The sequence below is a fragment of the Serinus canaria genome, chromosome Z (assembly GCF_022539315.1).
Source record: "Serinus canaria isolate serCan28SL12 chromosome Z, serCan2020, whole genome shotgun sequence".
NCBI lineage: Eukaryota > Metazoa > Chordata > Aves > Passeriformes > Fringillidae > Serinus > Serinus canaria.
In genome coordinates this window covers 62,338,573-62,460,468 of record NC_066343.1, presented here as the reverse complement: position 1 = coordinate 62,460,468, position 121,896 = coordinate 62,338,573, and the positions used below count along the sequence as shown (strand labels likewise).

The window sequence follows — 121,896 nt, the reverse complement described above, 5'->3', positions numbered from 1 at the left end:
ACCTGCTTCCTGGGAAGTGTCCAGACATCACGGCTGATGGGAAGTAGAGACTGATCTTCCTCTATAGCTCCTGCACATGCACATCTCTGATGGTTTCTTTCTTTGTGCTGTAATAAAACTGCCTTATCTCACCCTGCTGGTTGTGTTCCATCTTATCCTCTTCCCTGTCCCAGTGGGAAAGGGAGTGACAGAGCAACTGAGTGGGCACCTGGTAGCCAGCCAGGGTCAGCCCGCCACACAGGCTGACTAGAAAGGTCATAAACAGGCTTTGGGAAGAACAGTAGAGGATTCTTCATTTCAAAATGATTTTGGTATTTTGTGATAGTACTGGCTGGATTTTATTATTATTAATATTATTATTAAGAAAATAAGAGCAAATCAAATGAGAAGCTTCTCTGTTTCTGTCAGACTCAATGAGTGTAACAAAACACAACTATGAAGAGGAAGGATTAGTAGTGCAAGTAGGAGCTGGAAGTTTGGAGAAGCTTATGACAGCAAAGACGACCACATTCTGTGTGACCAAGCTCATGAAGGAATTTTATTTATTTTTGAACAAGATACATCAATAAAAAGATTTTGTATCACCACATTCACTCAGCTTCATTTTTTCTTGTGAATGAACTAGCTGACATTCAACTTTACTGGCAGGAATTTGGTTTTACTGTTCTGATGACCATAAAATCCTGGTGGGAGCATTAGAACAGTTGAGGAAAAGAAGGAGCCATGGCCTACAGAAAAAAAATTACTCAAAATACAAGCTATCTATTTATACATGAACCAGTTGATGTCTCACAGTAGCTGTGCATATAGACTGCCCTGTCTAGAACCCTCAAAATCTGACTAAAAGGAAAGATGATATAGTACAGAAGGAGTTTTAGGACTACTAGATTAAATAAAGCAAGATACCACCAAAACTATATATGGTGCATTTGTAAGACACATTCAGCACAGTGCTGTACAAGAGGGAGCTTGTGCTGAATATCCTCCCAAGAGGAATCACAACTTACTTGATACAAATATAGCCTTGAGCATGCGTGCGTGTTTATTATAGCCAGGCTCACTGTTTTCTGCCTAACACAAGACAAGAAAGCTGAAGATGTGCTACTATAATATTGATTTAGTTTCTTAAATGTCACTTGAAGTCTCACAACACTTTTCACTTAAGAATTTATAGATATAAGCAATAACCACTCTTTTCCAAGTTGTTGGGGATAGCCACGAAAGACAGATCTGTAAGAAGTCACAGCAGAACCTTGTTATTTGCAATTAGGAGTGTGATTTTCAGACCCACCACCACTCCCTGATTCCCTAAGGGGAAGCAAACGCTACTATTTAGTGCCTTAGTTTTCAGTGCTAAGTCCAGGGCTAACACGTGGTCAGACTCTATGGATCAGTGTAAGCATCATTGTGTTTTGTAGGATATGGCAATATCACTTTTAGGTCACAACACTGCTGAATCAAGCAGCAGCTAACAAAACAAGTCATGCCACTATTAACAGTGGGTGGCACTGGAAATAATGCAGTGAGCAGTTGTAGAGCAAGTTATGGACTTCAGGACAAGACAAGTATGTCTTGCCTTTGGGTCCTTAATGTAGGATTTTGAGGGTTGCTGACTGCTGTAAAGCAGAAACTCATCTTGATTTCAGTTTATTTGTTCAGAGTACCACACAAACAGGTTTCAATGTCTGGCTGGTGGCACTAAGGTAAATTGTGAAAGGAATTATCACAGACTGATGAAACCAAGATCCTCTAAATACTATCAGAATTCTGTGCATTTTGGTTTCACAAGCACAGTTTTGTGTAGGGAGAGGATGGAGAAGGAAGGGATGAAAATAGATGTTTTCTTGTCCTTTCCCATGAAGAAAAAAGTCCATGCTAGACTTTAGCAAAATAGAAGAAAATAGAAGAACCGGTAGAGACGTCTGAGGATGGCTCAGTTCACAATTAGCCACTGCAAAATTCCTGTAAAACTATCAATACCAGTGAACAATCTTTTCATGGAAATGCAGGTCAGTCTGACGTGGAGCGTTTTGAACCACTGATGATTCCCAAGGGGATGGATTCAGTTTGATTAAATATAAGTGAGACATAAACACAGATGAGATCCAGACAATAAGCTAATACATGTGCTGCTTCAGTAACAGCAGCAGGACCTCATGGATTTTATAATTACTATGAAGTGGGTCCTTAAAGGATGAGGTTTTCACAAGCCCCAGCTTAGTCTGAAGAATGAGCTCATTACAGAGTCAGACATCTCTCCTGAATTTCCTGGAAATTCTTTCAGCAACGCACAAATACGCTCAGAGATGCACACTTCATCACCTTCAAAGCAACAGGATCAGTGTAGGATGGAGACAGTGTTTCAAAGGAAGTATTCTTTCTGCCATCTGAACACACAGCAGCAGCACAGGGGCACCTGGACTTTCTGCGGAGCCGTGCTGATATCCTGACATGACTGGGAGCTATCAGGAAGGTGTTACCCAGACATCAGCGCCAACTTCCCCTTTGAAGACAAACTTGGAGGTGAGGTGAAAAAATAGAAGAGCCATCTCCATCAAATATAAGCAATTAACAGGATCTCAAATAACACAGCTTAGATACAACAGTGAGTCAAGGAAAATGCTGCTTTTAAAAGCAGCTCGAAGGCATAGAAACTGACAGTCATATTTTACTTTAAAATGTAGTATCCTTTGTAAAATGATGCAAGGCCTCCCCCAGCAGATGGGGAGGCTTCTTCTTTTCACCCTTGGGCAGCTGGGCATGTGAGGGACCACAGGCCTCCACCACTGCTGTCCCCAGCTCTTTGAAAAATCCACAGAGAAGCTCCCAGCCCAGAGGCTTTATGTTTTTTTCCAAGTGAATACAAAGTGTTTACAAATTAAAGCTCCCATATTATCTATGCACTGTGCAGAGGTATGAATGCCTATGAGGGAAGCTCCAAGACAAAAGGGAATTACCAGGCTGCAACTGTACACCAGAAATGCTGTAAGAGGCAAGCACAAGACAACTGCCCGTTAAAAAATTGCACATGATCCCCAGACAGAATCAGCATCTGTTTGCAGAGGGTTTTCTGTTTGGAAGGTCAGGGTGCTCTGAACCATCTGCCCCAGAGGTTTTCTACAGCAATTCAAGGAAAGATGTATGAGAAAAAAACAGTAGACAATATGTTTTGTCCTCTCTTCTCTTTTACTCATCTGAAGCTACCCATCCCCTTTGTAATCACAAAATAACAACATAAAAGTCCCCAAATAATTTTGTTTTCTTACAATTTGTCCAATTTTTACTAGAGTGTGGACCAGAATCAAGATATTCTATTTTCCATGTCTATCAGTATTTAAGTGGTCCACGCAACATTAAAGAGCCCCAGGAGGAGAGAATGGAAGAGCTTCAGACCAGTTGGCATTTAGATCTGTTCGCAGGGAGTTGCCTGGGGCTAAAGCCCAGTGATCTTGCATCACAAAAAATATTTCTCTAACATGAGACATGTTGGCAACTTTGTGCTGAAATAGCATGTGCTTCTGGAAAAAGGCTTCAAAAGAGGGAAAAAAAAACCCCCAACCCCAAAATAATACATAATCTTATAAATTATAAAAACACAGGACAATTCCTCTTTGAAGTAGGTCCTCTCTATCCTTTAAGTGCATGAAAGTGCTCACACGTATGCCTGCATGATACTTAATGGGGCAGAATCACTGTTTCTCATTTTCTGAGACAATAAAATATATAGAAAATAAAAATACATAGACTTACTGAGAAATCTTTGTAGATATAGTTTGGTTCAGCTCCTTTTCATAGCTTTTCAAAAAAATGGACAAAGTTCTTGCAACTCAGTAGGATATATTCCAAATGTACCAAAATGGCACTCAGATCATTAATGATACGGTATTTATCACTTGCCTTTAGGTAAGAGAGGATTTCTACAAACCTGTGAATAAATCCCATTTGTATTTGTTAATAAACAATTTCTGAACATGTGCTGGGTCCCACCAGATAAAACAGAGCAAAAGTTAATGCTGATATTTTGCCCCCATGGAATTCCACTGAAACACTTCCTTCCACTCACCTGATCTAAGCAATGCTGAAATGCCATAATAGGAGCTGCCAAACATTGCCATGACACAGCACTGGTTAACAGCATAAGGGTTTTGTCCTGTTCTTGTCCTTCAAGCCCAAGAAAGAGGAGAAAGGAGTGCCTTGCAACAGCAGCAGGTCCCTGCATTTTGGTGATATGAAAAGTGAGACATTCCAGTCCAATTCTCTATTATGCTACTCAGAGCTATGGAACTAAAAGTTATTACAAAAATTGTGAGCATAATTCTCCAAGTTATTTATTTTATTTTTCTTGAAGGTCAAAAGATTTCTTCTGAACGTCTGTGAAAAGGACGAATTAAAAAAAAAGCAGCAGGGGGTACTCTGAATAATTTAGTGAAGTTCTCAGTAGCAGTGACTTGGTTTTTCAAATTAAGCTTTTTTATTTTACTCTAAGAGTTGTATTTATTTAATCCAAAATCTTATCTTCGTTGCACAAAGAGAACATCAGAGGAAAAGCTCCTCAGAGCTCTCCTTTGATAAACATTATGATTACAGGCAAATTAAAGCACTTTGCACATACATATTTGCTAACTGCAGCCTTTGCATGACTGACGGTTTCAACATACAGAAAGAACAGCCCTGAAAGCTGAAAAGCAGCTTCATCACAAATTGTTGATTTACATTTCTCTTTGTCAAGTCCTTTTAGCCTTAATTGAGGACTCAAGGTTTAATTAAAACTAAAGCAGAGAGAAAATGACAGACATCTGAAAGCAGCAGCAGCAGCAGCCATGTTTCTCCCCTCACAAGCAAACATCCCAGAAAGCAAATTTGCACTTGCTTTATCTGCTTCTATTTCTGGTTTAAAATCACTGATTCCTACTAATCAGGCTAAACTGCAGCCAAATTTTATGAAGTCTGAACCATTTAGCTGAACCCTTAGAAATTTGAGATCCTACCTGACATGTGTTCCACTGGACAGAGTGGATGGGTAGCCAGCCCAGGGCACCAGCTCTTAATAAATTATCGCAAATAAAAGCCAAAGGCCTAAATTTCTTGTATCTTAAGTACTCAGTAATGGCCGGCTGGTTTTTTCATGCTCCTCTTCTGCAGTGAATGTAACTAGCCTTAGTCCTTGCTGAAACATCAAGTGCACTTCAGCACTTGCTAGCAGCATGTGGTATAACAGCCCCCATTAGCTTTCAGCAGCCTCGACATACACAAGCTTGGCCTTGCTGCTTGCCAAAGAGGGGCAGCTAATGGCCCTACCCCGCACCTCCCACTCAGCTTTGAGCTTGCAGGCCCAAAATCACAATGTTCAAAATTATAATGTTCAAAATCACAATATTCAGACCCTGTGGTCAGTTCTTACAGTGGTGCTCTTTGATTTTGCAAGAAGATTTTTGAAAAAGCTTCCTCCTGCCTTCCCCACTACACACAGACCAATTATGCAGATGTACAAAAAGTTCCGGCCAGGTTTAGCTTGCTCATTTAACTGTTGTAGTAAGGAGAATATAGATTGTGTGATTTTCTTGCAGGCTGTGTTGTTTGCACAAACAGATGTACAGAGTAATAATCCTCATATTACCAAAAAAAGCACCTGATCTGACCATATTAGTGCTTTAGAGATGCAGTAATTCAAGTAGGCTACAAATTCATCTGCAAAATGTTTGATTAATTGCAGCACTGCTATTTTGCACAAGTCAATGAATTGTGGATATGATTACCTGTTCTCATAACTACCTAGTTAATCACCCCAAAGCATTCCATGTGGAAACTTGCTTTTGATCTGGAAAAGGCTATCATAGTCCTCATTTCCTTGAACATGGAGCAGGAAGACACAATAGCTTGTTAGGTTGGACTGTGGGGCAAAGCATGTGGATGAGTTTGATACCAGGCCCTGTGACAAGCTGTGACTCCAGCTAATGAAGTGTTCCTGGCTCTCCACTCTGCTCTACATTATATGCACAAATATTTATCCCACAAAACTATTGTCACCCAAATGTGGACTGGGAAAATATCCAGGCAGTCTTATGAAAATCAGTACATCAAATAGACGAACGAAGACACAGCAAAACCTTTTCCTCCCAGGAAGAGTTTTCAGCACCTGATAATCCCGTCTAGCCAAAGGTATTAGGAAGGATTAAATATGGAAATAACTGAAGCTGAAGCATTCTGTGACCCTATGATAACTAATCAGAAGGGTGCTCAAGGGGGTGCTATCTAAGCAGAGCTCATCTTCACATGCAAATAATATTAATTCACTTTTTTTCTATTCATCACTGAACAAGTGCTATCAGATTTTGATTTGTGTGAAAGATTACCTTATTTAGTATCAAAAATAGTATTTGTTTCTTTCTGTTAGGAAAAAACTGCTTCTAAGCACTCCCCCAGCACCAAACTACTCACAGCATAGAAATTTCAAGAGATGAATCCACTCTCTGTATTAGCAACCTTCAACAAATTTACTGTTCATCAATCTTCCTTTGGACTGATGAAAACATTCAACATCCTTCCTAGCATCCCATGGTAAGAAGGGTTGTGGTGTAACTACCCAGCAGGGGAAATCCTCTCCTTGTATCTCTGTGGACATGCCTCTGGAAAGATTCTGGTAATGTCTCATCCTATTGCTTGTGGGACATCACTTGCAGCCGTGATAGCCAGCTTGATAGCCAGCTATGACACCTCCCCCTACCAGCCTCATCTCCAGTCCATGGAGTCCTGACTTCATCTTTCCTGAGCTGGAAGTTTGCTGTAGCTTTGCTCGTCCTTGTTGCCCTGAGTGTGTCTTTTTAGGCCTGTCACATGCTCCTTAGTGCTGGCTAACCAAACTGCTTTAGTGTTGGTGGTGCCTGGATGAGCACATAATGATGTGCTCTGCTTTGTTCCTGTCTCTTTCCCCATGATCCCTACTGTGGTTTGCTTTCTTGACTGCCAAAGCAAATGAACTTTATTGCTTCATTATTTAAAGTTTGTCTCAGTGCTGATGGTAATGCTCAATAGAGGATTGAAAGGTAGACAGCGAGATGACAAATCCACATTTCTCAATAGCCTGGAAAATAGACTGCAGACATTTGCTGTTTGTATTCATTGTTAATTGCGTATTTCATTTCAGTTAGAATATAAAACCAGCCACTCTTGAAGCAATCCCAATGGGATTATTAAAATGTATTGGCCACTTTGGGAGCATGCAGTTACTCTATATGACCAACAAGGTCTAAAGTAGGTAAAACTACACTCAGAATGTTTTCTTTTAGTGTTCACTGTTGGAAAGAGTGTACTTTTACCAATTTTTTCTTTCCAACAGCTTTCTTTCTCAATACTTTAATTGGAGGAAAAGCAGCGATGTATTTTATAGGGTTGCATGACACAATGGAAAAGAAGTTTGTTCAGATTTTGTGTCAAGTGTTTAGTGAATATGGGCAAATCTTCCTATTACTGCAGGAAAATAATGTGGTGATTTTTCATTAAGAAACTAACCCTCTAAAACCTCTTACAAGATCTCTGATGACTTGTCAGATGACTGCCAGGTTGATGAGTAGAGCACTAGGGAATGGTGAAAGTGGCAAAACCTGACTGCTGTCAGTGTTCTTGGCCACAGCAGGTCACATCTGCACTGGGGCAAGCAGGGCTTGGAAATTTGGAAACAAGGAATTCATTCAGGTATCACCCAGTAACATGACTCCCCCTCCTCCTGGATTTGAATGCAAACTGAGACACAGGTTCTATGTTTCTGAGTTTCTAGAAAAGCAAAGCCAGAGGGCTTAGACTGCAGACTTTTTTTTTTTTTTTTTTTTTTTTTGGTACTCCTAGGTAGGATCTATCCTGGCTGTTTCACCAGTGTGGCACCTGACATATACAAAACACACCCCAGCTCATGCCCTCAAATTCTTCCTTGAAAACTTTACAAGCTTCAGAAATGTGATGGCTACTCAGGGAACAGAAGTGGTTTGTTCAGACAATAGTGTTGCTAATGAGGGTGGTGTTTGCAACACTGGAAACTGTACAGGAACAAGGAAACAAAATGTATCTGCATAGATGGCATGACATTAACAAGAAAGGAGCATGTCTATCCTGTAGATCAGGCAGGAGAGTTTTAAAACTCGCTTCTTTTTAATCAGAATGCTGTGAGGGAGTAATGGTTAGCAAGAAGCACAGCAAACTCCTACTTGCCTGCAGATTATTGTTCAGTCTTTAAGTTTCTTTATTTCCTTGGCTTCATCTGGGTAAAATATTTTTGTTTGAGGATGAAGGCGCTCAGGTAGGTCTTTCAGGCCTTACTTTCAGGTTGGGATGAATGTGTGTGATTGTGATAGAGACCAAAGAGGGTCGGGTCTTCAAGTGCATCCCTCCCCCTCTCCAACAAATCCCCTCTCCCTTTCCAAGGTCTCTGATGTTCAGTATAGTTTGTCTAAGACAGGAACACCAGGGTGGGTATTGCAGGAGGAATTGTCTGTGTGGCTGCACAAGCAATATGTTCCAGAGATGAGGGAGCTGAGATGCTTGTATTGACTTTGGTGCACATTGGCCTGCTGAAGGGTGATGCCTATGTAACTTAGATCAAATTTGCAAGGTGCTTATATAGCTTGAAATACAAGATATCAATATAACCTGATATATCTATATAACCTGATATCAGTATAACCTAAATCATGAGTTTTTATATATCTGTATAACCTGATACTTACATAATCTGACTCATAGCTTTTTTATACCTATATAATCTGAATCTTAACTTTTATACCTATCTAACCCGATAAAAATAACTTTTTATACAATGTAATGGCTAGTATAAGGTTATCTAGTAGCTTAATGCTGAATAGACAAAAAAAGAAGATAAAACTTTGCCGGGTGGATAACTTTAGAGATAGATTAGTGCAGTACTAATGAGAAATTGGCAAGTGCAAAGCAATTAGCCTCAAAACAAAGAATTTGGGACCAGACAGGCCAAGGAACATCATAACTGCACATGCTTTGAAGACAAAGTTGAAAAACTCAGATGTGAAGACAACCTTTGAAGCCTTCATCAAAGAGCCCTGACAACCCCTGCAGTGGGGAGGCAAAAGTGCAGTGCAAAAGAACTATGTATAACCATGAGTTCATGCCACGTAAATTAGTTCTGGCACATATGTGATGATGTTGTAGTGACATAGTGACACTGAGCAACACTTACTGTATAAATAAACCACAGGACTAGACAAAGGTGAGTGAGTTAGGAGGAGAAACACCTCTCACCACTAGCACTGCCATAAACAAATACCTGCTCTATAGACAGCAGACTATGGCAATTTATTTCCAGCCTTTTGGGCACCAAGGGTATGAAATGCTGCTGGAGACTGGAACAAATGGGTCTTCCAAGATTGCAGGCAGCTTCTGTGGGCATATTCCTCTGCAACCCTACCCCCACATCCCCCTGCCCCTTGCCAGCATGGATGCCTGTAGATCGCATCCAGACTGAGCACCTGCTATTGGATGTGTGAGTAACAGCACCAAGAGCCATCATGCTAAACTCAGCCCCGTGTCTGATGTCCCTTCCAGCTGACTAGCTCCTGCTGCAATTCATGCCATCCCCCATATGCTATAGTCCAGTAGCACTACACTGCCAAGAGCTGCAAATTTTTACTTCTCTGTGTGCATTTTGGCTAGCTTTTAATAACCATATGAAAATTTGGTATCACTTGCAACATTTTAAAGAAGAGATTGAAGCTTTATTGATTGATGCTGAATCCAAAGTAAAGGCTACATTTACTGTTTAGTAACCACTTTAGCAATGGTGAAAATTTATTCTGTGTGCTGACCAATTAACATGCTCCTCTGTTGCTCAGAAAGTACCTGTGGGGTCGGAAGAAGTAGGGAGACATTTTAAGCAGCAGGCAAATTTAACTCATGGGTATTTGCAGGGAGACACTGACAGACTTGTTCATCTTTCATGGCCTCTTCTACTGCAACCCTGCAGCCTTCACCTGGGTCAAGTGACAGGTCACAAAGAGTAGGAGGGCACAGGGTTTGCCTGTGACACAGTAGGAGAACTGAGCAACCGAAGTTTGTCCTGGAAAACAAAACTTCTGGCCTTGTTAGGGAGAAAAATAACCCAAACCTTAAATTTCAAGGTTGAGCCATGCAGCAAGCCTTTAAGCTTTTAACATGCCACTTCCAACTTTGGCTGGAAACTGAGCTGCTGGCCCTGCTCCTGTGTACAGAGCACTCTTGCTGGGAAGTTGCCTGTGCCCGGTTCTAGGGGAGGTCCCTGAACCCTACAGGAGACACCAGGGAGAAGTTGGAGGGACTCCCCTCCTCACTGGTATGTCCTGGACCCAGACTTGGGGCAGCAGTCAGTCTGCTCCACTGCACCTGCAGGCAAGCAGGGCTTGGTTTGCCTCGATGGTGGGCAGTGCTGAGCGGGGCAGCAATGAGGGACAGCCCAGGGGACAACGAGACAGGCTGGCACTTCACATGGGCAGTCCCCTGCGTTCCAGACACCATCAGGGGCATGAGCCAGCAGGCTGCACCTCCAGGTCTTGGCTTTGCTGCCTGAGGCAGACTGGGGCTGGAAAGCCCCACTGCGAAAAAGAGGTAGCCAAGAGCCCGCTGTGTGCCTGGCAGAATGGACACACCATGGACAGCATGGACATACCATGGACAGCATGGACATACCATGGACAGCATGGACACTCACAGCATGGACACACCATGGACAGCATGGATACAACATGGACAGCGAGGGAACACACATGGACATCACAGCATGGGACACACCCAGGGACAGCAGGAGGATTACACATGGAACACACCATGGACAGGCCCATGGGAATACCATGGACCAGCTGACTCTCACAGCATGGACACACCATGGACAGCATGGTCATACAACATGGACAGCATGGACACACCATGGACATTCACAGCATGGACACACCATGGACAGCATGGACACACCATGGACAGCATGGACACAGCATGGACATACCATGGACAGCATGGACACACCATGGACACTCACAGCATGGACACACCATGGACAGCATGGACTACCATGGACAGCATGGACACTCACAGCTATTGAAATTACCATGGACAGCATGGTTCATACCAGGACAGGAATTGGACACACAATGGGACACTCACAAGCATGGACCACAAACATGGACAGCTGGACATACCATGACAGCATGGGAACATCATGGACACTCACAGCATGGACACACCATGGACGCATGGACACACCAGGGACCGCATGGACACATCATGGACATACCATGGACAGCATGGACACACCATGGACAGCATGGACACTCACAGCATGGACACACCATGGACAGCATGGTCATACCATGGACAGCATGGACACACCATGGACACTCACAGCATGGACACACCATGGACAGCATGGACACACCATGGACAGCATGGACACATCATGGATACACTATGGACAGCATGGACACTCACAGTATCCTGTGGTATTGCAGGGTCCCTATAATAACTAAGTTAAAAGGCACTCCCAGTGCAATGCTCTAAAAAGGCACTCCCTAACATAACAGCACAGCCTGTGTCTAATATATGGCTCCACCCCATAACCCCAAACTGTGCTTAAAAAGCCTCCCACATGAAAAGCCTTAAATGAAGCAATGAAGCCATAAAACAGGAATACAGGTACCAGAGCTTTATTAGATGTTTCACTGGATACAAAGAAACTGGATTTTATGTTATTTTTTTTTACTCTAAATACACATTCTTGTCATAAAAATTCACATTTGCTATACAGAACTGTAGGCATTTTTAACACAACATTTATTAAAGTACCATTAAACAGATCCTAAAACGAGAAGGTGCAGATCTGTGAACCTTTGTGGGCACAACACACAGGGAGCTCCATGTTCTCAGTGTTACACAATCATCCTTCCCACCAAAACGGAGACACGTCATTCAAATGCTCACTGGGAATAATAAGGCTTCTGTACAGAGACCCTGAAAGGTGTCAGGAGGCAGTGTGGCAATAACATGCTAAAAATCATCACCTAGATGATACTAAACTACTGATGACTGAGGCATTCAAAAACTTAGCTGTCCTGGCAAGCCCATATAATTTTCCTTTTGCTTTTTAAAACTATGTTTTTAACCACGTATTTGTATTTTCAGTAATAGTAATTACAAATAACTCCAGGATTCTGCTTTAAGGATCCCTGCTTCACAGCAAAACTAACTGCAGCTACTTCAGGAATTTCTTCCAATCAAACTGAACTTTGTAGGACCAAAGGCTGAACATAGTACATAGAATCTTACTGCAGAAACAAAAACCCCTAAGTGCACCTCCTGCTGAGGGGATACTCATTGGCCAAGGTGACACCTCTTCAAGAGGATGTGTGTGCATAAACCGTCCTGGGACATCAGATATGGCCCACTTCCAGATTTTAGCCCCACACACTGAACATCTTTTACGACCATGTGGACTGCTATGATGCATTGAGGCTGACAAATATCTAATATTCACAGCTGGCAGGTAAAGGGATGTGTATGCACAAGTCCAGATAAGCAGCACTGAGCAGAGGCAAAGGAGAGAAGGGGGAAGATGCTGCATTTTAACTGAACAACTGAAGAGGCTCTGAAATCAGACTTGTGCCTTCCCTCAGTCACTGTTCGGGTGGATTTGACTGAAGATGACCTCATACCAAACGTGCTGCTGGAGGGCAGGCACCCTACTCCAACCAGCCAGGCACAAGGTGGACACTCCCTGTGTTTAGTGAGTACCTCTATCCTAATTACTCTCGGCATCAGGCATCTTTAATATAAACCAGGAAGGGAGAGCTAGACCCGGGTGTGGGAACAGTACAGGAGTGTAGGCAATGCAGAGATTCCTAAGGTGGTCCGGCAGGGACAGAGAATTATTAGAGTTTTTTTATTTAAAGCTGCCACAATTCCTGAAAGCAGAATGCTGTACATGGGCAGGACAGGCCATGCTGATCAGCCTATGGCATTCACAATTTTTACATAAGGATTTTTTTTTTTTTTTGTCCAACCTACACTAGAGCAAAGTTCACAGCTCTTCTTGCAAATTTAAAGCTATGTTCCAACACAGGACATGAGCAGTATTGCGTAGCATCCAGGCACTTCCTTAAAGCCAGGATATCCCCATCCTCCTATCGTGACTATGTTCCAGAAGATGAATTTGAGGCCACTCAATTACATGATCACAATTCCTGCTGACATCAGCAGGGGTTGTGTGTGCGCAGAAGTGATTTGATCTGTAACACACGGGAAACCATGTCTGTGCCACCTTGTGCAGTCAATGCAGTTGATCAGGCAAACATCCTATTCTGCATTTATAAATCTGTAAATGAGCTCCAAGTTTAACTCCTTCGTGCCAGAAAGTGAGGGAGTCAGCTCTACGGACAACCCTTGGTAACATCTGAAACAGAACCGATAATTATGAGATTTAACAATATTATCCTAATGTATTAAGGCAGGTCACAAAACTGCCCTTTTCCTTTAGGATTAATTATTATTTCCTTGTATACTGTAGACAATCCATAATCCCATTTACACACATATCTACGAAACAGCAGCACAGTAAAACTAAATAGACCACCAAACTCCAAATATTTGTAATCAATACATTACACATACTATACAGCATATTTTAACCTCATCATTGGGTAAACATATACAATTCAGTACAACATTGACTGTATGTAACACAGAAGCTACCACTGAGATATGGCAAATACATCATACACTATTAGCTTTTACTTCACTGAAAAGAATTTAGAACTTTGAAACAGTGTTACCTGAACTCTTGAAATCACCAAGTGGCCTAATCAGTTGCTAATAACTAGTGCTTCATCTATTAAATTGAGGATAAACAGCACTGGAAGTGTGTTTTCAGGGCACTCTGCTTTCTTTTTTTATTTTGTGGAATTAAGCTCAGTTTTAAATTCAATTTGCAACACAGCCTATAATTACTACACAATGACTCTCTGCTCACTCTCATCTCAGGGTAAAGGCTTAGTAACTACTTTGAAGTTAGTAGAAACTGTCTGGATTTGTATCAGTATGACAGAAAGATTGAGCCCAGCATACAGGATCGTATATTCCCTCTCAGCCATGCATGCATGTATATTTATACACACATACATGAGTACATTTAAAATAAGGTTTTGAAACAGCAGGATCTACAAAACCAGTAATGTATCCAACAGCAAAAGAATACAAATAACCCACTAATTTTAAAACTACGTTCCTGTGGTCTGATTCCAATTTACCCCTCACCATACAAGGCAGGAATTGCACTCCAGGAACCACCTTCTGTTTGGACTGGGTTTCTGTAGGTTAGATCAGTATGGAACAAAGATGTCTCAGCATGTGTAAACTGAAAAATGGAGCCAGGTGGGTTTACACAGCCGAGACATTCTGTTTGTGCAGCACAGTTGCCATTTTTCAAGTATGGGTGAAAAGAAAGGATCAAGTAATCGCATGAAACTGCCAGAAAACAACAGCACTCCATGTAAACATGATGAACATAATGAGGGAGAAAATAGACAGAAGAAGGAAAAAATGTTTTGGCAGTGAATGACATGACAGTTTGAGTAAGTAGATGCTTATACAGATCAATAGTGTAGACAGGTATTTTTCCTTGATGGGCTGATTACAGTCAACTAATTTCCCATGCAAGATTCCTCATAATACATGCAAAGAAACCTTCCAAGTTCATGGGATCAGAAAAACACATCTGACCCAACCCTGCAAGGATATTTCTGGTTGAAATCAAAGACAATTTCAGCTGCATATGGGTGGCAAAACTGGGCTCTTGAATGGTCCAGTTGTGCTGCATAGTACTTTCTGGCTTGTTCTTTTTTGGCAAGATCCCCAAACAACATCAAAATGGAGTGCATCTCTATCAGGACTTACAGTTTTAGGCCCTCACAAATGAAGTCTTCAGAAGAGCATGGATAGTATATCCCCACATGCACTTTTATCTTTTAGTAATTAAGGCAAGTTTGTTTACCTGTTCCTACCATAAAGTGCTGTGCTTCTCCAATAGAAAGATCAACAGCTAAATGAAAACATATCTTTTCTGACCAGAATTTAAGATTTTGCTAGTATTCTTCCCCATTAATGGACAAATGATACACAATTTATCTATTACTGTTTCTTGTCAGAGGATTTTTTTTTTGCTTTGCTTTTATTTTCTACTAATTTCCAAATGAGAATTAGAATAAAACTGACACTAAGCAAACATTTCATAACAATAGTAACAAACTCTAGATAGCTCTATAGTTATTCATATATACAGGAACACACACATACACTTTTTAAAATACAGCAAAGCATTTGCTTTGAGTACACCTCTGAGCAAGCGAAAAGCCTGGTGTGTCTGGTGTGCGTTTGAGCAGGGATACCAGCAGAAACCTGGTGTTTATGGTCTTAGATGCAACGGAATTTCAGCCAGAATCCAAAAAAAAAAAAAAAAAAAAGAAACCTAATTTTTACTACACCCAAGGATTTGGATCACTTTACTGTATTAGAATGATAGATTAACTCTTTTGGCTACATTTGAGCAGCTGAAGAATCACAGGAGGAGTCTGGAAACAACTAACTCCAGCTAAATGGTAAAAAGGTCTTTTTGCACTACACTGCCAATAAATAAGCAAACATTTTCACATTTTTATGTAGGACACCCACATAGGTGTGAGTTCAAAATTTATTTTCATGTTTCATTTTATATGTCCGTTACATAAATTTTATTTGAAGAGCCTGTGGAAACTAGAAACAAAGACTATCAAGCCACTCTATAACTTGCTTAGGTGTGGGTGAAAGCATTAAAGTCATACCCTTTGTTCAACTAAAGCATGACTTGTGACTCTAGGTAAATTTTTGACATGGTCTGGATGAAGTTTAAACACCATAAAAAACCTAACTAGCTTAGATCACACATTACAAGTCATTTGGGATGACTTGTACAGTCCTAAGCTATACAGAAGAGAATGCTGCTGAAAGAGCTATCATGACTTCATAACAGCTGCATGGGGGTTTTTTGAACAAATTTATAGTAGTCCTGTCCAGAACCCCAAAGATCATTATGCAAGTGTACAAGGATGCATGTGTTATACACATGCATTTAAATGTGTCATTATACTACACACACACTTAAATGATTCTTTATTCTACACTCAAATGTGCATACACTTTTTCCAAGGCACCCTCTCAGTACAAAACAGCAGGAAGTGTTCTTTTTATTTCACTACCTAAACTAAAGCCTACAAACCCCCTATAATGCTTGTTACCCATCTGTTCAATATGGCCATTTCTGAATTTCTAAACTCTGATGGGTGATAGTAGTCATTATCATCTGACAGAAAAGAGCAATGGATTGTATGATCAATTCTCTCTTCTTACTCAACCAAAAGTTCTAGTAATATCAACAGAAATTTGACCTTAATTCTATCCCATAAATCCTTGCAATATTTCAAAGTCCATTTCCTTGTAAGATGCTATCTTACAATAGCATCTATTGTTTTGTACAGATGAGATGTTTTACTTTCCAAAGTTGTGTATGTCTGTATTGATGTGTCCAGGAGATAAGACTGCCTGTGTTTTATCTAGTTAGGTGTCATACAGTTGCAAAGCTCTCATTTTATAAATTTCCAAATTTTCCGTTTCTTTTTTATACACGTTTCTTTAAAGCTAGGATGATCAATGATTTTGTTGCTGGAACAGTGCCATTCAGTAGATTTTCAATCTTGTGTGATGCAGTATTATGTCCCACAGACAATTTAAGGACTATAGAGTACTGCTATTAGCTAGAATTGAACTACTACATTCTTTTGTACAGGAACTTTTCACTGATGAAACTGGCACTGATTTTTTGTAATCAGTGGAAAAGTGTTCTGCTCATAGCTGCCTTAAAGAGAAGCTTAGACTGCATCTATTTTTAAGTGCAGTTTCAGTCTTGCAGAAATCAGGTTTCCACCACGGGACAAAATACTGTCTGTGTTAGAGTATGCACAGCTCACCATGTGCTCAATCCACACTAAACACACTTGTTTTCATATTCAGAACATAGGATCAGGCTCTTACTTAAGATTAATCCTGGGGAGAAGTGGCGCTCAAAGCTGGCCTAACTGTGTTCCTGATGGAACCAGGGAAAATATGGACCAGCAGCTGTTCTTCAGAGTTCATATTGTGATCAGCATTATTTAATATCTTCATTAATGACATAGATGAAGGAATCAAGTGCACCCTCAGCAAATTTGCAGGTAACACCAAGTTGAGTGGCGCTGTTGACACACCTGAAGGATGGGATACCATCCAGATGAATGTGGACAAGCTCAAGAAGTGTGTCCATGGGAATTTCATATGGTTTAACAAAACTAAGTGCACAGGCAGCCCCTGGTACCAGCACAGGCTGGGCATGGACAGCCCCAGAGCAGCCCTGCCCAGAAGGACTTGGGGTGCTGTGGGTGAGAGGCTGCACATGCCCTGCCATGGCACTCACAGCCCAGAGAGCCAAACGTGTCCTGGGCTGCATCCAGAGCCCCGTGGGCAGCAGGGCAGGGAGCGGATTCTGCCCCTCTGCTCTGCTCTGCTGTGGTGAGACCCACCTGGAGCACTGCATCCAGAGATGGGGTCCCAGCATAAAAAGGACACAGACCTGCTAGAGCAAGTCCAGAGGAGGCCATGAAGTTGATTAGAGGGATGGAACACCTCTCCCATGAGGAAAGGCTGAGAGAGTTGGGATTGTTCCATCTGGAGAAGAGAAGGCTTTGGGGTGACCTAATTTTGGCCATCCATTACCTGATGGGAGTCTACAAGAAAGGTGGACTTTTTACAAGGGCATGTAGTGACAGCCAAGGGGGAATGGCTACTGAAAGTAGGTTTAGATTAGATATTAGGAAAAAATTCTTTGCTGTGAGGGTGATGAGACACTAGAACATGTTGGCAAGTGAAGCTGTGGATGCCCCATGCCTGAAAGTGTGTAAAGCCAGGCTTTGGATGGAGCTCGGAGCAACCTGGTCTAGTGAAAAAATGTCCTGCCAATGGCCAGAGTGTTGGAACCAAATGATCTTTAAGGTTCCAACCCAGGCCATCCTGTGATTACAGAGTTAGGCCAGTATCACATACCTGCTGGCTTGATCTGAGGCAGAGACATTGGAAAACCCCATTTTGAGAATGAAAAGCAAGCAGGATTTCATCTGTGCAAGCTACACAGTACATGATGTTCACTGTCCACTGATTATGGTACATAGCACGTCGTGTTTACTGCCTACTGATTATGCATGTGATAGAAGCATGACTTTGGATTTACATCACAAAGGCATTTAAACCTGCAGCTCATTGATAAATATGATCAGTTAAACCACCTAACAGATGAAATGTAGCAGCTTGAAATTTGTGTGCCAGATATACTGTCCTCAGTCTCCTGGTGCAATGCTCACACCGTTGGGAATCCTGCTGTGAGCAGGAAGAGGACAATATACACATCCCCTTGCTCGAAAACAACAAATTTCTTGGCACTGTTCATAACCACAAAAGACACATGAATCACATTTGGTACCTCATGGAGAACCTGTAAATGGCCTTCTTTTATCAAACACTGTAAACATGTTTAGTTTTGCTCTTCACACTAAACACAAATATGAAAAATGATCATAAATGATGAAAACATTTCCCTTATGCCCACCCACTAAAGCCCTAAACACCTCAGTGTGTTACAAGAAGATGAGTGTTTTACAATGTAATCCTTTTAGAGTACAATCTTTCTTTTTTTTCAAATTCTGAATAACGCAACAACACACATATCACAGTACTATCAAGTAGTGTCATCTTCACCTTCATCCAGAGAATAGTTGAGCTTTATGACTGTGCTGATAAAGTCACCAAGTTCTACAAAATCTGCAGTGATAATATTCACACCACTCTCTCCTGCTTTCTGAGTTCGGACCCACTCCATCATTGCAGGAAGAGCCCTAAGGAGAAAAGAGGAACAATAATTACTCATAAATCAGTGAGACAAATGCATCAAGGCAGGATCTACTGACAGTGCCTCCCATCGATCGCACTTAGATCCTAAGGGAAAGACACCAAGTGAGAGAGGACACAGGTTACTGCTCAAGCATTTTAAAAACTCTTTTTAATTTTCATTCTCTGGGGAAATAATATGTTGATTGCACTTCAATTTCTCAGTGGAAAAGAATGGAAGAAAGATAATGCAGGCTTAGAGTAACTATTGATTTTGCCTAGGCACAAAGGCAAAATTGGACCACGGACCAGACACTTTTTGATATCATCTGGCCACATGACTCCAAGGGAATTGCTTATGGAAAAACCACTAACAGAGAACTCAAGCCATTTGCAATGCATGTTTGATAGAGTCAAGGAAATGAGGAAAATAATATTTCAAGGAACACAGAAACAACCATGATTCCTACAGTATAAGTACAGCATATACCAAAGACCCTTTCTTCATCAGTACTGATTCCCAAGCCATGAATTAATTAGACTTAATAATAAACCAGTGGTTGGTAACTGAAATAGAAAACACCACAGTCATATCAACTCTTTTCTAGGATGGCAGATTTTAATTATGCCAGATCATTAGCACAGGAATACTGGAGTCTAAAGGATATCTGCCTAACTGTGCTTCTGAACATAAAGAATTTTTCTGACATTTTTCTGTGCAAATGCAAACTAACAATCACAAGAAACATCTGTGAGAAAAATAAAAGGTTTCTTAGTCCTCCTGAGGCTGTCAAGCAGCAAAATCCAGGTTTCAGAAGAAAGAAGTTAACAGAGTTCCAAAAAAATAAGGTACACATTTTTCAGAGAAAGGGTATTTTTCAGAGAAAGGGCATTTTTCAGAGAAAGGGTAATTGACCATTGGTACAAAATCCCAATGACTGTGACTCTGCAGTAGTCTTTAAATCAAGCCTGGGTATCGTTCCAAAATTATACTTTTGGTCAACCTCAAGCTGTTGAGCTAAATAAAAGAACCTGAAGTCTGGGCTGGGCTGCAGTCAGTTTAGATGAACACTGTGTTCTCCCTTTGCTCTAAGATCTATAAATCTGTGATTTCCCCTAACCAGCATGCTATGCAGCCTTTTTCACAGACACAAGGTATGTGGAAAATTTTGGTCTGAGAGTATTTTAAATGAAGGTGAACATGTTGAACCTATATCTTTTCTCAAAAGCTTTGGGAAAACAGGTCTAAAGAAAAGAGAACTGTTAGCAGACAGAGATTGGACTTGTCAGTGGCTACTAGAATCAGTTTTAAAAATAATTTAATACCGAATAAAACCCAAGCAGCTAAAATTATTCCCCTCTGTGATTTCACAGGAGAATACCAAGGTTTTATTTCACCAAAATGTACTTGAATCTACTGTAAGATCCACATATCAGCAATACATTTTATTTCAGTCATTGATTCAGTGTGACTGAAGCACTTGTATGTTTGCACACCAGCTCATAAAACCAGACTCAAGCATTCTGCTGTTTATGAGCCCAGCCAGCACCTTTAGATGTGAGTTTATGTAACCCTGAAAAGCTGCACTCTGCAGAACTGTAACAGGGCATAGGTCAGGCGTTAAAATACCTGGCAATGCCTGGACTGCTTGAAAAGATCTGCAAGCAACCAGAACAAGGACAGATTTCAGCAGAACAGCATACACCACCAAGGTGACAAAAGGCAGCTCAGAGCAGCTGTAAACTCCACCGCATCTTCACATGTGAAAGGCACTGCTGAACTCAGCACAAATACAAGGTCGAACCTACAAGATGGCAGTATGTTGCTTTTGTATTTAATACCATCCTATTTAAGCCCAAGGAGTTAGAGGTTTAAAAGTTGACTGATTCATTGTAGGCAGGCACAAATCCTTCCTTCCTTCCGGAAGTGACGGAAGGCAGGACGGACGGCATAGCACGGAAGGACGGTCAGGCAGGCACGGCACGGCCGGCCTGCCGGACCGGAAGTGCCGTACGGCTTCGAACCGGCAGGCCTGAACGGAATGACGTACGGAAGCAGTAAGCGGCAGGCACAGGAAGGCCGGAACGGAAGGAAGGCAGGGCAGGACGCCAGGCAAGTAAGGAAGGCACGGCCGGAAGGACATGAAGGAAGGCCAAGGCAGGAAGGCACGGAAGGAAGGCGGCAGGAGGCCGGCACGGCCGGCTTCAGGACGGCCTCCGCAGGCTGCCGGCAGGGAACGGAAAGGTCGGAGAAGGGGAAGTGAAGGCAAGGAAGGACGGACACGTGCAGGAACGGCAGGAAGTGGAGGAAGGCCTTCCGGTACCTTCCCGGCAGTGTCACGAAGGAAGGAAGGGTACGGACAGTCAGGAAGGCAGTCTGGAGGCATAGGTAAGGCATCCGTAGGAAGGTAAGTGACGGAAGGACGTAAGTTACGCGTTCAGAAGGCAGCCAGGCCTCACGTCATCGCTTCACCTACCGGCCTTCCTCCCTTCCTCCCTTCCTCCCTTCCTCCCTTCCTCCCTTCCTCCCTCCCTCCTGGCATAATTAACTCCTTTTGCTGTCTTTTACTTGTTCTGAAGCTGGTTCTGATGTCATTCTTTCTTCACACTGTACAGTTGGCTGTCCATACACTGACCCATATTGACCAAAATGCTATTTTCCTTTTCCTGATGTGTTCTTAGTAAGTTAGACTCCACCAAAACGTCATGCCTCCTTTCACTTTGTCCTAAAGTCAGCCTGCCCTGCCATTTCATCCACAGCTGGCTTGGTTCATTGAATGGGTTATTTTTGTTTTACTGATATTTCACACAGCAATGTGTGACCCTCTGCTCATACGTAAATTGCTAGATAAAGTCACGGAAATCTTTTGTTCATGAGACTAGAAAGCATTTAAAGGTAAGTCAGAAATGAATCACATTATCAAACAAAAAGCTTATTTGCATAGCAAAGCCAAATAACACAATCCTATTAAAAAAAAAGGTAGTCAAAGAAAACATTCCACCGACCTTAAAGATTTCATGTAGGCACCGTAGCTCTCTTTGTGACAAAAGTTAATACAAAAACCATACAGATGATCTCTACCCCATGTGCCGTCTTGAGTGGATCACACCAATGACTCTAAAAACCACACATTGCTCAGTTTCAGTGAATATTAAATATTGAATATAGCCTGCTATAACATTCCTCGGGGTGCCTTTGTGGTAGTAGTACAAACCTTGCTCACCCAGCCTTGTAATTTCCAAATCGTGCCTCAAACTAGTGATTGTTCTCACCAAGGGTTTTACTCAGGCGAACAAACCACCAACATGACTGAGCTCACCAAAGACCAGTATGTACAATAATCTTCATAGATATTCTTATATGGTTCTCTGTCAGACATGGAGTAAGGTTGTAGAAGCTTCTCACAGAAGCCATCCCTGTAGCACCCCCCTCTACCAAACCATGCTACTCAAACCCAGCCCATCTTGCTGGGTAGGTAAGAAATTATTTTATGCACAAGCAGAAGCCTCTCAGCCTGCAAACCCCTAGGAGCATCACTGCCTCTGTGTTAGGCAGGTCCTGGCTCTCCTATGGAGAGGGTGCCTTCCACAGCTGAGACAGTCCAGCCCTTATGGCCACATCCCAGTTCTCACAAGGAATCATTTGTAATGATGCCTACGGGTTCCAAACCCACCATGTTACCCAGAGCCATGTGCACAGAAGGTGCTGCTTGTTTTTGCACAGAGCCAGGGAGGAGAGTAGGTGTGCTCCTCCACAAGAGCTGTGCCAGGAGTCCTCTCCTCTTACCTCACTTCCTGGGGCACTCTTTTCATTCTGCTGCAGTTCCTCTGACCTGGAGTGGAGTTGGCCAGATCTGATCCTGCCAGGCCAGTGCAGCACTGCCCCACATACCAGCATCTGAAGTCAATTAGCTTTTCCGCATCCCTGGTGGATGCAGAGGGGTTAATGGAAACAGTGGTCTAGGGAGGACAAAGACACAAGGCTGGGGGGCTTGAGTACTGGCAGGGAAGGAGGTGAATGGCATGTTTCCTCAATTTATCTTGGTGATAAATTTTCTGGCCTGAAGGAACATGCAGAGTATCTCATTTCTTTTTCACAAACTGGAAAGGAGGAGGTGCCAGACAGCTTCCCCTCACTGCCAGGATGGTGGGAGTAAAGCCATGTGACTGACTGGTGTGGAAGGACCTCATGGGAAGGGCTGTGGTCCAGCCCCAGCCACCACCTCTGCACCTCCACAGAAGCAGACAGATCCACCACCCGGATAGCCAGCAGCCTTCTGGAGCAGCATTTACACCTGCCAAAGACTGCACGAGAAGGGGGAGAGTGGAGTGTCATGGCTTGAGCCTGGCGCAATGCCAGTGCCCCCACGAGATCACCTCCTTCCCTGGCACCTACTGTGAGATGTGATCAGAGACAGAGCAAAGCAGGCTCCAACTTAAGGTTAAAAGGAAAAAAAAACATTTATTAACCTACAACTACAAAGGAAGACACACAAAACACAATAGAACACAAGATGAAAACCTTCCAAATTCTTCCTCCTCCCCCCACCAAATTTCCAATTTCATTGCCACCCTTCAGACAGTCGATTCTCAGTCTCTCGAGAAGAGAGGAGTCCCTCTTGCGCCACATTCTTTCCATGTCCAGTGCTCTCACCACTACACATGGATCAGAGCTGCTTCTAGGGTTTTTCATTTTAAGGATACTTTGACCAGTTCCAAAGGGAGCACAGTCCTTCTCCTTTTGGGACACTTGTCCCCCCCAAATTTCACCCCCTGGGGCCGAGGGGTCTCTTGAACAGAGATCGTCTTCTTCCTCTTCTCTTCTTCGAAGCGGAGGGCACCACCACCACCCTCCTCACCCGTCGTCTCTGTTCACACTCCTCCACATCACTGCACTCTCTTGGCTCTGAGCCATCACCTCCCCCTAGAACGCAGCCTCTGTGTCACAGAAACACCCGTGGTTCTGCTGTGGCTACACAAGAAAAGTCCAGCCCAAAGCCACTCCATCATCTCCTCCCACCTAGAATTCTTCTCAACATCTCATCAATCTCAATATCTTCTCAATCTCATCAACTTCAGGAAGACTCAGCTTTTGCAAGATTCCCATCTTCCTCGGAGGGGTTAAAAGTCCCGAGCTCTCTGCCGGTTTACTTCATCAACTCCCACGCCTGGCTGCCCTGCTGGGCACCCCCCCCCCTTCTCCTTCACGCCGGGCCACTATCACCGGCACCGGCTCTGTCTCTCTCTCCCTCTCCGGGAGGGGGGGTGGGGAATGGAGGATGGCTGCCCGAAGCCCTTGCAATGTTCTCCTCCACCCTTGGGCCCAGGCCTGTCCTACCTCTCTCTCTCTGGCCACATGGCTCCCCTCCCCCCCTGCCCAGCCAGATCTGGGCAGGGAGGGTTGAGGTCTGCTCACTCTCAAGCGGGACTCAAAGAGGAAGTTCCCCTGGGAGATCACAGCTTTTAACCCCTGTGTTCTCAGAGGCGTATCCATGCCCTCAGTGGACAAACCAGGTGCCAATATTAAATCTGAACACTGATTGGCTTGCCCACACCATCACAAAAAACTTCATTTCCTCTTAAGCCACGACATGGAGGAGATCTGGGTGTAGGGACTTACCTAAGCTGGACAATGCAAAGTCACACAGAGATGCTCGATGCGCCTGTGTTTCTTCTGAGATCTAAGTTTTTATCTCAGGTGGCACTGCACTAGGTTAGTCAGAGGTACTCATAACTTGAGCATGACTGGGTATCAGGATGGTTTACATCATGACTGCAAGCATGCCTTACATCGTCACCCTCGGCCGTTTTGGTTTTTTTTGAGGGGTCATGTACTTTCTCACACAGCATTGCTACAGCAATTTTCACTTACAAGACAGTAAAATCTAGGCTCAGCTTTGACACTTATTTTATTACCTCTATTTTCCCTGTTCTGCTTGCTTGCTTATATAAGCAGAAATGTGCACATATTTATTTTTAAGTTTTTCGCCTCTTTCAGGAACCATTTTCTGATGTATTAGAGATCTGCTGAGAAATACTGACCTCAACTACAAAACAGGCATAGCCCTTTTTAAAGTTACTGAATATTCAAGACCTCTTCTTTTTTTTTAATCTATCAAAGCTCTCGAGTTACTTCAATGGCATTGAATTTTGTTCAAAAATAACAATTAAGCATTCAACTTGCTTCAGTTCAAGCAGTAAAATCATAGTCCCATTAAAAGCTTTCAGAAAGAAAATATGACCTAATTGTTTGTATTAAGATTTGTCTTTAAAATACTGTTCTTAGGCTATTTTAGTTCAGGAAGAGGGTTGGTTATTTGGTTTTTTTAAATGCCTGAGTCATGAAAGCCCAACAGTGTGACAGAAGACTAATGACAGCAGTGCTGTAAGACAGGACCTCCCGTGGCGGAACAGCCGTTCCTCTCTGCAGAGCTTTCACAGGAGAGGAGAAGGAAAAGCAACTTCACAAACACAAAACAGAATGGCTATTCACTGTTTAATGAGAGTTTGATCACTAAAGGCAGAGAACACATTTTCTTCTGGAGTTCAGGGAGTCAGCACAACCTAATCCACAGTGAGAAATTGGTCCCATTCACAGGGTGTGATGCTGCCGAGCATTAAGTGCTCATTCCCAGTAACACCAGTGAGAACTGCAGCAGGTCTCCATGCTCAGGGCAAAGTGACATGTGGCATTTCTTCCCTCTCCAGTGAAGCACACACCCTGCTCCCTGCAGCCTTTTGCAAATAGCTGTTATGGCCGAACAAAACCAGCACCCCTTTGCAGGAGGCTGTGCTTACACAAGCCTGACTCAGCATCCCTATATTCCTTAATCTCCCTGCTCTCCATTCAATTTTACCACTGTCTGCAACAACACTGAATTCTAGAGCCATAATTCAGCATATGTTCACCTTGGCTTTTCAAGGATGCTGAGAATTCATCGCTCCAGTGGGAGCAGCGGATTTCCTGCGTGTCACTGAAGTATGAAAATCACGACTGGAAAGAACTTAGAAAAGTCATCCAAGTTCATCCAGCCCACCTTCAACAGGATCAACTGCACTAAGATCAGTGATACAAACCACTCCTGGTTCAGTTTAATCTATTTATAAGCCCCCAGTGAGGGAGATGTCACAACCTTTCTGTGTAGTCAGAGCACCCCTACACAGAAATCCTTATGCATCCTCATTTGCTTCACCTGGAGTACCCAGAAATAATGGCACTGTGGCAAGCTGCTCAAGAGTGTTTACCATGCCCTCACTCTGCTCCTTTTGAAGATTTACTCTGCATCTGTAAATAAGTTTCCCTGCAAAGGATGAGCCTGAGGTACTATTCCACACTACACCATTCTACCATAATTTTCCCTGTGGCAAAACTACTTTAAAAGGTCCTCCTCTTTTATATTCTAGCCATTTGTTTCCACTCCCTGATCAAAATTTGCAATTCTCTCAGTTGTGCTAAGAGACCTGTAGTCACAAAATTAACACAGCACATGGAACTGGTCTGAATCAACAGAAACAGAACAAGTGGTTTGGCTCTCCCTCTGTCCCTGATTCATTGACAAGTTTTGGTTTGTAACATGTCCTCACTAACTGCTGAAATGGGACAAACAAGGAGCAAATTAACAGAAGCACAGAGATCTACACGAGCTCAGCACAAAAAGGCTGGAAAAGAACTCCCCAGATGCACTTCCACAGCTTTAGGCAGCAGGAGCATTGTCATAAAACTGGCACCACCAAGATCAGATTGACTCAAATCACAAAATTTGGGAATAAGTGGGAATTGCTTTCCCTGGATCTTGAGTGGACATTACTGCACATGAACTGCCGTGTTGCAAGAACAACCTACATTAATATCTAACAACCTTGAATCTATTCTTCTGAAAAGCTTGTCTGTAATTTAGTCACCCTCAATTGCTTTATAAAATTTGGAAATGCATCTATTCAAATGCCATAGACAAGCATGCTGGGGTCAGATGCATCTTTTAATGTAATTACATTTAGCAGCATGGCTTTTGAACTGGCGTTGGCTTTCTGGGTTTCATTTTTAAAGGGAGGCAGAAATGAGCTCAAAAGGAATATTCCTGAGCTCAAAAGGAATATTCCTTGTACAAAAATGTAATGGGATATTTAATGGCAGAAAATGGTAGTTTCTGGAGGTAATTAACGTTCAACATCCCATTTTTCCCTTTTTCCCTGTTTTTAGCCATTGCATCTAGATCATTAACTAATAGCATTAGGAATGCAGGCAGAAGGAAAAGGACTCAGTGGACACTGTAGTATACGAGCTCTCTTTAAGTAGACAGCTGTAGTATTTTGGCTACTCTCTTGGTTATTGCAGTAGGGAACTGAAAAGACAGAGCTAAAAGTCTGAGCTGCTGCCATACAAACTATGGTGTTTAGCTTTTACATTATGACTGAAAAAGGCTTGTAAAACATGTAATTACCCTTGTATGGAAAATATACAATAGCCAAAGGATTTAAAGGAAAAGAATTACTTGCTGTGAGGATGTCTCTGTTCAAAGGCTGTTTTTTTCTCAGTGATTCAGCAGATCAAATAGGAAAATCTCATCAATTGGTTCTCTAACCTGGAGCTGTGCAAAGCATTTGACATGGTCATGATATCCTTGTCTCTAAACTGAGGGAACAGAGATTTGGTGGATGGATCACTTGGTGGATAATGAATTGGCTGGACAGTCACACTTGAAGCGCTGTGGACAGTGGCTCAATGTCCCGGTGGGAAGCTGTGTCAAGTGGTGCTCCCCAAGGATTGGTATGGGACTGGTGCTGTTTAACATCTTTGCTGGTCACATGGACAGTGGGATTGAGGATTCCCTAGTAAGTTTGCTGATGAACCTGAGCTGTGTGGGGGAATCAACGCATGGGCGGGAAGGGACAGCATCCAGGGGGACCTTGAGAGGCTTGAGAGGCAGTTCTTTGCAAACTCATGAAGTTCAAGGTCAGATGCAAGGTCCTGCACATGGGTCAGGCCAATCCCCAGGCTGGGGGCTGATGGGATTGAGAAAAGTCCTGCGGGGATGTACTTTGAGGTGTTGGTGGATGAGAAGCCCAACATGACTCAGCAATGTGCACTTGCAGCCCAGAAAGCCAAGCTGGGCTGCACCCACAGCAGCGTGGCCAGGAGGCTGGAGGAGGGGATTCTGCCTCTCAGCTCCACTGGGGTGAAACAAGTCTGGAGCTCCCAAAAAAAGAAGGAAATGGACCTTGGAATAAGTCCAGAGGAGGCCATGAAGATGATGGGCTGAAGAAGAAGGCTGGAGCACCTCTCCTGTGAACAGAGACTGAGAGAACTGGGATTGCTCGCATGAAGAGAAGGCTTTAGGGAGACCATGGAGCACATTCCAGGACCTAAATGAGGCCTACAGGAAAGCTGAAGAGGAATTCTTCACAAGGGCACAGAGTGACGAGACAAGAGGAATGTCTTCAAACTAAAAAAGAGCAGGTTCAGATTAGATGTTAGGAAACAATTTTTTGCCATGAGGGTGCTGAGACAGAGAAAACACAGATGCCCCATACCTGGAAGTGTTCAAGTCCAGCTTGGATGGGGCTTTGAGCAACCAAATCTAGAGGAACCATGGCAGGGGTTGGCATAGTATGACCTTTGAAAGGTCTCTTACAACACAAACCATTCCAAGATTCTACGTTAATCAGTTATCTCTTGGAGATCACAGAGTGGTGATCAGGGAGGTCAGAGCAGTGTTCAGTCATTAGCCCTTTTAACCTCTTGTAGCACAAACACAAAGCTTGAACACTCATTAACACAGGTACCTGGATGAGGTATATTTTATCTGTGTGAGACAGCTGGTCCTGCTCCCAATTCCACATAGAAATCTGAGTGTTCAAAAAACATTAAAAAATCCACATAAATGACAATATGCCTGGAATATGGAAACTGGAATTGGAACTTATTCCACTGTCTGTGAAATGGAAAACCTCTGCTTTACAGAAGAAAATATCTGTCACCAATCAAAGGAACAGCTACAGGCTTGGGGTTTTTTTCCTCCCCTATCTTCTAGTTCTTTAAAAAAGAGATATGATTTATTCATACACCCATTACACTTGAATCACTGTATGAAAGCATCCAGATCAGGTGTTAGAATCTGACAGCAGAGCTGGAACTCCTTTGACACAGATATATGTTGTACCCAGTACCAGACCATTCACAGCCAAGGTTTCCTCCACCAGACCCAGCCAAGGGCTTAGTTTTCTCCAGGAGCTGCCACCATGTGTTGTCTGGGATCTTTCAAAGAGCTGTCCTGCTGGGAAGCTTACCTGGGTACTTGAAGCATAGAACTGTTCAGCTACCCCCCTTTTGGAGTTTCACTTGCTGCTGCTGGCTCATCTCCTTGTTACAAACTCAAATTCTTGAAAATGTAAAATTTGAATGATTCAAGAAAGACAGAGGGGAAAAAAAAGTAGAAGGTAGTACATGGCGGAAATACTCTGAAATTTAATGTGGAGAAGAATGAAAGAGAATCTACCACATCGAAGCAGAAGAGGTGATTTTTACAAGCATTTAGCCCTGCCCAGAACCTTGAATAACAGATGAATTAGAAGAGTGATTATGAAAATCCCACTTTTGAGTAACAGGAAAAGTTAGTAAAGTTAACATTAGCAGAGAAAGCAGAGCAGTTAGGTGGAGGGCAAGGTTTATTTAAGAAACTTCTGACTGCCAGCACTACTTCTCTGCTGTATGACTTGTAACAGAATTTCACACATCATTGCAGTTTCCACTGACATCATTGCTACAACAAATAGAAATTACTTAAGTAAATAGATAAAACATGCATTTTTTCAGACTAATAGTGTAGCCTGAAAAACTGTTTCTTTCTGCAGCTATCTTAAATGAAAGTGAATCTCACCAATATTTTAATTCTTTACTATTGAATACAGAGACAACCAAAAAGTAAAAATCTGCAGCTGACTGTTTGCCATAGTACCTTATTCAGTATATACCACAATATGTTATTCAGAAATACATATGCAGAATAATTCATTTGGAAGGCAAAGTTGAAAATTGCAAGGAAAATAACCATATTCAAATAAGAGAAAGTTACAGTAAAGAGATGCACCTTATGGTTCCCAGGAGTTTAGTACTTTCTTACTATTTAGAATAAAGGTGAAAATGTGCTTTGTTAATGAAACATTCAGCAAACAGATTATGATGAAGCAATCCACCTAATAAAGTTGAAAGGGAAAATTATAAGAGAAAGAATTACCTCCAAAGAAAGGAAAGAGTAGTTTTTCATCCCTAGTGCTATTTGGACAGCAAGAAGCAAAGAATATAGTAAGGGTTTCAGGCAGCACATCCAAGTAACAGAAATTGGGCATAATTACAGCTCTGATTTGAATGATGTTGTGATTAAAACAAGTCAGAAAATTAGATGGTGGAAACAAAATGACATAGGAACACACAGTTTTCTAGTTAATTAAAAATATATTAAATGTGTAGCTCATGTTCAGCACAGCCAATTAAACATTCTTTTCTCACTCTTTCGTCTCTTAAAACTGTCAAAACACTTCAATATTTCTAAAACACTAAGGTTGAAAATATCACATGTAAATGTTTTCTTACATATTTTTGTCATATACAACTAGTCTTCAAGTTTGTTCCCATTTCACAAATAGAATCAACAACATTCACAATTCTCTTTTCCCAGTACATTTCATTTAGCCCACAAACTCCTCTCTGCTGCACCTCTCTACACCTGAGGCATCACTTCTTCCTGGCACCTCTTTTATTTTCTTCACCAAGCCTTCACCTGCAAGGCTGGCTTTATCATTTCCATTGCAAGGCATGTACCAATAGATTCACAGCACATATAATAAGGATGCTTATTCCACTGCTGTCATGGCAAACTCCAGTGCAGCAGTGCCCCAAAACCCCAGCTTGGTGCCTGGACCACAGGCACTCTCCTATTAACTCCTCCACAAAAACTGCTTCACCTCACCACAGAGAAGGATCAAGCTGCTTATTATAATTTATACATCTTTTGGCTTCTAGCTCTGGACTCCCACAGCTAAACCATCTTTGTTAATCAGCTGGATCTCAGAGGCACTATCCTCCTAAATAGCATCCTGGGCATTGCTGTGAATCATTTACCAGGAGCAGCCTTCCCAGAGCTATTCCTCATTCCTTCTACTCAACTTTTCTCACAACCAAGAATTAACAAGCCCAAAGCATTCATATGATAAACCATTTACTATGCCAATTATAATTATCTAAAATATAGTACCCAGGAGATATTACAAAATAGTCACTGCTCTTTTACAGTGAGAAATGTTTGTCCTGGTTACAGCTGGTGGAGACAGGCTCACCAGGTTATCTTTCTGCTGAGGTGGGAACTGTGCCCCTAACACTGACTTCCCCGACTCCTCAACAATCAGTGGGATCATGAATGAATACTGCAAGAGCACCTGTTTCCCCACCCTGACGTGGGAGTTCCCATGCCACGTCCCAAGACCAGAGTTCTCCCAGGACTCCCACAAGCAGACCAGTGGGGAGCAGAGCACAGTGAGGTCCTGTCCTCCAATCTCCAGTGACAAAGCAAGTGCTATGGTGAGGCACTTTGGTAAGGCAACTTAGCAGCCACGACATTCTTTTGTAGAATGGTGTCCAGGAGGAACTTGCTAACTAATGATCTTTGTTCCTTTTTCAAAAGTTGATGAAGCTCATCTTAAAAGCAGTCAGTTTTCTCACTCCCACTTTTCCAGCTGGAAAACTTCACTGCAGGGAGCCCTTCTCTCACTTCCAGCTTAAATTTATTTTGTCAGTGTTGCTCTTCTAAGAATGCTGGCCCTTAGCCTAAACTGTTTTCCCTCACTGGTATTTATTCCCGTGATATTTACAGTGAGTAGGTAATCACAGAACCTCTCAGGATTCACTGTGCCAGGATAAACAAGATAGGCTTTCTTGATGTCTTCAGCAATTCACTCCCTTGTTTATCCTAGTTAGTAGTCCCTCTCTGCAGCTGTGCCAGTATTATCTACTCAGAACATGGATGACCAAAATTGCATTGAACCTCTGAAAAGATATCCTATCATACCTTAGACGGTAGTGTCAGCATCTTTCTGTGCATGCTGTAAATGTCTAGGTGCATAACATGAGGGTACCACCCTTTTTTCTACATGGTTTCCACCAAGGGCTAAGATTTAGCCAGCCATGGGTGACACTACAGCAGCTGCCTTGCCTGGCAATCCCAGCTGATGAGATCCTGCCTTACGAAAGCATGTGCCAACATCATGACCTTACATTTTATACCACTGAATTTCATCTCACTTCTCCTGCAGGCATCCAGGTCTTGTTACCCCTCAGCTTTCCTCAGTTAAAATGACAGACTCTTACTTTGTGTCAGCAGCAAACCTATTTACAGCAGAATTCAAGGTCCTTACTGGCAAAATTAAAGACAACCAGGGTCTTTGAGGAAAGCTACCATTTCTACAGTCTGGTACTTCCAACAAGTCCAACTTAATTTCTGATTTCCAAACTCCATTTCAGTTGATAATACACTCCTTAACACTTTACCAACTGCATCATGCATTATTTACCAGCTGCACTGGGCCATCCCACGTGTGACAAACAGGTCAAGGGAGGTAATTATGCCCCTCTGCCCTCATGAGACCTCACCTAGAGCACTGTGTCCAGCTCTCAGGCCCTCAGCACAGGAAAGACATGTACCTGTTGGAGTGGATCCAGAGAAGGCCACAAAGATGATCAGAGAATTAAAGCACCTCGATCAGTAGGAGAGAGCTGGGGCTATTCTGCCTAGAGAAGGCTTTGGGGAGGCACTAGAGGAAACAATATCTGCTTCTTTCATTCTGCTAGATAGTTCTGCTGACCTCTGAGCAACGCCTTCTAACATTCATTACTGGCATATTTTGTAATCAAACAATAATACTATTTTTTTCTTTTAACTCAACCTTATAGCCAACAGTCTTGAAAAGTCAAGATGCTACCATCACTGGCATCATAACATGACAGACTGCAAAATTCAGATCAGTCAAAAAGCTAAGTCAGACTCCTCCACATTCCATAGTCCTGAATCACTACCTCTAGACTACATCTGCCAAAACGCTGTGTGCCTTGAGTTCAAATAATCTTAGATCTTAGAGAAGGCAGTTTGGTCATTTAACTTCTATCCAAAATAATGCAGTTGAATTTTCTCAGAGTAAAATTAAGGACAGATTCTGATTCATGTCTCCTGCAAAAAAGTAAAGGATCCTGAAGTGTGCCACAGGATTACTTAAACATAGAGTCTCCCTGAAGAACTCCATCCTTCTACAGTGCTTATGATTGTGCACACCATGTTAATTAATATTAACATAATAATTAATATTGACATAATACTGCTGCTTTGCTTGGCTGGTGGTTTTCACCTTATAGACAGCAGATAAAACTGTAGGTTCTAAATGTCATGAGTAAAGTTAAAATGGATATTGAGAATGGGACATAAAGACTGTCACTTGATCAGCTGTGATACAAAGGGGCAGGTGAAGGCTGGATGCTTCAGTGCTAGACATCCACTGGATGCTTCAGTGCTAGACATCCACTGTGGTACTCAATAGATGTGAAACCAAGATTCTGAAACCAAGAACTGCTGTTCTGTGCAACTCCAGCATTTCAAAATGTGGGGTTTTTTTAATATTAGAAAACAAAACAAAAATTTTGGCCTTTCCACAAAACAAAGTTCAAGACCTATTTCTGAATAAAAAAAAATGAAAAGCTGTAAATATAGAAACAGCATTAAATATTGCAATTAAGAGTGTAACATAAATCTAAAGACAAGACTGAATTAATAGGAGTGAAAATCGAAATGTTTTGACATAAAGTATTTTGCTAAAATAGCCTTTTCCCTGGGGAAAAACAGAAAGAAACATTCTTGGGAAAAAAAAAAAAAAGAATAGACTTCAAAATACTGGCAGTTGTCAATAAAAAGTGGCATTGATGGGAAAAAGAAAAAATGGCTTTGTAATCTCCGGGTTAAAAAAAAACATGGACTTGATGTCACATCTAGAAAACTAAAAACTGTAGACCAAACTCTTTACAAAGATAATAAAATATTAAACAATATGCCACTGATGTGATCTCAAATTACCTTTAAAAACAAAAAATTATTTGGTGGCTTGGAGCACTCTTACTGTTCTGATCAGCACTAAAAATAGGCAGACATTGTGAGAAGTCTCATGTTTCCAGTAATACTGATAACTTTTGAATTGATCTCATATTTTATTTAACAAGAACTCCACAGCAATGAACCATGGTTACCAACCACAGGGAAAGGTAGACTAAAAAATACATTATATATCTTGTAAAAATTTACCAAGGGACTACAGAGGATGCATCAGCAATAAAGTAAAATCCCCAAGGAGAGAAGAAAAGAGAGGTACTTGGTTGAGAAACACTTCAGCAAAGAGGTCATGGAATAACTGAACTGTTTGGGTTAAAATGGATGTTTAAAAGTCATCTGAGGGACACAACTTGTCACTGATGTCCATCAGAAGGACTCTGAGCTGTTAACAGCTATACTCTGGATATCTATCTCAGCCATTCCTCATTCACCAAAGTCTACTTACAAATCCATCTCTGATTTTGAGAGAAAGGGGTTGTGGGGGACCACATCAAAGGTTTTACACAGAGATGACATCTGTCCACACAGATGATATCTCCTGCCCACTGTTGTGGTCATTCCATCATAGAAGCCTAGCAGGTTGGCCAGGCAATACTTGCCCTCAATGAAGCTGTGATGGCTGTCTTGAATCATCTCCCTGTTCTCCCAGTGACTTAGTATATCTTCCATGAGGAAGTCTTTTAGCATCTTCCCTGTCACAGATGGGAGCTTGACAGGTCAGAGTTCCCAGGGTCCTCCCTTCTACCCTTCTTAAAAATGAGTACAACATTCCCCTTCTTCCAGTTACCTGGGACTTCACCTGACAGCCATGAATTTTCAAACACAATGGACGGCAGCTTGGTGCTCCAACAGCCAGCTCCCTCAGGACTTTAGGATGCATCTCATCAGGTCTCATACACTTACATACTACCAAGTTCCTGAAAAGAATACATATCTGATCTCCCTCTTATAGTGGTTTTCCTCCCTGCTTTAATGCCAATTCATTCGAGATATCTGGGAAGAAAGGCTGCCAGAGAAGTCATTCCCTTCTCCATCATCATAGCATTGAGCATGCTGCTTCATCAGCACAAGGAAAAGCAGACCTGCCACCTCAGCCAGACATGGTGCCTGAGAGTGCCTGCAGCAGCTTACGCTCGTTTCGTGGAATGCAGACCAAGCTGCACATTCACCACAGAGATGCTGCAGTCCTCTTCCTCCAGGAAACTTCTCACACCAGAGGCTAATGGTGGTCAGCCTTGGTTAAGCACTTGCATCAAAGGCCAGCAGACAGACCTTGCACACCTCTGCCTCAGCACAGACAGAGGGGTAGATCTGCTGGGCAGCACAACCTCCGGCACAGCTGCCACCCAGTGCACTGGCATAATGTTCCTCAACAGAGACATTATTTAAGAGACAACATGAGCTCACAAAGCGTGGCCTGGAGAAACACACACACACCACTTCAAAAAGCAGATGTGAATCTGTATCTCCAGAGATACACCCTCTCTGGGCAGCTGGTACAGTCAGTGCTGGCTGTTAGCAGGAGAGGAATCAAGAAAGTTACTGAGAAGAAATTACAATAACTGACCCTGGATATCAGTCCATCCAATGCATTATTTCATAGAATCATAGAATCTTTTGACTTGGAAGGAACCCACAAGGATCATCGAAATCCAACTCCTGGCCTGCACAAGATAACCCCAAGAGTCACACCCTGTGCCTGAGAGCATTGTCCAAACTCTTCTTGGACTCCATCACATTTAGTGCTCTGACCACTGCCATGGGGAGCTGTTCCTGTGCCTGGCCACCCTCCAGGTAAACAAAGTTGTCCTGGTATCTAACGTCAACCTCCCCTGACACAGCTTCATGCCATTCCCATGGTCCTGTCACAGTGAATAGAGAGAAGAGACCAGTCCTGCCTCTCCATTTCCCCTTGTGATGAATCTCCAGTCTGCTATGAGGTCTCTTCCAGGCTGAACAAGCCAAGTGAACTCAGCCACTCTTCATACGGTATCTCCTCTAGGCTCTTCAGCATCTTTGTAGCTCTCTTTAGGCTACTTCCAGTTACTAAAGGAAAAAGCATTGTCCTTCCAGAGCCGAAAAGTATTTTTCAAACAGTCCATCTGTATTTCTTATTAGAAATAGATTAGAAGAAAAAAACAAACCAAACAAACCAGGTGTTCATCACATGGAATAATACTTCCCCAAATGTTCTTCAGACTGCTGAGCTCAAATGAGGGTGCTTTCCACCAAGAGAAAACCATTCATCTGGATTTACGTTTCTCCTGTTCCAGCACAGCCAGACATTAACAGCAGTGAAACGCTGTCTGATGGAGAGAGGAAGCCAGCAGCAAATGCCACTAGGCAAGACAGATCATTATCAGCCAAATGTTCTGAGCTGCAATTAGCAACAGGCTCAGAAGAACTCATTGTGCCTGGTGTGAAAAGAGGGCAAGAGGCAAGGCACTGCTCTTGTTTGCAGTGTCGCTGCAGGGACCTTGCTCACATCTCTCAGCTGAGTCCTATCCTTTACCTCTAGCAGAAGGACGCTTAACAAACTGGGCACAGACATTCCCCATGCCACGTGCTCCTACTCTTCAGGGAACAGCACCAGTCTTGGACAACACACAAGTACCTTGACAACATTCCAGCAATGAGGTTCAGGACCACCAGCCTGGCTCCTGACAACAGCCTGAAACAGCATCCCTGCCTACGAAACATCCTTTCCTAAATCTTTACCATCTTTAAAGGCTGGTAACATTCTGGCTTCAGGTTTTTATTCTCACCCTAATCACCCAAACCCTAACCAGCAACTCACATGCAGCTGAAGCAGAAATTAAGCAGCTGGGGTGACTACTTGCAATAGTTTAGAGGAAAAAAGCAAATCTAGGTAAAAAGAACATGTGGGAGGAGAGAGGTGAAGAAAGGGGCTAAGGAAAGGACATGACAACAGTGCTCCTTCAGCAGAGGCAGATCCTCCTCCTGACACGGGGTGGGTGGCACAAGACCCACACAGCTGGAGGTCAGCTGAGAGAGTATGGAAAGTCGTGGGGAGCCAAGTCCTCACTGTTTCAGCGTTTTCCTCAGCCAAAAGCAGGGAACAGAGAGATGGCCCTGTAGTCGCTTTTCTCTGGTAAGACGCGCAAATCCAAGACAAATCTTAATGAACTTAGCTCTGAGGAAAAAGCCTGCTCACAAGGAGGCAAGTTTCTTTTCAATATCCATTCAAACCTTGAGAAACAGCAGTGAACACTCTGGACAAAAGGACCACTTTCCCATTATTTAACCAACACAGTGCACTTCCATTCGTGCAGCAATCATTTGGGATTACAGCCTTGCCTCAGAGCTGTAATTTGAACAGGTCTCACTGGAAAAGCAAAGATGCCAGTTTCAGACATCAGAGTATGTAAATAATTTGGGTTGGAGTGTTGATCTGCTGGAGGGCAGGAAGGCTCTGCAGAGGGATCTGGACAGGCTGGATCAATGGGCTGAGGCCAATGGAGTGAGGTTCAACAAGGCCAAGTGCCAGGTCCTGCCCTTGGGTCAGCAACAGCCCCAGGCAGTGCCACAGGCTGGGGCAGAGTGGCTGGAAAGGAGCTGGGTTGGGGTGCTGGTGACAGCAGCTGAACATGAGCCAGGGTGTGCCCAGGTGGCCGAGAAGGCCAATGGCATCCTGGCCTGGATCAGCCATGGTGTGGCCAGCAGGGCCAGGGCAGGGATTGTCCCCAGTACTGGGCACTGCTGAGGGCACACCTCAAATCCTGTGCCCAGCTTTGGGCCCCTCACTCCAAAAAAGACATGGAGGTGCTGGACTGAGTCCAGAGAAGGGCATCAGAACTGAGAGAAAGTCTAGAGAGTAAGTCAAATGAAGAGCAGCTGAGTGAGTGGGGTTGTTTTGCTTGCAGAAAAAGAGGCTCAGCAGTCAAATTTTTTCTCTCTGCATATCTGTTGCAACACGGTGAGGTTGACCTGCTCTACCAGGCAACCAGAGACAGGACATGGGAAATGGCCCCAAGGTGCACCAGAGGAGGTTCAGGCTGGACATCAGGAGGTTCAGGAAGAACATCTTCACTGAAAGGGTCATTAGGGATTGGATCTGTTTGCCCAAAGGGGTGCTGGATTCACCATCCCTGGAAGTGTCCAGGAAACTACTGGACTCAGAACTTTGTGGTACAGTTTACTTGGCATGATGGTATTTAGTCAAAGGTTGGACTCAATGATCTTCAAGACCTCTTCCAAGCTTTTTGAGTCTTTGATTCTAAATCCAAGTAAGAAGAGAATAAAGATCCATGGCAGTCCCTCTTTGCTGTCCTGCAGCAAAATTAATGTGTCCGTTACCCAAGATCAAATTTCATACTTGATTTACTGCACAACAGTGCCTGCTCACAGAACTGAGAGTGCAGGGTGCAGGTTTCAACACTCCACCATGGAACAAATCATGGTAAGGTTCATCCTTTGTGCTATACCTCTGAAAACAAGAATGTTCAATAGGAAAGTGCCTGCATCTCACCATGGCTCCTATTTCACTCTAACTACTTAGTCTCCTTCATATCTTAATACTCTTTTATGATATAATACATTCTGGATGACAGTTGCTTAGCTACAAAAACCCTCAGATCAACAGCTACAGTATTACAATATTGCCAAAGGTCAAATCCCACTGTATGATCATTCAGCATCTTATAGATATGTCTTTTATTATTTTTCTTAGTGTCTGAAATAAATACTGAAAGACATTTTAATATAACGGGCTGTGCTCTCTAGGGCAACTATACATATATATATATTATATCATATATATTATAATGATACATGCAATTGTATCATTATAATTACAGTTAAATTCTTATTATAAACTTTGACTACATCAAGTTTGTGTACTAGACCTAGCCCTCCCCTCCTCCTCCAAAAAAAAAAAATATCATTCCTGGAGAAAAATATTGTCATTAAAAATTTGCCCTAAAGAAACATTGTAAAGAAAAGATCAATAAAAGAAGGCTGGATATTTGAAGGATTTCTACTCATGAAACCAGCATCTTTCACAGTGACAGTGGCTCCTTAAGAAAAAATTTCATTGCAACCCAAAGACATTACCAAAATCCTAGGGAAAAAACCTTATCACCTCTGCTTTAACAAAAAAAAAGCATGAGCATTTTTACGGCTCATGCAAATTCTGCATCATACATCAACAAGACATTTGGCCTGCCTGCTTTCATTATTTCCAGCCCCCCTCATGCAGTGATCTCTTTGTACAATTGTGGCAGCTGTGTGCCAGAATCCCTACTGCTTCCTCTGCATGCTTTACCCAACACATCTCTGGCTGTAGCCTGCATGGCCAACTGCTCACTCAGCCCACAAAGGCTACTTGTTTGTAAGCACAGGGCAGCATTTAACTAAATTAATTGCAGGCTTGGTGTATCTCCTGAAAATGAATTTTAGGGGTTTCTGTCGCTAAGGCTCATTTACCACCTCTTCCTGTCTTAAATCTTTCTTACCAGCCAAGTGGAGATTCCCACTGCAGAAGCTGGGGATATGCACGTGACTTCTTCAGGGACAGTGGGGATGCATTCTCTCCAGATTGCATTTGAAAGCCCTCTAAGGTTTTAGAGGCATCTGAGAATTGCTCAAACCAATCAAAAATGATACAGCATGTTCAACATGGTTTCACAAGCTGACGGGATTTTGTTTTGACATTTCTATTCACATCCTACCCCTCTAGGACCGTGGAGCAGCGTCAGAAGGTTAAAAATGGAAGGGGTTTTTTTGGAAGTTTGATCCAAACATATAATGAGCATGTTAGTTCGTGCAGAACTGTCCAGTCCTCTGCTTAAACTGTGACAAGGATGTGCATATAGATCTACATATATAGTGCTATAAGTAGACTAGCATGGGTTTCAGCAGTGGTTTGCAGCATGCAAGAGCTAACACAACACAGAGACATGGATGTTGCCATATCTACTGAGTTTGTATTTGCTTGTGTTTGCGTGAAACATCTTTGTTTACAGAAAATTAATACCAGCTTGAACACCACCTCCTGAATATATCTGGAAAAGCTTGTTTGTGTAAATCTCTGGGCTCATTTTGTACCTTATAAATGAAGAGCAGAAGGATCAAGGAACCATTTCCTTTCCAATGAGATAGAAACAGCTACCGAGACCCAGGCCCAGCATTAGGAAATGCATTTTCCCTGGGGTCAGCACTTGTTAGCATCTACTAGCTTTTGAGTTTCCTTAGTGATCTGAGTAATGCAGAAAGATCAAAGAAAACCCAAGCGACTTAATGAGACATTTGCAATTTCACTACAGCAGCCATAAAGAGTGAAGTGTGAAATCTTTGAGACAAGTAGATGTTAGAGACAGCTTACAGCAGTGGAGCTGAGAGAATGAACATTTTGTAATGAAAAGCACTTGCTGCTGTCTGTATGTGCAGGGTCACACTGTGCCCAGAGTGCAACGACAGGAAAACATAAAGTATAGTTACAACAGTCACACAGCACACACAGTAACTGTAAGCAGGTGTTTTGATGCCCAACATCATGATAAAACTCGCAAGCACACCAAGAAGAGGGAGAAACTGTGAGACATCCATACCTGCCACAAGAAAACATCAGGACGACTGCCCCAAACAAACACCCAAAAGCCAGGACATTGATCTCAGAGGTCACCATGGTGATCACCATGCCCATCTTCTTTCTCCACCAAATCCCACAAGCTACTACTGGGTATGTAGATAAATACCTTAGCAAAGCCATTAAAAACCTGTGCTCCTGTATTTTGTGACAATTCAACACGTTCCAAGTTCACGACCAGAGCCATCAGACACAGCCACACAGCCCTTCCTGTGGGAAGGCTGTTCTAAAATTCTCAGGCAGACAGATGGTCCATGATAAAATGCTGCTACACATACACAGCCCATTGGGGGTTTCATTGTGCAGGCCTGCCGACGTGGTGGATAGATTCTTCCAGTGAAATCTCCCTGTGCTGTTCTGTGTGCAAACACAGTGACTGCCTGTTGTGTAGAAAGATGGGAAAAGTAATTAAGCATAGTTTGAGGAAGAACAGAAATACTAAGGATTTGTCTGGATTGCCCAGAGCTCTTTTGAATAGCTTGCTAATATACCAGAATGTCATTTTGTGCCTTCTGTGGTCAGGAAATAACAACCAAAAAAAAAAAAAAAGAAAAAAAGGAAAAGACAGCTGCATCCCAAGGCAAACATGTGTGGTCAGGTGTGCTTGTACCACACACATTAGTGAGGGACTGAGTCTCCTCTCACCTCTCAGCAGTTAAAGAGCTGACACATCAGCTTCTCAACTCCTAAAATTGGAACAAGCTCACTGGAGCCTGCTGCTCTCCTGGAAATCTATAATGGAGACAGACATCAAGGTTACAATGCAGAAGAATGCAGAAAATTAGGAAAACACGGCTGCATTTCCATGGTTTTCTTTTACATATAAAATAGTTTAACAATGGCATCAGTCAATATGGAGTGCGGATTAAAATATGATCAATTCCCACTCTTCCTGTCACACAGAAACTCAAAAATTCAGCTGAGGGAGGTGTGGCACCATCAGTAAATGACTCGAAAAATCCTACTTCTTGCAACTTCAGGAATCATTCTCCCTACAATATCCATCTAATCATCTAATATCCATACTCTAGCTAAATCTGTTTCTGCTTAGTTCATGACTGTACCCAGAGATGGATTTTCTCCTGACAGTTTCTGTGGCCTACTTACCATCCCTTCTGTTAATAGTGTGAATTGGATGCTTTGCCTTCATTTCAAAAGGTTTATTCTCATGTGCAGGACATTTTTTTTTTTTAATTTGGTTTGGTTGCTAAGGAGGAAGCTTTAGCATGGTAGGCAAGGATTTAGTCATATGTGAGACACAGGGAACATTATCCTTAGAGATTAATTTGGAAATCAAGTGACAATCGGCAGGGTATGTGTTTACTTTCTATTTTTTGAAAGCTTTACAAGTATCACAGGGTTTCTGCATCCTCTGAAGGAGATCTATTCTTCTGCTACATTAATAAACAACAGAGACAACAAAGAGAGTATCACGCTTGTCTCAAGTGTCATAGATAAAATTAGTAATTTCACTGCAAATCAGAAAGCAAACTAGATTATTAGGAACAGCTGTACACTAATCAAAAGGGTGTCTCAGAACCACCTTTCAGATATACTGAAGGCAGATGCCTCACTGTGAAGTTAATTCAATGAGCACAGCAAATGTAATTCATTTGGCATATATTGTTTGCTAATCAAAGAGCATTTCCTGGCATCTAAACTGTGTGTTTAAAGGAATGTTAAGCCTGGAAACACATTGATAGTCCTCAAAGTTTTTCATCAAATCCAAGAAACATAATGTGCACACATGCAAACAAATCTCCTCATTCAAGCAGTGAAGGTGAAATCGGTGTTACCAAGTTTTGTTACACTGAACTCTGGTCCCAGGAAGACCTTACAAGAAATAGCTTTGCCCTCACATATTTGTGCAGGATAGAAAGTTTCAAAACTTTTAATTTCTCCTTCTTTCTAATTACCCTACCACAGAATACTACCTGTTATGAGGGCAAACCTTGAGCAAACATTTTCAGTAGAAAGCTCCTGGCCTACCTTCACTGAATTGAGTCTTAGGAACATGAAAATGTTTTGCTGTTTTTTGTGGAGTTTTTTAATTGAGGTTATTTTGGGCCTCACAGCTTGCATATCTGTGCTCTAGGGAACAGGCTAAGGAATAACATCCCTTCCCCTTCTGAAATATGCTGCCTTGGAAGGCTGCTCTACTGCAGTGTGCGTGTGGACCTCCACCACCACAGGCAATCATGATGAAAAGCCATTAAACCAACCATCTTGGCTAAGAGGAATATTTCACTGCGCTCTTTCCCAAAGAAAGCTGCAGAACAGTAGAATGGAGTCCCGATGGGATTGCTGTATGGAGTCTGCTCACAGATTTCCTAGTCCAACAGATGCTGTGACTGAGGGAAACCATGCTCTCCTTCTAAGGCAGCCCCTGCTCTTCAAATCATAAACAATTTCATTATTAAAAAACAACTTCTGAGATCAAAACCTGGCATGTTTCATTGCATCTGAGAGGGTCTAAACTTTGCTTTACTTTCAAGACTAAGTCAATATGTAAAAGGCCCCTGGCAGGTGGAGAAACAAAACAAAAGAAATTACTATATGTTTTATTCAAAATGCAAAAAGAACATTTCTTAAATGTATTACTTAATTAGGGAAAAAAATCCAAACCAAACCAAACAACAAACCCCTACACCAGAATTTTTTGAAAAATTTAACCTTATTCCTTTGCATTCAATACTTTTAAAATTCAATGAGAGGGAAGAACCCCATCCAAGTACGGTAACAAAACTGCTTCCAAAAGTAAGATAGCTGCATTCTTAATGTAAGGCTCTTCACCAGCATTTCTTAAAAAGGAGAAAACAGTATAATGTATAAGCCTATGCAGTAACTGGCAACAAAAACACATATGTTATCTACCTGGACACAAAGATGGGATTTGATCTGAGTATTTATTTTGAAAAGGACAAAATAATATTTTTACTGCGTGATGGTTCAAGATAGCAAACACAGCACAGCTGGAACGTACATTTTGTTACCTTTGGTGTAGATTATATATTTTTAAGCTACTGAAACATTAAGACAGGGAGATTGAAGACAACTGTGCAAATACTACTGTGTAAACTGTACTTCATCTTTTAATTGCTTGCCTATTTATTTCTAACAGAATCATTATAAAATGAGGAGCATTTCTGAATATATTTGATGTTTACTTTTAGAGCAGTTAACTCAAATACAGGCACAGTTTCTATCAACATTATCATAAATTCCAAGCCTATTTTTTCTCATTATATTTTTGTATTAAAAATAAAAATTAAAAATGAGATGCCATACTTGGAAGACTAAATATTGGCCTTGGAGATTATTTTAAAGGTCTATTTTTCTCATAATGGCTAAAAGAATTATGCAAAAAAGGAAACAACTTTTCACGTAGAAACGTGACCACACACTTGGGAATCATGTGAAAAGTCTCCATTGAAATCTGGCAAAACAACATTTCCAGGTTTTTCAGCCCCATTACTTATTGATTTTTGAAGGTAGTTACAATTTCAAGATTTGGGAAAGGCATACTAAGAGTCCAACGACATTCAAAACTCAGTCAAATGTTTTCAGCATCTATTTCAATCTTTGCTTTACAAGCAGCTTCTAAAAAGCACATTATAAGCCAAAGATGAAGAAAATGAGGTCTGATGACTATTTTATTGGTACAAGAAGCTTTAAGAACAACCTGTTAGTTTCCTGATCATCCTACTTCACGTTCTAAAGAACACTCAGGAAGATGCTTACCAGAGGAAAAAGTTCCCTAACAACAAGGTGCTTATCAGTAAAATCCATCAACAAAGCAGTGTTTTAGTATAGAAAAGTGCTCTTCAGACTCAGGAGAGAGGGAGACTCCCCAGTCCAATGGAGCCCCTAAAACACAGATGAAGGGTATACCAACACCTGCAAGTGCAGTCATACAAGCGCTTCCAAATCACGTTCCACTGCTCATAAAACCTTCTGTGTCAGTGTTTTACCATGTCAGGTAAAGTTTTTACCTATTTTTTCAAGTCAAGAGCTGCTTTGGAAAGCTGCTGTAAAACAAGCTCAACCCTTCTCAAATATGAGGTATGTTTTCTTTGCAGACACCGCATCTTTCATTTCATAGAAGGGGATATTCTCCCAACAGACCTTCCTGTCAGAGGCACATCCGTGCAAAGAGCAAAACATTAGCAGGCCACTGACCCTCACTGTAATTTTTTTTTTACACTCTGCAAACCTTCTTTATTTTTAAGGAAAAAGATAAAATAGCTCTTTGGTCTTGGCATTAAATTTCAGTTTTCCTACCAAGTTGTCAAGAACATAGTCACATATATATGCTTTTAAGCTCAAAACTGGCTGTGATTTATCAAAGTCAGAATGGTATAAATAATGCATGTCTTGCACTTATATTTTTTTGTAATATAACAACTAACGGCCTTTCAACAAGCTGTTCCATATACAGAAGCTATACAATGGGCTGCCATCTCTTTCCTGTTGGTAAATGAAGAAAGTCTTTAAGAAGTCAAATTCTCTCTAATGGTGTCGTGCTGTCTTTGATACGATATGTGATGGTGCAGAGACAGAGAAACCATGCATCTTTGAGGTGTGTAATTACAAATCCTGCAGCACCATGCTTTGCTGATGAGCCAGGAAAAATTTATGTTTTACCCAATATCTGAAGCCTGATGCACAAATAAAAAATTATCTAGAGCATACAGATAGATTTTTCTAGATCATACAGATAAGATTTTCTGGTAAGGGAATTCTAGACATGATGTTCAGTGCTTATGGTAAGAAACCACATTTGGAAAATTAGTAAAACCTGAATTCAGAAAAAAGAGAAGGTTAAGCCAGTCCCCTAATATCTCATTATGCATCAGTGGCAGATTTTCTTTCAAGATGCAAAAGCTTGTCCTTCAATGTGTTTCTCTTTAAATATTTTAGAATTATGCCAAGTTCTGACTAGTCCACAGTACCATGGAAGAAATGCATCTGCTAGAGCGCCTCTAAAAAGAATTGGAAAAACAGCACTACCAACACACATTCAGCACAGTCAGCAGACCTTACCAGCCACAAACTCACCTTTCTGTGATCGTTTCTCTGAGACCACTTGCAACCCCTTTGACCACCGTACTAGCCTTTGGCGTCAGCACTACTTGAGATATGAAAAAGGAGCCTTTCTTTCTCCTTTCAGTGATTGATGCCTGCAGGAACTGAATCAACTTTTCCGTATCCGTTGTGTTTGCCCAGGGAGCTGGCATCATCTGGCCTGGCCACAGGAAGGCTACCTCGACGGCCACTGGACTGTGGTAGAACACCAGCACTTGGTGCTCCTTTTCCCACAGGTACTGGAGGCTGACTTCATGGGCAAATATAGCAGGACACATTTTGTTTCCGTACGTGTCTTTGAGCATCTGGACAAGCTTTTCGTGATGGCATTTCTGCATCCCGTAGAAATGATTGAAGTCCAAGAAGACCACTTCTTTTGGGTGCTCAGAGAGAAACGCATTGATCTCCTCCAGGCCTTCCTTGACTTTGGCACTGAATAAACCATGAGCGAAGTAGAGTTCATTGTCTGGGTCTCTGGGCTTGGTGGAAATTCTGAGATCAAAGTACCGAATACCTGCCCCCAGCTGGCTGGTGAAGTTCATGGTCTGTGTAGCCAGCCACTTCCTCATCAGCTTTTTAGCCACAGTCCCAAAAACTGACACAAAATTCTGCACCGTCTCTGGCTGTTCAGGCCCCACGGGAGAGGCTTCATCAATGTAGAAGCTAAAAGAGTCATGAGACCCTAAAACACAAGAGAGAAAAATTATAAAAAATATATTAAAAGTCTTTAGTGGGTTTTTCTCAATGAAAATAATTTTCTGACCTGTACCAATGCCCACCAACCACCTCTATCACACTTTCCTTAAACAACAGTTTGACATTTGTCTAGCAACATTTGCCCCAACAACACACTGTAGAAACTGCAAAAAAAGTCTGTTTCACTGCTTATCTAGATGCTCAGTCACTCTCTTCCAGCTCTTACTTATGCCTTTAGGCTCAATGAACCCAGTGGTCTCTGAAGAGCAAAGCAATCCTGGTAGCAAAGCTAGTCACAAAATAAATCCCTTGAGCCAAGGAGGAGAGTTTGGCCCTGCACACTGAATTGTGCACTGTCTAGTCTGTAGAACCAAAGAAAAAAAAACAAAGCAAACCAATATTCTTCCACACACACCTTTATAGCCAGATAAAATAGGAGTTGGAATAATGTCAAGGAACATAAATGTCTTATTTTTTATCTTAAATCAAGTCTCATCTGGTCATACACAAAGTTACTGAATGGTTTTCCTTCTTAAATTTACTTCTAAAATTCTTTACTTTCCTTTGCTAAATAAGTACAAGAGGTAGAGCCAAGAATAGCATTGCATTCCACAGATAAAACTCAGGAGCTCAGACAAAAGCCACAATTAACAATACTCAGCATTCAGACATCAACATGAAAGCAGTTATATGGAGATATGAGCTGACCCTAGGAGATGCTTATCACCTCTGTCAACCATTACCCTGCTGAACACCTGGTGTTTGCACCTGGCAGTTACACAGAAACACTGTCCAGCTGCTGGCAGAGCCACACTCCTGCTGTTCCAGCCATAGATGGTTCCGGTCAGACTCGCAGCAGCAAGCAGGTCTGCTGCTCAGCCTGAGACACACTGCTTGCAAAACTCCTTCAGAGTCAGCAGGACTTGTATTCTAGAAATGGACTGCAGTACTCGGCGCTCAGAGATCCAGATCCTACATCAAAATGAGTTCAGAGCACTGGAACCAATGCTTTGTCTGTCACCAATGCTTTTGCAGGTGCTTTTCAAAATTGCTTTCCAAAGCATGCATGCTGTAGCAAGTAAGTATCACATTAACGAAATTTTGCTAGTCAGTAATTTCTGAGAGTGATGCTTCCTTACCTGAACTGGAATAAACCCTATAAACAGAAGCAGCAGCTATAACATTTTCTTCTTTAACAACAAATGGAGTCATGACAAATCATCCTAGACCCTGGCTTGGATTTGGCTTTGTTTAATCTGAGAAATCTCTTTAAATTTTGTACACACCTGCTTCTCATGGTTGTCTCTTTGAACTGCATTTTGCTTTAAATATTAAATAACTTTTCCATTTTGATGGAGCTTTCTACTGCTAGGTGTTGAAGTGATTATTTTCTACAGTACCTGATTAGATCACGCAGTATCTGGTTACATATTGATATCCTTGGGGACTACATCTGCATACAGAATTCTAATGGTAAAACAAATTATTAGAACCGTGACCTGTGTATCAATAGTATTACAGGAAAAATCAATGAGATGCATTAAATCTTCTGCTCACTGTAACCTGCACTAACCTAGAAATCCAAGTAAATCCAGTCTTGTTTAAAACAAGGCACAGCTTTTTATTTAAGGAAGGGATGGATTTTGCAACCCCCCCCCTTTGTCCATTCAAGCCCATTTTATTTTTACAGAGCTTTATGCCAGATTAAGTACCTGTACAAACCTGATCAACTGATTAGAGCAGTAGGCTCAAAATGGTATTAAGATTAATTAAACCATTTGTCTTTTATCTTCTGATCTACAGATATGGGCAACCCAAAGTTGCAGAAAAGGTAATAGCTAAACCTGACCCCAGCACTGCCAGGGGGCACATATTGGTTTAAAATACTTTTTAAAAACTATTTTAGTCAAGAAAGGCAGCACAATTCTCACAGCAGAAAACTAAGGTGAACAACATGTCAACAGGTAGATTTTGGCTACTGGTGATGAAAACCACAGGGAAGTGTATGTGTATGTGTGTGTGTGTGCGTGTGTGTGTGTGTGTGTGTGTGTGTGTGTGTGTGTGAACACCACAGTTAGAAATAGCTGAACACTGCAAATAGAACAGGTCAGAAAAATATTTTTTCTTCATTAAAGTCTTTGTGCACATATTTGAGCCAAAAAATAGGTATTCCTATGTGGACAGTAATGAGAAAACTGCACAGTGCTCTGAGAATTTTCATGTTTTGTAACCCAAACAAGGAAGCCCTACATCATAATGCAAAAAGGAAATAAGGCTTAACTTGGTTGATGCAAAATGAAGCAGCAGTCAGCTGTTCAAAAGTATGTACACATTCCTCCTGAACAAAAAATACAGCAAATATTTTGTCTTTCCATATGTATAACTACTTGGAACAGATCAATTAAGTATTAATTTTCATCATGCACTCATCTACATTTCCTTTTGCCTTAATCAAGCCTTGTTATCTCAGATAGGTTACTTGTGTAACTCACAGAAATTCAAAATCCTTACACTTAGCAGAGCAAATTGGGGTATGACCTTTTCCACTGCCATGCCCGAAATCACTATATTCCTGGTAATGAGGGAATCCTGTACAAACATGCTTTTGGCAACCATGTTTCCTTCCAAATCTTTCTTTTGTGCTTAGGGACATTCCCCCCTCTACATTTTCACTGGAAAGTGTTCTTGTAGGTTCTCTGTATCACCAAACTTCAGCTTCCATGAAGAGAGGGCGCAAGTTACATTTAGGAACATAAATGTAATGATGCTTGCAATCTTTGGAAGGTGGCAGTGCTTGCACATCATCTGTCTCTGGTATGGCAGGTCTGTACCACAGAGACTTCACAGTCTGAGACCTGGATAAGCAAAGTGGGGAAATTACTCATCTCAAGTCATTAAGGGAGCAAAAGATGATATCCCGCTTGTGTGCAAACATATTTTCTCACCAGTTTAGTTAGTGTCTAAAATTTCCTTAAAATATTGCACACTGCTTCCCCACTATTTCAAGAATAGCATATCCAAGAATTCAAGGATGAAGGTTCATGGATCAGCATGATGAGGGTAGCAAACAAGGGGTTAACATGGTGTGCACATACTATGGACTGCCCATTCAAGAAGAGAAAGTGGATGAAGCCTATAAAGAACTGGAAGAAACTTCATAATTACATGTTTTCATGGGGGAATTTTGAGACATTTGCTGGCAGAGCAGAACAGCAGAGTGCAGGAAATTCAGAGAGCATCAGAGACTTATTTTTTCTGCAGATACTCCTTTAAGTAGTGAAGTTGCACTGCTGGATGTTGTATGAATTAAGGAAGAAATTGATAGGGACATAAAGGCTGATGACAGCCTTAGACTGAGTGACTATGAGGAGAAATAAGAATTTGAAATACTCAGGAAAGCAATGAAGGAAAAAACAGAATAAAGATCCTGGATTTCAGAGCAACTGTCTCGGCTTGTTCAGGAAATTGGTAAGTGGTAGCCTGGAAGAACTCAATTACCTTAAATGCCAAGAGACTCAGCAGAAAGGGCTGAACTTGAAAAGCAACTTCTCTGACGCATATGAATAGAGTGTGAAGAAACAAGGAGGTAAGGCAGGAGGCAAGTTTGGCTGAAGGAGTATCTACTGAGTGGCATCAAACTTAAAAAGCCGCTACAGAAGGTTTTAGCAAGGACAGGTTGCCAGGGAGGCACAGAGGACAAAGGCACAGAGGGAGTTAGGAAGGGTACAGCTGGGAAGGGAGACCTGCAAGGGATAGGAAACGCACAGACAGCTTCTGCTGACATATCAACAACAAAAGAAAGCACAGAGAAAGCTGGTCCACTACAGAACAGCGCAGGAGACCTGAAGGATGTCATCCACAGGGACCGGGACAAGTTTGAGAAGTAACCCATGAGGATATAATGAGGTTTAACAAGGCCAAGTGCTGGTGCTGCACCTGGGTAGGAACAACCCCTGGTATCAGCACAGGCTGGGCATGGACAGCCCCAGAGCAGCCCTGCCCAGAAGGACTTGGGGTGCTGTGGGTGAGAGGCTGCACATGCCCTGCCATGGCACTCACAGCCCAGAGAGCCAAACGTGTCCTGGGCTGCATCCAGAGCCCCGTGGGCAGCAGGGCAGGGAGGGGATTCTGCCCCTCTGCTCTGCTCTGCTCTGCTGAGACCCACCTGGAGCACTGCATCCAGAGCTGAGCTCCCAGCATAAAAAGGCATGGACCTGCTGGTTTGAGTCCAGAGCAGCACCTTTGATCATGAAGATGATGAAAGGGCTTCTCCTCCAAGGACAGGCTGAGAAAACTGGGGTTGTTAAGCCTGGAGAACAGAAAGCTGCTGAATAGCAGCTTTCCAGTACCTAAAAGGGGTCTTATTTAGAAGAGGCAGAGCAACTTTTCACATGGACAGCCATAGGACAAGGAAGAAAAGTTTTAAATTAAAGAGGAGAAATTTAGATTAGATGTCAAAAAGAGGGCAGTGTTACTCAGAGGGCAGTGAGGCACTGCATCAGGTTGCCCAAGGAAGTTGTGGGTGCCCCACCCCTGAAAGTGTTCAAGGCCAAATGCTGGATAGCATTTGTAATCTGGACTAGTGAAACATGTACCTGACCTCAGCAAAGGGGTTGGAACAAATGATCTTTAAGATTCTTTCCAACTCAAACCATTCCATTATTCCATAAGAAATTATCAAGAGACACTTAAAGTGTCTACACCAGCCATGACTAAAAGAACAGAAGTGGCCTGTTTCAACCACTGAGACACTAAATTTTTCGTAAACTAGAATAAATAAATAATAAATTGTGAATAAAGAATAAATAAATAATAAAGAATAAATTGTGCAGTATCTTAGATTGCTAGAAATCACCAGCTAGTATTTTTACTAGGGAGAACTGTCTACTCTTTTCTTTACTGGATTCCTGTAATAGGGCAGTTGGGAATATTTAACCCACTACCACTCACTATGGACATATTTATGGCTTCCCTGGAGGGCTAACCCCCCCCATTTAAAAAGTGATTTGGCTTGGTGCTGAAAGTCCCTAAGGATGAATACATTTTAGTTCAGAATTGTTTCTTCAGTCTCTTGGAGATTTACACAGAGGCATGGCAAATCTGCTATTTTTGGTGGTTAAGTTTAAATAATCATTCACAAAGCTGACAAGTATAGGTGAACTTTGCCATGCTTTTCCTTGCTTCCCTGTCATCTCTGGCCATCCCTTGGCAAATACAGCCTTGTAAACAGCACCTAGAATTGAACAGCACTGACCAATATGCTTCTGACAGCAGCTACCACACCCTGATGATCCACAAGTACCAGAAAAAAAACACAAATAAAAGCAACAGTTCATAGATTTTAGCATGTTTTGCTCTTCCTCTTCTGTGGATCTCTTGTCTCAGTGCTAGGAGTCATCCAATAGCTTTTGCAAATGGAATGTTTTACTAGTGCTTTGAGTGTCATTAAAAGGTTTACCTGTTGCTTTCTGTATTTAGGAGATGTCACCCCTTTGTGACTGTTGCTGAAATGTCACATGCAGTGCCACATAATTTCTTTAAAGACACCCTTATCAATGAAGGCTCTATAGTGACTGACAGCAGGAAACATGTTTTTGGATGGTGTAGAGAATAGCTAGGACAAAGCCCATGACCTCTGGAACACAGGAGTTCAACACAAACGTTCTCTCATTTGGTCTGTTCTCCCTCTCTTTTTTGACCTTAAAAATCAATCAGTCAAGGGAGAAGCCCTAGGAATTGTCAGCTAGTTGCACTGCCACTTCAAGCAATAGCAAAGCCAGGTCATGAACACTAGATTAATGCACCTCAATACTGTGTTTTGCCTTCTTTTTGAGATGGCTGAGCACTGTTCTCTTCATCAAAGCCACAGCACATCTCAGGAAGTCAAAAAGTGCTGCCAAGAGCAATGTAATTCAGACTTAACAGTCTAGTTCCCTTTAGCATGCAAAATGCTTGGGCGATATCAGCTTTGTTTGATGAAAGCACTAAACAGGCAAACAAAACCAAAACTGGGAGAAACAGAGAGATTATAGATTGCCCAGTGTCCGTACAGGTAACTGCCTCACTTTCCAGTTGTTCTTCCAGTGTTCATCACCAGCTGTGTGTCCCTGAAGGTCACAGGGCTTAGTCACATATTGTCACTCAGGAGTCCACAATTAAAGGCATGGGAAGAGCAGTACACAGTACCTCTGATAAAGCAAAAATCCAGAAATCCAGACAGTGAACAAGTCCTGAAAATAGGAATACTAGCATGACATTAAAAATTGGCATACATGTACATGTATACAGCAGATAGATAGATAGATAGATAGATAGATAGATAGATAGATAGATAGATAGATAGATAAATACGCTCCTGTCCTCCAAGAAATTGCACTCTTCTTGTATCTCATTCTGCCTTGAAGACATTGGTTACAATGTGTAAACAGCAAGGAAGGGAATGGTTTGCTTCCTTCTTGCCCCATAACTTCCCAGAAGTGACAGCTCCCCCCGCCTCCCCCTACATATTGTCTCCACCACCCACCACCAGGTGAGTTATGGACCAGTCACGGGAATTGCACAGAAATGTAACTTGGACCCTGGTGCTATGCATGGGAATACATCTTTGGCAGTCTGGACTGTGCTGCTTTATTGAGACTGCCCTGCAGACAAAAGGGACAAGCTGAGAAACCAGGCAGGAGCACAGTAACCACCATGCAAACATTTTAATGTGGTTTGCTTGCAAGGGTGAGCTGAACTACTTTGTGTTGTATTTTGCAACTTCTGTCTGGGTTTCTAATGCCACTTCTGTCATGCATGAAACTCAGCATTTCCCAGCCAAAACATCTCAGCTGGAGCCCCTCAGTCCATATCAAATGCTCAAGCACAACTTCAACAGACTCACTAGCTACTGGACTGACCTAGGACACAGCCTAGAACTGCACATACAAAACATTCAATACTCAGCACCAAGCATCTGCTTCTTGTTCAGTGTAGTACAGAACAGAGAGTTTATTTTCAGGGATTGACAGAACAGCTCAGTTTGGAAGAAAACTCTGGAGACCATCTGGTCCAATCCTTCCTTTTCCTGAGTGAAAATAAAAAAAAAAAAAAATGCAGACTTGACAGCAGATCATTGAAGACTTCTCCAAAACACCTTGATGAAGCAGCTCATTAGCCAGGAAGAAAGAAGAACTGGTAGGCCATAAGTCCAGAAATGGCATTCCAAATCTAATGACCAACTTTCAGATCTGGAATGACTCTGTTTTGCCCTCCCTATAAAAAAAAAAAAAAAAGTTCATGCAACAAGAGAGGATTTTAACCAATTATTTGCTCTTGTTCCTCTTACATGTCCTTATCACCTGTGAAATACTCTTGAGAATCATTTTGGTTTGTACTTTTGAATTTAGCTATAATTGCTTCTATGGGGAGGTTGCTGCTGTTGGTATTGCCAGTACTCCATGACCATGATGAACTGCTCCTCACTCAGGCTAAAGCTGCTACCATTTGAAACTGTTAAGAAACAGCTTATGAAATATGGCAGTGCCTGCATTGGGAAGTGTTTCTGGTCACTGGATTGAGCCAAGATCAGCCTTGCCTAAGCACTGCTTCTTTCCTATAAAGAACTCACTTCTAAAAAATTAAACAGGTTGGGAGGTGGGGAGCGATCTGGTTGGTATTAAGGTCCTGGGTAGCTAGTAATTATCACAGTATGACAGACAAGCTTGGCTACAAATCTGATTAGATTACTCATTATTCAATTCATACTAATATGTTTGGTGTATAGAAAAGTACCCACATGCAATTTCTCAAAGTTCCCTCCTGCCAACACAAAGACCAGCTCCCGTTCCTTTTAGAACACTGTATCAGTCAATTCCATTTTTCAAATCCTCAGTACTGTGTTGAAAAGTAGAGAAATAAAAAAACCAAGATGTAATTATATTTCTAGCTCTCCAAACTGTGTGAGCACATTCACAATCACAGCCATCACAAACTCAGCTTTGCTAAAGAAACTGTTCTTTAACAGAAGTTTAGCACATGCTGCCCTCCTGAGAGTTTTCCCTCTTACTTACTAACTTCTTTACTGTCCTGTAATTGTTTGTGTAGGATGAGATGAAGTAACTTTTACTGAGACATTGCCAAGTGCAGATAGCCTCCCACTTCTTCCCAGGCAAACCGCCTCCTGACAGATTTCCTTGGAGGCTCCATGCAGCCAACACTCAGAAGGCAGCATGGTGCAGCAGCACATGGATGGCAGGGGCTTTCTAAGAGTCCCAGACTATGTATTCTAAAAGCCCAACTTTAAGTGAATAACTGGTTAATCAAATGCAGGCTCTAAACAAGGCAGATATTACACAGGCAAATGTAAGATTAAAACAGCTGGAAACCAGAAAAAGGGCAGTGAGGCTAAGACCAGCACAGGGCGGAGAAGGCTCCTTCTCCTGTTTGCCCAGCGCAGCAAAGCCCTTGCCCAGTGCTGCAGGAGCAGCGGGGCAGGTGTGGGGCAGCAGGGCAGCTCAGGGCAGCAGAACCATGCCCAGAGCCATTCCCCACTGCTCATCCAGAGCAAGTCAGGCCACCAGAATTCCTGCAGGCACTCAAAGGCAAACAGAAGTGTGGGGAACATTTTTGCATTATAGATGTAAAAGTGGAAAGGATCACGCTGAGGACTGAGAGATTCAGCTGGTGTGTCTTCACTGTTTTTTTTCAAATGTGGTGCAAACTTCTCATCTGTACACAGAAGAAGGGGTGAAGGAGGAAGGCAGTGATACTACTTGTGCATGTACCATATTCAAAAACAACCTCCTTGAACTTTTGGGCACTGCACTGAAAATTTTAACGGGTGCAAAAGGTTTAAAACTTTAAAACCTGCCCACAACAAGCCACTAAAAAAGTTATTTTTATTTGTTCAGTCAAGAAAAACTGCAAACATGATTTCACAGTGTTTAGTGAGCAGACCAAAGCACAAATTCTGTTATAGAAGAAGGCTCCCTTCACCTATCAGGATAAAACGCAGAAGAATTCATGGAAGAACTTCAACCTAAACTTACATAACTTAGTAAATCAGCTCCACATTTTTGGCAGAGCAAGAGTGAAAAAAAAATACTAACAGTTTGTAAAAATAATCTTTACATCAGTACTGACCAAGCACCTAAAACATATGGTTTAAGATCATCAGAATTTATACCTTCAGCAGCAGACTAGACACACCATCACAGCTTGCATGGGGCAGGTCAAGTGCTGTGGTTTGCAGAGTGGCATGGTCTTCTTGTCTGTGTGTCTGCATATATGGAGATTGTATAGAATATTCTAGATCACATAAATTAGCATCACATATAACCTTGTATTTTATGCCCAAATATAATTTGAAGACAAATTAACTACCTAATCACTGGGAAATAAAATTCATTGGGCCAGAGCTGTAGCTACTGTCTATTACCCAAATGCCACAAATGAAAATTCTTTCAAGTCTCTGCTTTTCTGTGAACTGTGCAAACAAATTTAGTATTACACCTTTGTTTTCACTCTGCAAGCTCACTGCTGTGTGCTCAGATGCATGAGATCTCTATCAGATCTCACATTTTAGTTAAAAACTAGTCTCAGAAGTACTGTAATAGCTATTTTTCATCTTGATTTAGGGACTAGCAGACAAGAATGTGAAGGAAGGAAAGAAAAAGGGAGGAAAAAAATAGCAAGAGGTATATCTGATTCTAAGCATAAAATTAATGTGCCAGGAATAGTTTGGGGCATATTTTGTTCCAGCACCAGCTCAGTCTGTCTAAGCATGTCATCAGCATCCTAGTCATATCTCCTGGGGCAATAGCAAGCACTAGAATTGTGAGCCAATAGCTTTGGGACTAGTGAGAGGCTGTGATGATCCCAGGCAGCTTCGCTGAGCCTGTGAAATGGCATCTGCCAACAGTGAACACCTTCCAGCCTTAATTCTGGTTCATGATCCAGATGCTGTTATTGAGAGAAAAACCTTGAAGGACAGCATGCACCTGAGAAAGCTCCTAAAGGAGAGAATACTCATAATTCTTCCTCTCCATGCACACAAAGAGCACAGGCAATTCAATGCTCACACTTAAAAATAGCATCAAATCAGACAACTTCTGCTTCTTGAGTTTTTATTTGATTTACTTTCATGAAAAACATTCTTTAGTACTTTGAAACATGAGAAATTTCCCTTAAAATAATTGCCTCTGATTACACTGAAATATCTCTTGCCACCTATTGTATCTTTTTGGCAACACAGAAGGTTTTGGATACTTGATTTTGCCTTTCCCTCACCTCTTTGATTTTTTTTTGCTCTGAAATACACAGTGCAGCCTTTTCCTAACTCACAACTGCACTGACACATCTACTAGCCTCAGTATAGTTCTTATTTCGTTAAGCTCTTCTTTCTATTTAAAAATCAGTAACAGTAATTTTAAACACCCAACAAAATGAAAAAGGTGCAATATTTTCTACTCAATGTGAGCATCCCTTCCAAACAGTTCTAGTGATCTTGTAGCTGACAGAAACTACTTGCACAGCATATGTAGTTTCTGCATATCTTTACGCATAGTTTTAAGCCAAGAAAAGGACAACCAGAGGTGTGTCTGGATAAAATGAAACCGCATTGCAAAGCCAGTAGGAAGAATGATCACTCCAATCAGGTTTCCTGTTAATTTTAAGATCCCTACAGGACAAGCACCGTGATCTTGGAGATGGATCACCACAAGAAATTCAAAAGGCAAGGTTTTTCAATTTTATAAATATCAAACTTGCTGCAAGAACCTCTGCAATGCAGAGAAGGACTCTCCTATAATGTACACATTACAGTTAATGTGTACACTGGCTGTCAGTTTACCAGAATTCTAGAATGGGATGGCCTAAAGACAATATGGATAAAGTTTTCTATTACCACACAAGAAATCCAGGCTAGCTTTCTTTTCTTTTTCTCACTCACTGAGTTTGAAACACTGAGGTAAATCTAAGCAGTTCACTTGATGCTTAGGGAGAAAAGCTGCAAAATATTATAGCCTGTGATAGGAGAAATATTATAGCCTTTTCTGAGTCAGTTTGCAAAGGCTTTCACAAAGAAACACTCTTAAAATATAATTTTAAAAACCTGTGCATAAATACTTAGCTGACTGACCACACCATGCCTGAGAGATAACAAAAGAATGTAAAAAGCTGCAAAGTAAGAAGAGGTAAGATGGAAGCTTGTCAGGTGTTTTATATTTTGACCACTGCCCTTGTTAGACACCCTTCTTTATCATTTGGTTGCCTCAAACGTTCACATTAGACATTGCTCTACTTTTGTGCACTGCTTGGGAGATTTGACAAAGAGCAATAAACAAACTCCCTAAGCCAATCTGTTGAATGCAAGACTTGTCCTCTGAGACCAGGTGCTCTAAAAGAAGTCTCTCATCCAAGGTCCCCTCAACTATAAGCAAAGACATTGTAATGTTCAACTTCACGTACCCTAAAGGAAAATACTGAAGCAATTTCCCTAACACCCTGAGATACAGATGGAAAACGTCTGTATCCTTTCTGCCAAAGCATTTTTTTCCTGCCAAACTCTAGAGAAACATCCTTAAGTGCTTGAAGCCCAAACTTTAGGAATTCACCAGCTACACATGCTCAAATGGAGCACCCCTCCAGCCCAGGGGTTCCCATGCAGTCAGGAACTGTAACTCAAGAGACTGGGCAAAGAATTGGGCAAGTGGAGCAGTATCACCACAAGGAAGCACACGGGCTCATTCAGCTGGCCATAAATATAACCTCTCTGCCAAGTTACCACACCATGGTGTCACTGGCCTGCTCAAGCTCAGAGGTCTGCAAATAACAGCACAGCTTCAGCTTTGTTACGTACACCTCTGCTTGTCTGCCTCAGAAAGTAACTACAGAGAAAAAACCTTTCTAGGAGGCCTCACTGTCTCCTCCACATAATCAGTATTTGTCTTTTACACCCAACTGCATAACAAGGAAAACAGTCTCATCCAAAAATTTTTGTATGCGAGCATTGCAGTCGTGGCTTTCCTAATTCATCAGCTGCAAGGCCACCTGAGCCATCAGGCAATGCCACCTTCTGAGCTCGCTGGCACCCTGAGCCCATGGCAGGTCCTCCTCAGACAGTCCCGTCTTGCTGCTCAGATTCCCTCAGAAGTTCTCCAGTCACGTTTACTCACTGTAGACTATCCATTCTAGGAGCACGTGCAGGAGATAAAAATGTGACTTGCATCACACTGAATGAAGAAAAGCAACTACAACACCTGTAAAACACAGGATCAATGCCAGAAAACAGCCTCCCCCTGTGAGGTGGCACCAAAACTGGAGGACAATGAGCCAAGAGGCTTTATAAATGGAAGCAGCAGAGACACATACCCATCTGGAAAAGAAGGACCCAGAGAACACCTTTCAATGAAAATATTTATTTGGTCATTGCCAAATGGAAATATAAGCTAAGGTGAGCTGTTTTTTTAGCCATGAAAATATATCAAAAAGAACAGAAATCACAGGAAAACACTAGAGGTATCCATCTCAATCAACAGACAGGAAACAGGACACACCTGCATGCTATATTAGCCTGCAGATGAAATAAAAAACAAACAATCAAAACAAACCACCACACTATGATACACAAAAGAATTACAAGTGCCACTCTTGGAAGAGTCTTAGCTAACATTGCAAAATGTATCTACCTGCCTCATCACCTGGTCTAAATCCTTCCAGCCCAGTAACATAAAACCACTTTTAATTTCATTTTGCAATCAGAAGGAAGAGAAGTAACAGAATAGAGAGAACTTGAACTGTCAATACCTGTCTTCTACACATCTCTTCTAACATCACTAAAGAGGCAATTTAAAGGTCTGCATGATCAATGAACCTAGACTCCTGTCAGACACCTTGTAACGCCTAGCAATCCAATTTCAATCAGTTCTCCTTGCATTACTTGCTGCTAACATTATCCCTGCTTGATTCAACACAGCAATCAAATAAGCCACTACACAATACAGAGGGCTACAAGAAATGAATGAAACCAGTTATAAAACAGTATTGATGTTATTTCATTTCCTAAGTTTCCAGCCTACAGTCCCCACCAGATCCCCAGTTGGCATTTATCAGTATAGCTCTAATGACCCATTAGGCCAATTTAGACTGCTGCAGATCTGGCTGTTAGTGTTAGACTTTAGCATCAAGAAGTCAATGAAAAAGCACAGGTGGTGCTATTGATTAACTGAAAAAACAGACAGATGATCTGTCCTTTTTCCAGACTCAGGATACAACAAATTTACACTGCATATGCTTGTGCCTTCAAAGGCAATTATTAGTTTAGCTGTTTCATACTAACTCTAAGTAAAATACCATCATTTCATAGTATTTTCCTAACATGTAATTGCATACTGTTGTCATGCTCTAACTAATTTCAGCTGTTTTCAAGGATTCAAAAGCTAACTTTAATTCAGTAAAACTTAAAATCAGTAAATGCATTGTAAGGACATTTCCTCAATGTCCTTACAATGGAATGTAAATGGAATGTTTTCAGTCTTGCATATGCTCAAAAAAGAAGCCATGTCTTCTCTGAACATAATTGCAATGACTGCACTCCACCTAGACTGACATTGTTTTGGCTTCAGTGTGACACACAGCTTAGAAGTCAAAATATTGTTATCTGCAATAATTCCACAGCTGGTGATACTGGTAAAGTTGAGGGTATTAGTAAAGCTGACATTTACAGTGTGGTCATGATGCCAGCACATATTCTTTCATGCTTCTTTTAAATTCTCAAACAACCTATGCATCAAACTTTTCTTCTGGATAGAGATTGCCTTTATTCCTTGGTCAGGAATATAACAGATCAAACTGCCTTAACATCCTTCTTCTCTACACTTTTTACCTCTACGTCATCCTGAATATCTTCAAGGTACTTGCAAGGACTTGCTAATTTCTGACCCAACTGCATGAGAATGTGAGTGGCCTGCAAGGAGGGAGACCCTTTTCCTTTTCCTTTTCCTTTTCCTTTTCCTTTTCCTTTTCCTTTTCCTTTTCCTTTTCCTTTTCCTTTTCCTTTTCCTTTTCCTTTTCCTTTTCCTTTTCCTTTTCCTTTTCCTATTAAATAATTCTTCAAAACGTCACTGGCAGACAGCATCTCTGTTCAACAGTTGCACCTCATAGCCAAACACAATGGCAGCTGATTCACAATGCTGCTCGTGCTGTTTTCCAAGGAGACTGTCAAAGTTGCACCATGATCAGTGGCTTTTTTTAAAATCTCTCTACCTTTCATCCAGTTATGTCTCTCTACCTTTCCTCCAGACAAATACATTAATTCAGCAATTTGAAAAATTTTGAGCAACTGCGATATTTTGAAAAATAAAGTCCTGTTTACTCATTTTAGGATGAGCTCTACTGTGTAAAATAAAAATACAGCAAGCAACTTGCAGTTACCTTAAAGAGAATCAACTGGCAAAAGACTCAGATCTTCACATGTAACTGTGTAAAAACCTTTTCCACAACTTTAATCTCTCTCTTGGATATAGAAATGCCCTCCTGCTGGGTTATCACTGAAGCTTTGGGGCATATGAAACTGACGTTCCCAGGACCTTTCCTTCCCCCAATCCACAGCTGTGATCCAGAGGGAGGTGTGAAAGACAAATTCAGGACATGGCTTTGGTATCTCTTGGAAATCTCTTAATCACTTAATAGTTATTTCTGCAATACTGAGCTAATAATACACTGTCCCCCATTACAGTAATGTCCTAGTAAGAAGTGCCACATAGGAGCTGAGTATTGCTGGATTTTCAGTTGGGGCAGTTTGGTGCAAACAGACAGTCAGTGTCTCCACAACATCCTCACTGATGCCAATCACGGACCATAAGAGTATCCACGTTGCCCACCACAGTGCAGCTGCACTGCCACCCTTCAGCCTGCAAACCTGCACACCACGGGCAGCCAGGAGCCCTCAGCTCTGCTGCCAGTTCATCCAGCCAAAACCAGCCACCACGGCAGCTGCAGAGCCTGTACTCTGCCCCTGCAGGCATACGGTGCTCCAGATGGTGCTGCAAGGACATTGTCCACCCCTCCTGCCCTGGGAGCAACACGAGCTATCAGACACATCCCACATACAGCAGAGAAGGCCTTTTCACTCACGTTCAGTTTTGTGTTGGGCTCACAACACTAAACCTTGTGAATGGTTAAAATGTTTCGTGTTTTAAAAAGGACATAGAAAAATAATTGCATGACAATGTTTATCATCTATGAAAGCACCTAGTCTAGAAATCTTCTGTTATAAACAATACCATTGACATATAAACAAAAAATACATGCCTCTTATCAGAGTGTGTGTTTTTACATCTAAATATATTCATCAAAATTAAAATTTGTAGGAAGCTGCAAAATCTTTTCTACAACTGGCAGTCAGCCATTTTTTACATTAGGTTACTGCCATACTTTAATTAGCTCTAATTCACAAATTATAATCACTGTCTAGAAAAATTGTGACACATTTTTTGTGAAGCAGTTTTGCATCTTTATCAACATGCAGTCACCTTGTTCCTACAGAATTCACTAATGCCAAAAAAAGGTTTCTTTTCCCATCATGAATTATGACATACCTGTCTTCCACTTAAGTACTCTGGTTTTCTAAAAATCATGTACAAGCTACTAGCTAAAAGCATTAAAATCTCTGTTCATTAGAAACAATCAAACAAAAAGGGGAAAAAAAATCACTCCTTTTCTACAGGGACCAGTCCTTTTCTCAAATACATTTCAAAAGGGCACAGAAACTAATCATCAGTTCTTTACAAAAAAACTCTTGGGTGTATTGTTCTATCTTTCTGTTCCCAAGGACCTTTGAGACCCTGACTTGTGGGATTCTGTCTATTGCTGTGAGTCAATGATAGCTAGGCTCTTCCAAATGAGACAGTTTTAAGCCTGCTGGTGTTTAACTAAACATGCAGCAATACTCCTATTAAGGATACACAATTTTAAAATTGAAATTAAAGTTTTCAACTCCGTATAATAGTGATACTGCTGTTGGTGTTACTGAAGTTCAGGTCTCATACAGTTCTTCAACATTCACAGTTGATTTCCAAGCATTATTCCAGGCAGTTTTATTTAAACTCAATTTTCAAGTGCAGAGTTTTATTCATTTGCTGGATCTTCTAGGTGAAATGTAATCTTCCTGAAGCACTAATAATGAAAACCAAACATGGTGCAGGTAAGTGCAAGCCAAAGGAATAATCAGCACAAAGTCTTGAGAAGAAAGGCTTTCAGATTGCAAACTCTATTGTCTGAGAAGAGACTGGCATTACAATGCCTTCTATATTTGTTGAAGTGCACTTGAAGCACAGGAACTTCTCGCTCCATGAGCTTAGCTACCCAGGAAAGCAGAAGATACATTCCACCTTTTGCCTTATTTCATCTTCCATACCCATCTGTGACAAGGTATCAATCTACATTAATCACAAATTTTTTCCTTCTTTCACAAGTCAGCATCCTTTGAAGAACTCCAGAAACAAGACAGTTCAATTATTTGCATACAAAGAGCCAGATTTCATGACACTGACTTTCACCAGCCAGGCAGAAGAGAGGCACAAAAGGGCATTATGCTCTGGACAGTTAATGACAATCAAGGCTAACGAACCAAGTGTAAAAGTAAGTGCTAGACATGGGTTTGTGTATGATGCTGCACATCAACAGTCCATAAGGAGGGCTAGGAGGCAATCTGTGCTGAAATCCACCCCTGCTGCATGCTCCTTTTAGTGGCTGCACACAGGCACATCACCCAAAAGGCTCCCCCATCCTGTGCAGCAAGAGCAGCTGCAATGGAGGCAGAATCTGGCCCTCAGTGTAGGAGGAAAAGGAACAGTGAGCAGAACAGCAGTTCCCACCCTCATGACACCATTTAACAGTTTTGCTGGTATGTGACCTTTTGTTTGCCATCAAATCATCTCCCTAGCATTCAGATCATATGTTTGTCTATTCATCAAATCCCCTGAACATTCAAACCACATACACAAAGGCTGTTTGGATCCTTCCTGCCTCTATTGTGGCAGCTCAATAACTAAGATAGGGAGCTCCCAGCTGGGTATCAGCAGTAGAGAAATACTGCACAGCCAGAGGGGAAAGACATGTCAGCAGAGCACACTTATATAGGGAGAAAATTAGGGTCTGGAAATTCACCAAAAAGTCATCCCTTTTCTTCTGAGTGTCATAAAAAAGATGCTCAAAATAATTACTACACTAGCAGTGTTTAAATGTTAATTTGTACAGTACTCTGTGGAGCACACAGTTCTGATTGACATTTTGGCTAGAAAAGGAACCTTACTTAGCAATCTCTGCTGAATTAAAGCATTAATAGAGGCAGTTTGATAAAAATTATGTCACCCTGTTTGAAACGAAGCCAAAGGAAAGATATGCTTTTATGACTTTACCCCTACAATTGTATGGTGATATTTAGACCTAGAGACTTTTAGGATGGATTTGAATCCTCAAAATTAGAAATTAGGAACTCTGAAATCACTACAAAATTATAGCATTAAAACTGCCCTCAGCTGAAGAATTTCTGTGTGCAGAAGCAGCAATTTTTTGGGTATTTAATTTCATCACACAGTAGAACATTCACTTAGCTGGCCCATGCTTATCACACCAACTATTTCATCAAGTTGCAACCACTTAAAAATGAAGCCTCTTGCCTAAACTGATATGGGTTATCTAAATTCCTTATGAGGTGAAAGAGAAAGACCTCTGGTGTCTATTTACCTTGTTCACATATCTGTGACTAATTAAGTTAGGATACTTCATTAGTGAAGGTGATTCTTTTTCTCCCTCTTCAAATGAGGAAAAAACAGCTCACTTCAGTCAGCTAAAATTAGGTGAGATGTATCCCAGCATACATATCTCTGCTACTGATGAATGAGTCTTTAAGGGGAGGGAAATATTATCCCTTTGTTACTAATGGGCAAATTAGGGTCCTGAGAGGCTCTAAGTTGTACTTTCAAAGAAATTAAAGTCTAAAACTGTAACCCTGGAAACCCCTCTGTAGCAGGTAATGAATAGAAAGTCTTACCTCTTTTCTGTCTCACTGAGGTCCAATTATAGGAGTTAGACCTGTACAGGACAGCTTGAAGTGTTCAACAAGAAGCATGTCTGTTTTGCTTTAGGAGGAGCTGGAGAAACTTCCACAGAGACATAACACAGGGATGCTTGTGTTATTGCTGGGCAGGGCTTATGCAGAGCCAAGGGCTTTTCTGCTTTTCTGTTTTTCATAGTGCCCTGCTAGGAAGGACCCAGCACAGGAGGCTGGAGGGAGACACAGGCGGGACAGGTGACCCCAGCTGACCAAAGGGATATTTCAAGCCATATGACTTAGGATATAAGGTAGGGTGAAAGAAGAAGAAAGTGGGAGAGATATTTGGAATGATGGCATTTGTCTTCCAAAGTAAAGACTCCGTGCGATAGAGCCCTGCTTTCCTGGAGCTGGCTAAACACCTGACAGTCCATGGGAAGTGGTAGATGAGTTCTTTGTGTTGGTTTTTTTTGTACACATGGGTTTTTCTTTCTCCGACAAACTGTCTTTATCTCTGAGTTTTCCAGTGTTTACTCTTCCAATTCTCTCCCCAGTTCTGCTAGTGGTGCAATGAGCGAGCAGCTGTGTGGTACTTAGTGGCTGCCTAGGGTTAAACCATGACAGACTGGAATAGGACTCCCAGTCCAAAACAGTGTTTCTCCACTGCAGTAATACACAGAAGCATAAAAGATAAAAGATGATTGTGTTTAGTGGGAAATGCTGACTCAGGTTCAAGAGTAGAGGCCATTCCTAAAGGGATGCAGGCAGGAACCAACTCCCCACAGCTACCAGAACTCACTAGATGGGCAGAGGCAAGCTGGGCTCTGAAACCAGGTGTGAGCACCCTTTGTTCGGTGTTGTGGGCAGGGAGGTGTGCACAAGGACAAAAGGAGGGAGAGCCTACAAGACCCAAGTTGCTGCTACAGGTCCTGCAGAAATACCTGCTGGGACCCACAGCCTTTTCTGCCTGTTTGTTGTATGTGAGTGGTGTTGGGACAAATGCACATGGCTTCAGACAGCCCAGAGAAATCCAGCTCTCTTGTAAGCTGCAAGAGAGACAGAAATCCTATTGGGAGAAACAGCATACCCCCCATAACACTTTCTCTTTGACAAACTAAAATTACACAAGCCAATTTGGTATTTCTCCCAACATGACAAAAGAACAGTGCCCAGACGGTCAGTCCTTGGTGTACTGAAGGAAAAGATTTTTTGAAACACAGTCAGCACAACCCAGGCTGGAATACACTCAATATCCAGACAGTAACACTTTCAGGTTTCACAGACAGAGCTATTCAGACCGCGTATATTCTTAGATGGCACTAGTATTACTGTCAGGTTGTATTTTTGTATATAGCGTGAAGTCTGCTGCTTCCATTTCAGGCCTCAAGAAAGTTTTCTATATCTAAAAGTTTATCAAATTTTTTCCAATTATAGCTGCTGGTCATCAAAAGTTATTACCATTCCTATGTGCCTGGGACATCACAGTCATAAGGAAACTACTGCAATATGGGAAGACACTGAATTTGGTGTCTGAATGGAGACTGCCCAAAATGAAGAAAAATGAAGTCACATTACTACTTAATTCTCAAATTTGCACACCATGCCCAGAAGACCTACACCCCTAAACCTCTAAGTATTACTCATTTTTAACTACTATATACAACTAAGTAGAGAACGTCAAACACTGAGAAATCATGTTTCACTCAGCGAACTCAACTCGTCAGGAAATAACAGAAACAAGAAAAGTGCTCCCAAACACTTAAACATTCATGCAACAAAACTAAGCACTACATAGCAAAGCCTATTACACTGCCAAAATAATCTGGTAACAGACAAAACAAGGGGAGAAAAATCTCATGAGGATGAAAACACGCCACTTCCAGCAACAAATTAACATGGAAGCCCTATGAATGCATCAAGAAGTAACAACGTCATAATCAGCACCCTTGGACACAAACTTGAAGTTAAGTCCTTAAGAAATTTCTTCAGTAGAAGAAGACTAATAAAAATCCAAACCTCTTAAACCTTTCATATTTTTTGTTAACTCTAAATTATTCATTAAACTAATCCCTGTAATGCCTGGTCAATAAACTCAGATCCTGACAATACAGGCAACAACACCCAGCAGTCTGTGCTAGAAGTTTACATTTTCCCTCTGCCAAGTACATAACCTCTGAACTAAGACTGATCTGAAATCAAAGGCTCCATTTTTCAGATGAGAAAGAAACTACAGAAGATGTGTGAACTGTCAGGATACAGAGGCAGCACTATTTGGGAGGTAGAGCCCTTTTCCCCCAGTCACCTCCACCAGCTCTCCCTACCAACAGGACGGAATTTTTGCTTTGATATGCTACTGACATCTGAGGAGAGATACAGCCTAACAGGCAGCAGAAAGGCAGCTCATGGTCCAACAGAAAAGAAATACATCTATAAATAAAAAGCATTACACATTGGCAAATGTGCTGATATTTCGTCTGTGTGCATCTTCCCACCTGCACAGCACTGAAAATTAACATTTTCTCAATTTGCTTGAAGAAACACACAGAAGGTCGGCTCAATCTTGTGATTTCTATGGATTATGTTACCTGACTTGAATGCCAAATACAGTTTGGTATTTCCAAATATAGACCTTGCATGTATTTTTCTGAACAGTCTCAGCAAAGGGCTGGACAAAATTTGATTTTCCTTCTTCCCAAAACTGATTATGCTCAGTGGCATATCCACTCCTATACACTCCCTCCCCATCCCTCTCAATTCTCTCAACCTTCTGTTTCCAGCAAAGAAACAAGGGGAAATTATAACCAACATCAGGTACATTTCAAGTGAAGCCTGTAACAGCATTTTTCCATAAATCTATTGGTTATTTCCCATTAATTATTTATTTATCCAAAGGTGCACAAAATGGAGAGATAACTATACAGTTTCTTAATCTGGCTGCATTCCTCCTGCAGAAGGTGGCTGTAGCTTTGCAGAAACATAATGCAAAGGTACAATGGTGAATTGAAAGGTCAATCTGACCTTCACTTTGACAGGTTTTAGACATTAAAGGTTAATACACCCAGAAAAAGCTAGCTCTGTCTCAAAGCCCCTTTTCCAAGCACTCTTTTGTGTACAGAAACAATGTTTCTATACAGAACCACAGAATCAGTGGTGCTGGAAAATACTTTCAGGACCATCGAATCCAAGAACATACATTGTTGGACTCTGAGCTCACCAAAGAGAGGCACAGGAACAAGCAAGACTTAAAATGACATTTTAAGTGGCTTTAGACAGATTAATTCAAGCCTGTCAGAGGACACTGACACTGACAGATGCAGTTCAGACTGTGGGACTGCAGCAGGACACTGTGTCCACACACTGTGCTCTCCTCCATCCACCCTGCGAGGGACTGGCATCCCACAGCCACCTGCAGGGGATGCACCCGGGTGCCTCCCAACCCCTGCGTGTCCCCTCCATGCCACAGAAATGGTTTCGTTAATGATACATCGTAACCTTATTTTTCCTGACTAGGGTTCACCTTCTTTTCATTACAGATGCAATAATTAATCAATAAGGAGGGTCGGCCATAGCTGAAAGACTAAGTTGTAACACAAGAACCCAATTGGCATGAACTGCATTTCAAAATCTGAGTGGAGCCACATCATCTGTTGTTTAATGGGAGACTTTGCAGCTCTGTCACACTGAAGTTTCTACATTTGTATTTGATACTACAGATATACCACCCTGCACCCCCTCCCCAGAAATGTATACCTCTAAAGGAAAAGAGAAGAGGACATCAATTAAAAGATAGATGGAAATTTAATTCCACCAAAACTGGAAAATTTTGAATAGAATATTTTTATCTAGGTAGTATTTGTGAGCCAGAACTCTGACAAGGACATATTGTAACTCAAAAAAACCCCAAACCATTCCTGTTCTAAAATAAAAGCAGTGCTATTTAATTACTTTTCTCCTCTGGCAAAAGCATCAGCTAAGCAAATAAAATATTTTAGTATAGAGCTGTGATTCCGTATGGCTTTAGCCAGGTTGACAAATAAAACTAGCATAAACCTCAAAACCTGGGAGGGAAACAGTTATCTCATTAAAGTGCAGCACATTAACTTGCCATCAGCTCTGCTGCGTGCTGTGCTGTGAATAAATTAAATGTGAATTCAGAAGAATTCTGACTGTCTGTGTCTGACAAGCTTTATTACTGTGCATATACCAGCAATCATCTCCCCAGTTTTGCAGGGAAAAAAAACCCACAAAAAAACATTAAGGAGGCAAGAGCGAAACAGTCTAAGTTTGTCTCTTGAGGCAGTGAAGGTTTATAAGCTAAGCTTACAATGCCAGAGATGGCCTCACTTAAATGCTTTGATGGCAAATGCATAAATGGAACCAATCTTTTGGACAGTCACCAGTGAAGCAGATATTTTGGTGACCTATCCTTAGCAACTTCTCCTTCTGGCCAAACCTACTGAGAATCTGTGATTCATGCAATTGCAATCTAAGTTCTCTCAAACAGAAATGCATCCTGAGCACTGACTCTGATGGATTTTGGCTCAGTCAAAAATCAGTCAGGCACAGGTCACTGAATAATATATTTTCCTGGGGCAGTAGGAAACATTTCCTTACCTTCTGAAGTTCTTTGTCCTTTTTTCTTGAACTGTTGCTTAATCTTGGAGCATTAGAGGCTCCAAAATGTTAACTGTGTTTCATCCATTTCAATGAGACATTTGACCATGAAAAGCAGGTAGTAGCATTTCTTTTCCATTATATTTTCTAAAGTGATATCTCACTAATAAAAATCAGGATTTGTGACCATCTTCATGTGTTTAAAAATGCAAACATAATAAAATGTGATTTGTGACCATCTTCATGTATTTAAAAATGCAAACATAATAAAAATTAATGCATTTTAATCAGGCAAAACCATCAAACAACCAAAACACAAATGAGGACAGAAATGAGACAACTATCCCTCTAGCTGGCTCAGATCTCCCAAGACACTATCAGAAATGCAAGTATTCAAGACTGGAAGCCATTGATCTGGCACAAAGAAGGAATGTGCAAATATGTACCTTTTGCATCTGTGCCTACATTATATTATTATTCAGATACGCTCAGATATATAATTCTTCAGATTATGCTTCAGATATAATAATGTATTAATATATGATTTCTGGCATGAGCTTTTGAAGACCTTATGGCTGGTTTAGCTCAATGGGTGCAGCATTACATGATGACCATCAAAGGGTATGCAAGAGCAGAATTTGGGGCATGAGCACAACTACAAACAGTAGCACATAGTAAGAAAGACTTTGATGTCCTGGAGCATGTCTAGAGAAGGGCAACAAAGAGAAGGGTGTGGAGCACAGGTCTTGTTAGAAGTGGCTGAGGTAGTGGAGTGGTTTAGCTTGGAGAAGAGGAGGCTCGGGGGGGACTTCATTGCTCTCTACAACTCCCTGAAGGGAGGTTGTAGCCAGGTGGGGCCTCCACCTATTTCTCCAAGTGACAAATTAAATGAAAAGGAGATGGCCTCAAACTTTGCCTGGGAAGGTTTAGATTGGGTATTGGGAAGAATTTCTTCACTGAAGGGATTGCAAGCATTGGAACCAGCTACCCAGGGAAGCAGCAGAGTCACCATCACTGGAGGTATTTAAAAGATGGGCAGATGTGGCATTAAGGGACATGGATTTGTGTTGAATCTGGTAGTTTTAGGTTAATGGTTGATTTGCCAGTTCTAACTGAACTCGCAAGTCAACCAATCGTTTCCAACTGAAACGATTCTATGATTTTCTTCTATTGCACAAAGCATCTTGGTCTTTGGCAAAATAAAATCCTGTAGCTCTATGCTCATTTAACTTGCAGATGCATTAAACCATATAATGTCAGCAAGTCTCTTGGACAGAAGCACACTGAATTTCTAGCAGTCCAGACTGATGGGGAATTAAAAATTAACCTTTTACTCATCAATATTTCAATGGCCTATTAGGCTCCATTCAGTAGAGAATGTCCTTAGCACATGTCCTTCCAAAACAATCACAGCAAAGCTGGAGAGGATGACAAGCATTTAACTGAAGAAATTAGAAGGGCACAGAATTATGGCCATTTTCATTGCTAAAAGATACATTGCTTCAGATGACACAAGTTAGTCTACAGATGAAATCTGTGCATTCCATAGAAGGTTCCATCTGATGTTGGTCAGAAGTCCTGAAGGAGCTCACCCTGCTCTGCTGACCACACAGAGACAGTACTTTCCTAGGGACATTTTAGCTAATAAGGAGGCTTGAAGGCAGAGAAATGGCAGTTGATCTTTGGCCCTAAATCCTACAGTTTTAGCACAAGAGACAAAGCATCAATTCCAAGTCACACACAAAGAACATGTCTCTGACAGGGTTACTGAGCTGAAGTGGAATCTTGAAAAAATGTAAATTCAAAGCATGGGGATGCTGTAAGTGCCTGGTACCCACCTGCAGAAGGAAAGTAGGTTCTACCCCTCACACAAAGGACTTCTGGGGAATTAAAGTTCCCCCACAGCAAAACACAATTCCTGTATCTAGTTTTTTTTTTCCTCTACCAGATTTCTCTAGCCAAATAAGACAGGTCATGTACAGGTGTTGGGGGAGGAAAATAAACTGAGAGAAAGGAAACTGTAATCTACCTTTTAAATGAGAGTTGTCCAGACACTATGTGATCTGGTGATTTAAATTAATTTTTCTGGCATTTACAAGTGGTAAAGAGGTCACGATATTAAGTAGTGAATAAATATAATTTGCCTCAAAAAATATGCTGTTTTTCTCGGGCAAACAGTACAGGAATCACTAAAACGTACCTGAACAGACACAACTTCACACGTTCTCTGAGAGGTTCTACATGGGTTCTTGCTGCTCAACTGCTTCTGCACGATCTGCTGTAGGGCACCCATGTGTGCAACTGCCACACACACAGAAAAGAGAGGAATAGAGAACTGCAGAAAACTATGGCAATGTTCACTCTGGAAAAGGACTTATGAGGGTTTCCTACAAAGACATAAAACTTTCTAAACTTTCCTCCTTTTCTAACTTGTTCATCTATCACTTGATTTGTCCCATATTCTTTGTGTGTCTTGCAAAATAGATTTTAATTACATCCATTAAAACTTTCAACAAGGAGCTGTCAGCGGAAGGAAAAAAACAGAAAAATATACATGCACATACGCAGCCATACACACATAGACACTGGAGTCAATGCAATGATTAAAAGACACCCAAATTTTTATACCTACTAACCAATGATTACTGTACATCATGTGAAACCTTACTCTTTACAAGTTGACGGGGAAATCTGTGTTCCTGAGGAGGAAAATTTTCTCTTGTCTTCGAAAACACAGATTTTGAAACCACCAAGATCTGGCCCAGAACTAGCAATCTCACACAATCCAAAAAAGCCCAGCAGCCAGTCCAACACTAAGTGTGGCTCGTTATCTTGTTTGGTTTTGGAGTGGGGTTTTTCTGTTTGTTTGTTTGTGTTGTGGAGTTTTTGTGGTTTTGATTTGTTTTGTTGTTTATAAGGGTTTTTATAAATAATTAAAAATTTCACTAAAATCACCCCTGTGTAGAACTTAAGTTAGCTAAGCCACAGGCGGTGTCTGCTCTGGATATCTTACAGTCTACAAGGAGAAGAGATGGACAGACAAAAAAAGTGCAAAGAAGAAGAAGGAAGAGAAAGAAAACTACTGGTGGCAGTCAAAAATTGAGAGAAATTTCAAATCCCTATCCATGTTAATATTAGTTTGGCCTCCTGTGTCCCACACAGGAAGAAGAACCATCCTCAGCTTTCTTACACAGAAGGATGGTTTAATGAGGACCCGACTCAAAGTAAGACCATGTTCATCTCTGGCACGTGTTTGCTTATGAAGATGCCTCTGCTTGTTGCAGGGGGCTTGGATGAGATCAACTTTCAAGGTCCCTTCCACATGAAACTATTCTGTGACTCTACAATTCTAAGCAGCTGCACAAATTCAACAAGACTTAAAATAGCACATAACTACTCCTTTCAGCACACAAGGCCTGTGCCCAAGTCCAGTGCAGATCTTTGATCTTTGAGCCCTCAAGTAAGACACCCAAGTGAGAACACTCAGGTTTGCACAGGGGGCAGAGGGGCAGGTTGGTCCTGTGAGTCCATTTTTAACAATGTCTTTCAAAGAGCTGACTTCTATAATCAAGAAAGAAACCCCAGTGACTGAAGCATCTCTTTGTAGTAAAAATAAGTAAGTTGTCTTGAAGCCCAGGCACGACTGATACTAGTCCTTTCACTCAGACTCAAGGAGATAAGTTAACTACAAAGCTCTGTGTTCAGCTGGTTACAATACCTGAGAAAGAGATGGTTAATCTTTCAGGTTTCACCTCTCAAATCAGTGGCACAGCTGGTGTCTGACACAAGGGTGAAGACACCAAATATTGCCAGCTCCAATGTATCAATTAAGTAGTGATGAACTCTGAGAAGATAAGCCCTATTGTGTTTTAACCTCTTTACCCTAAAGAACTACACACAGATGATAATTAATTGCACAGATCACTATGGGTGAAAGCCTAACTCAACTGCTGGAAAAAGCCATGAATGAATAAATTACACACACACACACACACACACACACCCACACACACACACACACACACACACACACACACAAATATATATATATACACATACATACACAAATTAAAAAAAAAAAATCCTCCTACATACATACATATATATATATATATATATATATAAAAATATATCAATTTAAATTTTGCAAGACTCCTTTGAATGTGAGCCTAAAGAGTACACCTGCAACATGTACAGACACCTTCAAAAGGCTGGGACAGATACTTGCAATCATTTGTTACATTCTAATCCCACTCACTGTCCTTTCCAGAAATTAAAGAACACATGGTGAAATTAGCAAAACACCCAGACTGAGACAGACTGTAGTCTGCCCTGCATTAGGAAGAGGGAAACACCCTGAACATGGTCACAGAATGGGGTCACTTTGCCTCAAGTGGGTCAGTTTAGGGCAACATGTACATGGACCTCTGCAGTGACCTAACTCTGACTTCTTGAGAGCATGGTTTCATTAATTCCAGATGCATTTAGAAATTCAAATTTGAACTTGTATCAGTTCCCATGAAAGTGAAATTATATATCCATGTTACCTGAACAAGTCAGCCAAAATCCCAAAGAGCACTTGTTAAATACATCAAGTCTCAAAAAAAAAAAATTGCATTTTGTTAATCTTCACTTGATATTAAATATGTAGAAGCCTGAAAATATATACAGATATTTGTTTCTTCTGATGCCAGTGCAAGTCATAAACAAAGAATTAAAAATGTTTTCATCAACTTACTCTTCTGCTGATCACCTACCAAAAAAGGTTCCCTGTCTTTATATGGCTTGTGTGTTTTTATTCATTATCTTAAAGCTCAGCTGTTCACACTCCAGCATAGGATTCACTGTTCATATTATGTATTAATAGTCCACAGTTTCCTATGAAACAGTGAATTTGGCTGGGACTAATAGTACTGTCTGAACTTTGCAGCTTATTTATCAGTCAGATATATTAATTTATTCTCCTGTGAGCAGTGGTAAGTAAACTCACATTAATTGTTGCCCCACACATAATTGCTTAGTATAAGAAATGTTAGGCAAGTGTTCAGGGAAGTTCACTTGGTCAATGCATTCAAAGAGGACCTTTTTGTAATTTCAATTTAGTGCCTCCCAAGTTAGTTACTGAACCAGGGTCACAGCCACACTGCACCCTATTCACACTCTGACTTTTCCTGTTTTGAACATATAGGTAAGCATTTAAAATTTAAACTTCTATAAAACATTTTGAGAACAAAGCTCTACCTGGCTATTCTGATGATGAAAGGATTATAGTTTAGATAGAAAAATTGAATACAAAGTATTGCTGAAACAATGTGTTTCCTTATTGCTATACCTTGTTCTGTCTAACCCCATCTAACCCACCGTGGTCTATGTTTACAAATTCTTTCTAAACAGTCCATATATGGCATCTTACTCTGCTACAGGGAATGCAAAAATCCAAAGAAAAACCCTTAACAAACATTACTTTTTTCTTCCATAAAAGGATTAGAAGATAAAACACCCAATTCCAATGCTACAAATATAAGTTTGATTTTTACAATATTGTAAAAAAGAGGAAAAAATATCACAACTAAGGTGAAAAGACAAAAAGAGTAAGGAAAACAAAAATTCTACAAGTCAATGTGATTACACTATCTGTTACCCAAAGCAAATAATTAAGTCTAATAACTATGAAGCGAAGAAATAAAGTAAGAAAAAAACCTACTTATAAAAAATTGTTGAAGCCATGATTAAATGTCCTTGATTAACTGTTCCACAACTACTGTTCCTTGTTCAGTCTGGAGAGCAATATTGACCCAGCCTACGTACTCTCTATATAATGACTAAGTGAATATTTTCAGGTATCCTGCCTGCTTCTGACTCCTAAAAACCCAATTTCTGCTCCTAAAAGCCAAAAAATTATTCAGTGCTTCAGGGCATGTACAGGTGAAGCAATTATTTAGTCATCCAGGTGATACTCTTCCTGAAGCAGACAGCAAAATTGGCATTGCGGTGAAAAATCCTTTCATAACCTTGCCAGAAGTAGCCTCTGTCTCTTGCAGAATTTTTAAAAATTTTATTTATTTAATAAAAAGTGGTGATAATGGTTTGGTTTCCAACAGAAATCTCTGCAAAGTCATGAGACTAGGATACTTTCCAAGACACGTAGGTAATAGAAAAAGGCTTACTTTTGTTGGACCTAAATTAACACAACATGTCCATTTCATAAAATATTTCCTATATTATTTAAGTTGCTAAGAAATAACGTTAATTTTTTATGTGTGTTCAACTAACAATCTACACTTATGCACTCTATTGTTCAAGAGTGCCTCAAAGGTAGTATTTTAGAGGAAAGTAATTTTACATGGTTGGTTTACAGAACAGAAAAACCCAAGGGAATTAACAAACAATATCAATAGATTCCCACCAAAATCATATTAGAATAGGTTGTTCAGCAAACACAGATTGCAACAGCTAGCTCCACAAGAGAAGTAGCTTTAAAACACTGGAGGCTGGAATATACTTTAATTCTTGAGTGTTGAGTACTTCCAGCTCATCTTGGGTCTTTGCCAGGAGTTTCCATACCACAACTCCTGTTTCTGATCTAAGTCCATACCCACAAAAAACTGAAATATGTAACATAAGCAGTTAAAAACAAAATTAAAAAAATAATCTGTATTTCAGACATCACAGAAAGGGAAGCTTCCAACAAGAAATTTTTCATTTTTGAATGAGAGAATGCCTATAATCCATCCCAAATGGAGTATTCGTTTTTTGCAGTCTTTCATCAGCTGTGGATGAAGAAACGCATGTGTTACTTTCCAAGTTCTTTTCCTCACAGCATTTACTGGAAAATGGACAACAACAGTAAGGGCATTTCAGATCAAGGTTGCTTTACCTCTAAGGCCACAATAGGTAATGGTTATTGATGCTGGACTGTTGCCTTGCATGGAAAAAATCAGTTCAAGCCATGGAATAATTCAATTCAATAGACTCTACAGCAACTCTGAAACCTCATACTAAGATGGAGTGCTTTTTCTGGAAAGAACTCTGATCTCACTTTTAACAGATTTCTCAATCTATCAGTTGTTCTAGCAGTCTCATCGGTAAAAACATTCAGTTTAATTTCAACCTGAATATATATGGAGAAAAATGACATTTATATTTCACTTCTTGACTACCCCCAGAGTATGCTGTGATAGTTATAATCCTACCAGAAAGCCATTCTGAAAAATCATTGCTCATATTCTTTAATCAGACTCAGAAACATTTTCATACGCTGTAGGAAGAGACAGCTCCATCAAAAATATGACTCTCACTGGATCTCTAACACCAACTTTCTTCATGGTCTTGATGTAGCAAATGGTCTCATCAGGAATTCATAATTTCTAGTATTGGAATAAAATGTGTCATTAAAAGCTTTAAAAGGATAGCTCATGGAACAACTTACAGGACATCATCTTCAACTGACACCCAAGGATACAGAGGTTGAAATGCATAGGCAAGCCAAAGATCTCAACATCTTCTCCTGGTATCCCCAGCTTCCTCCTCTTCCCTTTAGCGGGGATAAGCAATTTCTCACCATTTGCTCTTCTTGAGGTTTTCAAATTCAGCTTTGACATACTAAACAGCAATACCCTCTTTCCAGGCAACCAGAGAACTATGATTATGGAGCACAGCACAGGCAGAAAACATACTTTTATAGAGAATTACACTGTCACATACCTGGACCTCGAACACACTTTGAAAGGCATAAAGCATTTATGAGGGTAAAAAGAGGATTGCTTTGAGGGTAGAAGGGCTGTTCCAAGCAGAATGAACAGAGTAACAAATACTGTGGTGATTGTGGGGTTTTAGCTTGGTTCTTTCTTTCATTTGCAGATACAGGGACAGCTGAGAAAGTCAGCATCACTGCCTAAAAAAGAAGATGATAACCTGGTATCAAGTGGACTCCCCAGTAGGTACTCCAGCATTTTAACACACATATTCAGAAACTGTGCAAATTTAAAGTAACAGGAATTCTTTTTCGGTGCACAGTACAAGAAAAGCTCCAGAGAGGGAGACACTAGTCATTTTTTCCACATCACCAGACCTTTCATTTTTCTTCATCTTAGGGAAGTATTTCTACAACACAAGACATGACTAGCACCCCAGAACAACTCATGGAGAGATCAAATTTTCTGTCTGGATCTTGCAGACGTTAAGGATGAAATGCTGCCAGAGAACAACAACAATGTAGGCAGTACCCAAAACTAATAGTTGAGCCAGCCTAGCAGAGATCGGATGGGAAGTGAGCTATAGACAACAGCTAGGGAACTGCCTGTTACAGTATGTGGTCAGGTGTGTCCCATCAGTCAGGGACAGCTAACCTCAAAGTATATCTGCATATTGAAAAGTAGCATTACTTTTAATTATTAATATATTTCCTTGCATCCTCCCTGCTTTACATTTTCTTCTAGGATAGAATGTGCTTTGGCTCCAGCAAATAACTAAAATATAAATTTACTTCTCACTGAGTTACAGCAATGACAAATTAAGGCCCAACTGCAGGTTGCCATCCTCCAGTTAAGGAGAGGTTTGTTATAGTGTAAACAGTCCTACCAGCAGGCTGGTTCATGTAAAACACCTCACTGGTAAGAGAAAAAGAATCCAAAATTTGCTGCTTGTTAAGTAGTGACTTCTGCATAATCATCAGGCTGTAATTCAATTGTTGTGACTCTGCCACACCCGCAACAACAACCTAGACACGGGCTCCAAGGTCACAGATGCTGGCACTTTACCAGACAGAGATACTCATCACAAAACTTCACGATAAAAGAGTATTGCATTTTGACAGAGCTTAAAATGCCCCCTGCAAAGAAGAGCTCAGGGAACAAATCAAGTCAAAAATTGTACAAAAATTCAGTCTTCCAATGCCTGCCCAGGCTTCTCATATGGTATGGGAAAACCATTTACCAAGGCGTTCACAGCATCAAGTTTTATACAGCAACAGTTTGGTAAATCACCCATAGTCTGGATTAGCAGTAAAGTCTCTAAATTTACAATACCCTTCCAAACTTGTCCCTGATGAAGAAATATAAAAACATCTTAATTGCTACTCTCTAAACCACTTCTAAATGCTTTCTGTCAGAAAGTAATCTCAATTCAAGAAAAATCAACAAGGCATGGATGAACATTTTTCATCTCTTAAGAAGTTTCTGGAAGTGTTTTGTGGAGAGTTCCCTCAGAAGTAAACTTCACCAACATGCTGCCAATGTGCAGCAGACAGGTGCATTAGCTGCAACAGACAACAACCAGTGCTCCTGGGATCCATCTGACATTATCCACATGCAGCATAACGTGATTCTCAGGGATGGTCCTGTGCAGGGCCTTGCCAGTCCTACACAACTCAGTTTATTCTGTGAATGCTGTATCTCATTTGCAACCACACCAGACCCACCTCCCCTTCATTAACCATCACAGTTCTGAGCATGTGGCTGTCTTAGGTTGCAAACACAAGATATACTGAGGGGTGTGCATTCTATTGCCATCTGTCAGAGGTGGGGCAGCTGTCTTCTGTTAATTGGGACACCTGTTAAATCCAGGTGGGGCAGTTTTCTTTATCTCTTCCACAACAATCCTCCCTCTGGGGAGATATCTTCTGTTAAGGGGCCACTGAGTCTCACTGCTTGACTGATAGAATTCCATCATTCCATTGGGAAATGCTCCGCCCAGGGGGAGGAACCAAACATTCCTACCTGGATATAATCTGAGCCTTGGAACACAACAGGCAGCCTTTTCCTACCGGTTTCTCAGAGGAGCGGCCTTTCTTTTCCTACGGGATTCCCAGAGGAAGACCAGGCCCATCTACAGCACCACTGGACCTTCAGAGGTAAACTACACCCTTCTACAGCATCACTGCTACAACAGAGCCACACCTGTCTCTGCAGGAGGACTGCAGCCACCATTTAATGGGACTGCTACAACACCCTGAGCCACAGGAGGGTGTCAGCTCATATTCTGACTCTGTCAGTGCTGTTTTTCTATTGATGCATTTTTATTTTAATTTTTCTTGATAGAGAACTGCTATTCCTACTCCCATATCTTTGCCTGAGAGCCCCTTAATTTCAAAATTATATTAATTTGGAGGGAGGAGGTTTACATTTTCCATTTCAAGAGAGGCTCGTGCCTTCCTTAGCGGACACCTGTCTTTTCAAGCCAAGACAGAGGACAACAACAGCAGTGGTGATTTCTTCCCAGCTGCCTCACCTGTCATAATCCCAGCTCCTGCCACCTTCCAAGTGTCTTTCTGAATTTAACATGCTTAAAATCCCCCTTTAAAAAAGGAAGCCTGACTTTCAGTTTATTTTTATCCAGATCAAGTCCATTTCCCTGTGATGCAATTTTTTCATGTGCTTCTTTACATTGGTATTCCTCGTATACTTCAATAATGAGCTTGTTATCAGCTAGGTTGTTAGTGAAAAAAAATTGAATTAAAACAGGACCCAAACATAGCAGCAATGAAAAAGCGCAATGTTCAGTACTCAGTTTTAGCAGTTCAGTGCTGCCTTCACCAGCAAGCCATTCAGATTGACTGGATGCAAACACTGCTACCAAGATTCATTTTGGATTTTTTAGGAAGTATTGCACACAACAGGACCACTGTAAAGAAATTTTAACCTGTTGCTTCGACAAAGTCATTAATCAGCATCGCTCTTCATCCCCAAAGAAATTCCTTGAAGTTTATTTTTCTGAAATCATGACTTCATTGCCAAGAAGAGCAGCAGGAAGTGTCTAACAGTAGGCATAGGCCTACTGGCAAACATTCTTTTAGGGTTTCAGTAATTTGATATTCTGATTGAAATTAAAGCTATGAAATTTTTTTTCCAACAGTTTTCACTTTAAACATCCAAGCTTGGCATTCATAAAGTATTTCAATACTGCAACATTGCTTGATTGCAGCACCAAATTGTCAGAACACAGCCCCATTCTGCTGTGAGCTGGAAAAATCTTTTACCTGCACGGTTTATTACTCACTTTACTCAAACTTCACAGCAAATTCTCTCACACCCACATTTTTTTTTTTAAGTAAGGACTAGGCTGCAATGCTATATAAATGGTTTTCTCCAAACAGGGGTCCTGGGTACAAAATTTATTAGACAGGGGTATTGCAGTAATGCATACTTTTGGAACACACATAAGAACAGCAGAAGTAAAATAGTCTTTTCAGAGCCCACAAAAAACTTAGCAGCTGGTGAAATGCCTGGGTATATCCTGTTATTTAGCAGTAAAATGTGGGCCTTGTTACTGTAAATTTCACTTATTTTCCCCAACAGCCGTGTAATTAATACCTGTGTCCCTTTTTCTCAGCACATATTTTCCTTAACTTTTGCTGAAGTCTTCAAAGCAAAATCAGCCAACAAAAGACTCCTGGGCTATGCTCTAGATGCTTTCTGAAGCAATGCTTTGCAAAGAGATGGAGCTAAATCTGGCAGTGTTCGCACCCTAATCTCCAGGCAAAGATTTAGGGTAGTAACCTAAATGGCTCATCTGCATCCCTCCATCCTTCAGAATATTTATTTCTTTTTTTTCACTTTATTCTCTCTCTTGCATAATTTTGGGAGCATGGATGAAACTACTGGTGCCTTCATGCTTTCAGGCAATGCCTATGAGGCTTCCAAGGGTTCACACCTTGCCTCTCTCTCCTCTAAAATACATTAAAAATTATAGCAATATGTAACTTGTTTAACAACCTTCACATCAGGAAACAATTCCACACTATGCAGATAAAACCACCTGTCTGTGGTTCCCAGACTGAAAGAGGAAGAAGTGCGGCCAGATGCCACTAGGGAACATCCAGTGCAGGGTTGAGGCAGTGCTTGCATATAATGCCAACACAGCACATGCAACCCCTAATGTAGCTCAGAATGTGCTGCTAACTGGCCTTCCTTGCACTGCAGATCTTGCAAACCTCCAATTTAGCTGGAGCTGTTGTAACCCTTTAAGTGATTCTCAAGTGAGGCCAGAAACCTTATCTCCTGCAGCTCACCCTCTAATCCATGGAGATCTGCCAAACCATTTACAGCCTGGTTTCACCTCTGACTGGTCCTTCTTTTCAGAGACCACTTCAGAGGTGGGTGATACGATGCAGTGCTCTGTATGCCATCACTTTTGATGCATGTGTTGCTTTCCTATGAAAAATGTTTCCTTTTCTTGCTGGTGTGATATAGGTGCAAAGCACACAAATCTCATGTACAAGACATAAAAAACCTGATGCATCTGCTGTCAAAAGAAACTTTTCTCCTCTATGCTTGGGAAAATGCATTGCTTAAAGGTCAAGGCACTAAATTAAGATCAATAAAACACAGGTTCATTTTCTACTCCTGCCTCAGCATCCCTTATTTTAATCAAATAATTTAGTTTTCCTGTCAACAAACATGGAAAACATCCTGTCATTATAGAGAAAATGAATTCTTTATAATTTGTGTCTAACATGAAGGCTATGGAGATGGATAAAACATGCACATCTATCCTATTTTCCAAGTTCTGACCATTTTTTTCAGATAAGCTTTAAGCTATGTCTTTGGCTCAAGCATCAGCAAAAGGCAGAAGTCAGAAGCCCCGCCCTAGACCAGCCCCACCACCAGTCACTGGTGTTTTCACATGCTGGTAGAGAGCTGTATCCACTTGGCAGGACTAATGTCGAAGTCACCACGTCTGATCACTTGCACTGTGAAGTCTCAAGGGTCTCCAGCACTACTGCTCTTCTCAGTGCCCCGTGCAGGTATCAAAAACTCCCTAAATCTTTATCTTCAATGCAATACAGAAATCCATGCAGTGTTTTTGACAACTACTTTTCTATTCTCCCCACCATAATTTAAACTATCTATTTTCAAGCCATCACATAGCAATGCAACATGAAAATCCAGCCTAGATCAAAGACCAGAGGAAGACGATTGGTCTTTTGGAAGAAGTTGTTCAAAAGAGGTATGATGAGCCTTGGTGTTCCAGGGTTTCAGAAAACAGAGCAATATTGTTGTTATGAAAGAACCGTATGCAGCCTCAAATAACCCAAATTTTAAAGCCCTTTCTTGAAAAGTATTTTCTGTTTCAATACCTATCTCAATTCCATAGTGATTCCAGGAAAAAAAATCACTACATCTGCATTGGGAGACAAAACCCAGAAATTTCAACCTTCACTTACTCTTGTTCCAAGAGTTCTCCTGAATTCAAGCACACCAACATCTTAAAAGATATGTTGAGACTTTGAAAATAAGCTAGCTTGTCTTTGAAATACTTTGGTCTAAATATTAAAGCATATTGTTACAAATAAATGTTAATACATCATATTTTCAACAGTAAAAAGGAGCAAGTCTATGAAAGGCCTGCTACCTCAAACACCATTACAATACAGAAAAAACCCAAAATATTAGTGATATTTCAGCTTCAAAATAATCAGTTAGACTATATGCTATTTCCTCCTCTTCTGTACATAAGGGTTTGATCTAGCACCATTAGTCATCACAGTGTATGTGTCAGCTGATTGCAATGCAATAGGCAAAATCCCCAAACCTGCTTTTCTCTTGTTGTTCCCTGATTTATATTTAGGACATAAGCAAAGACAATGGAATTTTTGAATAAAGCTGAACTGTAAATCTTGTGATTTTTTCACTCTGAAAATAGATTATTTTTTCTTTAATGTAGCTATTTAATAATGGTTCACTTAAAGACTATAAGCAACATAAGCCAGTACTTTTCTTTCTGACAAATGCATTTCAGTGGGTATTTTAAAGGGCCATATTTAAGTTCATCATCTAGTCAGCATTGCTTTCTTCAGCTGTTCAGAGCAATTTATTCATCAAGAGCTAACTGAGGCAGACTCAGTTCCACCCTACATAGTGCACAAAGTAAAAACACAGTTACTGCCCTAATTTAGTGACATTTCATACAGATCTGCGTTTACACATGGTAAAAGGCAGTGGAAAACCAGAGTCAGTTAGATTCATGTTAAAATTTCACCTCTTAGTGAATGAATCCTGTTATCCAATAAACTGCTGAAAATTAATCCGAAAGAAAAAAAAGCACCCGAACCATGAGCTAAGTAGAACTTAGGGAAAAAAGTTCACTTCAAACACAGTAGTCCCCTTCTTTCACCCTGGATCTTTCCTGGATTGTCTGTGAATTGGTGCAAATTTTTAAAACACATCATTTTGTCTTACATAGTAACTTTTAAGCACTGTTTTAATCTAGCAGGCAGAAAAACAGGCATGTTATCCTATCCCCACCTACTTTCAAGTGTCATTTCCAATTAGAATACTTTTCCATATCTCCATTGGTTTTACATATCCTCTATTTCTGGCCTGTATCTGACTCTTAAGACAGAGCTGAAGTAACACCTGATGGAAAGTGAGATGTAAATGCGATTGCATTTCGCTTCTTGGCTTCTGCATTGCAAGAACAGCATGCTCATGCAGACAATAGCAATTTCAAAATGAAAAGGCATTATCTCTCACTTGACTTGGAGAAGCTGCTTTCAAGGAATTTAATTTGTTTATCAGCACTTCTGAATATCTTTTGAAATACAAAACCAATTAATAAACCCTAAAAATTACAACAAAACACCATCATATTCCTTCTCAATGGGAAAATTCAAGCTAATTCACAGCCTAAGATAGATGGCTTGAAGATTAAGAAACCTTATCTCTCGTAGCATATCTGGGAGAGCCATGCTGAAAAAAGGTAAAATCCAGTTCTGAAAAGTATACAGGCCAGAAGAGTAAAGGGATATGAGTAGAGGAGAACATCCCCTTTTCTAACCTGGTCCTTGGGCCTCTTCTGTGATGTAGATCAGAGATGACACCAGAGTCAAGGCACTGAACTTACTGCACCTTTGACCTCCCTCCAGTGCATCATTTCTCCCTGGTCCTAGGCTTCCACCTTCACCCAGTTTAACCCCTTTTCAATCCAGATACAAACAGGACTCTCCTGCAAAACCGAAGTCACTTTCTAATAGCAGAGATTACTCTTGGTTTTGTGAAGGATGCAGCCTCAAAGGAAACAGTAAGAATTCTGTGGTGTACAAAGCATATTAATAAGCAGCTAGGAACTGAAATCCCAACATGGACCAGATCACCCAACCTTACAGTGACTTATTCTGACCCCTGCAGGGCAGGAGGATGTGACAGGACCAAATACATAATGGCACAAAAGCCAACCATTTCTTTGTGGCACCACCAACACATCATCCTAAGCTCTCAAGGAAGTCGTTGTTAGTTTTATTGGTTCATACACTGTTTTCAGCAAGGGAAGTCTGAAGCATTGCTGGCCAGTTCATTAAAACTGCTCTTAGAAATCCCAGTTTTCTCCATATTCCACACTTTGATTTCTAAAGGAAATCCTGCCTCATGAACACCAGAAGCAACAGCATTCATTTGTACATATGCTGTCGATGTCCTTCACAGTGTCCCTTGGCTTGTTTCCCCTATTATACATCCAAAAATTACTGAAGCTGGCTTGTTTTCTCCTTATGTATTGTCAACTTATAAAGTGTTTCCCAAAACACTCTCTCAGCACACACACTAAATATCACTTGGCTAACAGCATGAGTGCAGCTCCCACTCACAGCAAGAGCCTGCATTCCTAGATAAGCCTTGAGGCATGGCTTGACATGTGTTCCCCATTCCCATCCTGGACAGCACCTGATTTGAGGTGATCTCTCCTATTTGAAAGAAAAATGGCTGTCAGTTTTGCACCAGAAGCAGAGGAAGGCAGAACTCCAACTGAGCAATGCTTTGCAGATTACAGTTCAACAAAACCGAGTATTTCCATACCACTGGCAAAGTTTCACTTCAGTCACGGAAATGGTGAGATAACTGTACAAGGTGGAGGAAAAGTTAAAGCATTAAAAACAAAACAAAACAAATAAACTAACTCACAAACATGGCCCAAAATAGACAATTCCAGGTTTGGATTCACATAGTCTACGTGTTCCGAATCTAAACATACCAAAATATATACCAAATATATACCAATCTATAAAAAAAAATACTGATGCAACCCCTTAAAAGTGTTTTATTTTAGTTCAATGAGGATGCAGATGAATACAGATAAAGACAGCATCTGCTAGTCAGTGTCCAAGCTAGATCTTTGCCTCTTCCATTTAAAATCCTCCCCCTTTTTGTGGCTTAGGTTAGCTGGGAATTTCTGTCCAAAACCAGCTTCATCCAGCCTGTTTACCCCAGTGGGTGAATTACTAATACCATCATGCCATGCAGAGTGCCAACACAATCTTCATTGCTTTCCAGCAATGGAAAAAGTAACTGGCAACTGCCTCCTGCAGCAGCTTCAAAGTGATCTCCTGATCTGCCCAACACACACAGATGAGCCCTTTTGGACATGCAGGCACTTCAAGTCTGAGGGAACCATCCAAGTGTCTCCCATTTTTTGACCACATGATGGGAATACATGAAAATCATCCTCACACGTGAAATACAAGAAACACCACTACCCCAGCTTGCATGGCTTCTGATACAGTAATCATGAACATGATCTACACAATTAGAACAGTCTCGCAAAATTTGAGAGTTTCAACAGAAAGAAAGAAGACTAATCCTAAAATAGCAAATCTCTTGGGATTTCTGTACTACCTAGAATGAGCACCTGCTCAAACTTCCCCATTGACAAAGCAACTTTTGGGTAGCATGCACAACAGCTGGAAAGCAGAATTCCACCAAAAGCTTTTGTGAGCTTTGCAGTATAAAACAAACACCTTTTCTTCCAAAGCGCAGCCTAGGGGTCAGTGAAATTTTCCACAACCCACTGAGCAGACTTCCTAACCTAGCTCTCCTCCTAAGAGCAAGGCCAGCCTCAGTATCAGTGGTCTCCTTGACAGTACAGCAGGATTTAGCAAAGCTAACAAACTATTAACCTTTGAGGCTCTAAAGCATCAAATTGACTGCACAACACTACATATAACTCCCCTTTTCTACATTTTTCTTACTCTCACTTAAATCCCAGTTTAGCAACCTTTCATAATTATAAAACCAAGCTGCATGACTGCCAATGTCTAAAGAAAAGCCAAGTGTTTAATGGGATTAAAAAAAAAAAATCTATTCAAACACAGAACTACTATGGATGACAGCATGACAAGGTAAAGCATGAAATAAACTATTCATCTCACTGGAGTTTGTTGTTAAAAAAAATGGCTAGAGAATTTATTAAAGGCTAGATTAGTTCAGTGCCCTTTATCCTGGGTTTTTAAATTACAAGCAAAATTGATAATGCAGCAGACATCATAGACGGTTTTTTGCCTTGATGGCAGCAGCACATGTCATGTATCTCCAATCAAATGAAACATCCTAAGCAACATACACAGAAGGGAGCAAAACCTGGAACCAAAACAAGGGAAATCCCTTTCTTCTTTACATCCTCTATCTATTTCAAGTATTCTGCAACATTTTATTTTCACAGTTGAAACACTAAGTATTTAAGCATAAGGTATGTGAGCTAACCAGGTAAGAGATTGGATGAGCCAAAGATTAACTTTTTTAATATAAAGAGAGACACCATTTCAAAAGATGGCAAAGCATTTGAAAACTGTTTTAGCAATTTGTTTTAAATTGGATTATGGTGAAAACTGAGATGGTGTTAAAATAGACAGAAAAATAGAAACCTGGACTTTCTAAAATGAAATTTTTTATTTTGGCCTTTATGTATCATTATTAGCTGACACTATATGGCTATTCAACGTAATGGAAAAGATTAAACCAAGATTTGCTACAGTAGGTCAAATGAAAAACCATTCAACTTAGCAAAAATTTAGATTTAAAATCCAAACTTTCAGATTTTCAACCACATTTCTTCCCAATTATATTGTTTGCGGTGTCCCAGGGGCTATACTGTAGGGATTGCACAAGAAGATCTGCTCACAAATTAAGCACCTATAATTTGAACCTACTTTGAAGAAAGGATAAGATTGGAATGAAAGTTATTCTCCCTGGAACTGGCTGCTCTTTGAAGAGTAGAACAGTTAAACACAAATCTATCTACTACTAAATCTGAATACTATTTATAAATGATATACAATTAATTTCTAAAAAGTAATGAGCATTTTAATTATTATTTCTATACAGAACAGTAGAAGAGATTGCACAGCACTCTTAGGGGGTTTAAAGTTACAGTCTGCAAAACTTTGTCTACCTAGGATCTGCATTTTAAACTACTCACACAGTTGAGAGCATGACACATTTGAGCATCTTCAAAGCAAGATCCATTTTGCATGAAAGACAAGAGTTCAAGTTGCAGTATAGTAAGAACCACAGGAAATTACCAAACATAAAACACACCAAACACAAAGTTAAAGACTGTCAGAAGGTAAGGGCAGTTTGGATACACAGAACAGTCAAGAAATTTTCAGACAAGAGATTAAAAACCCTAGCAGTTCATTGAGTTGGAAAGACAGAAATAATTCCAGATGGCAACAAAGCTGTTCCCTCTGCCACACCTGCCATGGTGGCAGGATGCAAGGCAGGTTGGAGAAGGCAGTTCTGCTGGAACTGAGCTGCAGGAGACACGGTGGACAGAGATTGCTGGATTAATAAACAGCTCCTGTTGGGAAACCAAGCAAAGGCAGTTTCGAATTACCTCTGGTAGCAGATGGGCAAGTAACCGAAGGGTTTGAACTGTTTGATTTTTACGGCAGTGTGAGTAAACAAACAGCTTTATTTTGTGTGTGCTAGAAACATGTCACAGCAGGAGAAATTAATGGTGAATGCCACAGGAAACTGTATCACACAGAAATATTTCTGAAAGGGCTGGAAATGACACATTAGCACATGCAAGGCCAGTGAGAAACTGTTTTGGGGATAAAAGTGATTGATTTAAAAAGATCGTCAACAAATTAAAAAAGAACTATCCTAAAGAAAAGTTATAAGGATATTTGCTCATTTTCTGATCAGAAAAAAAGAAAGATTAAGGTACTTACTTCTGGTAGAAAACCACTGAAAACTGAGTGCAAGGCACAGCAGAAAAGAAAGAACTCTTCTAGGTACATATACACGTCAAAAGCTAATGGGTGACTTGCATTATAGTTATAAGTTTTATTTATAAACTGCATCATCAGTTTAGAGCTCTAGGCAAAGCTAATTTTGTACAGAATTGGACCCAGGCAAGTGAAGCAGAGGTATTCTGCTGACCAGGACCAGATAGAAAAGGCTGAAACAGATCCTGCATCTCAAAGACAATCACCCACCACTCTTAAGCCAAATACAAATCATTGGCTATTCAAGATCAGAATTAAAGAGTTTCCAAATAACATTTAAACAGTGAAAATGCCATGTGTCTACACAACCAAAGCAGTTCTACACAACCGAAGAAGTTCTAGCCTTTTTTAAGGTGAAAGAATTTCCCCAGGAGTCCAAGAATGGGGAATGACTGTCTAAGAAAAAAAAATATCACTTCAACATTTACAAGCTATTACAATGGAAGTTAAAATATTTCAAACAGAGCTGTTAATTTAATGCAGCAGTGCTATTGTTCATAAAAAACGGCTAAAATATTTGATTTGCAGTAACTTTCTTCTCCCAAGTCTCCCCCTACCATCTTCAATATCCTAATACATCTTTGAGATTTGACACTACCACACATCCTCCTCTTTGTAAAATAACTCCCTATAAGGTCTTGCTCTTTTTTTGCAAAGTATGTTGATAGTGGGAAATAGAAATTTCAAGTCTCAGAGCCTTTTTCTAAAGATGGGTAGTACAAAAAAATTCCACCTGACAACTTGCTTCTTATTTGAGGTCAGCCAAGCTAGCTCTGTTGTGTCTAGCAATTGCATTCCAGTTGATGGACAAAGAAATTTATATGTCAAAATTTAAAAAATTTAAAATCCCATCTGAAAAATGACAGAAGCCAATGAGGTCCTGGGAAAATACTTTCCACAAGAATTGTATTGCTCATGTTGCATTTTCGAGCAACAAGAACATATGCTGAGGTCAGAGGTTTCATCTGCTCAAGGAAATTAGAAGCAAAAGTCTGAAGAATCACAGCTCCAGAAAATTATGCACTCAAGAGATATTCTGGGTCTTAAATTCATTCAGAAGATTTTACCCACACTTTACAGACTGGCCCTAGCACGCATCATGACTGCTCATATGGCAGAATCTTGGGGTAGTACCAGTTTTGGTGGAGGTATGAGTAACTTATGGAAGAAAACACTCATTTCAATCATAAATTATTCTCATGGACTTCTCAGAGTCTTGAAATATTAGCACCAGGAGAAAAGGCAACAACAATTGCACAAATTATTCATATAAAGACTCTGATATTAAACTAGACACATATTTGAAGACTGTCAGTGAGATAGTAAGTGGAACAGTAAGTGGAACAATTCATAAGGAAATGCTGCCTACTGATGTCTATTTACTGCACTGCATGTAACTGATATGATCAGCTCAGATTAAGGAAGGTGCATTGACACTGCAGAATACACAGGCTCTCCATACCTCACTTTTCAGCCTCAGCTTGGGAGCATGAAGATTTCAGTCCTATAAACATGCAATACCTCCAAAAACCTATTTCTTATCTGGATCAAAGAGGCACAGGCACTGGCAAAGCCACATTTTATCAACTCCTCAAAGATACCCTTTCCCCAAAGACCAGAAACAAGTCTTCCACATTTTTCTTAGACAAACTGTTGAGAGTTTAGCCAGGCAGATCCTTTAACACAAGAGACAGTCTGCAAGCACTAGAACATGTGCACCTTGACCCAAAGTCCTAAGACTATAACCTTTCATTATTCTAATTGTCATAGCAATAGAAGATTAAATTTGTGGGGCATTTTCTGGGAATTACCAGATCATTTTATTTCCAAAGAGTGCATACTGTTTTTGCTACCATTATCACTTGAGGAAAATCTGTCATTTGCAGCATAAGAGAACACAGACATAGTCAGTTCAAAGAAAGACAAAAACCTCATAGAAAATGCATCATCCTTGTATGTGGAAGAAATTAAAATAGAAAAGTTTCTGACAGACAAAGCTGACACAAGTTATATTAGAGATTTCTGTCTCATCTAGAGGGTTCCTGTAGCTGGGAAAACAAAAGGACCTAGCTTGAACTGTGGAGAATGAAATGAGTCGAAGAACTTACTGAAATACTAGAAAAATCCAGCACAGATTTTTTAATTTACGAAAGCATAAGGGGTGGTAAATAGTATAAATTTGTACCTGCATAAGCTTAGCAACCTAACAATAAAAAGGTTTTAAACATATTATGAACAGAAAATTCCTTCAACAATATAGTTTAAATACAATCATGACAGAGTATTATGGGACTTGTGCTTCTCTTTGCAACAGCTAAAGTGATATAAGCATGTATCTGTGCAAAAACAACTGAGTGTATCACCTCAGTTCCAAGCACTCCTTCTAGACAATGAGAAATGTTCTGATGATTTCTAAAACAAAACTTCACCCCTAATACAGTGGAACACCCTTTGTAATGGAAAATTCATTCTAACATTTTCAAGCTAATAGTTTATTTTCTTCAACATCAGCTTTGTTGAACTCTGGCTCCAGAACTGAATTTCATCCAGTTGAAATAGGGTCAAAATCAGTATCCTTACTGTGCAAGGGAAGTTTAAATCCTGCTGGGAAAAAAAAAAAATAAATGTACTGTTAACTTCTGGTATGGAGAAAAAAAAAAGACAATGTAAATAAAATGCTATGAATACTTTTGTTCTTAAACACTAACTTCAAAAACAGTGAAAAATTTGCAAGTTAACACTACCTTGACACATGAAGGTTTGGATTACACACATTCCTTGCATTAACTACTTGAATACTAGTTATATACTAACAGCTACTATGCACGTTATTAATGCTCAGCTGTAGACATATGGGAGAAAACTTTCATATAAATATTATGAATGTCCAAAAGGTTATTTACTCTTAAAGGATTAAACCAATCCCATGTTAGCCCTTTTCCTTAATATTGTGCATGTCCACAGAGTATGTTGAATATAATAATAAATCAACTGTTAAAACACAGTGCTTAAACTACACTGATACCTATCGTCTGTCTGCCATGCTCCCTAGTTGACAAATTCACATGAACTATACTGCCACCCTCCCCATAAGACTCTGTTTGCCAAACCTGGCATTTTAAAAGTGAGACAGGCAGATAAAAGGTCTGTGTCAATTTACACTAACTAAAGAACAAATTTCAAAGGTCTTAACACTATGCCACTTAAATCCTGTAAGTTTTTCTGCTAATTTCACAAAAAGCAAGTCTGTGTGCATTGTTGTTACATGAACAAAATAGTTCTGCCAATGTAAGGGCTCAGTCTCTGCACTTACAGCCTGCAGAATTTGCCCACTGCTAAATGCTATATTGAGATTAACCGGCACAGCCCACCGCAAATTGGTTTGTTTGTATTTAATTTAAACATGTTAACGAGGTGTGAAAACTTGTATTATTACTGCCAAAGCTCTGAGAAACGTCCACTTCGAAAAACTGTGGACAGTAAGAAAGTAACAGAGATATGTTGGTAAGATAGATGTACCAGTAACATCCTCATTAGTAACAACCTCCGTCAGTAAAGGAAGTCACTTAATGGTGATGCATAACAAAGGCAATTTTTTTGCATCAGGAAGCAAGTTAAGTTTCATATCTCCTCAAAGCAGGAAAAAGTCTCTAAAACAATACATTTAACCTGAAAAACCACCATGCATCCCAAAGAGAATAGCTTCTCATTATGCCAATACTCCATAAGAGTGTTTCACAGTTAATGAAAAGTTATTACACTGGAAGATTTTTACAGGTCCAACAGAATTTGATGGAACAATTGCAGATGCCAGGTTCCTATGCCTTGGAGGGACACAATTTTATACAGAATATATTCAACCAACAGCAACACTCAGTGTAGCAAGTAAAATGCTAGATATGGCTTGTGTAAACCATAAGAAACTAAGAGACACTTAATTTTAGAAGGGCACACCTGTGTCTAAATGAAACGATAGAAAACACATCAGAAATATCAGCTGCTATTACATTGTCCTAAAGTACGTTTAGTACTAAAAAAACTGGTGCAACATGAGCACCTACGACACAAAACTTGCAAGAAGTGAACATTTCTCATAAGAAGCTTAAAAAATATTAGAGCTTCAGCATCTCTGAAATCTCATTCCAGTTAGACACCTTGGAGAGGAAAGATGCTAGTTAGAGCATCTAAAGAGGTCTTGCAAAACCTTGAGGTGCTCCTTCAAACCAGAGATCATCTGAAACAATTACTGGTTTGCATTCTACCATGTATTTTGCTTAAGTCTACAACCATACTTAATATCGTACAAAAAAAAAAAAATACTGAGGCAGGACAGGAAAGAGTTCGTAGTCTGAACATCATGAACACCATCACCTGCTATGCCTCATCTTATTTAAAATTGTGTTGAGATCGAGCGTTTTCTGACAGCGACATGACATGAAGCTGCACACTGCCGCAGCCTGCCTCCCCTCCCGCAGCCGCAGCCCTGCGTCCGTCCCCGCTCCGACCGATCTCGCCGCACAAGTTTACGGGGAAAGGGGCAGTATGTGGCATTTAGGTCCTAGGCGAGGTTTACTGCTCGGGCTGTTACGCCAGTCCGGCGGTACAGGAACAGGCTCCCTTCCCTCCCCGACACCAGGTACAGCCGCGCACTCCGCACCCGCCGCCCCACAGCCGCTCACAGCGCGGGGCCGCGGAGCCGCGTCCCGCCGGCGCCTCTGTCCGCACCTGCCCCGCTCGCTCCCACCCTCTCCCACAGGCGGTGCAAGGCAGCGCGGTAAGGGACGGACGCGGAGCCCCGCGGCAGCACGGCCGGGGCGCGCCGCCTCCCCAGAGCGTGGAGCGCTGAACCGCGCCAAGCGCTTCGCCTTCCCGGCGCAGGGCGGCCGCGGGCCGGGCAGCCGGGAGCACCCACCGGGGATGGCCAGGTTGGTGAGCGGGGTGTTGTGGAGGCTGCCCGGCAGTGCTGCCATCCAGTCGGCGAAGAGCAGCTCGTTCTTCCCCTGCGACGAAGCCATGCTGCTGCCGCAGCTGTACCGCCGCCGCCGCTCGTTCTAAGTAGCCCAGTCCCGGCCACGGCCACCGCCACCGCTACAGCCCCGCCGAGCCCGGGCCCCGCCCGCCTGGCACCGCCTCCCCCCGCCCCGCCGAGCCCCCGCCACCTCCCCGCGGCGCGGCTTGAGAGCCCTCGGGGCCGGCACCGAGCGTGGCGCGACCGGACGGCACCGCCGGGCTCGGTCCGGACACTCGGTGGGCGATCCCGCCCCAAGTACCGCGGGGGTCCGGGGAGGGAGCGGCATCACGGCCCGGTCGTGGCGGGTTCGCACCGCCCCGGGCCCCAGCGCCCCGGGCCCCGCCGCCCCGGGCCGGCACTGGAGTCGGCAGCAGAGCCCGCCCCGGGAGCGCGGGGCTGCCGCCGGCCGGGCATCTGTGCCTGGGATGGCGCTCGGGGCCCCGGCTGGGGGCTGGAGGCCCTCGGCCTCAGCAGAACCTCCCTGACCTTGGCGATGGTTCGGCTGAATGCCCCGCGCCGGGACCCGACATCCCTCGCAGCCGGCTCCCAGGCAGCTCCATCTGCCCCTGATACGAACGTCTCTTTTTGCAATGACTTGTTCAAACGAAGAAGAATCGGTGCACCTTAGTTGAACATGCCGTGGATATCTGATTTTTTGGCAATAATCTTTATTCTTCTTTGAGGATGATCCAAAGTAGTATCTTCTATTATCATCTCCAGCCTGTCTTTGGAGAAACATCTTAGCGTTGGCAGTAAAAAAGCATTTGCATGGTTGCCTCAGGATGGATAAATGAATGAACCTTATAAAGCTCTGTGAGCCATTTTGAACCGTTAGAACAAACGTGGCCTTTTCACCTTCAGTGTTACCCTTTTTTGTGAATGTTGTTTATACATGTGTAGAAGTTCATGTGGTGGAGCTGTCAAAAACAGTGCCTAGAGAGAGAGCCATGATTGATGCAGGTTCACTTTATCAGTTCACCTTGAATTCTTATGAGGGTCAGCTCTGGTTCTGTAGCTTCTGCTCTTACTCAAACCCTTCCACAACAGCTGAGTTTGAAAATAAAACTTCGGGGAACAACTAATAATAGCCCTCCCTTCTCTCTCTGTCTAAAGTTTCCAGAGCAAGTATGATGAGAAACTCATCCTTTGGCCACAATTTCATGAACAGTGAGTGACTGTTTCTGAGGTATTTAAATAAAGGAAATTTTGCTGACTCACTTTCTGCAATAGAAATAGCTCTTGAGGAGGTATTTGACTGGGGAAATGTGATCATAGGGTTGACCTTGGGGGAGATGTTGAGTCTGATTTGAACAATACATGAAAAAGGGGGAAGAGAAAGCAAGCAGTCACCAAGGCCTGTCAAGTTTTTGAAGTCCTGTTTCCTGTGTATGAAGATGCTAATCTGCCCCTTCCAAAATCACTGATATTAGCAAGCGTGAAAAAAAAGACAAATCCACATTCTGGACATGAAGACATAAACCTCACTAAAAACATGGAAGATATTACTCGTGTAAAGGTGGAAGATGTTACCTTACATCATCTTCAAAGAATGGAAGAAATTTAAGTAAGAATTTTAAGATTTTAAACAACATTCCAGTAAGGTTCAATTAATGTTTCTATCAACATGATTACATCAAATCAGAATTTTTATTTAAGGGGCGAAGTTGTTCATTAATTGCACTGGTTACCTGGAAAATTGCTGATGAACTTTCATCCATTTCACTATGTGGCCTATCTTTTCTGAAAGAAAACTGAAGTATACATCTTTTTGAAAGATTAAACATGTTGTTAGTGCTGTTGTTGATCTCTTATGGTCTCTGAAGCTTTGGGGATAGCTCAGAGCAAAATAAAACAAATACCTTGCCACTTTAAAATATATTAATATGTATAATAATGTCTAAAACTACCTTTCAGTAGTGCTTTCTACTCTGATGAAGACTTGTAACTATCCCTCTCTGTACTGACTATAAACTTGTTGACATTTGCTTTCGCAAGTAATTTGGGCTTTTTCATCTTCTTTTTTAACGCCTGAAGATTCTTCATAGAATGGATTTTAAAACCATGGATACTCTGCTTCATGAAAACTGGCCCACTCTAAAATGTCTCACAGAAATAATACTTGAAGAGGTCTGCCTCTGTTTGTAGTGCAATGTAACTGCTAAGATAGCAGGCTTAAAATCTGTCATTGAGTCTCTGTGAACTTGGGAATCACAGGCTTAAATCACAGGCTTAATTTGAAGGGAGGTGGGAGAGGAAAGGAGACTTTTATGGGATAGAAAGTGAGAAACCTCCATAGAGCAAACTAAGAAACACTGACTTGGAAGCTTTGACTTCAAATAAAAAGGGTTTTTTTTTAGCTTTTCAGTTGTATGTAAAACATACTTGTGTATCTGCTTGGGAGGTGTTTAATAAAAAAAAAGGCAAACCATTTATCTTGATTAAAGAGCATCTTATTGTGGTTTAGTTTGAACCTGTGATTTGACTCATATTCACTGATTTATAAACAATGATAGCCTGTAAATCAAAGGCAGAATATCTATAGAAGCTTTTGTTCCTATTTAAAAACAGTAAGAACCAAAAAAAAAAATCACATTTTTTACTATATTATTGAAATCCTTACACATAGCAAGTCTGAACTGTTAAAGAAAGTAGACTCCAGCTATGACATAATTTAAAAGCTTGAAAATATCAGGTAAAATGAAAATTAAAAGCAAGATACAAGAAAATACCATTTTTGCTCTTTTACTCACAGCTATGCTGAGCTCACTGAAGATGCCATGAAGAGACGGAAAATTGAAATAGTGCTATCTGTTCATCATGTACTGTGTTCTCTCCAGTCTGCAGTGTGTATGAATAGAGACACCTCTGCTTCCATGGAATGGCAAAATAGAATAATTTAGCCAATAGAAATGTTCTTCAGCATTCAAAACTAATTATAGTATTGAAAAATACTTACTGTTGTTTTTAATCTCCTAAAAAATAGCATTTTAACAGTATGCATTCACTGTTACTCTTTTTCATTTTAGCCATCACGTAGTTTGCTTTTTCATATGTCCTTGGCATCTGTTTTAATCATGTGAATAACAAAGGACTAACAGGATCTTTTTCTGTAAGTTACATAAAGTACATTCCACTCTGAAAGGTAAAAGAAAAAATTACTAAACGGGGCATTGTATTTCTGTAACTATCCTATTATATAGAAAAATTATTTATTTACTTTAAATATATTGTTAATGAATTCAAAATGAGTCTTGGAACTGAAGAATTAGTATTGTTTAAATACTTGAACTTTTTCAGTGGATTCTGCTTCCGAGGTTGGTTTCTTCCTCCTTCTTACTACTCATTTCTATTATTAGAAGTTTTTCAGAACAAATCCTGGCTGCCATCCCATGTTTGCCTCTCTCATGGCTTTCAGTGACTCTATCAGTAACATTTGGGCAGTAAAGCCTTTCCGGTTGTTTGCAGCTGAGTTGCTAATTATATTTTTGTTACTTGGGAAGACAGTGGATCCATGATATTCTCAATTTTGCTACTTCTCATGGCTAACAGGTGTAACAAGTGGGACAAGTACATAAAATCTCAAAGAGTCAAAGTCGATTGACTAAATTAGATAATTCATTCAATAGCCATATGGGTGAATAGAAGTTGTGACAGGTATTTCGTTGTCATTTATACTCTGCATGGCTACTTTGAGAACCTCATCCTGAATTCATTAGGCAATCTCTTTTTAGCAGTATTTGTCCAGTCAAAACAGATTACAAAATTTCTCAGTAGTCAGAAACCTTGTAGAAACAGGAAAATAGTATTTTTTTCATTTTATCTGAAAAAATAAACCTGTTTCTGATTTTCAAGCAGAAGAAAATGTGGTTTATTCTGTACTCTGATTCGTTATTCTCTGCTGAGAAAACTGGAGCATCCTTACTTGCGCCAGTAATGAATCTAAGAAACAATATTGTTCTAAGCAGCTGACAAATATCTGGATGATGCTAATGTTATCCCTACTCTCTTGTGGTAAATTACACTGACTGGGAAGATGATGGGTTAATATAAAGGTACAACACATGTTTTTACTTGCATACTTTATAACCAAAGCAAAGACATTACAAAAATATACAGAAAATTAAATAAGACGTATAACAAGACAGTTTGTTATAGTTAACCAAATTCTGGAAGCTTGAAACAAACAGGATAAAAGGCAAATTAGAGTCTTTGAATCCAATCTTCAGGTGGAAATGAGTTTCACCTTAGATACTTCTTTTGAAAGAGTGTTTTTCAGGTTTCTGGAAGAAGGTTTGTTTTGTCTTTTTCTTTTTTAACTTTGTCAAGCAGAATCCTGCTATGTCTCACCTAGCATCAAAGCACACCACTGTCTACATTTTTACCTGGTTAAAAACAAAGAGGTTTGGTTGTGTCGGTGTTACTGAAAAGACTCTAATGGCATTATCAAGAACAGCAGTGGCAGAACATGAAAAACCCTATTTTCCTAGAACCAGTGCTGTCAGATCACAGCAAAGTATGTAAATTTGGTGCAGGGAAGGGTGAGATACAGCTTGCTTTTTATTTCTAGACCAACTTGACCATGTTTAAAAGGTTTTTGTAGAAGCTCATGAACATTTTGTCATGAATAAGTGTTTCTGAGACTTGAAGGCCCCACGTTTGGCATGGTTAGGAACTTGCAGAGAAAGCTTGATTCAAGCATTTGAATGTGAGCTCATTCTCTAGGTAGGTAACTGTTGTTTTTTTGAACACAAAAGCAAAATGAGATAGTTTAGTTTAATTTACCACAGGCAATGCAGAAAGAAGCATCAATCATAATCCTTGTAGTCTCCCAACGCAGAGTTGACATGGTCACAAAAGACTTATCAACATGAAAATATCTACCTTTAGTTAAAAAAAAAAAGCTTGAAAAACCCAAAACAGCCTCTCCTCTGCTACGTTTCCCAGCCCTGTCAAAAAGGAATGAGAAGTTTTTGAGGCCATTAGATTCTCTGTGACTCTTAGTTGTGTCATAAAACACAGCCTTTTGCATGAATATAAAATTTTGAACAGTCTAAATAAAATCTTCACTAAAAAATAATAATAGACAAAACATTCCAGAAGACTGGATGGTGTCAGGTCTGCTTGGGCACTGTAACTAGCACAGGCAAATAAGGAATGTTCAAGGCAGGGTAAAGACTGTTAAAAATGCAAGACCAAACCAAGTGAAAAAAGAAAATTATTTTCATTGACTATACATTGTGTTACCACATAGTGGTAAATAAAAAAAAGTCCATGCACAGAAAAATCAGTGAAAGTTGCCGGAAATAAATCTATGAGATAATCAGAAGTAAATAACGCTTATAGTGAACCACCAGAAACAGAAGATGCAATCTGCTTGTATGCGTAAATCATTTAGGATGTAGTTCAGAACTACCATGTGTGGTATTTAGAAAGGAGAGAAAAAAGGAAGATAGTATTTTTAAACAGATATTAAAGTACTTTTTGATTTGTCGAGATATGGAAATTAATTCCTATAAAAAGAAACACTTGTTTTACAACTTTTTCTTTACCATCAAGATATTTAGAGTGGCATTTTGTAATTGATCCTGGATTTGACTAGCAGCAGACATACTGTTACATAGTTCCCATCTCTTTGCTGTATGATTACTTTTAAAAAAGTAGACATATGTCAAACAGTTCACGATCGGTACTAAGGGTTTTTTAAAACATTTTAAAAGAAATGGAAACTTCATTAAATGAAAAAATTGTGAAAGCAAATAAATGTATAATGACTGCTTAAGCAATGAATATTAGGCAATAATAAGTATTTTTATTTCTGTACCTGTTGGAGAATAGTTCAAAATCAGTGAGATGATGAAAATACTCCACTAAATTTGGATCTCCTGGATTTAAAACTATTATCAGCTGTTTAACAGCTGATGTGCCTACTGCACTTATATCCTAAGCCACTGGAGATGAAAAGTCTTTTCTGTTTTTAAATAAAAAAGATGATGGATGACACAGAAGATTTTTCAACAGGAGCTGCCTATTGAAAAGTGTGTTAACAGTGGTCACTTCTACTCTTGGCAACTGGAGTCATGTTACATGAGAGATGCATGTCTGCATCCCAGATGAGGCTTTCCAAACAAGCTCTTGCTGCTTGCATGGTAATGAAGCACTCCCAAACAGTGTTGAAAATAGTCAGCCGGACTGATAAGTTTTTTAGCATATGACTCAAATCAGTATGCCAGCCACATTTCACGGGCTGCAGTTGGTGCCTGCTGAGTGGATGAGAGGTCATGTTCGTTTTTAATTACACATACCCCATGATCAGCGAGCAGTGCTGTAGTTTCAGCCTGGCCTTTGTAGGTTGGGTAGTATAGGATGCAGGGCAGTGTCTCAACCCCAGACAAAAGTGTGGTGCATCAGACTTCTCTAGGGGAACAGGTTGGTATAAATGCTAGAGAAAGAGAGGTGACAATTACGTGAAAGAAAAAAACTTTTGCATGGTCTGCTCTTCCCCACTCAACTTCGTGATATGATGGAACACTAAGTGATCATTACTCAAGGTGCAACAACATAAAACTTCTTACCTGAAGCTAGGGATTTTTATTTTTCTAGCCAAGAAAATAGGGTGAGAGAGAAAAGGAGATAGAACAGCAGAATAGAAAATGTGGGTGATAGGAAAGAAAGGAAAGGAATCCCCCATAAGCATGGAGAAAGTTGATATCCAAATGTGGTGGTATCACCAAGAGCTTAGAAATCAAGTTTTGGGATTTATATCTACCCCTGGACATTCATTCTCAGGGACAATGGAGTGGAGGAGCTGGTCTTGCTTTTCCTTTATAGAGTGTCTGTTCCACTGCCATCTAATTCCTGTTTTTTCTGGATTCATCTCAGCATTTCACTGCTTTGAACTGCTGCCTCACCCTTGGATTTCATGGCAAATTAAATTATGCACCTAACACTTTAATCTCACGACTGCGCTGTACCTAGTGGACTGTTCCAAAAATCTGTTAATATTTCTAGCTAGAGATTGGAAATCAGACATCAGTTTCTGAAAGAATTCTCTGCCTTCAGGACTGGGCTCTAATTCCTGTTCATCGCAACTTGCTGCTTGTTAAAAACAGTTTCATTAAATGCAGCACAGCTCAGGATTATCAAGATAATTAAGTTTGCAATGATCCATATGACACTGAGTGAATAAAAGCTATCAGAAATTCCTAATATGAGTACAATCCCCTTAAGACTAAAATTCATTATTCTTCGCAATATAAACTCAAACATTTTAGTGTCTAGGCCACAAAGTATTTTCCCAATTTTCTTGGGGGAAAAATTGAGATTACATAGGCCGAGAGATTAAATAGGATCAGAGGCTTTTCCCCAGGTAACCAACAGGCACCATAAACCAATGGAAAGGACAGAAGGTGCAGTCTTGCTCTAGCCGGGCTCCTTCATCTGCTCATCAGCAGGAAGGAAAGCCTGCAATTCACCCTCCAATATGCTGCATATGCTGCACTATTCCAGTAGCTCTTAAAGGTTGCAGCTTTAATACATTGACTCTGACAACCTGACAGTATTTTAGCAGTGTTCTCCCATTTAACCATTTTTACCCTTTTTCATTTCATGCAGTAGCTTAGTAATCAGAATAATGCCTTCATCCATTGAAGATCCTACTATGGCTATATCCTAACAAAGAGGGTTTCAGCACCTGCTTTTTGGGATTCAAGATGATAAAGTTGGGTTGTGTTTTCTTGATGTCCTGAGTCCTGTTGAAATATACACATTGGTCAAATTAAAAGTCTTTGGATATGACTAAGTCAAGATGGATCACAGCAGCACAGTAGAGGGAGGGATGAGGCCATTTGAGATGAGCAGCTGGAGGAAAAAACAGTGTTTGCACCTTGCCAGCAGGACTAGCATGGAGAGGGGAGTGTGGCTGCTTCTGCCTTATCCCAACAACAACCACTGCAAGTACTGTGGGTCATCCACTGTATTTATTTAAGGGAGGAGGATTACTCATCAAAAATGGAGACTTGCAAATCCAGAGCATCACCTCGATGATCAAACAAAGCCCCAGTGCTTCCCACAATAGCACTGGACAGCTCTTTTCCTTGATTGATAGACTGAACTCAGCATACCATCACTTTGCCTTAATATATGTCTGAGATGTTGTGAGGTTTTTTTTTAGATACTCAGTTTTTTATTTACAAGTTTTAAGGGCAATAGAGAAAAGCAATTCTTTATAGAAATAGATATTCCCTGTCCTATTCACAAACCAGATGCTTTAACAGGTGCTTTTCGAGGGCTGGACAGGTCAGAGCATGACTGTTCTGTAATGCGCAATGTCTGCTCTTTTTCACGTTGGCTCCAGGCCCTGTGGAGATTAGTGGGGGCTCAGCCCAGACAAGACAATGAAAAGCAAAAGAATTATGCACAAATCTGCGCACAGACATACAGACCTCCCTGAAATACTCTTTCTTGTGTGTGTGAAGCAACAGATTTCTAATTTCTGCTACTGTGGAAAACAAAAACTTAATTCAACCAGTGAACATGCTGTCTTAATTCACCTGGGGGAGATCCAAGGCATTTTCCTCATGGTGATTAACAGCTTTGCAACCCACCAGTGCCTACAAAGGCACTGTGAAACAAGGCTTAGATGGACTTGGAGGAGTGGAAGAAGCTGGAGATGAAAGCCCAGTGTTCAGTTTCATTACTCTGCAGACTAAAGAAAAAATCTTTCTGAGTAGAGCACAGTGGCAGAACATAACAAAGTATTTATTATTGCATTTAATTAGTACTAGTTTCAATTTGAAGATTGTTAAGTAGTCTTTTGTTTTCACAGGATTCTTTTTCAGTTGAAGTGTGGTGCAGTTCTGTGTAAATCAACAGATTTTTATAACTGTAGATACGTAATCATGTCAAAATCAGAAAACACATATGTATGAGAGACGAAAATGGACATTGATTCTAGGCATAAGTATTCTGTTTGAAATCTCTGTGTGAAAATGATTCAGCAGCAGCTGAATTGTAAAGATAGAATGCTGAAGTCTCCTCACTGTTGTGTTAAGCTTATGCTATCTGAGAAACATGAGCATTGATGTGCTATTCCACGAGCCATATGAAGGGAGAGAAACACCAAAACTGTGTCCTGTTTTTAGTATTCAGTTTTTGGAAGAATTTTCCACTGCTGAAAGGGAAGTAACAGTGGGAGTTTTGTGAATGGTCTAGATGATAAATAACTTGAATCACACACAGACTGAGGAGTCACAGGGGTTCAAATCCTCCCCCCTCTGAAGTTGATGGGAGACAGCCAACCTGCACAAGTGCTGTTTTGGCTTTCCCTACAATGTTGCAAGATTTTTGTTCATAATTTTGTTTGCTAAACAGACCAAGTGTTGTGGAAGGAGAAGGAAAAGCAGGAGCTACTTTTTCTATTGCAAATGACAGTCAGAAATACTCACTGATCTCCATCAGTTTTATTCCCTGTAACTAGACTTTGGATCTCAGTTGAAAATTTTCTCGCATGTGGGGAGACAGGTGTCTTTAAGACATGAAACTAAAGAAAAGCTTTGAAACCAAGCTGCCCCCAGGAAGAGCATTTTGAGAAACATGGTTCAAGCACACACACATGCAGTTGGAAGCCCATCTGAATGTAGTTCACCACTCACACTAAACAGGTTTCAACACTCTGAGAGGATATAACTAGTCACCACCAAAACTCTCTTTTCCAACACTTCTTTCTATAAAATATTCTATAAATTCTCCTTATAGGAAGAAGCTGTTTGAGCAACTTTCAATAAATTAGAGTTTAGTTGAGATTGGTTTGAAGTGCCACCTTCTTTCTGCTGCACACTGAGGAACTGTAGGACAAAGAAGGAGGATAATTAGGAAAAATATGAGAGCAAAGAATTTCAGAAGTTGTGTGTGTGCCAGCAACAGGTAAATGGTTTGCTGATTGAAGTATACTGCCTTCGGGAAAAAAAATCGTCACAAAAGTACATTGGTATAATCTGAATGCTCTTTTACTGTGCACCCAATACTTGAAAAAAAGGAAGTCTTACTATATGCCGAAGGAGATTCTGGCATTTCATTTACACGCATAAAAAAATGTTTGAAAACATTAGTATGAAAAGGCAATGAATCTCTCTGCTAAAACTGTCTGTGTCTGTAAGAGATAAGAGGGCAGGAAGAAGGAGAAAGAACAGTAATTTCTTTTAAATTATTCTTGTAATCCATTTACTTACAGCACAGCACCTACAAAACACCTTGCAATGACTGGGCAGATGCTCTGGCAGAAATAAGTACTCTCACTGTTCCCTCACTTTTCCATTTCCTTGCAGTTCACTTTTTTTTCTAAAGTTGTGAATGCTTCAGCTCAGGTATTGTTCACAGTGACATGCTAATAGAGACCTCTACTCATCAATGCAATAGAAATTATTAACATGTAGGAATTATTAGCATACTACTATTCATGTGGTTAAACATGCATGTGAAGTCTTTGGTGGGCTTTTGCTTTGCAATCTCTACAGCTCAACTTGGTGGCTCCCACAAAGTCCTCTGTAGGGGGGAAACCTGCAAAACTTCTGCCAGTCATCCCAAGGACTGACCACTCAAGGCCTTGCCCTGCAGTAGAGGGGAGGAGTTACTGGGGAAGGTTTGTCTTGTTTAACATTATTGTTTTGCCCAAAGGAAGATATTCTGGTCAAGCCTATGAAGCCCAGCTCCATTCCGGAATTTTGAAGGAAAAACTTCTCAGAAGGATGAGCAATGGGCCTTTAAGTGCCCATCTAGTGTCTTTAAATGATTCGTAAGAGGGAATAAGTGTTGCTTGTGCTACATTTGATAAAGCTTGAGAAGTGTAAAATATATCTCAAAAGTTATGAGGAAGGCTTAGGGACAGTCAGTGAGGCACAAACAGCAGCAGGGACAGCAGTGGCAGCTACAGTAAGTTCTGGGGGCTGACCGTGAGAATGAGCAGGGCAGGGGGTTCCTGGAGTCAGGGACACCCAAGCAAGGGCCTAAAGAAATCATACAAGGAGCTGCCTTCACCTGGCTTGTTCAGCCTGCTGCAGATTCCTCACAAGAGGGGCAGGCACTGATCTCTGCTCAGTGACAGAACCCAAGGGAACAGCAGGAAGCTGTGTCAGGGAAGGTTCAGGCTGGGTGTTGTGAAATGGTTCTTCACCTGGAGGGCGGCTGGGCACGGGAACAGGTTCCCAAGGGAAGGGGTCACAGCACCAAGCCTGACAGAGTTCAAGAAGCGTTTGAACATTCTCAGACACAATCCTCAGGATGGGGCTGTGTGATAGACACAATGATCTTGATAAGTCCCTTCGAACTCAGGAGATTCTGTGGTTCCCTGAAGAGTTGAGAGACATGGAGGCAGCTCTCTCAAGCAGGGTGATGTGTCAAGGGTGTTGCCACAGGCAACCATGGCATATTTCAGTGACAAAGGAATCTTCCTTTGGTGAGGGGAGAAGTAACAGTGGTGGACAGGAGAAGTAACACTGGGCTGAACAGGAGAAGTTGGGCAGCAAGACCAAGAAAGGATACCGGGTGGTCGAGGTCACGTACAGGCTGCTGATCCGGAGAAGCCTGTTGATGAGGCCTTCTTGGTTTGGCTGCAGGGCACATCATCCTCACCACCTCTCATCCTCATGGGAGGGTCCAACCACCCAGACATCCGCTGGGAGAGCAATACAGCCAGCTGTAAGCAATCCAGCACACTCCTGGAGTGTGCAGAGGACAACTTCGTGGTCCAGGTATTGGCCAGATCAACTGAGGAGAAGCATGGCCGGGCCTGGTGCTCACTGATGGGGATGAGCTCATTTGAGAGGTTAAGTCTGGATGCAGCCTGGGCTGTGGTGACCATGCCCTGGTGAAATGTGTCATCTCATGGAACGTGGGCCTGGCAAGGAGAATGGTCAGGACCCTGAAGCTTAGAAGAGAAAACTTCGACCAGTTGAAGGAGTTGGTGAATGAGATGCCTGGAGAAACTGTCCTAAGGACACGGGGCTGACCCGAGCCAGCAGCACTTAAAGGCCATTTTTCTTAGAGCACAAGAGCTCACCATCCCAATGTGTAGGAAATCTCACCAGGCAGGCAAGAAAATGGCACAGCTGAGCGAAGATCTGCTCCTCAAATTGAGAAGAAAGAAGAAAATGCACAGCCAGTGGAGGAGGGACAGGTGACTTGGGGAGAGTACTGGGATATGGTTCAGATGTGTACAGACAGCATGAGGAAGGCCAAGGCACAGATGGAACTGGGCTTGGCAAGACATGTGAAGAATAACAAGAAGGAATTTTGTTAAGGATATAGGTAAGAAGGAAAAGGGAAAGGAAGCCATGGTCCCGTTTAAGTGAGAATGGAGAACTGGTAACAGCAGATACAGAGAAAGCTGAATTACTCAATGAGTTCCTCCCCTCAGTCTTCGCCGGCTTGTAGTCAGGTTACCGTATCTCTCAAGTTCTTAAAATTTAGGTGGGAGCTGGGGGACTGAATCTGTGCACAGAGAGCAGGTTCTGGGCCACTTCGTGAAACTAAACAACCACAAGTCTATGGAATCTGACAGCATGCATCCCAGGGAAATCCCATTCCTGAGGGGAACTGAGTAATGCTGTTGGCAAACTTTTGCCATAGTATTTGAAAAGTGGTGGCAGCAAGGCCAAGTACCTAGTGACTAGAAAAAGGGAAACATTGCTCCCTTTTTAAGAACGGAAGTAAGGAAGGTGTGGGGAATTACAAACCTCTTAGCCTGACCTCTGTACCTGGGAATTTAATGTTGCAGATCCTCATGGAAGCACTGTTAAATCACATACAAGATAGGTGATCAAGGAGGTGATCTGAGACAAAACAGCATGGCCTGACAAAGAGCAGATCATGTCTGACCACTCTGCTGACCTTCTATAATGGAGTGACAGCAAGAGTCAACATCTCACAATTTGATGCACATCGGTGCTGTGAGTGAGCCAGTAGACAGCTTGGTCCTGATCTGAATTTCTAACTCTTCTGCACTGTGGCAGTCCTAGTCACAGAGTGTACAGAGTAGAAGAAAACTGTAGTTCAATACAAAAATTGAATACACTTTGTCTTGGCCCAGTAATTAATTTTTTTTATCACCTCTGTCTTGCTTGAAAGTAACAGTATTCTGGGTCCACCATTGTTTTTTAGGGATTTTAGTAGTCTTCAGATGTCAGCTGGAGTCTATAGCCTGTACTGCCATTAGGGGTATTAAAGGTGAGGCTCTACACAGAGCATACTATGCAGTACTCTGCTGTGATACAGAAGAGTAGTTGTAATCCAGCTTCCCTTTTCACTGCCATCTTATAAGAAAACTGGTAAGAAGAGAAGATATTCTGGGTGATATTTGAGATAAAGTGTAAAAAATGGATGATATGAAAGGACAAGATGCTTTCCAGTAAGATAACTGGTGTTGTTCGCACCCGACCAGAAAGGATTTTTCTCCTTTTATTTTCAGCTGATCATAGAATGGAAATGCAATACAAGGAGAAATGGCGTAGCCATAGGAAATACTCAGTACAAACTCTTATAGGTAAGGGTAACGTAGATGAGGATGATAAAAGCAGCAGGCAAACTTCTAGACTGTTGCCCTCATTACCTTCAGAATCATTGCAAGGGTCTCTTTAGATTTTCCAGTGCATTTTGTAACTGACATTAGATTCCTGAGCCCAAATTTGATGGTTGGAATTAACTTTATTTTTGGAATTGTTAGGACCAGTTTTGTTATAAAGTAGTATAATTTGCGACTCTAGTAGCAGGACATACAGTAGTACCCTTCGCAGTAGGATGGGCTACCTGTCCCTGTGTTGCTCAGAGGCGTGGGATGTCCGCCGGAATCTATGAGATTGGCTTCTTGTTGCCCGAGATTCCCTGGAGGGATCCCATTGTGCCCGCTGACGGTGCTCATTCCTCCCCAAGCGCACTGAGTCATCCCGTTCATGCCTTGCAGCTTGGTTCCAACTATGAGAAGTTTCAGAAGCCCTGTCCTGAGCCCTGCCATGCTGCCATCTCCTGCTGCTTGAGGAGTCAAAACTCTGGGCCTGTTGACCCCTGCTCTGGCCATCATGGTTCCGCCTCCAGGACCTGCTTCGGTCCCTTTCCCAGTCTCTGACACGGCTATTGCCACGCTCTCTGCTGGGAGATCTGTGTTGCCTATGGCCTGAGGAATGATACTGCCTCCTGTCTGCAGAGTGGCGACGATGTCTCCTTCCTTGATTGCGTCTGATGGAGCTGGTGTAGTGCCCTATCGAGTACACCTCATAGGTATTGTCACCCACTTTGCGGAGGAGGTATCGGAAAGGCTCCCGGCAGATCGGACAAACAGGTCTATTGCGGGACCATTCCAGTATGCAAGGAAAGCAGAAAGCATGGCCGCACCAGCTCACTGAGACTGGGTTGTTAATGGTGTCCAAGCAGATTGGGCACATTTGGTTCTCTGAGTTATGTGGAGACTCAGCCTGGAGTTCCTCGTTGTTGCTGGCAAGAGAGGAAGATGTGCCATCTTCTGCCAAGCCCTTCTCCAACGCCATCTGGCACTGCAAACCAAAGAGACACAAGGCTCCTGCCCTGCCCTGGAGACACAATCCAGAGATGTGGTCTGCAGACAGCAGCCAAGCTGTCCACATCAAGCACAAAAGAGCTGCCCCTTCTACCTTGAGGCTGTGCTTGAACTTCCACAAGGGCCAGGGACTATCCTGGGGCAGACAAGTGACACCAGAGGTGTCACTGCATGTGGCAGCTCTCAGGGCAGGGCAGTGACTGACCTCTCTGTCATGTGCAAGCAGGAAACGTGAAGGTTTAAAAGCAGTTTCTGGCCTCTCAGCAACAGCAGCTAAAGCCTGGGAATGTGGCAGAGGTTGGGACCAGCTCCCAGGTCCTGCTGCTGTTACTGCATAGGAAATCCTCTCTATGCCCTCCGAAGGCAGCCAATGGGATGGGGGTCCATCCTTCCCCCACCTGCCAATGTCTGTCCTCTTTGGAGCAGGGCAGGCATTCTGGCCCTTCAGGGCTGCCACACATTGCAAAAGGGATTTTTGTCACACATGTCACAATGACTCTGATGACACCACAGGGCTTTCAGGAACTACACACAGAAGACACAAGCTCTGACCTCAGGGAACAAAAGCTTCTCAGGTAGACTGTCTCACTAGGCTGCCTTGCTATCAAGGAGTTTCCTCTTTCTGTATTTTTTATAAAGTTACAGGTTTTACCATTCATACCCAGCACTACGTTCTGGTTTAGGAACAAACCAGCTTAAGGTGGTTTTTTTAGCTTCTACCTACTAGCTTATTATCCTCTTAACTTTGGACACGCTTACGTAGGCCTCTAGATTCATGGATCTGTTTTTTGATGGAGGAGAGATTCTATTCTCCAAGCTTGATGGTTGGAATTGGCTTTATTTTAGAAATTGTTAGTAGGACCAGTTTTGATGTAAAGTGGTACAATTTGGGACACAAGTAGGAGGACATATAGTAGTACCCTTCTTGGTAGGGTGTGCTACCTTTCCTGTGCCACTCAAGGCTGTGGGATGTCCATCAGGATTGATAGGATTGACTCTGTGTTGCCTGAGGTTCACTGGAGGAAACCGTTTGTGCCAGCTGATCGGGCTCACTCCTCCCCGAGGAGCTGGGGACATCCTGTTCAGGCCTTGCAGGTTGTTCCTCGTGATCCCTCCTCCTTTGCTCTTCTCTTCGTGTTTGTTGCCAAACACGGTGGGCCCTCCTCCGAGATCGTCCTCTTGTTGCCCGAGATTCCCTGGAGGGATCCCATTGTGCCCGCTGACGGTGCTCATTCCTCCCCAAGTGCACTGAGTCATCCCGTTCATGCCTTGCAGCTTGGTTCCAACTATGAGAAGTTTCAGAAGCCCTGTCCTGAGCCCTGCCATGCTGCCATCTCCTGCTGCTTGAGGAGTCAAAACTCTGGGCCTGTTGACCCCTGCTCTGGCCATCATGGGTCTGCCTCCGGGACCTGCTTCGGTCCCTTTCCCAGTCTCTGGCACGGCTATTGCCACGCTCTCTGCTGGGAGATCTGTGTTGCCTGTGGCCTGCGGAATGATACCTCCTCCGATATCTCCTTCCTCGATTACGTCTGATGGAGCTGGTGTAGTACACATCATAGCTATTGTCTCCCACCTTGTGGAAGAGGTATCGGAAGGGCTCCTGGCAGACCGGGCAAATAAGTTTGATGCGGGACCATTCCAGTATGCAAGAAAAGCAGAAAGCATGTCTACACCAGCTCACGGAGGTTTCCTCTTCAATGGTGTCCAGGCAGATTGGGCAAAAAGCTCTTCGAGGGATAGGCAGGAGTTCCTCATTGTTGCTGGCAGTAGAGGAAGAGGAGTCATCTTCTGAGAAGTCCTCCGCCAACGCCATCTGGCACTGCAAACCAAAGAGACACAAGGCTCCTGCCCTGCCCTGGAGACACAATCCAGAGATGTGGTCTGCAGACAGCAGCCAAGCTGTCCACATCAAGCACGAAAGAGCTGCCCCTTCTACCTTGAGGCTGTGCTTGAGCTTCCACAAGGGCCAGGGACTATCCTGGGGCAGACAAGTGACACCAGAGGTGTCACTGCATGTGGCAGCTCTCAGGGCAGGGCAGTGACTGACCTCTCTGTCATGTGCAAGCAGGAAACGTGAAGGTTTAAAAGCAGTTTCTGGCCTCTCAGCAACAGCAGCTGAAGCCTGGGAATGTGGCAGAGGTTGGGACCAGCTCCCCAGGTCCTGCCCCAATTGCAGTATAACAAACCTCTCTCACATACAGATTTCCCCAGTGGAGCAGGGCAGGCATTCTGGCCCTTCAGGGCTGCCACACACTATAAAAGGGGCTGATGTCACACATGTCACAATGACTTTCTGATGACACAACAGGGCTTTCAGGAACTAACAGAAGACACAGGCTCTGGCCTTGGGGAACTAAAGGTTCCCAGATTCACTACGCTGCCTTGCTTTCCAGGAGTTTCCCCTTTCTGTATTTTTTATATAAAGTTGCAATTTTGCCATTCATACCCAGTACTGTGTTTTGTTAGAAATAAACTATATTGAGGCATTTCTTACTCTGCTGCCTTTGCAGGTCTGATTTCAGGTCCTCCTGCTCAGCACTGAGGAGGCCACACATGGACTACTGTGTCCATTGTGAGACTCACCCTCATGAGAGAGGTGTGAAGGAACTAGAGGATCTCCCCTGTTAGGAAGTGCTGAAAGCGCTGCCTACAGACTCTGAATGGGGTATTTTTTCAAGGTATATCCATACCTGAGGGGAGTGTGCAGAGAAGACTGAGCCAGGCTCCTCTAAGGGATGCCCAGTGGTGACAGGTAAAAAGCAAAATACTGCAAAGCAAAAATATTCCCTCTGAACATCAGGAAACCTTTTTTTTTTGCTATCACAGTGACTGAGCAGTGAAAAATCTAGCCCAGGGTGCTCATGGGATCTCCTTCCTTAGAGAAACTCAGAAGCTGCATGACCATGGTCTCTGGCCATCATCATTCAGTGTGTCTCCTTGAGCAGGGGAGCTTGGACCAGTTGATGTCTGGTGGTCCTTTTTCACCTCAGTCATATTGAGGTGATTCTGTGCGTCAAAGCACACCGGTGCAAGCTAAGAAAGTCTGTTGGGGTTGCCTGATGTGGGAAGATTTCAATGCTCCCTTATGCTCATGAAGAGTCAGGTTTGCCTCGTAAAAGTCAATCATTCATGAATCTGCAACTTTTTACCTCCAGGGGCTTTAGTAAACACAGTAAACTAACAAGCAGATTACAAGCATGAGGGCTGTATAGGGTTAAACGTCTCCTTAAAGGTATCAGTATGTTTTCATAGCATGCATTGCACATGACCATAAATTTCCCAGGTGCTTGTCAAGTCACAGTTCACAAGTAATTCAACTTGCTGTGTGTCAGTATTGTGAAAGACAGTGGGCAACTTGATTCTGATGTGAATTCCTTGATGGCAGCATCCAAATCCTTCTGCTCTGTGACAGTCCTAGTCATGGAGTGACACAAAGAGAGTATAGAGTCAAGGATGACTGTAGTTCGGTACAAAAACTGAATACAGTTTGTAATCAATCAAAGTTTGGATCACCTCTATCTTTTGACAAAGCTCCTCTTCATACCAGTCTTACTGGAAAGTAAAAATTTTCAAGACTTTCAGTAGGACTGTTGAAACCTCATTTCCACACACTTCCAAACTGAACCCTATGTGATCAAAGATATAGGCCAACAAAAAGTGCTATTTAGGCCTTCATGGCCTCAAACAAGTGGAATTATCAGCACAGATCAGTATCTGCAATTAAATCTGCCTACTCATCATTCCTGAGCGCATCTTACACAGGATGTGTACTGACATATCCAAAAAGATCAAGGAGAGAGATGTGACTGGTATCACAGGGACACCATTAAGACTATTATAGAGCATGAATGCTGAAGTCCTAGTAAAGAAAATTAACTCAGTGCCAAGTGTTTGATACCAATTGAAGCCAATTGCTCTTATCAGGTATATTGCCTCAATGGGAAAGGATTGATGAAAAGGACTGCCAACTTATTTAATGACTGTTCTAGGTGTTGCCTGTACCAATACCTATTAGTTGTATACAAACTCAATTGTGGATACTACTTCCTACAGCAGCAATTATAAGGGAAGGAAAGGTACCTTGCCCACTGAAATTCATAAAGTAATCTGGGATAATGCAAATAAATTTCAAAGAGACTTTCCATTTTAGTGGCATCTAGTTAATTTCATCTATGACTGCCAGCTAGTAAAGCTTTTATTCTAATACACAATGCTTCAGCATACATCACATACCCAATCATTGTACTGAGGTTAACTATTTGTGGAATTATTCCCTATCTGATATTGCACGGAGTATGGGTCCAGCAAAATGGGAAATAAATGACAGACCATTCATGTTGATGCATGCATTGCAAGGGAACAACAAGGGCTTATTGGTGGAAGTATCACCATTAAGGCCCATCAAGGCATTTTCTTGACACTGAACAAAATGTTTGTCAGTTTGAAATCCATCCTGATGAAACCCTTGGAACTGTGCTTATAAACATTGGAAAGGGATGTGTTTGTATGAGAATATTCCTGATTCCATATTGGAGACAACATCTCTACAGAAATAAACAAACATCTGTGTTCATCATTTCACTTAAATTGATGACTCTGTCACAACCCACAAATTGCTACACATCCTGTCAAGATTTGTTGCCCACCCCCATTGGAATGAACCTTGAACAGGTAAAAAAATTACTGCAGCACAACAACATGTGTTGGCTGCTGGAAAGCATCTGAAGCAATGGACAATGGACACAGAGCTTAATCATCCCTCATTCTGATGTAGAAGAGGTACACCATATCTTGGGAAGAAGGAAGAAACATGGATAACATCACTAGTAGGACATTTTGTTCAGCGGTCACCACTGTCTTAGGTTGCAAGATGGGGCTGTGGGTGTGCATTCTGTTGCCATCTGTCAGAGGTGGGGCAGCTGTCTTCTGTTAATTGGGACACCTGTTAAATCCAGGTGGGGCAGTTTTCTTTATCTCTTCCACAACAGTCCTCCCTCTGGGGTGATATCCTCTGTTAATGGGCCACTGAGTCTCACTGCATGACTGATAAAATGCCATCATTCCACTGGGAAATGCTCCGCCCAGGGGGAGGAGCCAAACATTCCTACCTGGATATAATCTGAGCCTTGGAACACAACAGGCAGCCTTTTCCTACCGGTTTCTCAGAGGAGCGGCCTTTCTTTTCCTACGGGATTCCCAGAGAAAGACCAGGCCCATCTACAGCACCACTGGACCTTCAGAGGAAAACTACACCCTTCTACAGCATCACTGCTACAACAGAGCCACACCTGTCTCTGCAGGAGGACTGCCACCACCATTTAATGGGACTGCTACAACACCCTGAGCCACAGGAGGGTGTCAGCTCATATTCTGACTCTGTCAGTGCTGTTTTTCTATTGATGCATTTTTATTTTAATTTTTCTTGATAGAGAACTGCTATTCCTACTCCCATATCTTTGCCTGAGAGCCCCTTAATTTCAAAATTATACTAATTTGGAGGGAGGAGGTTTACATTTTCCATTTCAAGAGAGGCTCGTGCCTTCCTTAGCAGATGCCTGTCTTTTCAAGCCAAGACAATCACCGACAGCAGAAATTCTTAATCTAATGTTGCACACTATCAACAACTTTGTTGTTTTCTGTCATATTAAGCTTATTGTTAAATATTGTTTTAGATGTTAGAGTTTGCCTACTAGCACTATTGTATGTATCTCCTCACATAATATTGTTCTAGCACATTCCACAAAGTCTTAAAAAAATTAAATCTGGTAACTGATCAAAATTTTCCTTCAGTTTATAATTGAAGCATAATATATCTCTGTTTACAACTACAGAGGCAAGAGGGTGACCGCACCATCATTCACTGAAGCAAGAGAGAAATTGACTTTATTAATGGATTGCACTGGTGCTGGGGGGAAACAGCATGACAGACAAATCCCTTCCAGCTTTCCTTGCCTTCCCAAGTGCACTAAAACAATTGGTATAAGGCTCTGAAACTTGAGGGACAGGCAAAAGACACAGTAGATGAAGATCCATGCAGGGGACTAGTCGGTGAACCCCATTCATTGCAACTGTTTCAAGTTCAATTTTTGCCAAAGTCAAGTTTTGAGTAGCCAAAACTGTTGTTTTCTTTCCTTTGAAACTCCATAAACATTAGGGTGAGCAGCTGGCACTGCTTTGCAATTTTAAAAGCTTTCCAAAAAAGTTTATGGAGTTTTTATGCCCCAAATCCAGATTGTGTCTGATTATTTTCCTTTATCACACAACTTGTTCAAATTCTATGCCTCCAGTAATCACCTCCAGAAGAATAAAAAATCTGTATTTTTTTCCCCAGGAAAGCTGTTACAGATCGCATTACATAGTTTCCTTTTTTCCTTTTGTTAAATTAAAGCATTATTTTAAATATCCTGAATATAAATTTCTCTTTCCTCACTCACTACTAGGTTTGAAGAAGAAATAAGAGATGGTCTTATTTCCTTAGCAACAGAGTCAGGTGTGATTTATGCCACTGTGTGTTCCTGCATCTGTCTCCAAGCAACAAAACAAACTGCAATGCCAACTCTTGTAAGCACAATGTATGGAGGGGACTGAGGGAAAACTTTGGAGCCTGTATACCTATCCCTGGCATCACACAAGAGGTAAGACTGAACAGACATGTAGTTTTCCTAGAAAAAGAAATCAATCAAATATTCCAAACATATCAGTTCAGCCTGACAAATGCTCAGTATGCAAAGAGTAACCTATTTTAAGTCAGTCTGTGTTTAGGAGACAGCTGTAGATGTGTCTTAACACTTTACCAAGGTTTTGCCTTAGCTTATGAAAGTGGTACCACTGTGTTTGCTGTCTCTGAGCTCAGAGGAGGCTTCTCAGAGTCTCTGCACAGCAAGAGCTCTTGTAACAGAGTAATTGCATGGAAAAAAAAATCAGTAAGAATTCACTGTTAAAATAGTCGCCAAAATTTGCCGAACTTAATTTGCCATTTCAAAGCTGTTTACTCTTTGAAGTCAAGAGGCTTGCATCTACAATTGTATAATGTTGGCAAATACTGTGTCTCTAAATAGCAACTTTAAAGCTAGTGAGGCTTGCCAAATGCAATCATGACAGATAACACTGTTTCCCTGAAAAAAATTACAGTTTTCGTTAAGGTGAAATTTGCTTTGGAATCTGAGGTTTTATGAGCAAAAGCTGAAGTTTGTGCATCAGTGTCTGCAAGCCAATACCTTTTAGATGCTTGTCAGGTGCAGAGCTAGGACTGGGTGTGAAAGCAAGAAAGCAAGCAACCCTCCCTTGTGTAAACATTTCATCCCCACTGCTATCTTACTCATACTGGAAATCCATAAAACCTCTGAAATGCTGGGATTTCCCCAGTGATGGAGTCAGTGCACCCATGTTTCCCACCCCTGAGCACATTCTGTGCCAGCCCAAATGCAGAGGAAGAGTGGGCATCACACCTCCCTGGAGTTTCCCTGCCATGTCAGTGTGAACTTACTGTGTTCTTTCAGCCTTTGAGAAATGGAAAATACCCCCAGACCAGGGCCTTCCACTCATTGTTGGATGCAAAACCAGCATCCATGGCTTGCAATACCAGCAAGCAGAGGGGAAAGGCTTTGTAAAGACCACTAGACCAGCCCTCATTTTTAGGGGTCAGCTTTAAAATGGCATGAAGATCTCTTAAGAACCGGATTGCTGGGGCCAGGTTTATGTTGCTTCTGGCAGTGCTGGTCAGTGTTCACCCCAGCCTGGTAACCAATTAACTGCAGTTTCTGCCCTTCCCAGGCAGAAATCAATTTACCATCATCCTTCAAACTTTCAAGTTTTCAATTCCTGAGCTTCTACTTAAACAGTTGTGCTCTGAAGCCAACCTGCCTAATTACAGCACATTAGGCAATAGCCACCTTGCCTTGTATTTGTGAAAATTGCTTGGGTTTTTTTCAATATGTTTGTGTTCAATGATTTCCTCCTCCTTTTTCTCTTTCTTTGTTTTATTGTTTTCATTTGGTTTTGTTTTGTTTGATTTGGGGTTTTTTTTGGTGGTTTTTTTTTTTTTTTTTTTGTGTGTGTGTGTTTTGGTTTGGGGCTTTTGGGGTTATTTGGTGGGTGGTTGTTTTTTGTTTTGTTTTTGTTTGGTTGGGGTTTTTTTGGCTTGTCTTTGGCCCTCATCTTTTAGGAAAAGGAACAGCAGTCTTACAGCAGAACATTTAGAGCATTTCCTATTTTTTAACAATCCCCCTTTACTTCATATATTTGTCCTGAATTTAAATGTCATGTTTCTGCAGACCTTCTCTAGAAGAGCTCTCACTGAAACATTTTTATGATGCTCTACCAAAATTCTCATCATCTGGCAGCTGTTCCTTAATTTAAAAAGAGCATAAAGCTGTAATGCATAATGTTGATTTTTTTTTTTACATAACATTTTGACCTGAAGTGATAGATTGTCTAAGCCTGGATTTATGCTGAATATTGGATGAAAAAAACCTTAAGGATTTGCTAGCTGTCTACACACACACACACACACACTCCCTTTAACACTGTTTCTGTAGGTCAGGTCTTACTGCAAGTTTCAATATTAAAAAAGAAAACATACTACAACTTTGAGATGTGATGCACTACCAAAATCAGGCTTGTCCTCCCATTCCCTTTTTTTACCCAATGTAATCAAACACAGAATTTTACATCAAAAAACAATCCCTAACAGCTTCAAGAAATGCTGGCACTATCTCTAAAAAATAATGAACATGAGTTTAATTTCTTTTGTGAGCTACAAAAAATTTTAATCATATGAATTGCATCACCCAATCTGTGGGACTACCTCCACATCTGGTGCTGCCAAAAAGCTCAAATAACTTTTTCTTTAATTTGAGATGGAAGTTCTGATTCCATTTTATAGCATGCACCTGCTATAGCATGCACCATGCCTCTCCTACTCTCTGTGATGAGACAAGCTGCTTCCCATTGTAAAATGGCACAAGGTGAAAGAATTGAGAAGCCAATTCTCTCTGAAACACAAGGAAAAGCTACCTTGGTCTCCCAAATGATACTCAAAGTGTCTTTAGGTCCTTCAAGAAAAGTGAAAAATGTGAATGTCCTTCTTGAATGTATAAGTACATGGACATGAATAAGGTTTTTTAGTATAAAACCTCTCTGAAAGGAGAACCAAACCTGTAGAAAATACAAATCCATTTCAAATGTTTTAATACTTATCTGCTTCTTTTTTGTATATGTATTTTACAAAATTTTATATACTTTTAATATGAAGTGTGAAAGTATCAAAATGGAAAAAACCTCTCTGATGCTTTCCCTGGATTGCAGTTTCCTATACTTAAAAAATGAAAAAGGTGCCTCAAAACACCTGATTTTTGGTTTGGATGGTTGGGGCTTTTCTTGTTTTGATAATTCCTCCTGCAGGAGTATTTAAAGGATGACTTAGAAGTTTCAAAATTTTTATTATTCATCAGTAGGCTATCCTTTTCATTAGCTATTATGTCTCATGTACACTTGTTTGCTTCTAGCAAGCTCATTTTAAATGGCATATCTTTGTATTTGTTTATTATTTTAATTAAAATAAGCACTCTGCAATTGTTAGAGACAAGTTTTTATCTTAATCTTTTACCTTTTCATTTGTTCATAAATACCAATTTCTTCAGTGTTGTAGTGAGGCTTTTGAGTCTATGGTTAGTGCTGCATATCCAGAAGCCTGACTATGGGATATTAAAAGACTGATTTCTACACTGCCTTTTACCAGTCCTTGTAGAACTAATTAAATTTAGAGATGAAACAGGTTGTCAGCAAGTCTGCATGTTGCAGTTCTCTTAGAAGAGTTGGAGGTAGTCTTTTCCATCAGAATGCTGCAATATCACCTCAGTTTTAGGAGCAAGTTGGTGCAAAAGAGTCATGACTGAATCTGAGAAGGCTGGAAGGAAGATGAGTTTAAAGCAACCTAGACACAGACACGAGGTCTGTATGGAAATTGTGGCCCACAAGTCTGGACAGCAGCATCAGGGGACCCCAAGCACCAGCCAGCAACTCCAGATTGTTGGATGCCCACTCTCAATACACATTCTCCACATCCCTCCCTCTTCTCTCCTCAAAACTCCTGAAGCGTACTTGAGATCCACCAGGCACCTCCCTTCCCCACAGATCCACAAAGCTATGGTTTGTCCTGAGGGGATAAGTCAAGAGAAGAGCACTGCCACACGTCCCCTCTCTGTGTTGGACCAAAAAGGTCAGATGGGATGATGGCAGTCAAGCACTCCCCCTTTCAGAGTGACTCAGTACACCCAGGAAAGAAACAGCACACAGGCTGTGCTTATGAACCCTTCAAGGCGCCTCAGCACTGGGCTCTTTATGCCCCAAAATCAACACTTTTTGCTTTTCCTTCCTTTCCCATTGTTGTCGACATGAAAAAGCAGCTGTGATGTTTCTGAGATGAGTTTCCAGCTCTTGTAGCAGCAAGTAAGTGTGTATCTGGCAGTTTGGAGCAGGGAGAAGGTTTGGGATTGGTTTGGTTTGTTTTTTTTCTTTTTCTTTAACTCGATGAACTGTGCTGCAGATTTGCAAATTTCTCCCAGTGACAGACACATTCTTTCCTGAACATTTTCTCCAGTAAATGTGACTTGAAAAAGTGCCTAATGAAATGGTCTTCTGTGCCTGCACCATAAACACATGCTAGCCCTAGAGGTACCAATTCCCAGCTGATACACAAAACCCATCTTCAAGCTCTTGCTTCTTTACTCACTGTCTAAAAGAGTAATTTCTCATTCCCTGATGAAGCTTTAACCAGTAAAGGATCACAATGGTTCCATTTAAATTTCCTCAAACAGCAATAAAACATTATTAATCCCTGCTCCCTCTCTCATCCCAGATCAACTAACAGCCATCATAAACACAGCAAACTGGGCTATTTGTCTATGCTTCAGCTCATGTAGGAATAATTTTCTGTTTGATTCTTCAATCAGATCTGCAGACTTTCCATCAGCTGCCTCTTTTATTCTCAGCCCACACAAGACAGTAAAATTGTCATATTTTAAAAGCAAATATTGTACCTTCCCAGTTACATTTTCATTTAAAAAATAAATCAATAGAGTTTGCAACTGATAACCAGATTGTGATTGCTTTTAAGATTCTCCTATCTTTCCCATGAGATAATCAGCACAACAAAATACATCTATTTATTACGAAGAAAACTCACATATTCAATCAGCCTGTTTTAAAAGGGGCCATAAATGAGATTTGGGATTTTAAACAGCCTGGGTAACTTTCTGTCCTCTTTATTTCCAGTAACATCCAGTTAAGTCCTTCTTCCCTGAAAAAGGTTTTTAAGAATGTTTCAAGACTTTTATTTATGTACTTACTGAAGGATATGCATTCCCCTACTCATATAATTAAAAAACTTCTTTTAGTGTTTCTTTTACAGAAACTAAAAAGTGAACCACTTTGTTCTCTGCACAGCTTATCTCAAGACATCCTGCCGCGCTGCTGCGTCGAATGCACTTCCCTCCCGTCCGAGCAGGGGGGGAAGGCGACCGGGGCTAGCTCGGAGCACAGCAGCAGCCAGCAGCGAGGGGCACTACCCGGATCCGTCAGGGACGTCCGGGCTGCGCCTTCGGCAGGAAGCAGCAACAGTATCGAAAGGAGCGGCAAGGCGGAGAAGCCGGAGAGAAAAGAGGGTCTTAACACGCCCGGTGTAGCCCAGTGATTTTAATGTATCATTCATGCCACCGCGTCCAGGCAGGAAAAGACGAGACAAAAGGGGGAGAAGCAGTATATAAAGAGGTGTACAAGAACCAATCGGGGGAAACTGAGGAGGGGAATTCAACATGACTGACACCGGGGGCAACAAGTGGTACACGAACGAAGGAGGAGCTAGGGGCACCTGCCCAATCACCCCCTGTGGAAGGGAGAAGTTTCTGGAAGGATGGGGGGGTTTCAGGAGATGAACGGGGCTCTGGAGGAGGGGAAAGGGGCAGTTGCCAGGGGAACGGGGGTGGAGACAAGGGCTTGGCAGCGAGCCCAGACAGGGAGGACACCATTCGAGGGAAAGGGGGAACCAGGACTGAACCATCGAACTGGGTATAGGGGTGTAACTGGGGGAAGCATCACAAAACAATACAAAACAGGGAAGATAACTCAATTGGGAACTGAACACACACCACAACAACATCCCTCTCTACATTCTCACTCTCTACAATCTTCACCAGCTGCCTAAACGCAAGTACTGATCCCTGCCTTAAAATACCTGTTCTGCAGTCAACCCAAAAGCAGAAGCAAAGAGCTTCTCTAAAATAATTACCCCAAACAGTGTCCTAACACACTTGGTCTTGCAGCATGGGGCTGTTGGGCTTTCACAATACAGGGGAAATATTTTCACTCTGGGTTTGGAAACAAAAAATGGACGAAAAGGAAGACTGAAGATGCGTGCAAATATATTTTGCATAGGTTTCTGTAACACTTTAAAACACTGTTCATTGAATGTTTCTACTTAAGTCTGAACAGATTCACTGAGGTTTTTTGTCATTAAAGAAGAGTTGGGTCTGAAGTGCGATATTCTCATGCTTTAATGCTACAACATTTCATTGAAAAGATTCAGGTATAGACATCCTACCTGTGATTATCTCCAGCTGAGGACCTGAAGAGTCCTGCTGAGTGAAGGCATTTGCCATTCTCCCAGGATGTGACCCATGATTCCTCTCATTTCTTGAACTCTCTGGCAGAGACTAACAAAGAGAGTTGTGATACAACGCTGAACTGCCCTACAGCATGGCACAGCCCTCATTGTCAGCAAAAAAACCAAGTGCCAAACTTCTCCTTTCACCTGGTAACCTTGCTGGAAAGCCATAGTGCTTTAAATGGATAAAGATAGGAAAATATAGTGGTAGGAACTCTGATAGGTTTTCTTTCTTTTCCTTCTCTCCCTTACATTGTGTTTTCTTGACTGCTTATATTACTATGAGCACATAATCAGAATCAGGCTAATCCCATCGCAATGGGAGCAGTCCTGTAATGTTAAAAAAGTCCAGAAAGCCACCCTTCTGAAAGCAAGAGTTCTCCCTGGAGTGAGAGACAGCTTTAATGCCAGAGACCCCAGAGTTAAGCCATTCACATCCAACTCCCCAGACGGAACAAGAGCAGAGTACACTCTCTGTTAGAAACATTGCAAGCTCTATTGTTAGAGCATTCCCAGTGCTGCTCTCTGGCACAAGTCAGCCCTGCAGTGTTAAAACTCAAAGACGGCTAGGGGAATGCTGCTGCCTCATCCCCTGCATCACTGCTTGGGGGCTGCACGGACCCTGGCCACCTCAGGGTCACAGCTACTTTTACATTCTTACTTTTTTAGAACAGGCTTAATCAGAGATGCAGGTTAAAGTTTATTCAGTTTTAGAACTGCTTGTTCCAAGCAATTTGGTATCACTGTGGGCTCCTTCCTCCAGTGGTTTCCAGCACAGCTAGTGACCCAACGCTGCTCAGGAGCTGCTACACAGTTCCACTGCTGCACAGCTAGGAGGGCTGCTATTGCTGTGTGGTGGCTGGGAGGAGCAGATCCCTAATGTGGGACGTCCTGGGGAAAATAGACATGCACTCAAGCTGCATTCGCACCTTCTTCCCCCAGCTTCCAAGGTTTGTTTCTCCTGCGGCGCATCTGGCTGCTTAGGAGTGTTAAGTGCATTTCACTGCTACTTAGGGAAGGCAAAGACACGACCCACTGTGCCAGTGTTATTGTATACAATACTCCAGAATGCTCAAATTACACCAGACCGAGTCAAAAACCTGATCTACATTGTATGTTCAGGATGAATTGATATAAAATACCATACCAACACCACAAAAGAACTATTCATTCGTGCTGTTATGCATTTTATTCTTGTTCTCTTTTTTGTTTTACTAATGAAAAGTTAAGTTATGTTGTGAAGCTATAATTATATGTGGATTTTCATCTGCTATAGGTCTTTCACTTCTCTAGCTCCTTTACTAGATTTTATAATTCTTGATAGTACAAGGATCTTTACACTGTCTTCACAAGGTTAAAAAAGGCCACTTAACTGTGCTAAGCTAGTTCCAAAGCTGCCAGCACAAACATAAACACTGTGTGCCCTGTCTCTAAGAAACTTTGTAGTTTTTTTATATCAAAGCAACATTTAAATGGAAATGGGAAATCAAATAAATTACATGTA

General features: G+C 41.4%; 1 protein-coding gene across 1 annotated transcript; it reads right to left on the bottom strand.

Annotated features, from left to right (window-relative positions):
• Positions 1-11,786: 11,786 nt before the first annotated feature.
• On the bottom strand, positions 11,787-93,253 carry PLCXD3 (phosphatidylinositol specific phospholipase C X domain containing 3). Its single transcript, XM_050986572.1, has 4 exons — positions 93,073-93,253; positions 45,793-46,501; positions 18,856-18,992; positions 11,787-13,435 (listed from the first exon to the last, which is right to left on the bottom strand). Exons 1-4 carry the CDS (start codon positions 93,173-93,175, stop codon positions 13,413-13,415), a joined length of 972 nt encoding a protein of 323 aa, XP_050842529.1. The 5' UTR covers positions 93,176-93,253; the 3' UTR covers positions 11,787-13,412.
• Positions 93,254-121,896: the final 28,643 nt, after the last annotated feature.

Coding starts and splice junctions, on each gene's coding strand:
- PLCXD3 (XM_050986572.1), bottom strand. CDS start 93,175: ATGGCTTCGTCGCAGGGGAAGAACGAGCTGCTCTTCGCCGACTGGATG. Junction 46,502..93,072: donor CACCAACCTGGCCATCCCCG/GTGGGTGCTCCC, acceptor CTTGTGTTTTAG/GGTCTCATGACTCTTTTAGC. Junction 13,436..18,855: donor CAACTATTCTCTGGATGAAG/GTGAAGATGACA, acceptor GTTCTGTTTCAG/ATGTTACCAAGGGTTGTCCG.